Genomic DNA, 134,550 nt, shown 5'->3' with positions numbered 1-134,550 from the left:
GTGAGGAGGGGAGCGGACAGGGCCCTCTCCGTAGTGCCCCTGGGGTGTCGCTCCCTGGTCTCCTGCCGGGGCCACGCTCCCTGGTATTAATTACTTACCATCCCCTTTAGTGCTCTAGTAAGAAGTGGACGCTTGCCCTTTAGCCCAAAGACCCAGCCGAGTGATAACAGTGAGTGAATGGACGCAGGTTGTACAGTGCAGCGTGGTGTCTGGACTCACAGGCCCTGTCCTCTGTCCTCCTTGGACCAGTCCCTGAGGAAAAGCTGCCCCGCTCCTCGGGGCCCCGAGGGCCCATCTTGTGCATCTCGTTCCAGCTCTGGGTGCAATGAGTGCGCGCTGGTCACTTGCTGTCAGCCACCGAGGAATTGTTGACACCGCAGAAATTCGAAAGAGGAATCAGGGCTCTCTTTCTCCCCACAGGGCCTGCGGTTAAACACAAGGACACCACTGGTTGGTCCCCTGTGCCTACCCATGACCCAGAAATCCCTCCTCTGTCCATATGCCTGAGAGAAGAGAGCCCGAATGCCCACCGAAAGATGAATGCAAGAATGTGCATAGCAGTGATGTTCTTAATGGGAAAAGTAGAAACAGGCCCACGTCCACGGACAGGAGGTGGGCAAAATGCCTTCCACCCTTGGCACGGAACACGTCTCACAGATGAAGGGAGCACCCGGCAGCGTGGCCAGGCGCCAGGGCCATGACATTGTGTGAGGGGTCAGACACAAATGCTACCTCGTTGGTTCCATTTATAAGAAATTCAAGAATGGGCAGAACTAGTATAGATGATGGAGACCAGGGCAGCGGCGGCCTGGGTGGGGGTGAGTGGGAGCTGCCTGGGAAGAGCAGGAGGGGCCCCAGTGGGCGCCGTTCCATATCTTGATATGGGTGACGGCCATGTGTGTAAAAATTGATCAAGGGGTGCATTTAAGGTTCATACACTCTACACGTCTCGCTGTATATAGTCTATACTCAGTTACAAATAAAGGTGGGGGGTGTGTGTGTGTGTGCGCGCGCGTGTGTGTGTCCTAAGAGGTACCTTCCTCCTTCCTGGCTTCTGTCCCTCTCAGCACCCACCGCCTGGGGCTTCCACGTCCCTGGGCGAGCAGACTCAAGGAAGACGACGCCTGCGTTCTGGTTTCCTAGAGACACCCGCTCTCCCAGGGAAACTGCCTTTGGAAACCACCCCCTCCACTCTGGGGAGACGGGCTCCTCCCTACCTTCCCCCCAAAGGGGTGACTTCACCCCACAGAGCTCAGCGGGGTGCCACTGTCAACACAGGAGCAATGCCAACTGGGCGCACGAAATGCACAGTACAGGCTGTTGCTAGGGACCATGGCCACGATACTGAATGGGGACTGAAAATGGGGAAGGGTTTTGCGGGTCTTCATAGGGGCCTAGTAAATCTTTGTTAAAAAAAAAAAACACAAGCAAATTTTTAAAAACCCATAAAACAAGGAAGTCCAAGCATTTTTTGAGGACTGAGAGGTACAAGGCTCTATGTCGTGTTGGGGCAAGGTAGGCAAGGACAGGGCATGGGCACAGACCAGGACCAGAACCAGCTGGGGCCCTTGGCTGTAAGCACCAAAGCTGACGCTGCCGGAGCTGGCAAAGTGGAGATTTGGAACTTCCTGAAGCCCTGCCCCACGTTGCCTGCCACCGCCCCGCAGCGCCCCGCAGCGCCCCACAGCGCCCCACAGCTGGCTCTTGGGGAACCCGGGGCCCTGCAGCGACACCGATTCTGCAGCCAGGAGGACTGCCACCCGAGAAAGAAGGAGGAAGCCTCCAAGTCCAAGTGCACTCTGCACGCCAGTGGCAAAGAAAACAGAAGTGAGTTTCCGGCATTTTCAGCTCCTTTAGAGGAGACGGCCTCCCCATCCCCATCCCCATCCCCATCCCCATCCCCATCCCCACCCCCACCCCCATGGAGAACTCCCAGCCACAGGACCAGGATGGGCGACCAAAGTAAATGACCCTGTGCACCCCGTTCCCTGCCCTCCGCAGGCGGCCGGGCGCCGGGTTGCACGTGGTGCGCGCTGCAGCCGTCTCGCTGCCCCCCGCTGCCTTGCCCCAGCTTTGAGGACAAGGTCTGGGGTACAAAGGCAGGAGCTGACTGTCGAACAAGAGTGTTCAATCACGAAGCCATGCCCGGCTGATTCTGGATCCTAAAGTCCGTCCAAAGGCCACCAGAGGCCTGGCCCACATGATGACAGTCATTTGCGCACGTTCATTTATTCAAAATGCCAGGCAAGGGGCCCCGCACCGGGGGTCAGGCACGGCTTCCTGAAGCCACAGCAGTCGCACTGGGCCCAGAGGGGAGGTGGGCGTGGAGGAGGCAGGTAGTGCCTTTGAGACATGGCTCCTGGTAGATAAGGGGGTTCAGGAGGTGGACTTGATGGTGACCCAGGGCTGGGGACCAGGATGTTGGTCAGGTCTCTGTCAAAAATCGAAAGGTCAGGGGGAGACTATTGCCATGTCAGACTGCTTGTCTCTAAGAATCTTGGCTTGTGGGCTGCTGGCTCCCTGTTTCCAGCTCAGAGAAGGACCCCGAGGGGTCCCAACAGTGACAAGAACTTAAGGGTTACTGAGCACTTCCAGGGTGCCAGACACGGCACTCAGCTTTTTAACTCCGTGATTTCATCCAGTTATTGGCTCTTCTTGCCCACATTTGACAGATGAGGAAACTGAGGCTGGGGGTGGGGTGGGGAGAGACTTTCCCCAGGTTCAGCTGGCTGGGAAGTTCCAGACTCCAGATCTGAACTTGTTTCTTCCACGTAGGGAGCCAGATGCTCTGGGGAAGGAGGGCCTGGGTGTGCCTTGGAGTCTGGACAGGCCCTGGAGGCTGGGGGTGGAGGGAGGGTGCATGAGGAGGCCGGTGGGGCAGTGTCGACCTACAGGACCTGCTGGGCTGCGGCCTTGTCTGGGTCGGCCCCGATGACTCACAGGGAGAAGGCAGTCAAGCCTTGAACGTGGCAAAATGAGGCAAGGTCCAAACATGCGCCCAGCGTCCCCACCAGGGCTTGTGCCTATGTGAGACCTTAGGCCAGTGCCCTCAGCAGTCTGAGCCTCGATTTCCTCACCTGTCAAGTGGTGTGATGAACTTCTTATAAGTCATACATATGGAACACCAGGCGGAGTTTGGGGAGATACGGAGACACAATAGGTACTCAAGAAATATTTGTTGAATGTGTTCAAGTCAACCAAGTGCATCCAACTCAAATCATGAATATTCAATATTCCTGCCTAACCATGCCTGGGGCTGCAGGCGGGGGTCGGGGGAGGGAGGTGGGGGACATGGTCCCGCATGTTTGTGTCAGACACTCAGGAAAGCCCTGAAGTACAAAATGCACTTGTGCTTCTTTTGCTTTGCAATTACTTTTATTAAAAATCATAAAGTCACCAAATTTTTCTGATAAATTCCAGCCTTGCCAGCTCATACTCTGACCCTATTCCATAGCAACTGCCCACTCAGGGGTGCAGTTCCCAAGCCCACCTCTGCAGTCATGTCTGCTGGACATACAGCAAAATGTCCACAGTCACCTGGGGGCCAGGGTGGGGTGGGTGCATGTTTCACAGGGAGAGAACCGCCAGGCCCTTTCCCTGGCCCCCTCCCCCCTTTCTCAAAGGCACCAAGTGGTCAAGCTCTTAGAGCCCCATGCCTCTGCTTGGTGAGGACACCTTCACAGGAAATAACAAATCTTTCTGCAAAGCTACCACCTCCCAGGCCACATATAGGCAGGGCACTGTCTTAGGGCTCAGGCCACCAGACTGGAGCAGGACACTGACCCCCTTGAGCAGGCCCTGCGGGAGGCAGGGTCACGGTTACATCCCTAACCAGAGCCAGTATGCAGGTTCAGTGCGCTCGGAACTGCTCAGCCACAGAAAGCAGGGAGAGAGGTGCCCCGGACCCCTGCAGCCCCACTGGGTAAGGCAAATACAAGCTCACCCCCAGCCTCCCCCAGGCCCTGTGCTGCCAGCTCCGGGGTCCCACACCACCCAAGTCCAGAACCAGGGCTAAACAGGTTCACAGGCAGCAGCTGGCTCCAGCCCTCCGGGCGGCTCCAGAAGAGACGCCACCCGCGTCTGCTGGTGCGGTGAAGGCTGTGGGTCTGGGCCCTCTGCATCTTCGAAGGCTGGCACGGACCGGGACCAGGCAGCCCGGCTCAAATTCCCCTCCTCAGCGGCTGCGGGTTGTCACCTAGACAAGTTGCTTTGCTTGTTTGGACCTCAGCATCCTCATCTCTCGATGGGGACCCTCAGGCTGACACACAGGCTGGCCTGTCCTGAGCCTGGTGCTGCCCGCCTGCTGGCCGCTCCCTCCCCCGGGACCCATGTGTGTACTGGGGCCAACGCCCCTTCCTCCTGCAGAGTCAGCCTGGGCCCTGATCTAGGCTGCGCGCCCCTCTGTTTAAGGGGAATTTGTTAAAGATTCATCACATCATTAGCAAGCAAACTGCTCCTTCCTGCCAGAAAGGTGCCGAATAAGTTTGTTGTTATCTTTCATTTTTAATAATTGCTTTTGAGACTGAGACAGGCATAAAAAGAGTAAAAGCAGAAGGGTTTCCACCAGGAAGGCTTCCTGCCCAGCCCCGAGCTCCTCCCGGAGCGTTCCCACGCCTGCATGCGCTGCCACCCGCCCCCCTTTCTCTTGCACTAACGGTTGTGCACGTGCTGGTTTTCATTGCCCCGTACATCTCGCAGCTCTTCTCACACCCCGCTTCCCGATAGACCTCACTCTCTCTGATGGCTCCTGCAATTCCCTGTGCGATGCTCCGTGGTGAGCAGTGTTTCAATCTCATTTTGATGGAAATTTAGGTTGCTTCCCTGCTGCAGTAAATATCTCTGAGTATTTGTGCAAGTAATTCTGTGGAATAAATTCCCGGAAATGGAACTGCTGGGTCGAAGACCACAAGGCCTCCACAGACCACACATACTGGCTCTCTGTTCCCACAGGGCCAGCCCAGAGTCTGCTGGGTGTCCTGCAATGGCCCCGGCCCCGCCCATCCTCCTCCTCCTTCCGTCAGTCATTCATTCAGTCACTCATTCATTGGGTATCTTCTTGGCCAGGCCTTTGTGCTAAGTGCTAAGGATTCACACAAGGCCCGGCCCAGCCTTTAGAAGCTCTTCTGTGAAATCTGCTGGGACAACCCCCACCAGCACCACCTCACACACACACCCCTCCTCCGGGCTCCCAGGGCAGTCGATGGACGGACAGTTTGCACATCTCTTTGTCTGTAATAGAGACACACATCTGCACCTTCCAAAGAGATCTTGTCCTACCCCCGGTGGCCAAAGGAGACCTCCCTCCCTCCCAGGAGACCAGCCCCTGTGCACCCCTGGCGGGGCCAGGGCTGGTCAGGCTCTGTCCTGGGACCCCAGAGACGCTGAGAGGCCAGCCAGACAGCGCAGGCTTTGGGAGTCGAGAGGCAGAGCAAGAGGCAGAGCAGAGGCAGAGCAAGAGGCCACAGGAGGGTGGGCACAGCGCTACCTGCCGCTGGTGGGCTGGTGGTTGGAGCTGGCCTGCAGGGGGACAGGTGCTGAGGGCAGGCGGGACGTGCCCCCTTCCCTGCAGTGAAGGCCTGGGAGATCCCCCCTGGATCCTGACAACATGCTCACTTTACTTAAACTGGATCGACAGAGGTTGGCAAACAACTGACCCCAGATCCCACCAACCCCGGCTAAGCCTCTCTCCTGGGCTGTGGGCTCCTAGGGTGCAGACCGAGCGTCCCTTTCTGCATCCTCAGCACCCAGTGTGTGCTGGCAGCCAGCGCAAGGGTGCCTGCCACGCAGCCTCGCCCCACGCTGTACCAGGAGCACCACCCAAGCCCTGTGCCCCTTTGAAACCAGGACACTGAGGCCCAGAGGGTCCGTTCAACTCAGGTCCCCACCACGAGCCGGGTGACCATCGGACTGCAGCTGCTTCCAACACTGACATTATCGACTGAAATCCTGGGTCCCCTCCACCCTTATCAAGTTTCCTGGCAGCTCCTGACCCCCTGACCTGGGTGTGCACCCGAGATCCACGTGTCTTCTCGGTGGAGAGGTGTGGAGTTGCATGAGTAGCGTTTGTGAGAAACGGAAGGGACACTCACGTGCGTGCGAAGACAAATGCCCCCCCGCTGAAGGACCACGCTTACGGTGCACCTTGTACCCCCGATGGTCTGCGGGCGCCTGGGGCTGTGAGTGCAGCTGCTGCCCCGCGGTCCTTTGCTGTGCCCTTGAGGCCGGGGCGGCGGGGGGGAGGCGGGTGACGAGGAAGAAGCCAAGGGACCAGCCTTGCTCCAGAATGTGTGTGGTTTACTGTCCTTCTGAGGCTCTGTGGTGTGCGAACAGGGAACACGGCATGTCTCAGGGGACCCGTTGTAACTAAGGCTTATGTAAGTTAGAAAATAAAAGTTTTCATCCAATGTGACATTTTACAACCCCACACAGTCCAGGGAATTGGGGAGAGAGGGTGCACAGGCTGAGGGACCAGCACCAGCGGGGAGGGGACACCATGAGAAGTGCGGGGTGCGGCAGGTAGCAGGCATGGATGTCTGAGACAGGAAACGGAGAGGAGGCTGGAGGGCTGCGCAGAGGGCGGCCGGCCCAGGGAGCGCGGGGGACAGGGAGGCTTCTTCTGAAAGCACCGGGGAGCCAGCCCAGGGAGAGGCTGATGTGGTCAGAGTCCTTTGCCCTTAAAATAGATTTCATGGGGGGTGGAGGGGCGGGGAGGCCCTAGGGTCCCGGGAAATGATGATGAGGCACATCGCCGCAGTGGCCTTGGGGACAGAGGAAGGTACCGGAGACAAGGAGGAGGCCAAGTTTTGGGGCGTGAAGCTCACTTCCCTTTGGCTCAGGGCCTGGTCACAGAGGACTGGAGGCCTGAGCAGGCCCTGGGGCCAAGGTGGACTTCCGCCCACAGGCGGCCACCAACAGGGACGAAATGGGGGAGGGGGGAGGCCGGAGGCCGAGGGGAGGCGGCGGGCCCCAGGCAGGCCACTGCACTCAGGGCCCAAGGGAGGGACAGGCCCCCACTGCTGTTAAACCTGGTCACTAATTTAAGAGCAGGTAGAAGCTTCTCAATTGATCACTACAGTCTGCCCCCAGAGGCCTTGTTCTGGAAGGCAGGGTGCTGCTTGTCAGCTCCAGGTAACAAAAATCCCATTATCATAGAGTCTCAGCCCCAAGAATCTGCTTTCATGTTCCAGAGACAGAAGAAGATAAATGGCCCTCACCACTTCCGTGTAGCTGGTGTCACTGCAAAGCTCCAGGTGGAACTACCCGAGCTGCTTTCTTACCTTGTTTATTAGGTACTTCATGACATTCCTCCAGGAAAAGGAGGCATCTGGGCTGAGAAACGATGCCTCGTTTAACATGGTCGAACGCCATGGACCCATGTGGAGACACGCACGCCTCCAATTAAAACTGGAGGACAGGTCTGAGGGCCAGGATGCCCGGGCTGGTGCGGCCATGCCCCGGCAGGGGAAGCCAGCGGCCTGAGCCAGCCAGCGGCTCGGAGGGGCGGGGCCCCAGGCGGCAAGCTCTCCCTCCAGATGGCCAGGGGGGCGTTGCAAGGGCAGGAGGGGAAGGGGCACTTAGTGAGAGTGGGCTGGGGCTATTCCACAGGCAGGACAGCACGCGCCACCCAACAGCGAGGGCGCCGAGGCCTGGAGAGAAGCCATGGGCCCAACACAGCTGTGGTCTGGAGGCTGACATGGCACCTCCGCCAGGACACTCCCTCCTTTCCGGAGGCTAAGAGGGCCAAGGGCCTTGCCTTTTCTGGCTGGTGCTGATGGGGGATCTTAAAGCCACCCCACGCTGGGCAGAGCCTCTTTGGGTTTGAACCTGGAATATGAGGGGGCCCCTGTGAAGGTCAGGACCAAAGCGTCAGTGCCGCTTCCAAGTTCCAGGCCACGCAATCAGCACATAATCCGTTCTCTTCGTTCCAGACGTAGGTCTAGTCCATCTTGCAAACTAAGGAGAACTCGTTTGGACGTGTGGGGCTTGCACGAGGAGGGCTCAGCAGATCCCAGGGAAATCGCCCCTGCTGGTCCGCAGAAAGCAGAGCTCCTACCAAGGGCCAGGCTGGGCATTTAGCTGCCTGGGCCCTTGCGGGTGTCCGGCCTCACCTCCTTTTTCTGGGAGAAGCCGGGAGGGATGGAGCAATAGTAACAGAGCAAGACGGGTGACCTCGGGCGAGGCGGAAGTCAGGGTTTGTGCCGGTACAGGCACTTTGCAGCCGCAGCCCTCAGGGGGCAGCGCTTCGCCTCCCCTGCCTCCGCCGCTCATTTGCAAAATGGCAAGTACCAGTTTCTGCCTCCCTGAGGCTCTGGGGGAGCCGTGCTGGGGCTGGGCCGTGGGAGGGCTCCCCTCGCGTTCACTGCCTGTGCCCACCCGTTCTGGGCCCTGAGTCAGAGCCTGAGTCACGGCTGCTCCTTCTGGGGAGGGGGCCACCTTGGCAGGTGCAGCCCAATTACTCAGCGCTCAGCCCTGCGTGGGGGTGCCACAGCCACCTGGGGACCCAAGTTACTGTGAAGCCTGGTCATTAGTTGAGGAAAGTTCCAACTGCCCGCCCAGGACAGCCAAGCGAGTTCCGGGGTGCAGCGCTTCCCCATGCTCCTGGGTGCACCTCAGCGATCTCTGGAGATGCTTCCGAGAGCATGGCCAGCGGTGAGGGCAGCCTCCCCAAGCTGCCGCACAGACCCATTGCCAGCCACTGTTTGCCTCGCAGACCGGAGACAGGAAGACGGGCCCTGGAATTAACCTGCTTGGTGTTTGAATCCCTGCCCTGCTATGCCCCCGCTGTTTGACCCGGCCCCCACAGTGGATGCTGGGCCTGGCCTGGGTCCCCCCAACACACACAGGCAAAGGACAGTCACCAAGAACAAACACCTGCCTTCCGAGACAGCAGGGGCCCAGGCCACGGCCGCTCTCCTCCTGGTGTACCTGGCCCCCGGCAGCCCACAGACACCCGAGCTGTGACCCGAACCGGGTCAGGTGGGGGTGCAGGCGGGTCTGACCGCCCCGGGGTTGGGTGGCCCAGGAGAGGAGCGTAATGGCAATTGCGGCTTCAGAGAAATGGCCTCTGGCCGATCGGAGGAGCCTGCCAGGCCCGGGGCTCCTCCCACGGGCGCCCACACACCTGGCTCCCTGTCGGAGTCCCGTGATTGAAAGCAGCAGGCCCTTCTCTTCCTGCCAGAGCCTGCTTTCAACCCCGACAGACTTCCAACCAAGATATCTCCCCTGATATTCAGCTCAGTTTCCGCCCATTATTCCTCATTACTCTCCTGAACTGCTCTTGATAAAGCTTCTCCTCTTCCCTGTCTGGGCCCCTCGGAGGTTCGCAGCGAGACTCATTTCTTGGCTGAGGGACAGGCCATCAGTCTTCTTAATCTGGCCTCATAAATCAGTTGCCTGGGCACTCCCGGGCACCCCGTGGCCCCCACCCCCGCCCCTGAGTGCTCCGGCCACCTCTCCGGGACAGCACAGAACCTCCAGCCCCTCCAGGAGGGGCCGTGTGCCCCCCACCTCAGGAAGTATCACCCTTCCTCCCCCTTGGCAGGGTGGGAGGGGACGCAGCAGCACCTGCGGGGGCCTCATCAGCAGCCAGGCAGCTGCCGCTCCTGGCAGCTGGGCCTTCTGGAACGGGATGTCTTCAGTTTGCTGGGGTGTCCTTTGGCCGAGGTGTCCCCCTGCCTGGAGACTGACAGCTTTAGTGAGGAGGAGGAGCGAGAAGGACCCTTTTACAACCCTAAACCAATCCTTAAGGGACATGGCCTTCAGCGTGGGGGTTTGCAGGAGGGAGGGGAGTTAGAAGAAGCACCTTGGGGGCAGTCACCCCATTTTTAGAAAGAGCTCCCTAGGCTACAGCCCTTGGGAGCCCTATGCGTCCCCAGCAAAGCCGTAGTAGGACCAACCAGCACCAGCCGTGGCACACAGTGGGCGCCCCAGAAGGCTTGCTGAGAGGTAGAGGAGATACGCTGAGGCTGGTGAAGGGAAAGGGTGTGTGGGTGTGAGTTCCTGGTGGGGCCAGGGCCCAGACTTCCACCCACCCCACCCAAAGGCCAGATTACAGCCTTTGAGGCTTAGATGGCCATTCAGTGCAAATTGTTTTAGCATCGGCCCTGTTCTGAGCAGGCAGTAGTGAAAATGCAGAGATAATGATGCAGAGTGCAGCCCTCGCCTGAGGAGGTGTGCAGGCTGGAAGGCTTCCTGGAGGAGGGATTTTAACCCTGCAACTGACCAGAGAGACCTGGGGATCTTTAGGCTGAAGCAGTGGTTCTCGAGCTGTGCTCTGGGGCCAGCAGTGCCTGGGAGCCTGCTGGGAGGCAGACTCTCCGGCCACGTGGGGCTCAGCCCCCGGATCTAACACGCCCTCCAGGTGACCCGGATGAGAGCCGCGAGGGCTGAGGTGTGGCCAGACTGGCCCCAGGGAACTGCCCGCCGGGGGGCTCTCTCCTTCGGCCCAGAGTTTGGGACCTGAAAGCGTGTTCCAGGCTCCGGTCCAGTGTCCAGTCATCCTGCAGGTTGACAGTGTGCAGCTGGGGTATAGGCCAATGGAAAACATTCCTCAAAGAACGTCATATTTAGTATTTTTCCGAAAAGCATTAAAAGAGTCATCATGGGAAATACCAGAATCTTGCTGAACATTCTGTTGTTTTAGCCCCCCAGGTCGGACACTGGGAGAACTGCTCTCTCAGGTCCCCGCTTGTTGAGGGTTCCCCGCACTGCCTTCCTCCGGGAATCCCCTTCCTTCAGGAGTGGCTCCGGGAGGGCGCTGACACCTCCGCTGTGTCGGGTTGGTCTTAAGGTGTCTCTATCTTGTTCTCCAAAGACATTTTCACTTGATAACAACCCTGGGTGGACACTTCATTTCTTTGTGCCGTGGTGTTTGATGGCGCTGCATCCAGCCTCCTGGTCTCCACCATGCTGTCCAGGGCTTTGCCTTCCATCAAACTGCCATCCCGGGGGATGCTTCTGTCTCCTCCCTCCGGCTTCTTGCAAAATCTTCTCTTCACGATTCTATGTCACTGTGAGGGGACCAGGTGTGGGTTTTGGTTTGTTTGGTTTTTTTTTAACCCCTTGCGAGGGACTGATTGTGTGCCCTGAACTGAAATTCATGGCCTTTACCGATCCTGGGAAAGCCTCAGCCATCACCTCTGAATGACAACTCCCACCCGGTCTCTGCTCTCCCTCCAGAGCTCCAGGCAGATGTGTCTGTCCCTTCTCACTCCCAGCTGCTCATCATTTAACCTCTGTTTCACGCTTTTGGAGCCTTTTTCCTCAGTCCTGCAGCACGCGGTCTGCTGCCCGCATCAGCTGTCCCTGTGGCTCAGTCACTCCCTCCTAAACTGTGCCTGTTCGCTGACTGTCCGACCCGCCCCGCAAGCTTCCTGTTCCAGTCGTTCCATTTTCCACGTCTCCGAGTTCCCCTCAGTTCTTTTTCAGATCTCTCTTCTCCAGTCTTTGTTTCCTCAGCCATGGTCTCTACTCTTCTCTCTTTAAACATCTTTAACTTGCTTACTTCGACTCTTGTTCTGATCATTCAAACACACCTGAAATCTTTTTATCTAGTTTTGCGCGGGTGGTTTCTGCTGACGGACTTGTCATGGGTTTTGTTCCCTCCTGCGTTTTGCCCCTGGAGGCTGTGAGGCTGCGAGGCTGCTCGTGCTCTGCGGGGCTCTGGCAGGACCCAGACGAGGGTGCGCTCCGGCCCTGTGGGCCAGCTCCCAACCCAATTCCACTTTAGGTTAATTTCTAGGCTTGGAGTTTTCAGGACCCTCAAGTCTGGGCCTTAGCTTACAAATCTGGACCTCAAGGGCAAGTGGAGGTCAGCCTGACCAAACCCATTCCCATGAAGGGTCTCCCCCTCCTCCCCCATCTCAGAGGCCAGGACGAATGGGTGCCTTGTTATCCTTTCCCGCAAGAAGGTTGGTTTTTATGGGCCACCTTTACGCTCGGTACAACTTCAAGGTTCCCAGGTGCAGGCGAAGGGTCTCACTCCCAATCTTCTATGAGCTCAAGATAAAACAATGTCTTCGGCTCCCTGCATCGTGGTGAAAACCCAAGGTTCTAGGTTCCTGTTATGGGCAACGGCTTCAGAGCATCCGGAGGTCAGCCTTTGCTTCCTCTTCTGGTGTCATTGGTTTCTCAGCAATTTCCGTTAGTTCCTTGCAAACTCAGCTATCCATCGAAGAAGCGTGTGGTAACTGACCCTGCATGTTGGGGTGTTTTGTAACAGAAGAGTGTCTCCCACCCCCAGAAAATCTGACTAGAGCACAATAGCTCTTGCTCTTCTCCAAACCATTTCTTCTTCCTTTGGGGCTCACAGCTAGATTCCACCCCAGCCCTGCTGCAGCCGAGTGGGCTCACGCGACGGCGTCCTGTGCAGTGGGACCGTTTTGAGGCCAGCCCACCGAACCCTCCCACGTGATCCCCAGAATAAGCCGGAGGAGCCGCAGCATGGGTGCGCCTGCGTCCCTAATCGCCGCCTCCATTTAAAGTCCCGCATTTAATTGTTCCACCAGTTAACATTACACACAGAACCTTTGCTGGGCCTAGGGGCTCCACGGGTTTTCATCTGGCCTGGCTCCCAGGAGGCCCGGCCACCTGCCACAGAGCCTGAGGGGCTCGCTGGCATTGCCAACGTGGTGACGGTCTGAGGAAGAGCCCCCTTATCTTCCAGACCTCGTCGGCACCCTGAGCCAGGCCCTGGGCTGGCCAGTGAGTCCCCAGGCCACTTGGATGTGGCCCTGCTCTCGAGGAGCTCCTGGGTATCAAGCACACAGGTGACCCTGGGACAAGACGACAATGGCTGCAGTGGGCTAAGGACGGGGCTGTGGTGACTCAGGCAGCGGCCAGTGCGGGCCACGGTTCAGGGTCCAGCTGCACTGAGAAAGAGAAGCAGGGAGGCCTGGCCCAGGGCCCGAGCAGGCGGGCTCCAGGGACAGCTGGAGGGGCCCCGGCGTGTGGCCTGCAGCTGGCAGGGCTTCGAACCGGCCCTGTGCTAGGAAACCTGCCGCCACAGACGGCGCCTTCCTTAGTGGCTGCTGGGATCCTTGGTGGAAACGTGTCCTTAAGAGCCTGCAGACCTCTCAGAGCTGCAGAATCTTCTCCCAGGACCTCCAGGACGAGGACTTCCATCAAGCAGTGCGGATGTTCCCAGGACAGGGTCTATGGAAACACATGGGACAAAGGTCAGGGGTCCAGACCCCCACTTCGAGGGGGTCCCAGCTTTCAAGGACTAGGAAGCCCCACTCCCACACTGGGAACTGCCATCCCCAGTCTCCTCTGCTCCTCACAGCTGCCTGGCAGGAGACGCTTCCAGAGTCCCCAGCCAACAAGAGTACAGGTGTGTCAATGGGCCGTCAGTAGTGCCAGTGAGAGCCCAGGTTTGATTTCAGGTGTGATGTGAATTTCATGTGTCAACCTGGCCAGGTTCCTGGGAATCCCAGAGGGAAGAGGTAGCTCCCACTGGGGTCAGTGGGTCATGGGCCCAGCTCCGCCCACCGCTGCAGACAGAGGCCCCGGCTCAGGGCGCGGGCCGAGCCAGGCCGTCAGCCCACGGCATCCTTGTCAAACCCCCACGTCTCCTGCAGCCTGGGCCAGCCCTCTGAACTGGATCGGGACCGGTTTTGGTCATTGCACTGCACTCCAGGAAATAATTGCTCCTCCTTTGTCCCTTCTTCTTGTGGTCACCCCGCTTCAGAGCAGGGCCTCTGGGCTTTAGGGCTGAAGAGCACTGGGAAAGCTGTGGGTGCAGTCAGTCCGCTCACTCGGAAGCCCGCAGACCTCTGGGAAGGATAGCTTACTTTCACTCATATTCTCCTTAAGGCCTTGGAGCCAGCCCAGAAGGAATACAGACCTTGGAGTTGGCTGATCAGGCCTGGTATCCCGGTGCTGCCACCGAATTGGTGGTGGGTGGCCCCTGGGCAGGCCACATTGCCTGTCCGAGCCTCCACTTCCCTGTCCCCAGAGCGGGGAGAGACACAGCCTCCTCACCAGGCTGACGTGCGGGGGAAGGCAGAGCAGCCCCGGTGCACGGCAAGAGCTCACCCGGCGCCCAGTCCCTCTGTGCCCAGCCGCTGCTGGTCCACCACTTGTCCCTCCCTCCATCCTTGCCTGGAGAAGCTTGTGGGACACAGGACATGTAACAGCTGTTATTCCAGGGGTGTGAGGGAAGTTAGGGGGCCGTCAGAGGAGGAGACTCAAATGGCCCGGTGGGATTTCAGGTGGGGGCAGCATGGCCTCTCCTCCTAACTGGCCAATCTGGGCTGCAGATGCCTGTGCAGAGGGGCTGGTGACCCCAGGAAGCCCTGTCTGTGTCCCATGGATACTGTCAGGAGCCGGGGCTCGGAGGCCAGGGCTGAGCGGCCTTTCTCTTTGTGATGAGAGGACTGGGGGGCTGGGAGGCGTAGTCCCCTCTATGCCAAGTCACTGCCGGCGTGGGACCCAACTGTGTGGGACTGAGGCCTCCAGAAACCCCACGCCGGGCGTCTGCATGGCAGACCTGGGAGAGAGAAGGCCAGCCTCTGGGGAAGGACAGGTCGGGAGCAGACGGTGCCTCCTCGCAACGGGGTCACCGCACCTCCGGCGCACCTGCTCTTGTGGGGAGGCTGGGCCACAGAGGTGAAGTTGGTGTGCCCAAGGCTCCACCAGCTCCTCCCTGTGACAACACAGCACCTGCCCAGAGACAGCTCTCGAGGGGTGTAGCCACTGTCACCTGCTTCCACCCACGTGGCAGGTTGCATCTCTGCTTCAGAGACTGAGAAACTGAGGCACAGAGGGACGTGACGCCCCCGGGCTGACACAGCTCAGCCCTTCAGAGCATTCATAGCTGGGGAAGTCCCAGCTTTGCGGCTTCCTTGCTGCATGGCGTTGATGGACTGACTCACGCCGGCCTCAGGTTCCCCATCTGTAAATTAGGAGCCGCCGTTGCGTCCTTGTGTGCTGGCACAAGGGTGACGTGAGATAACACGTGTGGAGGAGTCTCATCAGATGCTTAGCACAGAATAAACCCTGGCGGCAGTTACTGTCCGACCGCAACGCTATTCTAATTGTCTCCTGTTAAGCACTCCGTGAGTGTTTGCTAAATAAGTGATTTTTTCCAACATTTCATTATGAAAATTTCAAACACACAGCGAAGTTGAAAGCTTTTGTAGTGAATACCCATATACTATAATGGCAGGCTTCTACCACTTACATTTCATAATACGAGTTTTGTCAATATCCACCCATCGACCCATCTTATATTTTGACATCAGTCCAATTCCTCCTAAACAATTTAGTGTTTGGTGTTTTGGATATAAAATTTACGTACAATGAAATGCAGAAATCTTGAAAGTCAGTTGTTGAATTTTGACAAATGCATATGTCCATGTAACACAAGCCCCTATCAGAATAAAAGGCATCACCATCCTTCCAGAATGTTCCCTACTGCCTCTTTCACTCAACCCTGCCCCTACTTCCAGAAGGCAAGCCCTTCTCTGATTTTTTCCCACCCGTGGATGAATCTCGCCTATTGTAGAATTTTACACAATACAGGACGTGATTCCACGACACAGTATAGTTTGTACTTGCATCAGTTATCTACGGCTGTGTAACAAACTACTCCACACTTAGGCCGCTTAAAACAACAGCTCATGATTTCACAGCCTCTGTGGCTTAGGAACCAGGACTTGGCGGGACTAGATCCGCGGCTCGAGGGGTCCCAAGGCTTCAGCCAGCGTGTGGGCTGGGGCTGCGTCTCATCCCCAGGCTTGGCCGAGCGGGGCCTGCTCCCAAGCTCACTTGAGTGGCGTTGGCCCCCAACCCCCAAGATTGGAGGGAGACATCGTCCAACTCCTTGTCACGCGGGCGTCTCCATGGGGCAGCTCACAACAAGGCAGCCGGTTTCCAACCGAGCGAGTGACGGGGGGAAGGAGAGGGCCTGCAGGGAGGCTGCCGGTCTTCCTGTCACCTGCGCTCAGAAGTGGCATCCCATCTCATCTGCCGTGTTCTGTTCATGAGAAGGAAGTCCTGAGGTCCAGGGCACGTGCAGGGGCACGGGGACCGGGGGCAGGGCTAGTGGGAGCCACCTGAGAAGCGGCCACCCCAGCTCACAGTGAGACACCGTGGCCTGACCACTCTCTCTCCAAATGCCCTTCTGGCTCCAGGAAGTGACCGCAGTGACAGGCCTGTGTCCCTCGGTGTGGTCTCCTGGGTGGTCGTAGGTGCCCTGGGCCCTGGCCCAAAGCTGACTGGGGCCCCGGGATCATGACCTTTGCCCCTCCCGTCCTTCCAGGAAACAGTGTCTTGTGGGGGACACCCCATCGGAGGGCATGAGAGTGGGGCGCCCTGGGGTTGGGGTGACGGGCTCTCCTAGCTCTGCTTCTAGCTGACGAGTCCTGGTGGCGCCTTTCCTCCAGGAGGCAGCTCACCACTGTCGGCTCCACACGCAGGTTGTCCCCTGATTTGCCCAGGGAGGGTGACCTGGGCCAAGGTCACTCAGTGGGTTGATGGCAGGATGGGGACTCTGTCCTGAGTGGCCTTCGCCGGAGACACAGGAGGTGAGTACTCATCACAAAACAGGGCATTGCCCTGTGTGAGGAGGAGGAGAGAGCACAGAATCAGGCCCCCAACCCACACGGAGGCAACCTGCCCCCAGCCCAGGGCTGCAAGCACGGGACCTGAACATGGGGCGTGGCCTGGGAGGTGCTTTCTGTGATTGTAAATATGGGGGGGAAGTAGCCCGGGGAAATCAGAGAACCAAAGATGGAGGGAGATTGGGCCAGACAGAGACAGAGACAGACAGAGGGACACAGAGAGGGAGGGAGTGGGGGGCAGAGAAGACTGAGGGACAAGGACAGGGAGCCAAGAGGCTGCTGCGAACGGGCTGGACAGGAGTGTGTGGACCTCCCTCCCCAGCACTGGCATCTCCCGGGGGAGCCCAGAGGTCGTCTTGAGGTGCTGACATCTGGCCCCAACGGTAAGGGGACCTAGGAAGCTGCCAGTTTGTCCCCGTGCCCTGCTGAGGGTGGCGGACGCTGGCTTGGCCCCCAGACAGCTGTGCAGAGGGGATCAGACCTGCACCTTCCCCTCCCCGCACCTGCTGCGGGAGAAGGCGCAGCCCATGGGCACCGCACACCTACCTTGCCATGAAGGAGTCAGTGCAACGCGTGTGTGAGGAGGCCCCTCCGCCCCAGAGCTCAGAGAGGCACAAAACACTGCTTCTCAGTTCTCCTGGGATGTCCCCATGCAGGGGTTGCCTCAGGCGGAGTCCGGCCTTTGTGGTGGATACCCTGCCTGCTGAGCCTGCGGGCCCAGGGCTGGAGCCCCGTGACACTGGCTGCTGGCCCGGGGCTTCTCCCAGGCCATGCGTGGCCCCAGGAAGCTCTGGCGAGGGGGGTGCTCCACACAGCCCCCTCCCCACCCTGGGCAGGACCCCCCACCGTTTCCCTCTCTCCTCCTACCTCCCGCAAGCTCTCCAAGGGAAGTGTGGGCTTCTGGAAATAAAACCACTCTGCAAAAGCCACGCACCTCCCCTGAGGAGGAGGCACACGTGTGCTAAAAAGAGAAGACGGGGAACGGAAAGGGGAAAAATAAAGGAGGCAAAGAACAAAGTCTATAATAAAGTATCCAAGTTTCATCTGGCACCGCGCAGAAGCGAGGAGCTGAGGCGGAAGTGGAAATGGTGCGGCCGCTCTGGGAACGGGGACGCGCGAGGCCCTGGAAGGGTTCCACAGAGAATTGCCGAGTGACACAGCCAGTGCACTTCTGGGTGTACAGGCCCAGAGAAGGGGAAGCGGGGGTTTGAACAGATACATGGCAGCATCACTCACAACAGCCAGAGAGTCATCAGCAAATGAACGAGATGCAGTCTATCCACACAAGGCAAGACATTCAGCCTCCAAAAGGCAGGCAATTCAGACACATGCCGAGACACAGATGAACTTTGAAGACGTTCTATCCTGTGAAATAAGCCAGTCAAAACAGGACAAATACTGTGGGATTCTGCTCAGGCGAGGCACCTGGAGGAGTCACATTCACAGAGACAGAAAGTAGGAGGGGCGTTGCCAGGGTCTGGGGCAGGGGGAGGGTGGGAGTGGCTCGTCTGTGGGCAGCGAGTTCCAGCTTGGGGACATGGGCGGAGGGGCTGGCTGCACAGCAGCGCGAATGTACACAATGCCACTAAACTACATGCTTAAAAATGGTTAAAATGATACATTTTAGGTTATGCATATTTTTCCACAGTTAAAAAACACATTCAGGGCTAATACAAGTGAGGAGCTGAGAGTCACCAGAAGACAGGCATAACCTGAGGGTGCAGGCAGCCTCCTTGAGGCTCGATGCCGAGCTGGGGCCTGACATCTGAGGGCCAAGCAGCCACGGGAAGTGGGGCTGGAGCGAGGGGAGGCAGCAGGAGGTCCCGCTGCTCGGTGGCTGAGGACTAGGGCACACAGGGCCTGGGAGGCCTCCCTGCAGGTCCTGGGAGGCGTGGGAGCCTCAGAACAGGGTGGGGCGGCAGAGCGGGAATCGAGTGGTGTTTCACGTTGGCACCTCCCAGCCCGGGCACAGTAAGACTGGATCCCAGGGGACAGGCTAGCGGGGTGACCATGAGCAGCCTTCCTGAAGAGCCAGGGCAGGGTGGCTGGGTAGACGGGCAGAGCGCATGCCCACCTCCGCAGCTGGCAGCCTGGGCAAGTCGCCGCCCCTCGTAGGCTTGCCAGATATAGCAAACAAAAATTTGAATTTCAAATGAACCACGGATAACTTAGAGTGTACGTCCCAAACGCTGCATGAGACATAGTTACACTAAAAAATGTGCCTGTGGTTTATCTGAAATTCAAATGTAACTGCGTGTCCTATTTTATCTGGCAGCTCTACTCTGCAGAGTCGCCCATGCCATTGCGTGGCCATCTCCCTCTCGTCCTTTAGGCCCCAGCTGAAATGACCTACCCCAAGGCCTCCTCCCCCCTCTCTGTGCCCTCCTCTGCCACCATCACTCCCTCAGGTCACCTGGTCTACTGCCTTCCTGGTGCTCCCAGGCCACGCCATGTCTGCTTGCTGTTTTTACCCAACTCCCTCTCTGAGATACAGGTTCAGGAGCTCAGGGACCTGCCGCTGTTCTATCCTCAGTACTTGGCATGACCTAGCACATAGTAGGTGCTCAACAAATATTTGTTGAAAGATGAAAGGGATGCCTCCCTGACAAGCAAGAAGGGGAGGGACACAGTGGGGACACTGTGCACTTGCTGGGTTTGCCCACCCCCACCTCCTCCCACGGGGGACTTGCCCATCTCCTGTAAGGCCCAGGGGCAGAGCTGAGCCCAGCCTGGCCCTGCCGGCCACCCCTCCCCACAGGACCAACCAGCCTCTTGTCCACAGACTCCCTTGACAGCCCTGTTACCATGGCAACAGCAATCCAGTTCCCAGCACTGGAAACAGGAGGACGCTTCTCTCCTGGAATGCCACCACTGAGTCAGAATCTAATTTTCATTACAGCCATAATAATGCCTTTGCATAACCGCACATATATTAATACCTAACATCCCAGTGTTTGTTTGGTTAAAATTCATGAATTCAGGTCTAAATAAAAAGTACTGATGGCTGAAATTTTTCATTTTCTTGAAATGTTCCTGGGTTTGTTTTTTGTTTTTGTTTTTGCTGTTGTCGTTTGTTTTTTGTCTTTTTTAAGTCAGTCACTCTCCTTGACAGCAACTTGCTTTTAACCCCATTATTAACAGGTAAGGGGGACGAAAACAAAGCAGTCGGTTCTCAGGGAGGGGGCACAGCAGGAGAGCTGTGCGCTCGCCCCCCAGCTGTGGAGGGCACGGTGTGGTTACCGGTCACCCCAGCACCACCTCCCCTTGCGACCTGGAGCAGCCTGTCGAAGTCCGGGTGACTGTCTCTGCACTGCTCTGGCCCTTGCCTCGCCCAGAAGGGCAGGAGGAGAGCTGCTCTTCCCAAGAACAAAGCCACAGGGAACTCAGCCCATGGCGAGATGCCCCAGGTTTTGCTGTGTGCCCGGTATTCACGCCCTCCTCCCGGCAAGCACACAGCCGTTTCCCGAAGCCATGGTGCCTGTGGGCCACCCCCATCCCCATACCCCAGAGTTCAGGCCTGGCCCATCAGAACATGGCGGATCCCGTGGACTCTGTCAGACTGTCAGGGAGGGCTCTCGTTCCCCTGGGGACAGGTGGACAGCCTGAAGCCTGGGCCTCTGGTGGCCACTAGGGGAGAAGGGGAGCAAACGTAGAAGGAAGCAGGGCCAAGAGGTGGGGAGAGGCAGTGTCCTAAGGGATGGCTGGAGCCCTTGATCCAGCTGCACCTGACACCAACACCGCCTCAGGGATCTTTAGCTTATTTCCTTCTCGTTTCTTTTTTTCTTCTCTCCTTTCCTTTTCTCTCTCTGGCTCTTCATTTCTTTTATTCTTAAGCTCCTTTGAGTTGGGTTTTTGTTCTTTGCAGCCAAGAGTCCTGATAATATGCATAATATGAATTCCAGAAAGAGCGCCCAAGGTGAGTAGGTTATCATTCCTGTGTGACCCTTCCACCCGAGTCCAGCATCTCAGTACAAAACCAGAGTGTGTGAGCCAGGCCCTGCCTCCTCCCCAGCCCAGCATTCGTTGACCCACACTCCGACCATGAGGCGTGGCCGTTCCACAAGAGGACCCTTCCATGGGGCACTGCTCTAGGTCCCAGACACCCCACGCCCCCAGCCTGGGCATGATGGAGAACCCCCCCCAGGGAAGCCCCCCGGTTCAACACCCACCTGCAGAAAAAACAGCACAGTCACACGGCAAAATTCTGAAATAGGCTTCTGGGTTTTTATTCAAAACAACACTGGTGGCGGCTGCCACTTGGTTTCTCTATGCCCGGGCCATCTGGGCCAGCAGGGACCAGTGCCATCAGCAACTAGGAGGGAAGTTCATTCACACCATAGAAACTGTACAGCGACTGGGAGTGCGGTAGTCACAGCGGCAGAGCCAGGCCAAGGGCTTCCCGGAGGAGGAGGCCTCTGCCTCCCCCTCAGGCCCCCCCTCGCCCGGCTCCGCCAGGAACACTGATTGTTGCACAAAGACAAAAAGAGTATGTGTGTCTGGGCTACACAGCAGCTTCTAAGCCCCCAAGCCCTTACACAGCGCAGCAAAGGGGGCCGGAGGCGCCCCTGGAGATCTGGGGAAGACAGGCAGACAGGCTGATACTGTGCACACTTCGGCTTCTGGGTGCCGCCTGGTGCAGGAGAGGGACGGGCAGGCGACAGGGAGAGGCTTTGGCTGGGGCAGGCCACAGCCCGGCTGGCCCTAGGTCCATCGGTGCAGGTGCCAGCCCCCACTCTGCAGAGCCCTGCAGAGAGCTTGGGGCGTTCCTCACCAGGGTCCCCACTCGCTCCAGGGCCAGACCCGAGGGATTCAGGTACATTTGTGCTTTTGTGGTGGACAGGCCGTGGAATCGGGAAGGGCAGGGGGGCCGTTCTCCTGCCCTCTCCATTTCTGCTTGTCTTGGCACCGGCCAATCACAGCCCCCTGTGTCGCCCAGGGCCTTGAAGAGCAGTGGGGCCCTCCGGGGGCTGGACTCGTCCCCCCATGGCCCCCCAGGCAAGCGTCTCTCCTCCGGACCCAGCTGGGCCCGCCTCTGGACACATCCCACTCAGCCCTGCCCTCTGTCCTTCACCCCTTCCTCAGCTAAGCCCCTTGGCCTAGATGGCCCGCCCCACGTGTCTGTTCGTTTTGGGACGACAAGGTTCAAGATAAAGGGATGGCTTCATGTCAGGCACACCCGGGTCCCTTCCACCTGGGCATGTGTTTTCTGCCCAGCCATCTATAACCCAATGACAAGGAAGTCACTTCCTGGGTCTGTGCACAGTGCTCTGGGCCACTGTGCATATTAATCAGGGTGTGCCTGGGCCTAGGAAGCAGAAGCTGCTGACCAATGTCAGATGCTGTCCCCCTGAACCCGGCCAGGGGAGCCCAGTTAACTTCCCTCACATGGTCTTCCCAGGCCCCACTGCCCGCCCTCCTCCCAGGCTCCAGCACACGAGGTCCTCCAGGAACATGCAGGCCAACACACACCGACTAACAGACGCGCTGCTCCCCTATGACGTCAACTGCCTGGAGCCCCCACTGTGCCGGGGGCAGGGTGTGAGCCAGACAGGTCTGCAAGGGCCCTCTCCTCCCCCAGATAAGCACCCCATAGGGAACCAATCGGCAGAGCAAGGAAGGCCAGCACAAGAAGCAGCTTCGGACCCGTGCCCAGCCTCCCCACCAGGTGTGGGGGCGCCCTGGGCAGAAAGTGACAAGACCCCAGGTCCACCTGCTCTCCAAGAGGGAGGGCCCAGCTCAGCCCCCACCCTGAGGCTGCCGTCCTGGGAGGGAGCCCCTCCTCACCGAGGCCCACCAGCCACCCTTTGGCGTGAGGAGACGGGAGCACTCGGGGTGCGGGGCAAACCCAGGTCTGACTGCCATGCCGGCCCCACTCCACGGCACCACCAGAGGCCCTCGGCCGGGCTCTGCCTCCGGAGCCCAGGCGATCCTCACGTTCCCGGGGCTCAGGCGTTGGCCCCCGGGGTGGGGGTGGGCAGCCTCTTTGCTTCCGGGGCCCTAAAGGACCCTGGACCGGCCACTCTGCCTCTCGGGGTCTCGGTTTCCTCCGTGTAAAGTGGGTCTGACCACCCGCCCCCACACCCACCACCAGTTATTGAGAGAAGGGCTTTTCAGGCTACTGAGCTCGTGTCACTCACGACCTCCTTCCTTTGCGACTGCATCCAGGCCCCAAGGGTCGCTACGCCAGCCCAGGAGACACCCAGAGCCCGTCCAAGCAGCTGCCCCCACCGCACACACCGCTTGCCACCGGCCTGGCTGGAAGCCAAGTTCCTCAAGGTCAGGGCGTTGGAACAAGGACAGGCCCACCTAGGCGGCGCCCCGCCAAGCCATCTGCGATCTCCAAGGCAAAGGGCCTGGCTGTTGCTGAAGGGCAACGCGCGGCAGTTCCCGCCCCACGACTCTGCCGCCACGTTCCCAATCTTCTTGAAACTGCTCTACCTACTCCCTTTTAAAAACTCAGCCTTGACCTGAGCAATGTGTTTGTGAAGTCGTGGGTTCCACGCACTGCTTTTTTCCTCGTAAATACTGAAAGAAATGCACAACTATTCAAGGGAAAACCACCTGCCTGCAAACCCATTCAAGTAGCATTTCTACAGGGAAACCTGATCTGCAGCTTTGGGACGGTGGGGAAAACGAGAGGGAGGGGCGGGGGTCTCCAGGTGTCTGGGTGTGAAGGCGCTGGAGAGGGACCTGCCCAGGCAGGCGCCCCGGCCCTACTCCCGCCTGGAGGGTAAAAGGCCGTGGCCAGCACAAACCAGGCAGTGCCCTGGACCTAAGGGTCCCAGGGCCTGCTCATCCGCGGCCACTTTCCTCCGGCTCCCGCTGCCTCCAGTCCTGCCCTCCGCTTCCAGGGGGCAAGGCCACAGCAGACCCACCCTGGGAAGTGCCCACGGGGGCAGGCGCCGCGGGGACAGAGCCCCCAGCTGCTCCCTGCCCCATCGAGCCCTAAGAAAATACAAAACTATCACCCCTGATTTTTCTAAAGAAACACAACTGGCTGACTAAGGGTTTGTGGACTGTGGAAGCCTACAAAAGACTGTTCACACAGCTGGACAGTCAGGAACAAGACAGACACCCCGATACGTGGGGGAAGGGGGGTGGGATCTTAGCAGCATCTCCTCTTTAAAGGAAAAAAAACGCACCCTGAATGACACCCCTTTTCCTGGGCCTGTCTCCTGGGCCAAGGGACCCTCGGAGAACTGAGAGCCCTCTCCGAGCTACTCCAAACCCAGGGGAGATGCCAAAAAGTAGAGGTGCCAACACCCCAGCAGGACCATCTGCCCCAGGGCAGGTCTGGCCGGGGTCCCAAGCATCAGGCAAAAAGCCCTTTCTGGGCTCACACCTGCATTCCCCAACTTTAGCACTTTCTGGAAGTCGTAAACTCTCAGTAAAAAAAATAAATATATATATATATGTCTGTCTCTCTCTATATATATGCATACATATATATATACATGTATCTGCATGGGAAGGACCATGGCCGGGCCATGTCTGGGCCTCGGCCCACCCAGACGCGGCTCCACCGTGCTCTCGGCCGCCTGGCGCTGGCCGGCCCTGCGTGGTGCCCGGGCTGAGGACCGAGTATTGCTGTCTTCCCCCTGGCTCCTGAGGTAAAGAAGGTGAGACGGGCGGGCGGCGGCAGAGCTGGGCCCCTGCAGCCCTCATCTCTTCCTCTTGCTCGCAGCGTCTGCGGGCTGCAGCTCTCCCGGGGGCTCAACTGGGCCCGGGGGGTCCTTGCTGCGGTCGGCAGCCCAGGAGGGGCTCCGGGCCAGGCCGTGGGGCCCGACGGTGGCGCGGGGGCGACCGGGGCCGGTGGCCAGGCTGCTGGTGCTGCTGAACCTCCTGGCGGGCGGGAGCCCCGGCGGCGCAGGCGGCGCGCAGAAGAGGGAGGTGAGCGAGAGGCTGCTGAGCGTCTCCGAGTGCTCGCTGCCCCCGCCCCCGCCGCCCCCGCCGCCCCGGCCTGCGCCTTCCTCGTCCGAGGGGTCCATGGAGTCGTGGTGGGTGCATCCCGGGCTGGTGGAGCCCCCGCTGCTGTGGCTACGCTGATGCGCGCCCAGCCCGCGCCGGCTGAACAGGCCCCGGCCCCGAAGGCTGAGGCGGCGGCGGGCGGCGGGAGACAGGCCCGCCCGGGGGCCGGGGGTGGGCATGGGCGGCCCCAGGGCGCAGCGGGGACTGTCGCTCAGCGTCAGGCTGTCCTCCAGCGTGGTCTGCAGGCTGCCCGCGGAGCTGCTGCGGCTGGCCTCCAGCGACGTGTCGCTCCCTGTGGCCTGCGGGGAGACGAGGGGACGGGGGCTGCCTGGTGTCCCCACCCCGCCCTTCCAGCTGCCTGCCCATCTCAGTGACACGCGGCTCTCTGATTCCTCAGGAACAGCCTTCACAGCACACCCAGCTCCCCACTGCTTCCCCCCTGCACCCGCCACTGCCCACCGGAGCTTCTGGGCGGCTCTCACAACAATCCCTGGAGTGGCTCCGACTGGGCCCTCCACCCCACCCTGCCCGCTGGTCCTCACGGGGCAGCCAGGTTCATCCTACTCACACCCAGTCAGGCCCTGGCCCGAGAGACCCGCCCCACCCCTCTGGGACCTCTTTTCCCACCCCCACCCCCCACCTCTGCTCTGCCTGGAAAGCTCCTCCCCAGAGACCGACAGCTTGCCCCTCGGGCCTTCCCAGCCCCTCCCCCAAGTCCCCAGCTCACCCCGTGGGCCCCTTTCCTGTGCAGTGTTCTCCCCAGTGTGTGTCACTACCAAGCAGACCCTACTCTTTATGCACTGACTGACATCAGCTTTTCAGAAACGCACACACTAAACACAAACCGTAAGCCCCAGGGGCAGGGGTTCTGCCTTCCGTAGCTGCTGCAGCCTCCGGGCCCAGCACACACCCTGGCACTTAGCTGGGGAAGACAGCTACTGAACGAACCAGCGCCTGGGAGCACCGGCACCCAGCCCCACCTCCACCACACTGTGGGGTCGAGGCAGCTCCTGCCTCTCCCTGAACCCTGGTCCGCCCCCCACAGAATGGGCTGTTGGGTCTGCAGGTTCTTCCGCCTGCCCCGGTGGTGGCCCTGGCATCCAATGCAGGCGGCCCTGCAGGCCGAAGCCGCCCACTCCCAGGCCTGCGCCTGCGCCTCCGCCTGGAACCCCAAGGCCCACTCAGGTGTCCCCCAGCGAGGGAGCTCTCGGAGTCAGGGAGGTGCCATACCTGCCGGAGGAGGGTGCAGTTGACGCTTGGTGACCGCAGGGATGCCCAGGAGCCCTGCAGAGCGATCTTGGGGAGGGTCCCGGCACCAGCGCCCTTCTCCTGCCCTTTCTGGCTGGCAGACACAGCGGGGTGGAAGAACTCCGCGGGCATGGGCAGGAGCGGGCTCGAAGGCGCTGCTGGGGAGCAGGGAGAGGGAGCTGGGGAGCAGGCTCAGGCTGGCAAGCCCCTGCAGGGTGGGCTGACAGGGAGAGGGCGCCTAGGAAGCCACCATAAAACTATAAGCAAGCCGCCCTCTCTAAGCCTCGAAGTCCCCACTCTGAAGGCAAGAGAGAAATGGCGAGCCTGTCCATGGGAATCCTGGGAAGACAGGCGCTGGGCAAAGGCACAGCTTTTGGAGCCACGCAGGCCTGGCTCAAGGACCCCTGGGCTCCTGCCTCTGTGAAACAGGGACCGGGTGCCTCCCTCGAGAGGTGGACAGGACGAGCAAAGCCGGTGTTAAGGGTGCCACAACCAGGGCCCGACACCCCGCGGGGTCTGGCCAGGCTGGGGGCCCATCACGGACCGCAGGTGGGGCACTGGACGGGCTGAGCCGTTAGAGGAGCGCTGCTGGATCTGTCCGGTCAGCTGCACTGCGGGAGGACAGGGGCAGGGACGAGGCGAGGACGAGGGGAAAATGAGGGCCAGGCCGCAGGGACGGCCAGGAGCCTCTGCCCACGGCCCCCTCAGCCAGTCCCTTCTAGGCTGAGGATGGAATGAAGGAATTGGGGAACAGGTACCCAAGGTGGCTGGACAGCTTGCCTATCCCTAGGTGCAAGGACTTCTATTCTGCATCATCTTATGATTTAAGGAAAATATAAACACATGGTTCACAAAGGGCCTGAGCTTTCATTTGATCAGCATGGCTCTTGGGTCCTGTGCCCTGACTTTTGGTTCTGGAAATCTGGGGTCTCACTCAGCCCCTCAGCCACCATGTCCAGTCCAGAGGCCACTGGTTTTAGGGTAGGGCCTTGGGACAGTCACTCCACCCCCAGCTCCTGGACAGGGCTCGATGCCAGGCCTCCCACAAGAGTACTGAGGTGCGCTCAAGGACCCCTCTTCTGCTGAGCTCATCTCTCTGTCCCCTCCCTCAGCCAGTGCTGTGAAACCAGATTCCTGTCACCCTCTAAGAGGACTCAAGGTGAAGGGAGGCCCTAGTGATCAACAGGCCAGCTCTGTCCTCTGCCCTGGTGCCACAGCCGAGCCATGCCACAAACTCAGGGCGCCAGGGGACAGCCAAAGGTTAAACAACCATCAGGACATTTTATGGATAGGCCAGAGGGGGCAGCGAGCTCTCTGTTGTTCAACATCACCTTGTGTGAAGATCCGTGGGATACACACCTCTCAAATTCAGCTCCAGAAAAGCCCCCCAGTAGCCCAGCAGCGTTCTGTCCGCTCGATGATGAGAGCTGTGTGTGCCAATCTGCTTTCCTTTTCTCTGCTGCTCCCGGGAAGCTCAGCGGGAAGCCTTCCCTTGCCCAGGCTTCTGGCATTATTTTTATCTCATCTCTCTGTATTGTTTGGCTCTTGAGCTTTAATCATTGTTATATCCAGCCTGAGATTTCTATCTTTTATTGTCAGTTATTTATCTGTTTCTTTCCCAACTCAATATAATAGTCTGGGAAAAAATGCTAAGGCAAAAACTCAACCAGCCGCCTCTGAAGCAGCCGCCCAAGAACAGGGCTGTGGGGAGCGGGTGGGGGGCTGAGCGCTCACCTTGGGTGCCCTCGTGTTTCAGCCAGGACCGGACGGGGTTGAACGAGATGGACTCCATCTCGCACAGGAAGTTCTCTGGACCGGAGGGGACGACCGCGTTGGACAAGGGGAAGAAGCATTCACCTGGGTCCCCCGCACACCCAGGCTCGGGTGTGTCTGGCTCCTCCTGCAGGAAAAGGGAGGGAGATGGGTTAGGATGGCGGCGGCGGCAGGGGCCAAGCCCACCACAGCTGCCTTCAGGCCCCCGACCCACAGTCCTTTGCTCAGGCCGCTCTCGATGCCTGGATGGCCTCCTCCTCACTCTGTCCACCTGGCCAACAGTCGTCATCTTCTAAAACCCAGGTAAAAGGGCCCCCTTCCCGCCTCTCTGATGTCCCAGGCAGGTCAGTTTCCCGCTTGCCCGCTTTTTGATCCTGAGATCCTTGAGGGCAGTGGGGGGTTCTTACTTGGATAAAAAATATCCAAAGCGACAAGGAGCGGCCAAGGCCACTGGATGCCACGCTCGGGGTCCCGGCTGAACATGTTGCTGTGTGACTCGCTACATCTCTCTAAGGCCCACTGTCCTCATCTGACCCACAAGAGACCAGGGCCTGGCACGCAGCAGGTGCTGCTTACGTGGTGTCCTGGGAGGACGCAGCGTCCTGGCTGGGCAGGCGACAAGGACAGCCTGGCCTGCCTGCCCAGGAGCCCACTGCGGCCGCTCACCTTGCTGTCTTTAGGGCGAAGGGGGCAGGCTGTGGGGTCGTCGAGACTCAGGTCATCGCCCAGCAGGATGGATGAGGACCTGTCTGAGTTCAGGGAGAAGGCTTCCGTCTCGGCCAGCTGCACCTGCAGAGGCGGCAGCCTCGGGTCACCCGTGGAGCTGGGATCGGGCAAGCCTGGTCGCCCAGAAAGGCGCTGGGCAGTGGCCAGAGAGGTTCAGAGACCTGCCGAGCATGGATGGTATGCCCACCCTGGGCGGGCAGCCCAGCCTAGGCGGGGGTCAGGGGGCTGGGGGAGACACAACGGCCTCACAGCCAACAGAGGGCCAGGCACGGCCTGGGCCAAGGGCAGGGGAGTTGCCGTAGCTGTGAGCCCCAAAACTGGTCCACCTGTCCACAGGCCAAGCGTCCCTGGCGGCTGGCCGGCATGAGCCAAGTCGACGGGCAGGCCTCTGCCCAGGGCGAGGCTTCTCCCGCAGGCCGGCCCAGTGCCGGGGCCAGCCTCACCTCCTGCCTGTCATGATGGCACCTCCTGCAGCCGGCCGGCGAGGCGTAGTGGTGGAAGATGGAGCCAGACAGGTTGTCAATGATGGTCAGCTCGCCCTCCAAGGAGTCCTTGATGATTAAAGAGACGCTGTCCAGCCACAGATTCTCCTAGGCGGACAGGATGGGCAGGGACAGGTGGGATTATCACTGGGTGGGGACTGCGGGGTGGGCGGGCACAGCTGCCCTCCCGGTTCTCTGCACCTGTGGCCTGTGGCCTGTGGCCCGGGCCTGACCCACTCGTCACAGGGTCTCACAGAGCCGAGCAGCAGGGGTGGGGCCCGAAAGACAGAAGTCTCTGCCCAGGCCACCCGGGCCAGCTTCACTGGCAGCCCCCAGGTCCTGCCCTCGGTGACCCCGGCCCCTGCCCACCTGGGCTGGAGAGTAGCCGTGCCGGCACAGGCGGCCTTCCGGGTCGCCCCCGCCGCCTGGCCCCGCGGGCGGCCGGCCGGGTGCACCCGGGGAGCCGGCGGGCGGCCGCGGGCTGGGACCCAGGCCCTGGGCCATCTCCAGCTCGAGCTCTGCATCCATCTCGGCGTCCTCCTGGGCCTCTTTGTTGCTGTCGTCCAGGTGCTTCATGAGCACAGCCACCACCACGTTGATGAGCACGAACTGGGCCGTGAGCACAAAGCTGACGAAGTAGAGCGGCGACACGAACTGCAGGCTGCTCAGGCAGCTGCGCTCGTCGTGGGTGCAGTCCCGCAGCGTGTCCTGTGCCGGCGGGGAGGGCCGTGAGGGCCCCAGGGTCTCCAGGCACAGGCCTCGCCTCCTGAGCCCTGCCCTCCTCGCGCAGCCCCAGGCCGGAGCCAGAGGGCCTCTGCTGGGGCGGGGGGTTTGGGGGGTGCCGAAGTGCCGGGGTCCGGCCCCAGGAGGAGCAGTGACTATGGTCCCCGCTGGCCCTGGGTGGAGTCATGGCCCCCAGCACCCAAGCACTGATCTGAGCACCACCCAGCGATTCGGGCGGACAGAGAGCCCATTCCGGCCTCCTCGACACCCCACGGTGATGCCCGGTCCCGGGCAGGGTTCCCTGCCTCCGGGCCCTGCTCCCTGCTCGGCAGGCGGAGGGCCGCCCTGTCGCGACTATCACCAGCACCTCGCTCTCCTGAGAGCCCAGCCTGAGCTCTCCCTCCCCAGCCTGCCCGCAAGTACCTTCATGATCCCGTTCCAGTTGTCACCGGTGGAGACCTGGAAGAGCGTGAGGAAGGCCATGCCGAAGTTCTCGAAGGTGGCGTGCCGGCTCATGCCCTCACACGGGTTCTCGTCATTGCAGACTGAAAGGGAGGGAGTCAGCCATCCCGCTGCACGGCCTGCCCCGCCTCCCCTCAGAATCCCCGCCACAACCTTCGGAGGTGCGTGCAGACTGAGCCCGGCCCACAGATGGAGAAACTGAGGCTCAGGGAGGTGGTACCCAAGCTGCGGCTCAGGCTCAGAGGAGCCTGGCTCCTCCTCCAACCCAAGTATCAGTTCCACAGGGAGAACATGGGGTGGGCGAGGGCTGGTCCCCCAGCGAGCCCTGCTTTCTGGAGCTGACCCTGTATTGCCATGGCTGCTCTGGTTATAGCGGTGGCCCTGGCCCAGGATGGACACTGGCTTGTGGGGCCGGAGGACATGCCCAGGGGTCAGACAACGGGGAGGCTCCAAGTGAGGGTCCATGGCATAGGCCTAGGGTGGGCACGTGGACCCAGGCCAGCATCTCTCACAAGCTCCCAGCCACACGGGAGGGAGGTGCCATATGGATGGCAGAGGCCGCCCATCTACCCCCCACCCCCACCACGGCCTGCTGTGAGGGCATCTCCCCAAAACAAAAACCCTGATGGGGCAGTCTGGGGGTTCTCAGGCCTCCCCCGCCAGGACCCTCCTCCAGACCCGGCCCGCCTCCACCCAGGCCTGCCTCGCTCACCCAGCTTCCCGAAGAGCTCCACTCCCAGGGCGGCGTAGATGAAGAAGAGCAGCATGAAGAGGAGGCCCAGGTTGCCCACCTGTGGAGACAGCGGGTGGGGCTGGGCCAGGCCTGGGGATGGCTCGCGGGCGGGCCAGCCTGAGGGTCAGGGCAGCCGTAGCACTTCCCCAGGCCCTGCGCCCATGCCTGCCACTCCCCGCGTGGCCTCCTGGGGGCAGGCTGGGCCCAGCTCGGGGCACGGGATAATGATAACACGCTTGTGACGCCTTTCCTGTCAGTGGCCTGGATCAAAGTAGTCACGTTCATTGGTTCACTTACGCCACATGATGACCCACAAACTCTGTTTTACCCCGTTCTTCAAATAAAAAAGGAAACATCCTGAGGTGAAGAACCTTGCCCAGGGTCATACCGCTAGCACGCAGTAGGACTGAGATTCACACCCAGCCCACTGGCCCCAGGGTCCGTGCACACAATTGCTACTCTGTGCACCTGTGCTCGGTTAGTGCCATCCCGGGGGTGAATACAGAGAGGAAGGAAGGACGTCTCAGCAATAATGCCACCTCCTCCACGAAGCCTGCCCAGATTCCCAGATTCCTCCAGGCAGACTGGGATGCAGCCAGACAGTGTGAGTGTAACCAGTGTGTCCTGGCCACTGCCCCTGCTGGTCTGGGAAGTCCTGGAGAGCAGGTCCGTGACTGGATTAAGTCAGATCCGCTTCCTCAGACCAGCACGGAGCCCGGCCACGGAGAGGGGTGGGCCGAGGAATCACGCAGGACTGCGGGCCCCAGAGCCCCCTGCACACCCAGCCGCTCCTGTCCCACAGCTCCTGTGGGAGGGAAACGTCCCAGATTCCAAACCTATTTCAAATCTATCCATATGCTAGAGACCGCCTTTAACTCATGTTGGGGATAAGATAAGGCTCCGACACATTCCCGCCCTAGAAATGAAAAAGCTCCTAGACCCCGCAGAAGACCTGCATGAATGAGTCAGAAGACATTCGCGTTAATTGCTGAAAAGTAAACCATGTTCACCACAGCCTCCTAATGTTGTTTCTGCTCCAGAGGGGGGTTCCCTTCCGAGCTGCTCCGCAATCATACCAGCAGTGTCTGACTAATTAAATGATGCTCATTCATTAATATCACAGGCACTGACTGAACACCTTTGAGGCACGACACGCGGCCCCGGCAGCCGAGGGGAGCGCGCAGCAGTGGCTGGGCCCTCAGCTCCGCGTCCCGCCCTCCGCAGGCCCCAGTCGGCAGCATGTGTTAACCAGTGGCCGCCTCACCTTTCCTTTTCTTTTTCTTTTTTAACATTTAATTTATTTAATTTTAGAAAGAGGGGGAAGAGAGGGAGAGAAACATCGATGTGAGAGAAACATCAATCAATTTGTTGCCTCTCGCATGCACTCTGACCGCGGACCGAACCCACAACCCAGCATGTGCCCTGCCTGGGAATTGAACCTTCGACCTTTTGATTTGCAGGATGATACCCAACTGAGCCAGGCCAGTCAGAGCCACCTCATCTTTCATATCAGTCCGTCCCCCCTCCCTCAGCATCTTCCAGAGCTTGCGCAGCTGCAGCCTCCCCCCTCCCCCACTTCCCTGCCTCCAGCCTGTCCCTTCAGCCCTCCCCTCTGATTCTCCTCTGAGTCGCGAGAGCAACCTGCTAACAGGTTGAGGCCTCCCTGGTCCAGAACCTCCCGTGGGCCCACTGCCTGCAGGGGAAGCCCAAGTTTGCTGTCCTGGCATCAGAGGCGTGGCCTGGCCCTGCAGACCCACCGGCCTGACTCCAGCCTTGGGAGAAACAGACCACATTAGCATATTCTGTTCCTTCTGCAGGAAAGACCCACTCTGGGTCTTTGACTGGTAAATGCCCCCGCCCCACCCCTCAAAGTCCAGGGCACAGGCGCCTCCCCTCAGGAGCCTTCCCTGAGGCCTCCTCCCTCTGCGTGGGACAGAAGGGGCTCAAGTGTCTTTCTTTCTTTCTTTTTTTAATCCTCATCTAAGGACATTTTCTCAGTGCTTTTAGAAACAGAGGAACATCGACATGAGAGAGCAGCATTGACTGGTTCCCTCCTGTAAGTGCCCGGGCCGGGAATTGAACCTACAACCTTCGGTCACGGGACAACATTCCAACCAAGCAAGTCACACTGGCCAGGGTTAAAGCTTCATTTTCATAGCACTTTACAGAGAACCAAGGAAATGTCCAGGGCCAGCTAATAGATTTCAAGGGGGAAGCCTCCCGCTGTGCCACATGGTACTTGGCACATGAGGCTCTTGAAGTCTAACGTAATTGTAATTACTACTGAGCCAGGGACCCCCCCTAGGCATCTTCATGTGCCCTGTGCCAACTCAGGGTTGGCCTGGGGACCCACCCAGGAATGCCTAGGGGTCAGAACCGTAACCCTAACTACCCCCATCCTTATCCTTAGCAGACTCTTATACAGCATGTCCTATGACCCTGGTCTCGTTCAGCCCTTTATAACTACTTTAAATTTCACAACACCCTTTTGAGATAAACACTATTATCAACCCCCATTTCATAGCCAAGGAAACCAAGGCATGAGGAGGTGAGTTACATGCCCAGGGTCTCACAGGGGACTAGGCTTTGGCCCCAGGGCAGGGTAGCCAGCCTGAGTCTGGGCTCCACCAACTTCCTGTCTGCACACCCCCAAGCCCAGCACTCGCCCCCATCTTCCATGTGGCAAATTCTTTTGAGGGGGTTTAGTGTCAGGAAAAAAACACATCTCTTTGAACGTCCCTGTTTTCCATCCAGACCTGGTGAGAGTTAAGCTGCTTTCCCTTTGCAACTGGGCTGCTGGGAAGCTCACACCAAACTCAAGAGGAGAACTCGCTAACATTCTCAGTCCAGGTCACTGCAAAAATTGGCTTTGCTTTCACCTTCCCTGAGCTGTTAATCTTTTGTCCTTGTTTTTAGTGTGCTGCCCCTGATGAGTCATGAGGAATAAATGAACGTGTGCGAGGCTCACCTCAGAGCGGAGGCCATCCTGAGGGGAGGGAGAAGGGGAGCCGTAGTAGTCAGGACAGCAGTGAGGGACAGGCTGGGGCTGCAGCGTTCCCGGGAGGATGGACGATCGCCCCTCTGGGTCCCTGCCCCTATGTCCTTTCCACTACCAATGGGATGTGGGGTGAGGGGGCTGCTTTCCTAACGTGCAGGGTCTGCATCCAGCTCAGGGTCTCATGCCGCCCTTCCTAGAATGTCAGAACCTGTCCGTCCACATCACCCCTTCCCTCTGCCCACCACCCTACGAGGTCAAGCTCAAAGTCCCCTGACACCTTCCCCGATTCCCTCAGTTTGTGTCCGGGCCCCTGGTCTCTTCCCAGCACAGGGCGGGTCCCTCGCCGCCTTGCTCTGGGGCGTCTGTCTTCCCTACCAGCCTGGTGACTCCTGAAGGCAGAATGTGGGTCCCCACGGGCCAGCCCCGGGCCCGGTACAGAGAAGGGTTGGAGCATAGTTGGTGACATCAGAAAGAAAGAGGCAGGGGGGACCCGTTCTCTCACCAGCCCCAGCTCAAACTGCTTCCTGGAGACCAGCTCGCATGCTGGCTCCGGGCAGGTTTAGGGAGAAGGGAAGTCAGGGCTTGCGCCCCCAGGTCCCAGCGGGACACCAGCAACAGGCAGGAGGGGCAGCCGCAGGCACGGCCCTTACCTGGGGCAGAGCTTGCACCACGGTGTCCAGCAGGGCCCGCATGCCCGTGGCCATCTTCAGCAGCTTCAGCACTGCGGGCGACACGCAGCAGCCCGCTCAGCCCAGGCCCGAGGGGCGCGCGCGCACGCGGTGTGTGAGTGTGAATGCCACGAGAACAGGGCGCAGCTACAGAGTGAGCAGGGTGTGCACAAAAATGTGTCACACGACGCGCGGACATCGGTGTAAAAAGTCCAAGAGAAGGAGGGCGCGCCCAGGGGGAGCCGGGGACAGAAAGTGTGTGAGTGAGAAAACCAGTGTGTGAGTGAGAAAAACAATGTGAGTGAGCGCCTAGTTCATGGCAATGAGGCAGACATGACCTCCTGGGCGTGCCCACGTCTCTTCCTGTGGCTAAAGAGGCCTCCAGCGTCCCGCTGTTTCCCCAATACCCATCCCCACCTGGGGATCTGGAGGCCACAGGCAGGTGCGGGTGGAAGAGTTAGAGGCACCTGGGTGAGCACTGAGACAGGAGGTTTCTGAAAGAATTGGGGGAAGGGGCAGCCTTGAGGGGAGAGGGCGGGCTGGAGAAGAAAAGGGATTTTAAGAAGCGCTGAGGCTCGCGTGTCCCAGCGGGTGTCAGAGAAGTGCCGGCGAGGCACCCCGACTGCGCTGGCACCCTTTATCCCCCCTAAGACTGCTCCGCAGGGGCCTGGTGTGAAACGGAGGTGGGGGCAGTGTGCTCTGCAGAGCGTCTGTGGGCGGGGGTGCTGAGCAAGTCCGGTGTGAGCCCCTCCTGTTCTCCCTGATCAGCAGGGAGCCCACCATGCGTGGGGGGGGGCCCACCCCCTCCGGCCCGGCCTCCACCCTCACCCCGGGCGATGCGCAGCACCCGCATGATGCGGATGATGGTGGGGTTGATGGGCAGGGCCGCGTTGATCTCGATCTCCTCCAGCGTGATACCCATGACAGACAGCAGCACGATGGCCAGGTCCAGCTGGTTCCACCTGCTCGGGCAGACAGCAGTGAGGGGCCAAGTGAGAGCCCCTCTAGTACAGACACGCCTCGGTCCAGAGGAGCTGCCCAGCTCTCCACGCTCCGGCTGTGGCCGGTGGGGATGTGTGGACACCCTCCTGACTAGCCCGCTCCAGACCCCGCTAAGTCCAGCTCCCTCTCTGCCCCTGGTCAGCCTCCAATTCCTCAAGCAAGGGGCTGACCAGGCTAAATAAATATCTGGCCTCTTGCAGGAAAGAAGAAATGGTTCTGACTTTGAGCTCTGAATCTTGAGTCTGCTGTTCCTTCTGTGTGGCCTAGGACTAGCCTGTCGACCTCTCTGAACCTTATGGGCTCCCTCTGAAAAAGAACGGGCTTGCCCGCTCGGCCTATGGAGTGGTGTGCTCAGGACACGTGGTAGAATGCCCCAATTCATCGGGCAGGACCACAGCTACTTCCCCTTCAGGCCTGTAGGGTGCACACAGGGGCCCCGGCCATCAGCTTGCAGCCACTTCCTAGTCCCCGCCCGCTGCTCTAGGCTTCCCTGGGGATCAGGGCAGCTTCTCCATCCTGCAGTCTCTTCTCTGCTGCCACGGCCTGGCCCAGCCACTCACCGGTCCTTGAAGAAGCGCCTCAGACCAAACGCCACCAGCTTCAGCACAGCCTCCAGCACAAAGACAGTGGTGAACATGTAGTTGCAGTACTTGAGGGCGGTCTCCAGGGACTATGGGGGGTGGGGGGCAAAGAGAAGCATGAACCAGGCCCCATGACTTGTCCCCACCTTCCTCCAGTCGGCACGTCTCTGCTTCTGAAGAGGGGAATTTAATCCCTTCACCTTTGGCGCAATGACCAAGGTATCTGCTTTTATTCCTTCCATCTCCTGTGACGGGCGCTACTTATTTCACACGGCTGTTCCCTTTTCCTCATTTCTGCTGGTTTGGCCCAGGGAGCCCTCTTTGGAAGCCGTGCTGGGTAATGGTGTGGGGTCGTGGTTAAGAACCAGGCTGCCTGGATTTGAACGGGGGCTTGGCACTGAACTCTTGTTCATTCTGACTTTGGGCGAGTCCCTCGACCTCTCAGGGACTTAGTTTTCCAATCCATAAACTGGGGGTGGTAACAGTCCCTTACCTCTGAAAGCTGCTGTGAAAATTAAGTGAGCTCATAGCCTGCACCAGGCTGAACTACATACTTAAACACTTGGTAAATGTGAGCTATTATTATTCCATTGCTTGGGGCAAATTTGGAAGTTCCGCAACTGTTGTTCCTTTCTGCTAAAGGTCACCTTCCTTTTCCCTGCACATGTAACAGTTCCCTCCTATCATTTAAAATAGGTTGCTAACCCCTCACCTGGGGCTCTGCTCGCCTCTTCCTCCCCCATCTCGGGTAAGGGGAAGCTTTGGGGATGCACTTGCCCCTACGTGCCCCTCGCGGGCCCCTCATGCACACTGCCCACCGCCGGCTGGGAGCTGGTCACCCTCTCCCACCTCTGTGTTTGCCCCTAACAGCCCTGCCACCTGGACTGCCCTGCCCTCAGGCTCCACATGCCCAGGTAGCAGCGGAGGCCACGTGGCCGTCCTTGATTGCGGGCCAAAGCTCCAGCCCTGGCCCCACTGCAGACCGACTGACCCACTGGAGCAGCATCTTTTACCCCTCGGAGCCTCAGCTTCTTCACCTACCAAACCTGGAGGAAACCCCCCTCCCACCTTAGGGTTGCTGTGAGGGTTGAAACCTGCAGCGTGCCTTGCAAAGTCACATTAAACGCACCACAGCTCCTGTCACCCATGTTCCCGGCGGGGCCCCAATGTCACCTCCCCACTCACCAGAGATGAGAGACTTCCCTCTCTGGCCCCTCTCTTTTGTTCACCGGTCCTGCCAGGCCCTGAGCTTCCCGGGCATAGGACCCAGCATGGTGGGGGCGGGGCGGGGGCTGCTCAGGACCTGCTCCTGGGCTGGGGCCCCGCTGAGGCCCCGCCCACTTGGGGACCCTGGGCTAGGGTCAGGGCTAGGGCTCACCGTTGGCTGGTTGTAGTGCTCCAGGGACATGGTGACCACATTGAGGCAGATGATGAAGGTGATGAAGATGTCCAGGTAGTGGCTCGTGCACATGGAATGGATGAGCAGCCGGGTGGGACAGTAGGTGGCATAGTAAGGCAGCCGCTGGGCCTCTGCCGGGCGTGCGGGGGAGGGCCACGGATCACAAAGGGTGGCAGAGGCGTGGAGGGAGAGGCCGAGGTGGGAAGGAAGCGAGGGGGAGAGGTGTCAGTCCACCCAGGTCCTGGGAGTCAGAGTTAGGTCCCCACCACCCAGCCAGGGGGCCAGAGGGGAAACGGGTAAGATGTGGGGGTTCTCCCCGTCCACCCCAAAAGGGTCCAGACAGGGGCTCCAGGCCTGCTGGGGATGGGGACTGGGGTCCCACTGCTCAGGGTCAGGCACCCAGGCTCTGCCTTCGCCTTCTGCCTGGACTGAGGCACCTGGATGACACTGGTGTCACCTTCAGGCTCCGGGTGGACATGGACAGGGCTCAGGTCACCCAGTCCGGCAGACGCCGGGGCAAGGGGCGGGGCCGGGGCACAGGGGCTGTATCCCTTGTCCCTCCCAGCTCCCAAGGCCCAGAGGCTGGTGTTGGTCCCAGGCCCCCGCCCCGGCACCCAGGGGCATCAGCAGCAGCGGGCAGAGGGGGCCCAGGGCCAGGGCGGCCCCCACCCTTCGAGGGCACCCACTCACTCCGGCGCTTCTTTTCCAAGCGCCGCAGCCGCTTCTCCTCGCGCCGCCGCGCCTCCTCGGCCTCCTGGTGCTGCCGGCACTTGTGGAAGTTCTCCACCACGACGCCCACAAACATGTTGAGCACGAAGAAGCTGACGATGAGCAGGAAGGAGATGAAGTAGAGCAGCATCCAGGGGTTGTGGTTGGGCACGGGCTGCAGGGAGCCAGATGGGGCTGAGGCAGGCTGACCCCCGCAGGGCCTGCCGTGGTGTGGGGGGGGGGGGGGGGGGCTACGCGCTGAGCCTCAGGGCAGTGGGGACACTGAGAGAGCCACCTCCCAGGTGGCTGAGGGGTTTGAAGCAGGAACCGGGTAGGAAGTGCCTACCCTGGCCTGGCACAAGGAAGGTGCTCAGCAAAGAGCCCCTCCCCTTCCCTGCTGCGGCTGCTGCCTCCTGGACACAGATCCACCTGTCTTCTTCCTCACACCCACCCACCCACCCCGCCACCCACCCACCCATCCACCTTCCCACTCACCCTTCCACCCACTTATTCATCTGTTCACCCTTCATCCATCATTTATCAACCCATCCATCCATCCATCCATCCACCCACCCACTCATCACTCACTCATCCACATCCGTCCATCTGCCCATCCACCCACTTACTCCTCGGTCCACCCACCATCATCATGTACCAATCCACCTGTCCAACCATCCATCCATCTACCCGTCCGCTTTTCATCTACCCAGAAATACGGCAGCCAGCAGAGGGAAAGCACATCCCTGGGGGAGTCCACGTGGCGGCGGGAGGCAGGACAGGGGAGACAGACTAAGCCGTGGAGGAAGGTGCCCCAAGTATTCTCATTCCCTGGCTGGCCCCAGAAGGGACCCCTGCTCTCAGGGCATCTTGGGAGCAAGAGCTCAGGCCTCCTATCAGGCTCAACCCCCTCCCTGACCCCGTCCCACCCACCCCACTTTCAAATCCACGTCACTCTCTTGCCTCTGGCCCACACCTGCTGTCCCCCTCCAGCTGGCTCAGCCCCTGTCCACCCACGAGGCTGTGCACCCCTCCAGGCAGGGGGCAGTGTGCGGGCCTGTCCCTACAGAGCAGGGGGCTTTGTTGAAGCAAATAGAACAATGACTTTCGCTATCCAAGGGGCGACCCTACTGGCGGAGGATTCAGGCCAGGATGGTGAGGGGACCACGGGAGACACTGGAGCTGTGGATCTTGCTGCCACCAGCTTCAGACCAGTGGGCCCCAAGCCGCCATGTCCCTTCCCTGCTGCCCTGGCCCCAGCCACGCCCACCTGCTGGTCCACAGCGACGGCATCCAGCCCGTTGTACATGATGTTCACCCAGCCATCCTTGGAGGCCAGGACAAAGAGTGACATCAGGGCCTGGAAGACATGGGAGGAGGACCCTGAGGTGATGGACTCAAGCAGCTCAGGTTGCTTCTGCGCCCCCTTATCTCCCCATGTTTCTGTCTGGGAGGCAGAGGGGCAAGAGGCCTTCCCCATGTTGAGGGCAGAGCTGCACCCTCAACTGACAAAGCTTTTCTGAGGACCCACTATGTGCCTGCCATATGCCCTGCAAGCACTGCTGCAGGAGAACAAGCACTGGACCAGGAATCCTGGGTTCCAGTCTCAGCTCTGGAATTACCTGGCCAATGCCCTGGTCGGCATGGCTCAGTTGGCTGGGCGTCGTCCTGCAAAGCGAAAGGTGGCCAGCTCAATTCCCAGTCAGGGCACATGCCCGGGTTGTGGCCTGGTCCCCGGGTGGGGCACATGTGAGAGGCGTCTGATTGATGTTTCTCTCACATGTCAGTGTTTCTCTCCCTCTTTCCTTCTCCCCTCCCCTCTCTCTAAAAATAAATAAATAAAATCTTTAAAAAAAAAAATTAGCCAGTGCCCTGGCTGCTGTGGCTCAGTGGATTGAGTGCTGGCCTGCAAACCTAAGGATCGCTGGTTTGATTCCCAGTCAGGCACGTGCCTGGGTTGCAGGCCAGGTTCCCAGTATGGGGCGCGTGAGAGGCAACCACACGTTGATGTTTCTCTCCCTCTCTCCCTCCCTTGCCCTTCCTCTAAAAATAAATTAATAAAATGTTAAAAAAATAATTAACCAGGCAAGAAAATTCATGAGCTCTCACCCCTTACCCGCAGGACAGAGCTAATACTTAAAAGGCTGCCTGCCAGGTTTGTTGGGAGAGTCAGCTGAGACTTTAAACTGGAAGGTTCCTGAAGAACGCAAGGGTCCCTGCTGCTGTCACTCCAAGCTTGCCTCCAGCATCTGCACGCAGGCGCTCACAAGAGAAGTCAGGAGCCCTGGGTTGCAGCCCAAGCTCTGCCACTAAATGGCTGTGTGACTTGGGGCAAGTTCTTTGATGGCTCAGCTTCCTTGTCTATAAATGGCAGTAATTACCATCCCTAACAGGAGATTTTGAGACAAAGTGATCCCCAGGAGACAGCCAGCCAAGGCTCCTACACAGACAGCAGCCAAAGAAGCCTCTTGTCCCTTCAACGGGGCTGCAGGCTGGGCCTAGAGCACCCATCCCAGAGCCTTCCACGCAGCAGGCGCTCAGTAAAGGTTTTCGGAGCTAGGCTGAGCCAATGTCGTCCTTGCAGAGCCCGAGCATGATGGGGGCGAGCGGGGTCACAGAGGGTGCGGACAAGCAGAGGTTGCCCCGGGCGCACACACCCTGCTCTGGACACCTTTCTCCTCCTGTGCTTCCACCACGCTGTCCATTTGTTGTGGCCCAGGGCCCTGGCCAGGAGGTGAGGTTCCGGGGTGGGTCTCCTGCCCTGCACGGGCCCCTCCTACCCACCCAGGGCTCAGGCCCGTCCTCATCCCTTCCAGCCGGGCACAGCGCAGAGGGCGGCCTGGAAAGGGCCTGGGCCCAGGAGCGGGGCCGGGCAGGAGACGCGGAGGAGGCCTCCTCGCTGGAGAGGCCCAAGGAGCTCTCCTGCTGGGGGCAAAGGTCCCTGTAGACCCTTGGGGCCTGACACGCAAAGAGCCCGAGGCTGGGAATCCCAGACCTGCTATCACTGTCCCAGTTTATGGACGAGGACAATGAAGCACAGAGAGGGGCTGGACACACCCGAGGACACACAGCGAGGAGTCAGAGGCTCCAGACCATGCGGCAGCCCGTTAGCTCTGCGGGCTGAACGTGCCCGCTCGGGGGCCCGGGCGTTGGCCTGGCATCTAGCACGCTCAGAACGGAGAGGGCTGCTTGGCTCCCTGGGAGCCGGGGCCTGGGCCTGGCACTGGGGCAGGGGTCAGGAGAGGCTCCTCAAAGGCCCCCACTGGCTTTCCCTCAGCTTCTTGGGAGCTTCTTTTTTAAAACATCTGTTTTGCCAACCACTCAGTTGTTAATAACGTGAAAAGGCGCTGCTTCTGCAGAATCTGCAGGAGGTGAGGCAGCGCCTCTGTCCCGGGTCCTGAGCCCTTCCCCTGGCCACTCATTATCCCTCTGTGGCCCCCTGGCTTGCCTCCCGGGAGGCATGGGGCGTGGGATCTCTGGTCAGGTGGGGTGAGAGCTCCAGAGGGAACCGGCTGGAGGGTCCCAGCAGAGCAGCGGGACACGGGCTCTGGGCCACTGGAGTCTGGATCCTGCTCCCTCCCCATCTGGTCATACCTGGCCACCTGGGTGAGCCTTTAAGACTTGGGAGCATTTGGTGGGGGGTGGGTAGTGAGGTTCTTTGTAGGCAGCCGGCTGGGGGCTCTCATCTGGGCCACTACCTGGCATGCCCTCAGGAGAGGAGACCAACAGAGAATCAGGACCTGGGCAGCGGCCTGCCGGGGACGGGGGAGCAGAACGGAGTACACGGGCTATGGGAGAGGAACCCCGGGGGCAGGGGCTGGGCACAAGTGAATCTCCACAGTGAGTGGCAGAGCCAGGATTCACACCCACATCTGGCCGACCCTAATTCCTGCCAGAATCCCAGGGGTGGGGGTGGGGGCCAGGAACCAGTGTCCACTGAAGCAACTATGAGGCGTCAGGCACTTGCTGGACACTGTGCTCAGGATCTCTAAACCCCACGCCACCTGTAGGGGGCGCTGCTCCCACCTGTTTTACAGAAGAGGCAACAGAGGTTTGGAAAGGGGCAATCCCAGGGTCAGTCCTGGTAGGGCGGGGCTGGAGGCTGGCCTGTCTTCCCAGGCTGCTGGCATACAGAGCTGTCACCCCACCCCCGGGGTGATCAGGTAAAGAAGGTGTTGTGGGCGGAGCTCACCTGGCCCAGGTTGTCGAAGTTGTACTTGTGATGGACCCAGCGGTAGTTGGCAGCCATGCAGTCGGAACGGTTGGTGATGTTGCGGGTGTCCACGCCTAGGCAGTGGTAGAACTTGCCCTTGAAGAGCTGGGGGAAGGGGCACAGGGTGAGTGGCCATCCTGCCAACACTCCCGGGGGGCAGTGGGGTGCGGATCAGAAGAGGGACGGCCCCTCAGGAGGTGCCACCTCTGCACAGCATAGCCCGGGCCAAGCGTTGGGCCACACCACGTCCCCACACCCCCCTGACATGAGGGGCGGCTACTCGGCTACTCTCATCCCACCTCATAGAGGAGGAGGCTGAGGCCTGGGGGTGACAGGTAATTGTCTCAAAGTCACATGAGGTTTGGGAAGTGCCAGAGCCAGGGTTCAGACCCTGGTCTGTCTGATTTGTGGGCTTTCCACAGACCTGAGATCAGAACCGGGACCTGCACTGAAGAGCTGGGCAGGGAGCCCACGGGAGAAAGACGCCTGCCTATCCCCCGGGAAGGGAGAGAGTAAAGGGACCCTCACCAGGGGCCCAAGCCCTGTCCGTGTCACCTGCCTTGCACTCGGCCCTGTTGGCTGTGCCTGTCTCCCTCCCTGGCCTGGGAGCTTGCCGCCGGCGGGGCCGGGGCTGCTCCACCAGGACCGCCGGATCCCCCATGTCAACCAGCACAGGGCCGGGGCGCTGGGTGAGAGTGAGGAGCCTCTTCTGCGACCTTGGGGCCCACCCCAGGGCCTGCCCAGCCTGGGCACCCCTCACCTGCACCCCCAAGATGCCGAAGATGATGAAGAAGGCACAGCAGATGAGGACAATGTTGCCAATGGGCTTCAGGGAGGAGATGAGTGTCTCCACCACCAGCTTCAGGCCAGGCGCCCGGCTGATGACCCTGCAGGCAGGAGGGACCGAGGGCGCTGTTAGCCCTCAGCCAGCCCAGGAGACAGCCAGCCCCGTCGTCCCAGAGTCACCAGGGCAGTGGCCCCAGGCTCAGACCGATACGCACAGCAGGGCACTAGAGACTGAGGCCCAGAGACGGCAGTGAGCCACGCAGGGCCACAGAGACGAGGGGAAGCCACCCTGGGGGCCACCTTCAGCCCTGGTCTTCACATACACACATGCACGCGCACACGCACACACTCGCTCCAGGCTCCTGCCCAGTTAGTGCTTGGCACATGCCGGAGTGGGTGGGGAGGGCAGGAGCGAGTGGTCCACTTAGACCCCAGGGGCTTCCCCAAACACGGAGGAGTCCTCACCGCAGGGGCCGCAGGGTGCGCAAGAGCCGCAGGACCCGGAGGACCCCCAAGATCTTGGCTCCACCGGCCGAGGCCAAGGACACCACGATGTCAATGATTGACACGAAGACTAGAAAACCATCCAGCACGTTCCAGCTGCTGCGCAGGTACGCCTGCTCCCCGAAGTACAGACCCAGCGAGACCACCTGGGGGCGGGGCGGTGGGGGGGGGCGTCCGTCAGCTCCGCTAGGGTGGGCGTGGCTGAGGTCAGGGGTGGGGGTGGGGGCAGAGTCAGGCAAGTAGGGTGGAGCCGGAGGGTGGGCAGAGGACACCTGCCCCACCGCCCACTCAGAAGGTGGGCGATGGGCCGACCCGGAAGGCCTGGGCCCCTGGGGATACCCCCTGTAACGCAGGCCCAAGGGCTGTTCCGGTCCGCTCTCCCCGCACGTCTGCCAAACCCAGTTCACAGCTACACAGGTAGCTACAGGTTCCCCAGCACTCACCTTTCTGGCGGGCCGTGGCCTCATGGAGAGCAGGGCCTCGTGGACGGCCCCACCCTCTGGGTCCCCATAGCCTAGTGCTGGTACCAAGCGGAGGTGGGCCTCGGGGGCCCCAGAGGAGTGCAGCTGATGGGCAGGTGAGTGGCAAGCTGAGGGTGGGCTGGGCCAGGACCTCCTCTCTACCCGCCTCCCCAGGTGGCGGTGGGAGAGGTCCCCGGTGAAGAAAAGCTACTACCTTTAGTGTCATCTCGCCCACGAAGATGGCTGTGAAGATGTAGTTGGACACGGTGAGGAATATGCGTTCCTGAAAGAGCCAGGAGATACCATGGGCCCGGGGCCCCCAGAACTGCCAGGCCTCCGGTCACCTCGGCCTGCAGCCAAGGGGCACGCAGGGAGGCTGCCGCGTCACAGCCCACGGAGGTGCCCTCTCCCCAGAGACAAGCTCCCTGCCACCCCTTCCTACACGGTATCAATATCTGCCTTGCTGAGCTCCCCTGGCCCCCCTGGCCCTGGCCCCTTGCCTGTCCCATTGTAGGCCCTATGGCCTGCCCCACGCCTGTCCCTTGCCCACAGGCCCCAGCCACTCACAGTGCTGCCAGCCTCAATCTGGGGCCGCTCCAGGGCGATGGTGATGCAGTTGAGGAAAATGAAGGCCAGGACAACATAGTCAAAGAGCTTGTGGGCAATGATGGTCTGGCACAGGATGCGGAACCTGAGCGGAATGGGCGGGGGCCGTGAGTTCGCCCCAGCCAGGGGAAGGCCAAGGGCTTAAGCTCACGGATGGCCTAGCAGAAGCTGACCCTTTTCTCCTCCGGCCACACACGGGGGAGACTTCACACCTGCCCAGGGTGCCCACCTGGAGCCACGTCCCCTGACCACACGCCCCCTGGCAACTCCCACAGCCACAGGAGGCGGGGTGCCCGCCTTGCCCTGGCACTCAAGGCCCTCCAGCCATGGGGACACACACTGCGTGACACCTAAGCTTCTGCCCCAGACCTTCCCTCAGGCTGCTCCCTCCCCCTGGACCAGCCTCCGCCTCTTCACCACCCTGCTGCACCCACAGAAGGCTACAAAGTCCCCTCCCGGAGGAAGCTGCCTCACGCCCCCTCCAGATGGGAGCAGCCCAGGCTACTTGGGGATCTGTCAACCTAGTGTCCAGGACAGGGATGGCCTAGGCTACAGGAGAGGCCCAGAAAGTCCCCATGCCAACACTCCCCCTCCCCGGCAGCCCCTCTACCACAGGGGCAGGAGGGCCCTCTGAGGTATGGCAGGCCCCCCGTCCCCCGCACTGGCCCTCTCTGGCTCTGTAGAAACCTCTCCCTCCCAGAACTGTGCACCCTCTAGTCTAACCTCATCCCAGGCCTGGCCCTGCCCACCTGTTCTCAGGGGAGAAGAGGTAGACAGACCAGTCCTCGCGGACCTCGCACCAGTCAGGCTTGTAGACGTCAATCATCTTGCGCACACGGAAGCACAGAGTCTGGCAAGGAGAGTAGGGGGTGTGGACTGGTCAGCACTGCCCAGAGCCTCCCATGTCCACCCACTCCTGCCGTCCAGCACACTGAGGCCTCTGGATGACCTCTGAACTCTCCCAGCAAGACCAGCACCCTCACCTCTCACCCCTCGTGAAGCCAGCGGGGCGGGTTTCTCTCCAAGGGGTGAGCCCAGCTCAGGTGCAGGCAGCTCCTGCTCACCAGCCAGCAGCCCTGTCCCTGTGGGCCGTGCCCCTTAGGCGTCCCCTACGGGGCCCTCTGACTCCAGCCCCGCCCCTGCGGCTGCTCCCTCTTCTGTCTGAGCAGAGCTGTGGCCTGGCCCCCAGAGCCCGCCCACTCACGTAGTCGACCTCCTCCTCATCCTGCGCGCGGTCCCGGCGGTCGTTCATCTTGGTGAAGACCTCCTTGGCGAGGCTGGGCATCCTGCCATTGCAGTCCTCGTGCCCGGGGGCCAGGCCTGCCGCCCTCCAGGCTGCCCGGGGGTGGGGGCCCACAGCGGGCCCCAGCTCGGCCAGGTCCACCGAGTCTCTGGTGTCGAGGGACAACGTCCGGCGGTGGTGGCGGTGGCGGTGCATCGGGTGGGGACCATGATGCACGTGGTGGGCGTGTGGGGCGTGCAGGGGCGCGGCCCGCGGTGGACCCTCCTCACAGGTGCCCTCGCGGGCCCGGGGGGCGCCACCGCGCTCAGCGGAGAGCAGGGACTCGTGCTCCGCTGATGGCGGCTTGTGCTTGAGGCTGTTCCAGCTGGAGCGGCGGCTGGCCCAGGCCCCGCTGCGGCCCCAAGGCCCGTAGTAGGAGCTCCGGGAGCTGGACTGGGAGGAAGCCAGGGCACTGGTCAGTGCCGGCCACTCACACCCACAGTGGTGACTGAAGGCAGACTGCGGGCCACTGAGACCCTAAAAGGGCCACACGCCTGGCCAGTGGGGGACAGAGCCAGCTAGACTGCAGGGGTCCTCTCCCCACCCAGCCTCTCACTCCGTCCACAACCATGGACGTGTGGGCGTGTCCACAGTGTGGTTCCATCTCCTCCCTTCACCTCACTTCCTACGAGGAAGGTACAGCAAGTTAGGGCCATCATCCTCTTAACAGGTGAGGAAACTGAGGCTCAGAAAGAGCTATAACTTACTCGTGGTTACATGGCTTGGAAGGGTCAGAGAACAGATTCAAGTTCAGGTCTGCCCGACCCCTCAAGCCCAGCTCTTTACCCTGTACTTCGGTGCCAAGATAAAAATCCCATTCTCCGCATCAGACCCACCGGCCTCATTCACTCATTCATTCCTCGTTGCCTGGTCCCGTTCTGACTCTAGGAACCCAGAAATGCAACAGACATGCTCCCTGCCTGGTTCCAGCTGGACACTCTGGCGCCCTGAGCCGGGCCACCAGTCTGAAGCTGGACTGCCAGGTGCTTCTCCCCAGGGTCCCTCACACATCCCATCAGGGAGCAGCCACCCGCAGCACCCCACAAGGACTCACCAGGGAACGCTGGTCGTAGCTCGCCCGCCCCAATGACATGACGCTGCTCTTGCGGGAGCCCAGGGCCACCAGCATAGGGTCCGGCTGCAGCGACAGGCGGGCAGGCGCTGCAGCCCCAGCGGGGCCCAGAGGTCCACCCAGAGGGAGGCTGGGGTCCAGGTGCCCATTGGGGGTCAGAGGAATTGGGCAGAGCTTGGGATCTGGAGGGATGAGATGGAGACAGAGGGAGGGGCAGACAGGAGACCAGAACAAAAGCAAAAGAAGCCATAAGACGAAGAAACAGACACGGACAATAACAGAAACGGAGAGTTTTTTTCTGGGGAAGCCTCTTCTACCAGGAAGTCCTCCACGTTGGACCCCATCACCCGTGCCTCCCCTCTGCCCTGCCTGCAGGGCTCTCGGCTCTGATTTTGAGAAAGCAACTCCCTTGCCTTCTGTACTCATGGCTGCCACCAAGCTTCACCCAGTATGAGAACCTGCCTCCCATGGCCACTGTGTGTGGGAGGCAAGGCAGAGACCCCCAACCCAGTTACCAAGGACACAGCGTGGGTTGGGGGCATTGGCTCCAAGCTGCCCTGGGTGCCCACCAGGACCCAAACGCAGGCATCCTGAGCCCAAGGCTCTTCCCAACAGGCCACACTGTGTGGAGGCGTGAGGGTGGGCTGCACCTACACCTGTATCTACAATTCAGGAAGGTCATGAAGGTCGCTGACTTTTGGAGATGTAGCATATCTTCCAATTAGGAACGTAAACAACAAACCCCAGGCATTAGCAGTCACACAGCCTGGGCTTGAGGGAAAACCAGAGGCTGTGCCCTTCGCCCCCCGGCTCTCTGCGGAAGGGGCCCGGCCCCTCCGGTGACAGGTCGGGGTCCGTTTACCTCCGCCGCTGTCCAGGCCCTCCGGGAGCTTGTCAAACTCCTCCATGTTGGATAAACTCTGGTCCTCGTCTGAGTAGGAGCGATTGGCGTCGCCCTGGGAGACCATCCCTCACATTGGAACACAAGTCAGTTCAGCCCTTCCCTCCCTCGTGAACTTTTCAATGGATGTTTTCACCCCCATTTTAAAATGCAGAAACCGAGGCTCGGGAAAGGGGAGTGAGAAGCCAATGAGGACCTAGACCACAAACCCACGTCTGCTCGACTGCAAGTTCCCCAAAGCCTCAGAGAATGGAGGAAGCAGGGCCCACACTCCCAGGTTCTGGGGACTTTAGAACCTCACAGATGGAAGGGCCTAGCCTTACGCCCCTTGGGGAGAGGCAGGGATCCCAGCTGCTGGCCCCATGTGCGCACTTCCTGTGCTGGGAAGCTCACTACTTCATTGGCAACCCCTTCCTCTGGAGACTCGCCTGCTAGACGTTTGAATTGCAGCCCTCCCCCATCAAGACCCCCTCCCCTCACCCAGTCTCGTGCAGGCCCCATGGGGTTGCTTCCTCCACCGGGGCCACAGTCACCTCCGCCTGGAAGCCTTCCACCAGGATGGCCACCAGCAAGTTGAAGAGCACGTAGTTGCCGAAGGTCATGAGGGCAACGAAGTAGAGGGAGGCCCAGGGCGAGGTAGAGGCCATGCCATTGTAGAGGACGACGTTCCAGTCCTCCTGGGTGAGAATCTGTGAGGGAGGAGCGCCTGGCTCAGTACAAGAGCACCCCCCGTCGCCCCCCACCCCCGGCCCCACCACAGCCCGAGGGCAGAGGGAGCCCTCCGGGCAGCCCAGCTACAGCACACGGCAGCCACGCACGCCTACAGCGGCATCCCCTCGCAGGTGCTCAGGCGCGCCCCAGGACCTCGAGCACCGTGGCTCTAGCTGGGGGTGTGCCCACCCGGCTCAGTCTCTTGCGCACATGCGCGCACACATGCACACGCTGCTCTGCCTGCTGCCCCCTGCTTGCCCACACCTTCAAGCCTGTGTCGCAAGCCCCTGCCCTGACATTCACTCCCCACTGAGCACTGCTCTCTCCTAGCTGCACAGCCCCATCCTCTACCCTGCTCCTGCGACCAACCTGCATCCCCAGCACAGACCCACGCTTCCTCCTCCCCTTGCTCCTGCTGCCCCGCCCTCTATGCACCCTCATTCCACCAGGCCGGGGGGAGGGAGCAGTCTCAGAGAAGACCCCTAAGGTGCCCGAAGTCTCAGGGTGGGAGCGGATGGGCCAGCGATGGGCACCGGGCGGGCAGTCCAGCTCCCGGGACCCGTCCTGCGCTGGCCTGGTCACACGCCCCACACCTGCTCACTGAGCCGGAGTTGAGGGGCCTCCCTGTCAGACCGCGCTCTGTGGAGTCGCCGAGGCTGGGAGCACCAGCAAAAGCGATCCCGGGTGAACTCCTTGCCCTGTCACGTGCGGACACATGCTCACCTGGAACACCGTGACAATGGCCCACAGCAGGGAATCGAAGTTCTTCCTGTCTGGGACTGTGTCTCCCGTGTCCGTTCGGAGGCTGAATTTGCAGCCAAAGATGTGCATCCCAAGAATGCTGGGGAGGGACAGAGGTGGCTCCAGGGACTCACAAACACCAAGCTCTCACCCACTCGCCTTGGGTCCTTGTCAAAACTACCCAGTAAGGTGGATACGGTGTTGGTCCCCTTTTACAGAAGAGAACCCTGCCACTCAAAGGGAAAGCACTCACCCAGAGCCACAGGGGATTAAACAGTGGCGGCAGGATTCACACCCACGTCCAAGGGGTGGCCCGGAGAACCCAACCAGCCACGTCCAAGGGGTGGCCCGGAGAACCCAACCAGCCATGCCCCTACCTACAGCCCCATCAGGTGTGGTCCCAGCGCGGGCAGGGCTCACCTGAAGATGAAGATGAAGAGCATGAGCAGCATGCAGAAGGTGGCCACGTTGTCCATGGTCTTCATGAGCACCACGAGCTGGCGCCGCAGCGCAGGCATGAAGCGCACCAGCTTCAGCACCCGCAGCAGCCGGAAGGTGCGCAGCACCGACAGCCCACCATCCGCCTGCCCCACGATCTCCCAGATGCTTCACGGGGCGGGGGCGGGGGCAAGGGCAGGAGGAGAGCAGGGCAGAGGAGATAAGAGTTCCATCCATCTGTCCATCCATCCATCCACCCAACCAATAATCTGTTTCACAGGTCACTGCTGCTCTGGGGCGCCCTGAGGCAGGAGCTCTTAACGTGGAGTTCATGGATCCCTCCCCCAGGATGTCTATGGGCAGAATTCAGAAGGTTCACAGAGGTCACAGAGCTTTTTTGGAAATTTAACATTCTTTTGATTATGAATGGAAACAACAAACCACAGAGAATTAACAGTTCTTATGATCTCATGGCTAATGGAAATCACCGGTTTTATATACGATAGTTGACATAGATATTTTCAAATATAGTTTATGCTCATCCCCTCGGGGTGACAGGAGTCACAGACCCGCTGCTAGATCTTGCTATTTAATGCGTTCACCCGGAAGCACGTATATGGCTAAATCACAAATTTTTGAATATTTTTGTTAACTGTATTTCTGTGTAACTGGCTTCCTTTGATCTTACGTACTTCACGTACAGGCTGGGTCAGCGCCCCCGTCCCCGGCTCTGCCTCTGGCCCATGGCCTGGGGGTGGGGGATGGGGGGCAGGGGCACCTGATGATGACGATGATGCTGTCGAAGATGTTGTAGGGGTTGCGCAGGTAGTCGAAGAGCCCGAAGGCGGCCAGCTTCAGGAGCATCTCCAGGGCAAACATGCTGGTGAAGACCACGTTGCAGATCTCCAGGACGTTGGTCAGCTCCTCGGGCTGTGGGGCATTGGGGTGGCGACAGGAGCCCAGTCAGGCAGAAAGCAGCCTCCCCTATGGAAGCCCATCGGCTCTAGGACCCCCCCAGGGAGGTGGTGAGGCGTGGCTCTGCCACCCTGGCTGCGTGGCCGGGCAGCTCAGTGTCCTCACTGGCGCTCCATCCACCCTTTACAGCATGGCCTTGAGGACCTGGCCATTCTGCGGCCCTGGGTCCGTCCACTAATTTGGAACTGGTGCTGTTGCACAGCCAGGGAGATATTAGGATACCCATTTTACAGATAAAGAAACTGGGGCTCAGAAGCTGGTCTGAGGTCACAGGAGGCGGAGCAGAAAATGGAAAGGCGGCCCATTTTGCCAATGAGGAAGCAGGTTCAGAGAAGGCCAGTCTGCTGCCTCAGGTGGCAGAATGAGTGAGGGGCAGAATGAGTGAGGGGCAGAGCCAGGATTCAAACCAGCAGCCTGGCCCTCACCCTCCACCCCTTCCTGTGCAGATCTGGCTGCCCAGCCTCCCCCTCGCTCACCGCCCCAGCAAGGGCCACTTTTTCAGGACTGCAGAGTCTGGAGACCACTACGCCCTGTGAAGGGACGATGGAGACCATGCACCTACTGTGTACCACGTGGCTCTTCACTAACGCAAGCACCCTACTCAGTGGGGCTCACGTCACCCACTTCCCATAGTAGGACAGTGGGTCCCAGGGAAGTTAACAGTTAAAGCCACCAAGCTGGTCAGAAGGAGCCTGGCTCCCAGTGGCTACAGACCCACCCTCTGTCCCCAGAGCTGTTTACCTCCTGGTTTTTAGCAACAGGTGACACCGCGCCAATGGGACCATCTGAGCAACCGCAGTATACGAAACGGGCTACACTACTGGGCCACTACTGGGGGGCAGGGTCCCAGGCCCACCCCACCCCTCCTTGGCCTCAGCCTCCTCATCCATGAAACGAGGAGGGAGTGGGACGAGAGGGATTCGCTCCGAGCTCTCTGCTAGGCGCTGTTCGCGGCTCCACCCCACTCTCCCCACCAGCGTCCCTCCGGCGCTGGGGACTGCCTGGTTTCTGCCCCCTGTGGAACCAGGCTGCTCCCACCGGAATCACAGACAAGGGAAGAGCCATCTGACAGGCCCGACCACACGCCATGCTGAGCATGCCACCCAGTCCCCTGCTGAGCTGCAGACAACCTGGGAGGCCACGGCAGATGCCTCCGGCGCACAGATGAGGAGACGGAGGCTCAGCAAAGTGAACACACTTGTGTGGGGCCCCCCAAGCAAGGAGGTGGCAGAGCCAAGCACGGCGCCAGGTCAGACTCCAAACTGCTCGCCTGTGACACACACTGAGACCCCACCAGAGCTCCCCCATCCCTCCCCCACTCGCTCACCAGTGCGAGCACTGGGCCCCCACTGCGAGCTGGCCGGCGCTACCCAGGGGGCCGGTGTGAGTCAGGACATCCTTCCTGCCCTCGGGAAGTGCGGGCTCTGGTGGCAAAGTCTGTTAACACACAGGTTAACCAACAAGCCCGTCGGGAGGTGCTAAGAACAGGAAAGTTGAGTGTGTTTTGGGGACCAGTGGAATCAGGAGCAGCTTCCTGGAGGAAGTGACATCTCAGCAGGGACCTCAAAGCTGAGAGAAGGAGACCAGGGTAAAGGCCCAGCCAGAGTGAGGGCCGGAGGGGACAGTGGCCAGCCATCAGCACTGCCCACCCCCAGCCCCGCCCTGCCCCTCTTCCTGGGACTGGGCACCTCAGGGGCCTGACTTTGATTCCATTTGGGTTAAAAGCAGAAGAAAAAAACCAACCACCTGCTTCTCGCCTGGTGCCTGGGAAATTTAATAAAACTTGCCAGTTTATCTCTAGTCCAGATGAAAGGAGAAAGCCCCATTCCCATCGATGATTATATTCGTCTCACAAAGGGGTCCCAGAAGCGGAACAGGACCCTGAGAGGGTCCCTCAGTGGGGCGGGGCGGGGGCCCGGCATCCGGGGCTGAGTCACAGCCCAGATGCTATTCGGAGCCACCGGTTTCCCCGCTGGCCAAACAACACTCAGCATCCGGGAGATGAAAACTGTGGGCGCTGACAGTCCACATGCGCGGATCACCCCGCTCTGAGCCACACACGCGGCACACGCCCGCCGTGGTCCCTGGAAAGGTCACCCACTCATGTCCCTCCTCCCTCGAAACGGCTGCCTCTCTAGGCAAGGGCACACCTGTTAATCTTTTTCTAATGGATCATCCATCACTCCTGCGAGCATTTTTCTGGGAGGGAGACAGTGAGTGGGAGAGACAGACAGACAAATATAGACACTGAGTAAGGCCAAGGAGGGAGAGGGGCATGTGGAGAGAAAGAGGGGCAGCCCTGAGAAAGACGGGCAGAGAGAGACAGACAGACAAATACAGACACACAGAGTGAGAAGCAAGGCCAAGTGAGCAGAGACAAGACTGAGAAAAACATAGATCAAAACACAGCGGACCAAAATCATGACACAGTGGGAGTCACAGTCAGAGCCAGGAAGAGAAAGAGCAGGTTGGGCAGGCAGACCGACAGAGGTTGTGTAGAAGGGGCCGGAAACAGCAAAGACCCACGGAGTGAAGGAGGAGATGCCAAAGGGCAGAAAAACCAAGCAGAGGCAAGAAGTTGGAGGGCAGATAAGGAGAGGCTGCAACCTGGAGGTGGGTCCAGAGGCAGCAGGAGGGGGCGGGGCCAGGGCCTGCCCCTCCTCCCTGCTGACGCCAGACCTGGGAGGGCCTAGGCCCCAGTCCCAGGGGGCTGCAGGGGCAGGTAAAAGACCAGCTGGGCAAAAGCCTAGACTGCCCCCAGGAGCCCTCAAGCCCAGCGCCATCCCCATGTTAACAACAGCAGCTGGTGTTAACACCTCCCTCGTGCCAGGCGGTGCTAAACACTTTCCATGAACTACTCTACCTAAGCCTCACACGTCACCCTATGGTAGCCCCATTTTGCAGACAGGAAGCTTGAGGCCCAGGGCCACACCAGCTCGTGGTGGGGTCAGATCTCAAACCCAGGCCCCCTCCCTGTGGCCCAGGCACCTGCACCTGCCCCGCTTTCCTGACTTGAGGGTCCGGTACAGCACAGACATGTCACGGCCCTGCTTACAAGCCTTCCACAGCTCCCTACTGCCCAAAGGACAAAGCCAGGCTCAAGACCCATCATGGATGGACGGCTCCCCAGCCTCCTGGGCCATCTGCCTTGCCCTGAGGGCTCAGGGTCCTTCAGGCGGGTGTCTATGCTCCTGGATCCTGCTCCTGTCCCTCCTCTGTCTCACTGATGAAATCTAGTCTCCTTCAGGCTCCACCTCCAGTACCGCTGACTCCAGGAAGTCTTCCCTGACTGCAGCACATGTTGGTATCTCTCTCCCCCAAGCTGCCCCAGAGCTGGAACCAGGCCACCCCAGCCTCACCTTCCCAGGGTCACCCAGGCCTGGGTCGGCAGTGACTTGGGGGCTGCTGGAGAGAGAATAAAGCCTGCTGTGACCCATCCACTGGTCTGGAGACCTCGAATGCGGCCCCCTGGGAGCTGGGGCCAGCTCATGTGCCCCAGCCTGGCGCACCCTGCCCCAGGAGGCTCCCTGTACCCCTGCCCTGCGGCCCAGTCAGTCCCACTCTGTTTTTTGCTGTCCATCTTGGAGACCACCCTCCAGCTCCAGGACAGTCTTGCCCAGCTCAGGAGGGGTCACTGGCCTAGGCAGGTGGCCGTTGGGAGAGAAGTGGAGGCAGACATTGCTCCCAGCCCCCGTCGCACCTCCTGTCCGCTTTGTGGAACCTCAGAGACCAGCTCTAACTGCCACTCCCCCTGCCACCTGGGGCAAGCCATTCCACCTCTCTGAGCCTCAGTTTCCCCAGCTGCCCAGGGGGGTTAAGACACCCACTCAGCCTACTCCCCAGGGCTGCCATGAGGACCGCCTGGGGAAGAGATGTGACGAAACAGGACTGCAGGTGATGACGACTGGTCTGGTGCCCGAGCTGACCTCTGCCACCGGCTTGTCACGCAGCCTCAGTTACAGACGGTTCTGGGCCCAGTCCCCTCCCAGGACGGCAGGGCTTAGGGACAGATGTCAGCACCTTCTGACCACCTAGTGGGTCACAAGCAGGCCCCTGCCTGGCTGACACTCCCTTTAACCTGTCACTCTCCCAGGTCAGTCCCTGAAAGGAGCAGCATCCGTGGCCACGAGGAACCTGGTGGCACTCCTTTGGGATTTCGGCAGCAGTGGCCACCTAAAGGCCATGGGCACCTGTGAGGTCTCTCATTTGAGCATCGTGACCAGAGCGGCAGGGGTGGCCCCCGCTTCACCGGAGGAGGAAGGAAGTAGTGCCCAGGCTCGGTCCCCCACCCGCCCCGCGACCTGCCACCATAGTGGCCACAGCAAGCTCCCTGCTGGCAGAGCGGGCGTGAGAGGCGGGGCCCCCAGGGCTCCTCCCCTCAAAGTCGCCATCCCTGCAGGTGCTCTCGCCTGCTTCTCCTCCTGCCCCGGGAGGCCCTGAGCCCCCTCTCTGCGGGGGCCACTCAGGGCAGCTCGAACTAAAGGCAGGGCGGATCGTTTCCCATGGAGCCACGTCTAGGAGTCAGGGAGATGGAGCACAAATACCAGCAGCCCCCAAGCAGGCCCCCCACAGAGCTCTGCTGAACATGGCTGCCACTCAGAGCTGCTTTAAAAAGAGCATTTTTTAAATTCTCTCTCCCTCTCACTTTTTCTTTAATTAATCCTTTGAGACTCCAGACAGCAGATTGGTAAACTCACCCAAAACTGGTGGTATAAGGCTCCATGAAAAGATTCAAATAATTCCTAACTTGTGACCACTTACTATGTGCTAGGCTTCTAAATGCATTTCACCTTCCTTGTCAGTCTATGAGGAGGTTGTGAGGACTCAGTAACCTGCGTAGGCTTGTGGCCCAGCGGTTAGTAGGTGCTCGGTTAATGGGAGCCGATCCCTCTGAGGGAAAGGGCACAAAGCTGGGACACCTGCTTCGTAGATAAAGAGACTGAGGCGGACCCTATGAAGGGGCAGGAAACCAGCCAGTAAGAACAGCCTCTCCTATCCCAGCCCAGTGGCAGGGGTGGGGGGTGCCCTGGGGGTGCCCGCAGTGCCAAAGAGAAGAGGCTCCACCATATTCAAGGCTAGAAAGCTTGCCTGGGCAAGATATGGCAGAAGGAGTAAAGGGGGACGGGCCAGGCAGGGAGACCCTGTGCCAGCTTGGGCAGGGACCATGGCCTGGCCTGAGGCTGGGGCCAATAAGCAGAGGGAGAGGCTGGGCCCAGAGGACACAGCTGCCCAGCTGCTGTGTTGCCTTGAAGGGGACAGCTGAGAAGACATGGACCAGCAGTACAATGGCAAACAGGCCTCTGAAGAATAGCCCTAATTTGTAGCATATGCCAATTTCCATGGTGTAAATACTTCCACTGTGGCCAATTTCAAGCTAGCAGCTGTGTTTAGCAATGTCCTTGCAAAATCCCTCCGTGTTGGAAAACTGCTCTTGCAGGCTGGCTCCAGCAAGCCACTGGCAGGGACAGCGCCCAGGCTCTGGCATAGCCAGACTGCGACAGGCGCCCTTGGTGCTGCCCCACTGGAGCCAGCACCCTCGCGGCACCGGTTCCCCGTGGGGCCTTTCCCAGGAACGCTGGCCTCCTGCTGGCCTGGGGCAGGCACAGGCCGTGAGGCTGGCCCCCAGCGAGGGGTCTGGGCTGCCTGTCTCGCCAGCTTCACCGTGCAGAGCGCCTTCCCCAGCCCTCCCCAGAGACCTTTTTAATTAAGCCAGAATGGCTGGTAAACCAGCAGCTCTGAACAGAGTGTCACGGCAGCCCCAGGAGCCGCATTTAAGTAAATTGAATTGGGCCTGCGCTTGGCGAACTAATGAAGAGGGAAATGAGAGCGTGGCCCACCGCAGGGCGCAGCGGGCGGCGGGCTCTGCAGAGCGAGGGCGGCAGGGAGGCAAAGGGGCCTCCGAACCCTCAGCCCTGCAGTGGGGCCTGGGCCAGCGCTCGCCCCGCCTTGCGCCTCAGGGTCACCAGCTGCCAAGTGGAGTGCCCTCCCAGCTGGGGTCACCTACTGGCTGGGGGACACTGGGAGCCAGAAAATGGTGTTTCTCCAAATGGAGCCAGGGTGGAAGTGTCATCCAGGCTGTCACCTGGGTGTGACCTATGGACTGGGGACCTCTGGGCTAACCCCCCCCCCCGGTGTTCCATCTTGTGTCCCTACACATAGTCTCCTCCCTTCTTGTACAAAACCGCCCTAGGTTCCTGTCACCTCCTGGAAGCCATCCTCTCTCCCAGGGGCTATTTCCTCGGGGACGACCCCTTTTCTGAACCCCCAGCTGCCCCCCGGTGCCTAAGGGGCCTGGGATACACTATTCCACTCAGGCAACACCCCCCGCACCCCCCGCACTGGAGCTAAGGACAGAGGAACCCACAGGGTTGGCCAAGGAGGGCGACGGACCACAGGGCCGCCCTCATGCCGAGGGGCCGTGGGGAGGGCGGGATGAGTGAGCCGCCGCGGACCGGCGCACGAGGGCACTCTGTTCGCTGAAGGTGTGTTGTGGGCAGGGGACAGCCCAGCCTCTGGACATGTCACTCCCGCCGTCCTGGGGAGGACAGACAGGAGGGCCCACGTGGAGAAGCAATGAGTGGAAGTTAGATTGAGCAGGGGCTGAGAGGGGATGCGCTGGGGGAGCCCTGGGTCCATGCCGAGCTGCTCAGGACGCAAGGACCTGGACCTCCCTGGCTCTCCCTCCGTTGCGTGCCCCCCGGCCAGCCCCAGCCCCCTGAACTCACCACTCATTCGCCCACACAGCAGGCACCTAAGCTCCTCCCTCCTCCGTGCTTGGCCCTGGGCTGGACACTAAAGCCACCGGGGGAACTGAATCCAGCCCTGGCGGGCAGGGGAGACAGACACACCCGGGCTGGCTGGGGCTGGCTGGGGTGCCCCGGCCCTCCCCGCCTGCCCTGCCCGGCCTGGCGCCCAGCCCCACTGGCCTGCTCGTGGTGCTCGATGCCCATGCTGACGGTGTTGACCAGGATAGCCATCATGATGCCCCGGTTGAAGTACTTGCTGTCCACGATGCCTCGCAGCTTGGCTCGCGTCTCCCGCCACACGTCCCCGCACAGCCGGGCCGCTCCATCCGCCCGGTCCTCCTCGTCCTCCTTCCCCAGCTCCGAGGAGGCCCCCTCCTCGCTGCTCCGGGCCCCGTCCCCATCGGCCTCGTCCTCTCCGCCACCAGAGCCTCGCGAGTCTGCGCCCTCCTGGCCCGAGTCGGTGCTGCCCAGGCCCGAGGGCCGCCGGCCCAGCTCGTGCTGGCAGCGGGGGCAGCTGGTGGGGTCGGAGGCCAGCATGGCAGAGACAGGCTGCACCAGCGTGTGGGGCGTCGGGTCCAGCGGGCTGTGTCTCGGGCACAGCTCTGAAAGGCAAGCAGAGGGCGCATGATGGGTCTCAGAGGCGGCGGCACCCGTCACCACCGGGCCCTGGCCTAAGCCTGGGACAGAGCCGCGTGTGGGCTGCAGGCCCGTCACCCGCGGGGTCTGCCTGGACCGTGCCAGCCCCACCCGGAGGCCGAGAGGCCTGTGGTTCCTGAGGAAAGGACTTCACCTTCTGGGCTTTGTTGGCCTCGGTGCAAAGGTGTGGACCAGGAGCGCCCACCATGCAGGGCTGTGGGGCTTCCCACTGGTTAATATGCATGGTGTGCCTAAAACAGTGTCTGGGACACACATACAAGGTAACTGCTCCTTCATCGCTTCCTGGCCTGTGGCCCTGGGCTAGTCACTGAACAGACCCGTCCCAAACCCCAGCCCCTCCCAGCACCCTGATTTCTAACATCACGGAGTTTGGGAAATAGCTGAAGAGCTTCTCAAAGCGCCAGGCCAGTGTGGAGGGTGGACGCCCCTCAGAGGAAGCCAAGGTGGCCTTGATGTTCCTCAGTTCTCCCTCCTGCACATGGGGTCTGTGTCCCAGGGAGGGGAGGAGGCAGGAGCCCGGCAGGAAGCAGGCCCTCCCCAGCAGGCCCGGGACCTCCGTGGCACCAGCTGAGAGAGCCAGGCTGGCGGCAGGGGAAGGAGGCGGGACAGGCCCCCGGGGGGCTGCCGGGGGCTTGGCTGCCTAGGGAGGGTGTGAGAAGCCTGGGCCAGGCTTGGGCCTGAGCTACGTGACCTGCAATCCATTTCAAAAGGAGTCAGAGAGACTCTCTCTGTGTGGGTTGGTTTCTTCTTTATGTTTGTCTATATTTTCCTAGAATAAATATGCTTTGCTTGTGTAAGCAAAAATAACTTTGTTAAAGGGAAAGAAAAACACATAATGCCTCCTTCATTTCCACACTTGCCTCCAAACAGCCCCTGACGCCCTGGATAGGGCCTCTGACTTGTTCATCCCCGGAGCTGTCCCACCTCAGCTGGGGGACAGGACAAAGCCCCTCCTCCTCCTCCCCCAAACCCCCCGCCCCCAACTCGGTACCCCGGGCCAGGCTCCCTGGTACACAGGCCCGGGGCGGAGAGTAACACCTCCCTCCAGAAGCTCCCCTGGGGCTTCCCTCTGCAGGCGCCCGGGACAGGGTAACCTGAGCAGTGCAGTGAACACCCCTCCCTGCGTCACCCAGGAACCCCAGGTGCCGGCCGTGCCCCTGTCCCAGTTCCTCCTCCGAGAGCTGGGTCAGCCCACGCGGCACCTCGAGCCTCCCCCACGACCACGCCTGGACGCAGGCGGCCGCTGGCAGCGTCAAGCACGCATTCTCCGCCTGCCTCTGGGAGCCTCGGATCCCAGAGCACAAGAGCTGCAGGGGCAGGGCCTGGGCGCGGCCGACCCCCGCGGCTCGCGGCCTTGTCCGCACCCTTCGGGGGACCCTGAGGCCTGCAGAGGGCCCAGGGCTGTCCCAGGTCACACCCCTGTACCTGCCCCGGGGCACGGTCCTGCCACCTGCTGACTTCCTTCTTGGCACCAAGTAGGGCAGGACTGGGCCTGGGGGGTCCTTACTGTGGCACATTTGCCTCGTCCTGGGGCTCATTCCCCCCTGGAGGTGGCTCCACTGAGCCAATACTCTGACATCCCTTACAATGAGTTTCTGTCCTTGATACACTGTATAACCTCAAGTGACTCCCTTTATCCTCTCTGGGGACAATACCGCTCACTCCGCCCCTTCTCAGGTCTGTTTGGACCGAGAGCCCTTTCTGAGCCTAAAGCGCTAACTACCAGAAAGAACCAGTGAGAGTCGAGTAAGCAAAGAAAGGGACGAGAGGCAGGAGGTCAGAGAGGCACCAGTGTCCCCAGCATGCCGTGCCTTTGCAGGGTAGCCGCCCCCTTTATTCCAGGGGGCCAGGCGTCACTGCTCACATGGGCTAGCAAGCACGTGGTGATGTGCGGGGGAGGCTGACTGCAGTGGGGGCAGATTTTAGAGTTTCAGCAGGCTGAGGACAGACAACTGTTCCTGCCTTTCGAGTGTGGCTCGCAGGGGCGGGGCCTGAGGCCCCCTGCCCATACCAGGTGGGGAGGGAATTCCTCCAGGGCCCGAGCTGGGTCCCCTGAGCCCAGGGCCAGCCCAGGCCAGGTACTGGCAGGTGGTCGGGGAGCGGGGAGGGAACAAAGGGTGCGGGCTGGAGCCCTCAAGGTAGACCTGGGTGCTCAGCCTGCCAGGCTGCCCGGCTCTGCTGATGCTGGGGAGACAGGGAGGCGCCCCTGCAAACACCGCCATTTGGGATTCCCCAGCTGGGGGCCCACGAGGCCCACATGGGGCAGCCTGGAGGCCACGGGAGGCAAGGCCACTTACTGAAGTGCCTGGGCTCCTTGGCGTGGGGCTCGGGCTTGGCGGAGGTGGGCACCCCCGGGCCCAGGGCCTGGCGCCGGCTCTGCAGGGCCTGGTAGAGGCCCAGGGCACGGCGCTTGGCCTTGCGCAGGATGTGGCAGACGTACTGGAAGATCTCCTCATAGCAGTCGCCGGGCTCGGCGTAGCTGGCCACCGTGCTGGAGGACAGGTAGCGCTGCCGCTGCTCCAGCATCAGCCGGTGCTCCCGCTGCTTGGTCTCCGAGAACTGGGTCGCTATGACAACGAGGCACAGGTTGATCATGAAGAAGGAGCCCACCTGTGACCAACGGGAGGAGAGGAGAGGAACAGAGAGGACAGAGGGGTGGGGGTGGGGCGAGAGGGAGAAAGAGACAGGGACACAGAGACGGAGACGGAGTGACAGGGCCGGGTGAAAAGCGGAGGAATAAGAGGCAGGAAGACAGGAGGAGGGGCAGGGACAGAGGCGAGACAAGACAGGGAAAGGACAGAGCGGGAGGCAGACAACCAGAGACAGCCAGGTGCACAGAGACATGAGAACAAGGAGAGACACAGAGAGAGAGAGTGAGACAGGCTCAGAGAGGACAGGAACAGGGGGTGCGGGAGATGCAGAGTGACAGGGCGGGGGGCAGGGCAGGCAGACACAGGGAGACGGAGGAGGAAAGGAGGGTGGAGGGCCCAGAGAGACGGAGGGGCACAGCACAGGTGGGGGCAGGGAAAGAGCGCTGAGGCCCCGCTCCAAGGGGAGCTCAGGACCGCAGGCGGCAGTGGCCCAGGCAGCTCCCCAGGCCCCCCGGAGGCTGCTCCCAAACCCGCCCCCAGAGGCCCCTCTAGGCTCTGGCTGCAGCTGCCCTCCTGCCGGGACATCCGCAGGGAGGCCAGGAAGACAGGCACAGCCCCTCTCAGGCGGCCCAGGCCCCGCCCCACTCAGCCCTGCTCTGGCTCTGACCTCGCCTTTGGCCCGAGCTGGGCGTCCACACGAGAACAGAGAGGCATCCCTGAGACGGGTTTGCTTGTGTGGCTCTACCCGGACTTGGATGGGGTGGTGGGAGAAGCCACCCAGTTACTGCTGGAGTCCTGCTGCCTCAAGCCCCAGGACTCAGCTGCAGGGGCCCCTCCTGCTCTGGGTTCCAGGGTGCGAGCCCTCCCCTGGCATTTGCTAAGCCTTTGAATGGGCTCAGACCCTGCCGGTGAGGGAGGGGTGGGTGGCTTTTCCTCCTCTTCCAGGCTGCCCACCAGGAGGCTCCTGCAGGCTGCAGCCCTTCCCCACTCTCCCCTACAGCATGGCCGGGACCTGAGGTTCTGGGGTTGTGAGCTGGGGGTGGCCAGGCCCAGAGGCCTCTGGGGAAATTTCCAGGTAAGAGCATGCCCCACTCATTCACTGTCTCGGTCATTTCTTTCCCAAGCGTTTCCTGGAGACCCGCCCTATCCCAGGCCTGTGTGAGGGGGACGGATCCTGCCCTGGCGTAGCTCACACCTGCCAGCCCTCCACCCGGCCCGCCTCTGCCGCTGCTGCCCCAGGTCCCCAGGGCGCCCTGTGCTTGGAGAAGTTCTAAGCGGGCCTTGCCTGGGCCTTCCATCTTGCAGACGGGGAAGTGGCGGTCCAGAGGGCACAAGGAGCCGCCTCCCTGGCAGACTGTCCCCGGCCAGGCAGCTGACCGCTCTGGGGCGCCTGCTCCCCACCCAAGGAACAAGCAGGTGACAGCGCATGGCCTGGGTTGATGGGGTAAACGACAGCAGAGTCTCTCAGGCCCTGTCTGGACTGCCACTGCTCCCGGCTCGCCATGCGCTCGGGAGCCCCCGGGGGCCTGCGGGCCTGCAGCGGGTCAGGTCACGCGGGCAGTTACCGACCCTAGGATCAGGCCCTGGCTCCAGCAGGGGGAGCAGCCAGAGTGCTCTCCAGCCTGGCTCCGGAGGGATAGACTTCTCTAGCCACCCTAGGGCCCTCTGTGCCCCCTGCTGGAGGATTCTGCCGCTGCAGGGTCTCTGGGAACTCCCCCGGCCCAGAAGGCTCTTCCTCTGGCTGTCACACCCTCTCCCCCGACACCCGCCCCCGCACCTTTGAGGGTCAGTTCTGGTGTCACCTCCTTCAGGAAGCCCCCTCTGCCCCCACCCCTCCTCTGAGCTGGGTTAGAGGCCTCCCTGGGTGTCCCTCTATCATGGCTCCTAAGATGCTGTCTGGTCGATGTCTGCTATAGCCCATCTTCTCCCCAAGACTGTGCGCTCCTCCAGAGCAGGGCCCCTCCGACTCAGTGCTCAGCCCCAAGCACTCTGCCCAGGACCTGGGGTGCTGCAGGCGTCCCTAAATGCGCTGAGGAGTGGCTGAGCCAACCAGTGGATGAGCGGCAACACTAAACAAAGCCTGCGTCTACCTCCTTTTACCCTGGGAGCCTCCTATGCGTCCAAGGCTCCCGTCTCCCCAGGAAGACATCGGAGCAAAAGCAAGAGCAAGCGGCTCATTGGTCAGTTTGCCCTGGTCCCCGAGGGCAAGGTCCCTCCAGCCCAAGATGGGGCGCTGCTCCCGAGGGCCAGCTGTGCCCTCTCCCAGCACCGGGAAGCCAGAGAAGCCAGCTCACAGCGGCAGGGAGCCGGCAGCAACTCTCCCAGGAGTGACTCACCGTGACATTGGGGGACTGTGTGGGAACTGAGGCTTCGGCTGCAGTCAGGCTTGACAGACACGCGGATTAGCTTGCTCTAGGGGACTGTGCGGGGGAGGGCAGGAGGGGCTGGCCACAAGGGGGCCCTGCTCTGTGCAGCAGGTAGAGCCCCACCTCCAGCTCCAGGTCACCCCACAAGGAAGGGCTGCCTGAGAGGCGCGGTCCCTCCCAGGGTTTCAGAGAGCTCTACCAGGTCACAACAGCCTCGGTCCCCTCTCCAAACCCTGCTTGGGAAGCAGCCCGGGCCTCCATTTCAGGGCATCTCATCTTCCCACCCTGGGAAAAGAGGGGTAGGCCAGAGCCCTGGAGAAGCTTCTGTCCAGGGGTTGCACCGGGCTCAGGTCAATGAAAAGCATGTATCTCAGGAACCATGAGGCAGAAAAGCAGGAGCAGGGGCCGCGGGTGGACGCAAATGCCAGAAATGAGAAATGAAGACAATCGGGAGTGATGGATGCGTCCAGCCACCGCGCTGACGCGTCCTTTCAATCACCCACTGCTGAGCTGCATTTTAAAAATTGCCCCTCCTGCTCTCTCCCACCCGGCTCTTCTGGCTCGGAGGAGTTCCCCGGGGACTCCCAAAGACCCCCAATGCCGTCCCCTGCCCATGAGTCCTTGAGCTTGCACGGCGAGCCCAGCTTCTCTGACACTTACTATGATAAGCAGGATAAAATAGATGAAGTTGTAGAAGGAGTGAGCATCCATCACGTAGTACATGATCTCCACCCAGCCTTCCAGAGTGATCACCTGCAGCCGAGACAGGGCAGACGGGAAGAGGGAGCCTGAGCCAGGCTGAGCCTCAGGAAACGCAGGCAGCTGAGGCAGCGACAGGGCCCTACTGTGTGCCAGGGTGCTTTACACATACCCCCTCCCACAAAGGAGAGCCGTCTTCATCTTTGTTCTACAGGTGAGGAAACCAAGCGAGGTTCAGAGAGGGCAGGGCACCTGCCCAAGGGCACACAGCCAAGGAGTGGAACAGAGACTCAACCTGGTCCCTGTGGCCCCAGAGCCCGCCCCCTTTCCAGTCCACCACACCAAGTCGGGGGGATGCTGGAAATAGGGGTCCCTGCGCTCTGGGGGACACTCTCTAAACCTCAGCTTCTTCTCCCCAGTGTGTGGGGCTAATGGAGCCCGCCCAGCAGGGCTGGGGGCAGCTCGGCCGAGCCTGGGAGTGTAGCAGTGACGAAGCTGGGGTGCCTCTGTCCCCACACACTCCTTACCAGAGAGGGAGGCGGAACAGCTTTGGGCAAGACGAACACAGGATCCTCCCCAGCACTGCCGTCTTGTTCGCTCCTGGCAAACGCACAAGGCAGGAGCCCCCGGGCGGCCTGCCCACCCCGTCCAGCAGGAGCGTCCCGGAAGGCAGCTGCCGGGCCGGGGTTGCATCGCGCCCACACGCCCTGGCTCCTGTGGCCCTGCTGCTCCCCAGAGCAGAGTGAGCAGAGCAGCCGCCCCAGGAAGGCCCCCCTGCCAGAGGCCTCTCGCCACTGCCCTCTGCTCCTGCCCCTCTTCCCTCCGACAGCAGGGAGGTCGCCCTTCCCGAGTGCTCACGGCTCCCTGGGCTGGCTGCTCTGTTCACACCATCTGGCTCATTCTTCTCGGCTACTCAAGGCGGAGGGACTGTTATCCACTTTAGAGATGTGAAAACTGAGATGCAGGGACACTGAGCAATACACCCAAGGTCCTACAGCCCTTTCTTTGAACCTCAGTGGCGCTGACAGTAATGTGGATGTGACGGTAATGGCTATTGTGCAAGCAGGTTGGGCAGATTTCCATGAAACAGGTGGCGAGTGCCTTGCACAGGGCCCTGGCAGCCCGGCAGATGTGCAGCCTCAGCAGCCTCACCTGGAAGATAACGATCCAGGCATAGCCAATGTTGTCGAAGTTGATGGCGCCCTTGTGGGGGTTGGCGCTGCCTGTGCGGCACACGTTGTAGTAGCGGTTCCAGTTGACACAGAGCCCACTGGCGTTGAGGTCCTGGCGCCCTGCCCCGAAGTCATAGACGTCGTCCTTGGACAGGCAGCACTCCCGGCCCTGCTCCTTGAGCGGAGGGATCTCGTGGCAGCCCATGATGCCATTGTCCCCCGAAAGGGAGCAGATGAAGGGCATCTCGTCATCTTCCTCCGGCTGGTAGTAGGGGGGCAGGGCCACATCCCCTTGTCTGTCCACAGATGATGGCGTGTAAAAGAGGAGGAGGGGAGGGGTCACTGCCATTGCCTCCAGGCCTTTGCACATGTTCCCTCCACCTGGCACACCTTTCCCCACCTCTGCCATGGTGACAAAAGTTTCCCTGAACCACTGTGGTCAGTTCGAGGGTTGCCCCACCCCAGAGACTTCCCTGAGGGAGCCTCCCCAGGATCAAGCAGAGCTGACCCTGGGCCTCCATGGCCAGCCTGTGTCCGGCCCACGCCTCCACCATCGCTCCTGGGGTATATGCACGGAACTCCACCAGGAGGCTGGGCTTTTTCAGGACAAGAACTGGGTCTCAGCATCCCGAGTCCCCACGCTGTGTGGATGGTGCAGAGTAGGCACTCAATAATCAGATGCTGAATCTTCCTGACCCACCCTCCCATCTCTGGGACCTTGAACGGGTCGCTTCTCCTCTCCAGACCTCGATTTCCTCCTCTGTAAGACAGAGAGAACAATCCTTATCCTGCCCTCCTGAGCGGTTAATCTATGATTCACTGGAATCCCAGTCAAAACCTCAACAGGATTTCGTCTGTGGAAACTGGCCAGATGGTTCTAGGTTTATCTGGATGAGGGCACAGGCAAGGCAATTTTTGGAAACAAGAAATATGAGTGGAGTCCAGCCCTACAAGACAGCAGAATACTCTACAACTATGGTTATTAATACAGCGATATTGTAACCAGGACAGGGAGATTCATGGACCATTACAGTACACAGGGACAAACCCATGTATAAAAGAACCTAATAGAGTATAGAGACACCTTTCAGATCCGTGGGGAATGGAAGGACTAGACAATCAATGGTGTTAGAACAACTGCTCTCCATTTGGAAAATAATTAAGATAGATTCCCTACCTCACACCATAAACACAAATCAGCTTCCTGAAGACTTGGTGTCAAAAGAAAAAAAGAATGCCAATTTCTCATTATTAATCGTTTATATTGATTGCATATTGAAAACAATATTTTGGATATATTGGATTAAGTAAAATATATTATAAAATTTAATAAAACAAACTTCCAGTGGATTAGAAAGCACAAATGCAACAAACCTAATCACACAAATATTATAAAAAAAATGGAATATTTTTGTTAACAAGATAGATAAGGCCAAGCTAAGAACCACAGGATTTCATTTATATGTGGGATGTAAAACTAAAACTCACATATGACAGGATGGTGGCTACCACAGACGGAAGGGGAGAGGGGCAGTAAAGGGTACAGGGGCCACATATATGGTAACGGATGATAATTTGACTTTGGGCGTGAGCACACAGTGCAATACCCAGATCGTGTACCATAGGAATGTACACTTGAAACCGATATGGCCCCACTGACCAGTATCACCTCAATACATTTAATTTAAAAAAAAAAAAGATAGGTAAGGCCTTCCTGGATAAGACACACAAAACCCACATTCTACAAAGGAAAACGGCAATAGGGACCACATACAAATGTAAAATCTCTATGAGAGAAACCATAGCACACAAAATAAAAGGACAAGCAGCAACTGAAACAAAGGGCAGGCAAAGCTTTGCTGTAAAGGGCCAGACAGAAAACAGTTTTCTGCAGTCCGTGTGGTCACTGCGCCAGCCACGTGGCTCCGCCCCCGGAACCCGGGAAACAGGGACAGCGGGCAGGGCTGCGTTCCGATAAAGCTTTATCTACAAAAACAATGGCAAAGTGTCTACAACATATGAAACAGATAAAAGATAATGCTCTAGAGCACGTCAAAAATCTCCTATAACTCAGTAAGAAAAATAAAAAACCCACTGTGTGGGGGGGAAAAAAGGACAAAAGAACAAAAATTCACAGAAAAAATGAGAACGGCCAATGGATTGGAAGAGATGGTCATCTCCCGCAGGAAAATGCAAACAAAAGTAACACTGAGGTGATTTTGACGTCCATCCAAATGGCACGCTTTTCAGGGTTGCTAGTTCTGAGCGTGCAAAAGGGTGAGTACAAACCGACACGCTCATACGCTGCTGGTGGGAGCAGAAATTGGTACAACCGTTCCAGAGAGCGATTTGGGAATGTCCATCAACAACGAGCATATATACATCCAGCCCAGATACCTATGGACGCCTGCTGGTGATAAAGGCCCCACCGCAGTCCAGTGACCGCAGTCCAGTGCGGGGACGGGGGGGCAGGGGGCTTCTTCATCGCCATATCGGGACAAGTGACCAGGAGGGAAAAGCGAACCCTGACCCCCGCCACACACCATACTAAACATTCTTTCAGATGGAATGTATCCTAAATGTGAACAACATAAAAAGAAAGCTTCTAAAAGCAAACATTGGAGAATATTTTCATGACCTTGAGTGAGAAAAAGATTTCTTAAACTAGACACAAAAAGTAATACTTTAAAAATGATGGATAACCCAAACTTCATTACGACTAAGAGCTTCTGAGAGCAAAAATGGAAAACTCAGACTGGAATAAAATAGTGTATACCCACCACAGGGTTCCAGATTATAAAGAACTACTACAAATTTATGAGAAAAGGAAAGACAATACTATTTAAAATGGCTAAAGACCATAACAGACACTTCACAAGAAGATATGCGAATGGCTGATAAAACATGAAAGATGTATATCATCATTAGTCATCAGGGAAACACAGATTAAAACCACAGTAAGAATCGCTACCAAATGCTACTAAGGATGTGGGGCCACGGGAACTCTCAGACTGTGCTAGGGGACATTCAGTGCGACCATTTGGGAAAACTGGGTGGCAAAATCTACTGAAGCAAAACATACGCACATCCATCACCCAGGAATTCCTCTCCTGGATATTTACCCAGAAGAAAGGGTGGCTGTATCCATCCAAAGATACGTACAGGAACATTTATGAGTCATAAGGCCCAAAAAACCAGGAACAACCCAAATCAACAGTAGAATGGGAGAAGAGGTGGCAGTATTTTCACTCCATGGAATCCTCAGCAACGATAAAGGAGCTGCTGACTAGCAACAGCTGGGACGAATCTCACAGACATCTTATGCTGAGCCCAAGAAGCACACGCAAAAGGCGACATCCTAGGTGACTCAATTTAAGGAAGCCTCGAAAGCAGACAAGACGAATCTATGGTGATAGAGGCCAGAATAGCGCCTGCTTGGGGTGAGGGGTTAGTCACTGGGAAGGGACAGAGGGAGGCTTCCCAGCTGCGGAAGTTTCTCTGGGTAGATGGACACTGTGCACACCCAGGGGAAACCTCCTTAGGCTGCACATGTAATAGTTGTGTCTGCTACTAAATGTAATTTAGATCTTCACAGAAAAGTATTAAAAATGTATGACACTTGGACTAGCAATTATGGGCCTAGCCACAGACCCCCTGTGTCTACCACGCGCCATGAAGCCTTGCATGTAAGAGCAAAAACATCATCTTCTGCTTCGTCTTGGGCTTGGCGGGAGCAGCCCCTCCAGGATGTGACTGCACCCTCGGGTGCGTTTGTGGCAGGAGAGGATGAATGAGAGAGCTTCCCCGATCTCTCCCCCCGGCCTGGCGTGCCGCAGGCGTGCGCCAATGCCTCCGCAGCGAATGCCCCCTCGCGTGCGGACACATCTGTCTGTGCACTCGAAGACGCGGCTCATCCCTCACTGTTGGGATTCTGCATGTGTCAAACTTCCCAGGCAACTCAGCCCAGCTCCTCCGGAAGCCAAAGCTTGGTTTCTGTCGCAACAGCTGCTGACCGTCGTGGCTGAGGAGTAGCCCCTCCTCACCCCTGAGACCACACCCCTGCTTTTAGACACAAGAGGGCCACGTGCGCGTTGACCTTTGCTGGATGACTCACAGTCACTAAGGGGAAGGTCTGTCTGTGCTGTAACTGGAGAGCCAGGTTCCATGTCTGCTTCTGAGGTTCCTCTGCCTGCTTGCTCCCTGTTGGCCTCACTTCTACATGGGTCTTAACTGCCCTCTGCCCTCCTTCTACAGGGGCCCTTGAACCACGCAGAGACTGCAGCCAAAAATCCACAAAAGTTTGGGGAACTTTTGACTCCCCAAACACACAACTACTGCCAGCGGGTTGTTGACCAGGCGCTTTACCAGTAACGTAAACACCAATTAACACATATTCTGTATTATATACTGTAGTCTTACAATAAAGTAAGCCAGAGAAAAGAACATGTTATTAAGAAAATCCTAAGGTTCATCTGCAAGTTTTTTTGAATTGTCACACATCTCCAAAGAATTTTCCAATATATTTATTGAAAAACACCTGCATGTAAGTGAACCCACACTGTTCAGACCCGTGTTGTTCAAGGGCCAACTGTCATTTGCTGCCTCCCCTCTGCTGGCCCTGAATCCCAATTACCAAGTTAAAGCTCTGTATGAAGTAACAAACAGTCTCTAGGAGCTGCATGAGCATCTAAGAGCCTGGTAGAGACCAGGACTTTATGACACCAATTTTGAGAGCTCAGAGACCTTCTGTGCTCATTTTAGTGTCCAACCATCCAGCCAACTCACCCTGGCACATCCCTTGATCTCTCTGCACCACTGGGAGCAAGGACTGGGACCAGGTGCTCACTGGGGAGACCTCCTAGCCCTAAAATATCTGGCACCATGGGTGCCCAGGGTAAACTGGCCGGGAGCCGCCTGGGCAGTGGGCCCTGACTCACATGGTGAAGTTCTCCTCCAGGAAGCAGCGGTTGCGCAGCAAGCCCGCCCACAGCTGCACACCGATGATGCCGAAGATGAAGAAGACAAAGAAGCAGAGCAGGAGGACGTTCCCCAGCATGGGCAGTGTGTCCAGGAGCAGGTTCACCAGGATCCGCATACCTGGGAGGCAGAAGGGTGCAGGCGTTGTCAGACAGGCTGCAGTGGGCCCAAAGAGGATGGCAGGAGAGCAGGGCCAGAGGAGTGGAGAGAGGGGCAGTGAGAAGAGAAGTGGGGATGCACGGCCCAGGGCTCCTTACCGCTCCCCGCCTGCTCAGTGGCCACCAGAGAAACCTTCTCCTTGGTATCTGCCCCACCATCCAGAGGCCATGAAAATGGCTCTGGGCCCCAACGCACTTCCACTAGGTTGTGGATGAATAAGCAAGCATTTATGGAGGGCCTTTTATGTGCCAAGCACTCTTCTGGGTAATGCACAAATATGACCTTCTTCAGTCATGATGACAACTCTATGAGGTTAGTAATAGTACCGCAATTTTATAGAAGAGGTACCTGGAGGTTCATAAAACTGAAGCTACTTGCTCAGGCCACACAGCTAGAAAATGGCAGTCTGGATTTAAACCAGGCGTCCTGACACCAAGCCTAGCACCCTTTCCAGTGTCCAGGGCCTGGGACCTAGGCTTTCTCATCTACTGTGCTCAGCACCCACCCAGGATAGGCACAGCAGGTGCCTAATGGATGTGTCCTGAACGCCCTTCATCTCTGGGGCAGTCAGCTGTCCCCTGATCACACCAGGACACACCAATACTGGCCAGGATTGTCCTGGTGACCCAGCCCACTGCATGATGGAACCAGGCAGAGCCACCTACAGAAGAGACATGGCCCACAAGGGGTTCAGATCTGGCCCGATGTCAGGAGAAGTGGCCTTTTGCCTTCCTGAGAAATAGCAGCGATGAGCCAGCCAAGCCAGCAGCAAAAAGAGGATAAAATGGGGAAACAGAAATGGAGACAGGAGTCCCCCAGGGTGGGGGGCAGCAGGGTGACCCTCGGCCCCTTCCTGCCCTGGGTTGCCTTTTCTCTCCCCGCAGCCTCAGTACCCCCACCTCACAGCCCACCTGAGAAAGTGACCTGCTCTCCCCAGTCTGGGTGAGATCTACCAGAATGACTTCAGTACGTTACCCACTCCTCCTGACTCCGTGCACGGAGATCCAGCCGCTCTGAGCACTGGAGAACCCACAGGAGTGCAAGCCCCAGGCGGGTGGGGGCCTCTGTGGTTTTGCCCAGCCACCTTTCCCAGTCCTGGACTGACACGGAGATCACATGACCTAGGCCTGGCCAAGCAGCACTTTTTGTTCCCCCCGCCCCAGGATGTTGGTCCAGGATGGGCATGTGACCCCAGCCAGGACCAATGACAGTCAGTCCCTGAGACTTCTGCTGGAACCACAGGGAAATGCTCCATTTCTGCAGAGGCTGCAAGCTGGGAAGAGTTAGCGCTGAGGCTGCCGGGCCCACCTTTGCCCAGGAAGGCAGTGCCTGCCTAGGCTGAAGCCAGCCCAGGGAGCACAGAGCCCATGACAGAGAGGGGGCGATTTCTGACAACAGCCACTCTCTAGAACACAAATCTGGACATGTCGCCACCATGCATGGAAATCTCAGTCCCCATCACCTACGGAAGCTGTGGGGTAAGTCCCCAAAAGGTGGTCCATGAACCCTATGAAACTGTTGTAGAAGATGCAGGTATGATGTCATGGGTTTTTCTGGGAGAAAGTCCACGCGAGCATCAGTGGCTCCAAAGAGGGTCAACAGCTGGTATGTCACCGTTGACCGCACATGCCCCCGAGATCTTGTGAGATCCGGCACTGCCTACCTCTCCAGATTCCTCTCTCTCTCCCCCTCTCCCCACCTCTCTCACCAATTTGCACCCTATGCAATACCAAACTATTTGAAGTTCCCTAAACACACCGTGGGATCTCACAGCTCCCATGTTCTTACTTGTGTTATCTCTCTCTTTCTTCTCTCTGGTGCCTGGAAAACCCCTATTCAGCCACCACAGCCCACCTGAAGCTCTACCTGCCCCCAGCGAAGACTTCCCCTACCATTTCCCATTCCATCCCAGGCAGAGTCCATCTCTCTCTCCCCAGCTCTGGGCAACCTCGGCACCCCTGACCTGGCCTGGGCTCTCGCGTGTGGTTGCACAGGCTGCACGCTGCCCAACCGCGAGGGCCCATCCACACCTAGTCTTCTCCCAGCTCTGGTGTATAGCTATCAGTTTGCCTCCCATCCCTTCCACTGGGCTGTAAGCTCCTTGGCCTGTGTCGGAGGCACCTCAGGGCTCCCAGGGCCCAGCAGGTGCTGGTCCAGAGCAGAGGCTCGCCAGCGTTTGTTGGATGACAAGTCATGGGGAGAGAGTGGAAGGTAGGAGAGAGGAGGATGGAAAAACGGTGCTAAGAACAGTGGCTCTGTCCAGATTTTAGCTCATTCCAGGGGAGATGGTTAGGTGGTTATTAACAAGGGGAATTATTTGGGATTTGCATCATGAGCTCTGTGTGGAGTGGTTTCCAATCAATAATGCCCACCCCCATTCTCCCTCCCCACAAAATTAGGTCAGCCCCCTCTCGGGAAGCCACGGCCCCCCTTGCAGGCAACTGCCGCCAGCTGCCAGCAGAGCATGATAAGTGAGGGCCCAACACCCCAACTCCCTGCATCCGCCCCACCAAAGCGTACCAGGGATGTTGGGAGGAGGGAAGCAAAAGAGTAGATCAAGCGCCCTCTTATCCACCTGGATGCCAACTGAGTCACCACAGGCCTTTCTGGAGTCCCCCATTCACTCGCTCACTGAACACTCATCAATGCGGCTGTATGCCGGGGACAGTGCGGGTCACCTGGGGGTCCAAGGATGAACAAGTCCCATTTTTTACCCCCTAAGAACTTGCAGTCTAGCAGCAACGGGACAGGGGATGCCAGTGTTGGGGGAAGAGGACCATACCCGGGGCGGGGCAGCCCCGGGCACCTGCCCAGGGGCCTGACTTGAGCTGACTTGACCCTCCATGTGGCAGGAGCTTGTGACCAAGGCACAGGGTGCAACCATTCAGACGGCGCCCCGGTCCTGCTTGGGGTCCAAGGAGTGTGGGGCTCTGTGCTAGGTGACCGGTCGGGAAGGCCAGACGGCAGCTTTCTAAGCAGGCTGAGCCCTCGATGGGCTCCGGGGTTTAAACAAGAAGGGGCGGCCCTGGAGGCCGGGGCAGAGGCCAGAGGCAGGCCCAGAGGGCCAGGCAGCGGCCGTGAGAAGGGGCTGGATCAGAAAGGCCTCTAGGAGGCAGGAGGCGGCTCAGCACAATCCCCGCCTGGCTGCTCCGCTGGGCCCAGGCTTTGCTGCTCAATTAATTACAGATCCCTTGTTCTCCAGGATATTAAAATTCTGAACGGCTCCTGAAAACCCGCCCGCCTGACTTCCCTGAATGGCAGCCCGATCCCTGCTGCCTGCCCCCACCCCTCTCCTGAGCTGGGCCCCAGCTCACTTCCCGTCCTCCCTGGGGCCCAGGGAGCCCCAGGGCCATGGAGCCAAGGCGCGCTTAGCTAATTAGGGACTAAGAATGAGTCTATCACTTTCGTGCCAGGGACAGGGAGTCACGGAGGACCCCGCAAGACCCCGGCTAATCCTCTTTTTATGTCCACGGTCCAGTAATTAGCCAAGGCGAGTCAGATGGTTCCACTCTGCCCTCCATTCCCCTGGCACCGGGCAAAGGAGATGGAGGCAGAGAGAGGAGAGGGAAGCAGAGGGCTGAGAAGGGGGTGGAATGTGGGGTGCAGGAGCAAGAGAGGAGCTGGGACGCCTCCCAGATTTGGGGCTCGAGGCCAGAGGTGTGGAGTGGCTGTCAGCGGAGCGGAGCTCCATGTGGACATGTGGCATCCAGGGTGCCTGATATACATCCATATGATGTCATTTCATAAGATCTCGGGGTCCGGGGTTCAGGAGAGACGTGTGTGGCCTGGAGCACCAGGTGGGTGGCACCAAGGTAGAGACAGCCTCTGGGCACTGAAAGTCAGGAGCGAGGAGGAAACAGATGACAGGTGGGCACCGAACAGGGCCACTCAACCTTTTCACCCCTTTCCACCCGGGACACCTAGACAGGACCCTCTGTTCTAAGGGAAGCTGGGCAGCAGCTTTGGCGGCAGTAGGGGACCTGGGAGGAGCTGGCAGGTGTGCTTCCTGACCGTCATCGCCCCTGGAGGCCCCTAGTCTCTCTGCAGACAGGAGCTGTCAGCCCATATTAGCACGGCCACTCTGCCAGGCCCGCTCATGTGGAAATAGCCTGACTCACAACAGCTTCTGCCGGGGGTGCAGCCCACAGCCAAGGCGAGGGGCCCAGGGCAAGGGGGCCCGAGGTTGCAGCCTGGCCACGGGGCTCCCCTCTCTCTCTGCTCTGGCCAGGTGAGTGGAGGGTGCTGAGTGACCGGGAAGGGCCGTCTGCTCCTCGTGCCATTGCTAATGCCAACTAATCAGGGGCACAGCAGGAGTCCAGGAGGTCTGGCAGGCAGCATACAACCCAGCCCCAGGACACAGCTGCCATCCCAGTCCAGCTGGGGGTGCCTCTGAGCTAAGGAGGGGCCCCAGCGCCCACTCCTGAGATGGGAAACACACCCGAGCCAAGAAGTGGGCACCCTTGCACCCTCTGTCCCGGGAGGGGCCTCGGGTCCCTTCCCAAGGCCGTCAAGCCCATGCCTCAGGGTGTGGGTCTGGCCCGTGCCCCTCAGACAGTCTCTGCACCCACTGTGGCACAAAGATCTACTCACTCTTCAAGCATCCTGACCCCACTCTTCTTCTGTGAAACCCCCTTCAGGAACATGGGGGCCCTTCCCCTCGGCCCGCTGTCTCCGTGTGTTAGAGCACATGTCCCACTGGCCCACAGCTCCTGGTTCACGTGTGTCCCTGCAGAGTGGGGCTGCATCTGAGACTTCTCTGAGGCCCCATGTTTGACCCAGGGCCTGGCCTGCTGGCCCCTCAGTGGATGCTACTTTGGATGGATGGATGGATGGATGGATGGACGGATGGATGGATGGATGGATGTTTGGATGGATGGATGGATGGACGGATGGATGGATGGATGGTTGGATGGATGGATGGATGGATGGTTGAATGGATGGGTGGGTGGGTGGGTGGATGGATGGGTGGGTGGGTGGATGGGTGGGTGGGTGGATGGGTGGGTGGGTGGGTTAATGGGTGGGTGGGTGGGTGGGTGGGTGGATGGGTGGGTGGGTGGGTGGATGGATGTGTGGGTGGGTGGATGGATGGGTGGGTGGATGGATGGATGGATGGATGGATGGTTGGATGGATGGATGGATGGGTGGGTGGATGTGTGGATGGGTGGGTGGGTGGGTGGATGGATGGATGGATGGATGGTTGGATGGGTGGGTGGATGGGTGGGTGGGTGGATGGGTGGGTGGGTGGATGGGTGGGTGGGTGGGTTAATGGGTGGGTGGGTGGGTGGGTGGGTGGATGGGTGGGTGGGTGGGTGGATGGATGTGTGGGTGGGTGGATGGATGGGTGGGTGGATGGATGGATGGATGGATGGATGGTTGGATGGATGGATGGATGGGTGGGTGGATGTGTGGATGGGTGGGCGGGTGGGTGGATGGATGGATGGATGGATGGTTGAATGGATGGGTGGGTGGGTGGGTGGATGGATGGGTGGGTGGGTTGATGGGTGGGTGGGTGGATGGGTGGGTGGGTGGGTTAATGGGTGGGTGGGTGGGTGGGTGGGTGGATGGGTGGGTGGGTGGGTGGATGGATGTGTGGGTGGGTGGATGGATGGATGGATGGATGGATGGTTGGATGGATGGATGGATGGGTGGGTGGATGTGTGGATGGGTGGGTGGGTGGGTGGATGGATGGATGGATGGATGGTTGGATGGGTGGGTGGGTGGGTGGGTGGGTGGATGGCTGGATGGGTGGGTAGGTGGATGGATGTATGGATGGATGAATATGTACTGGCCCACTCCCTTGATCTGCTGTCCCACCCAGGAATTTCTCCCCCCCCAATTTGTACAGGGAATGTGACCTGGGGAGTCGGGGGTCTCCCTTCACCCTGCCCCACCTCCCAGCACTCCTTCTTTCACAGTTCTGGCTGCTCTTTTCTTGTTGCTGACTCAGGCTCTCACCAAATGCTCTGGCCAGATGCTCTCCCACCTCCATCTCTTCAGGGAAGCCCAATTCCCTGGGGAAATCGGGCCTCTGCACCCCATCTTCCTTCCTCCCTTCCTCCCTCCCTTCCTTCCTCCCGCATAGGAGCTTCCAGGCCTTTCTCCCACAGGGTGGCTTGGGAGCCGAGAACAGATAGCCCTGAAGTCCAAGGTGTGCCTGGGGTCAGAGCCTCCTTTAATATCCTCCAAGTTCCAAGTAAACACACAAGTGAAATCTCCAAGTGAAAATATGGAGATTTCACCAAGCTCTGTTTCAAAGCACATCTCCCAACTGCCTTTTCGATCCATGGCCCCCAGGACCGAGTCCAAGAAGAAGTCCTGGGGCCTCCCTCCTCCATCCTCAGCATGGCTGGCCTGTCCCAGCATGCACCTGGCAGAAAGAGCCAGAGCAGACCTGGGCCCCAAGGGCCAGGAGCTGGCCATGCGTCCAGGGCCCCTCCGCGTGATGGGCAGTGGGAAATGCTGTGCACCCAGGACCAAACTGTTCTGAGGCTTCTCCTTCTAAAACCAAGAGTCGAGGATTCCGCAGCTGCACAAATAATTCTAAGTCTCCGTGATCCTCAGCAAGGCTAATTGCAAGCACTCAGGAGTGTGAGACTCCACTGGGCAAGCCCCACAGTCTAGCCGGGGATGGGGAAACTGAGGCACGAGAGGTGAAGCCAAGCCACTGGGCAAGCTCCCAGACACAAACCCTGGTCTACCTGCCCCGGACGCTGCAGCCTACAGCCCTGACACTGGCCCTTCCCCGTGAGGAGAGCTGGGTTGGGCAGTGTGCTGGCGCTGCAGATGCGCCACACGGAGGTGCTGTGTGCTGTTCCTGCTGGGCGGACAGGGGAGCAAAGCAGGAAGAGACTCTTTCCCCAGGCCCTGCAGCTAATGCACACGGGACCAAGCTCTGTGTGCTGGCAGGGCAGATAGGAGGCCGCGCTCTGCGCTAACCGCTGCCCTGCCCTGCCCTGCCCTGTCCTGCCTCCAGCCCTGACTTGTCCCTGTCAGGCTGCACGGGACCCAGTTCCATGAGAACCCTGCACCCTGACAGTGCAAGGCATTCAGAGGGGGCCTTGAGGGTATCATTTCAGTCTATGCATTGACCCTGGGTGTGGGAGGGGGCCTTCCGGGTGCCCTGCAGAAGGGCTGGGTGGCTAAAAGGAGAGAAAGGAGGTCGTGAAAAGGAGCGAAAAGCTCCGGGGCAGTACAAGCACAGGTTCAAATCCTGGCTCTGCCCCCAGCCAGCTGTGTGGCCTTGGGCAAGTTACTCAAGTGCTCTCTGCCTCAGTTTCCCCACCTATAAAGTGGGCCCGTATCCTAGGGCTGTTGTGAAGATACAATATTGCTTGTGTAAAGCACCGTGATGGGTCTGTTGTAAGCACCTGATAAATTTTAGCCATTTTTCATTACTAGTACTTCTCTGGAAGATTTGGGAAGTCACCTACCGCTCTGCCCACCCACAGCCTTGTCCAGCCACACTGTCCCCAAGCTGGTTCCTCCTCTCACCTCTGCATGAGGGGGGGGTTGTCCTCTGTGGACACCCTCCCGATCCCCTGTGCACTTGGCGAGCGTCTTCCAAATCCAGATTCTGCAAAGAGGCCACGATGCCGCCCCCTCCACCCTCGATGTCCCCAGCACCTCTTCATAACAGGAGCACCGACTGACCACTCGCTGCATGCGAGGTTAAGCTTTTGACCCACACTAGGGTATCTCATCCGTACCAAACTACACAGAAAGGGGTGTCATTAACCCCATTTTATCGCAGGAGAAATTGAGGCCCCGAGAGGAGCAGGCAAGTAAAGGGATGAGACCCAGGACCTGTCAGTGCAGAGCACACCTCCAGCTCCTGGTCCCGCAGCTGGGGACCGACAGCAGCCTTCCCCACAGCACTGACAGCTCTGGGCTGCTCTGTCCTCGGCGTCTCCACCTCTCTGCACCGCCCCATCCCAGGCCCCGCCCAGAGGCCCCTGCATTGAGGTGAGTTCTTGCTGAACCCGGGATTGTGGCTGGGCAGGTTCTGCGGGGTGGGCAGTGGCCCAGGCCAGACTCAGCATCTCCCCACCCCCACCTCCCCTGAGCTCCCCAGGCCTCTGTTCCTCCCCCCTCCACAGCCCGGACCAGGGCGTGCTGTGCCCGGGTGCACATGTGGGCCAGCAGCTCAGGCTCAGCTGGCTCAGGCCTTAGCAGTGATTGCCCTAGTTTCTCACTGGATAGACAGAGAGAGAGGGAAAAAAACCCTATCATAGTTAAACGGCTTGGCCAGCAGGCTTTGGGAGGCACTGCACAGGCCTAAGGGGTGTGTGGGCCGGGCGAGAGCTGGAGTCAGCTGGTGCCAGAAGGGGGCACTTTTAGAGATAATCCAGCCCCATCTCGCCAAGACTCAGAAAAGACTAGTGACGTATGAAAGGTCACTCAGCAAGCAATCAGAACCCAGCCTCCTGGCTCAATGTCTGGTGCTTCCTCCCTCCCTCCCCAGCCTCCTCCTCCATCCTGTCTCCTTCCCTTTACCCGTCAGCGGCTCAGCAGTCAGAGACCTGCGGTGGGGGAGTTGGGGGGGGCGTTGGAGGGACACATTTCATGGGGCAAAAAGCACTGTGACTTCCAGGTCCCCCACCCACCCTGGACAAAGTTTAAAACCATGCATCTAATCGAGCCCTTCCTCCTGCTTTGGGCAAGTGGGGAAACTGAGGCCCAGAGACACTAAGAGACCTCCCAGCTCACACGGCATGCTCCTGACACAGCCGAAAACCAGAACTTGCATTCCCAGACGACCCAACTGAGTCTTCCTGGTTGGTTGTGTTTTTAAGCTACTTTTGAAACGGCGGGCAACCACCCCACTCTCCACAGCTTTGTAACTAATAACCTATAATTTGACTTTGCCTATTCACAACTCTCCAGCCTGCCATCTAGTGGCGAACTGGAAAGCTACAGGCTATTGTTGAAAAGAAATAAGTCTTTGGGTAAAAGCAGCTCTAAAGATACAGGAGAGGATGTGAAATGTTTCAGGGAAACATCTAGAAAAAAGAAGGCAACCAACCAAACCTCTCTAGGAAGCACTTCAGAGAGCCTGTGTCCCCATGTCACTCATTCCCTGGTGACTCTAGACAGAGGGCATGGCACCTGGGTACCACGCTGCCCCTTCCGTGGAGGGGAAACTGGGTCAACGGACCTGCTCTGACTTCCTGAGGGTCCTGTTAATTGTTACTCAGGAACATGAATCTACCTTAAGTCCCCTGTCCAGAGGGAGCAGCAGGAAGTCTCTAAGTCGGGGGAGGGGCACCCTGGTTATAATTTGCGCTCCAGAGTGTTCCTGCTCTCGACAATCCCCACGCCAGTTTCTGAGAACAAGGCTCGTTTGCCAGCTGAGAGGGGGAGTCAGCTCAGAGCGGAAGACGGCACTCTCGACTCCTCCGCCCGGCTTCCCAGCGCTGCTGCCTATTAGCAGGGAGGAGGCCCCCGAGGAGGGACCCGAACTCCCTGGCTCTCCCGCCCTGCAAGACGGAGCACAGGGCCCATCCTGCCCTTCTCTGGAGAACCAGGCAGGCAGGCGCTAGGGGCTTGGAAGTGACCTCCACAGCCAGGAGCCAGATAATGAGCTCTCACATAGTGGGAGAGGGGGACGGGGGAACATGTGCCCACACTCCCTTATGTGCGCATGTGACACATGTCCACCCCACCCACATGTGCACACCACCTCATATGTGCACACGCTCACAAGCACATGCTCTCACATGCATATATGCCCTTACATACGCACACACTGCCACATGCACATGCCCCTCATATGTGTACACACACCCTCACATGTGTACACACACCCATGTGCACACCCTCATACGTTCACATGCAGGTGTATCCAATCCACAGCCCACGGGCTGCACACAGCTCAGGATGGCTACAAATGCAGCCCAGCACAAAATTGTAAATTTACTTAAAATCTTAATTTTGCTCATTTTTCGTTAGTGTTTGTATATTTAACGTGTGGCCCAAGACAATTCCTCTTTTTCCTGTGTGGCCCAGAGACGCCAAAAGGTTGGACACCCTGATACACCCTCACACGCACGCACACCCTCAGAGGTGCACACACTTCCCACGGGCGCACAGCCCAGCACGTGCACACCTGTCACGTGCAGGTAGGTAACAGAGCTCTAGTCCTAAGTCACTCAGCACAGGCGAGGGGTCTGGGGGTCCTCTCCTTGGTGAACGCTGCCCAGTGTCCTCCCTCAACCGGAGCGGCCCCTCTCCGTACCTTGCTCGCCGTGACAGCACCTCCCCCCAAGGAACCTTGCTCCTGAAGAGCCAGGCTCCCCAGCACGCTGCGGCCAAGTTTTTTGGCAACTTGGCATCGAAGCCACCCTCCAGCATCTTCAGGCTCACACAGGACCCATGAGCCCCATGAGAGCAGGGCCAATCTCCGTCCGGCCACCGAGAGGTCCCGTGGCCAGCACAGGCCCGGCACTGAAAGGTTCTGGCCAGTCTTTTCTGAGTAAACGGGTGTCTCTGTGGGCCAGGGGTGGGGGGAGGGGCACCAACTCACTGGGCACACGGTTGATGGCTTTGAGGGGCCTCAGGACACGCACAGTGCGGATGGCCGACAGGTTGATGTTCTGAAGGTCCAGCGAGTACTCCACCATCCTGTGGAGAAAAGGGAAGCATGTGGGGGGTGCGGCAGGAGAGAAGGCAAGGCCACGGGCCAGACCACCGAGGTCTCTGGCCACCCACACCCACCCACGTGTGCCCACGCCTGCCTGAGAGGGGTAGGTAGGAAAAGGAGGTCAGAATTCGGGCTGTCTCCTCCTCTGGGGGCAGGCGCGGTGACACCGCCCTCCTAGCCTGTCCTGAGGATCGGTGGTTGTTGCTGGGGCAGAGGGAATGGAGGAGCAGAGACCCTGTGTCCCCACTGTGTGTCCCCGCACTGGGCCAGGTGGCCCTGTCCCCACTCCCAGAGCAGCCTCTGGAAAAGGGAGGGTCGGCCCCTTCCCCAGAGGGAGGACTGAGAAGCCAAGATCGCTGGGCTGCCCCCAGGGGGCCACTGGACATCACCACCCTCGTCTCTGTCTGCTGAAGCCCTATCGACGTTTCGAGGCTCCGTGCAGCTGCCCCTGCAGTCCCGGAGCTTCTTCCCCACCACGGTCCTCCCCGAACCAAGCCAGCGTAGATGAAAGCGAACCCAAGAATGACTCGGATCAGCCCCTACCCTCAGCGGCGCCCCCTCAGGCAGGGGAGAGCCTCAAAGGCAAAGACAACACCCAAGCCCTCACGACTGCCCTGGTCTCGTTGACTGCCCTGGTCTCGTTGACTGCCCTGGTCTCGTTGCCGTTGCCGGGCCGCGGGCTCACCAGGCAGGCCTTCCCTCCACCTAACGGCCCAGTCCACCACCCTGTGGCTGCAGCCCACCTCCCCCAGGACGGCTCCCCAGGTCTCCCCAGGAGGCAAGTCTCTGAGGTCCCCGTGTGGTCCCCTCCTCTTCCACCAGATCCCACCTGCTTACTTGCCGCCAGCCTCCCTCCCCCCGCTGACCCAGCCTGACCCCGGTGCCCCAAAGCACCAAACCCCTCCCCGCCGCCCCCAGCCTGCACCCCAGGGCTCCAGCGGCTGCTGCCAGCTCCACCTGTCACCACCATCAGCAGGAAATGAAGCCTTTTTCTACACACATGCAAACCTGTCTGGTTGTTGTACAGCCGCCACCCCCTCCCTCTGCTTGAAGAGTAATTGAGTGAAAGCTTCCTTTGCCTGAAATGCCTCATCCACCCCACCGCTTTCTGGGGCACAGGCGGTAGCTCTGTTCTCTCTCTCCCCCACACCCCGTCTCCCCCTTACACACACACACACACGCACGCACGCACACATGCACACACGCACACACGCTCACACATGCACGCATGCACACACAGTCATGCACCTGCACACAACCATTGGTGCGCGTGCACACACTCACTCCTTGGGCACCCTCATTAACACACTCTCCTGCCAGAGCCCAAATTCAGATGAGGGGGCGTGACCAAAAAAAGTGACAGAGACCTAGAACTACAGAGAGAGACCCAGGGGATCAAAGGCGGCGGGGGGGGGGGGGAGCTGGGGCACCAGCGGCCGCAGCCAGGCAGAGCAGCGGGCTGAGGTGAGACCTTGGGGGGCAGGCAGTGAGGGCGGAGGATGATCCGAGAAGGGGGCACCGGGGGAGTAGAGCCACATGAGGATTCCGCGCGTGGGTGAGCCAAACTGTCATTTTCATGTTTTGTAGAAAGAGCTCTCCAGGCAGCCGAGGGGGTCTGTGCGACGAAGGCGCTGCGGGGGCGGCACACATGGGCACACAAACAGGCACGCTCACACGGGTGTGCGCGTGCACACATCCGGCTTAGGAGAGAGAGCCACTGCGCCACCCCACCGCAGGCGCCAGGCTCAGCTCCAGCCAGCCCCTCCCCCACGCCCTGCCCCCACCGGCAGCCCCCCTCCTCCCGCTCTGGCTCCCTCATCCTGCCAACGGGGCAGCAGGAAGCCCTGGGAGGAGCTGGGTCCCCAGGCTCAGCGCCTGCTTTGCTGAGTGTGCCGGAGGGCGGGGGTCCCAGCGCACGCCGATGGGACCCACCCCAGTGCTCTGTGCCAGAGCCCCAGGGCTCACCCGCGGAGCTGCAGCAGGTGCCAGACCAGGACTGGTTCCCATCCCCATGAAGTCTCACAACAAAAATAAATAGATGCTTCATAGAGGATGGTTAGACAGGAAAAAGCAAACGGCTTCTGAAGGCGGCTGCCCGCCAGGCACTGTGCTCATTCTCACCCTGCGTTGACCTCTTTGAGTGCCCACACGTTACATGGATCCCACATCAACCCTGTTCATGGTCCCCTGGACCGGGTGGATCGCAGCCACAAGCCACCAGGGCACAGCTGCTATGGGAGCCCTCAGGACCACCCTATTTGGTATCTGATGCCCCATCCCACACTGCTGCACGGGCTCCACGTCCCTCCTCATAGAACCCATGGCCCACAGTCTGGGCCTCTTAGCTCTTGTTTAAATGAGGGGCACCCACGCTGGCCCTTGCCCTTTACCCCTGACCTGATCCTCCAGGTCTGTAGGGTGGGAACACACCTTCTGCAAAACTTCCCAAGACCTCATCCATTGAAAAGCCCCCCAAGGGAAATTCCTTGGAGAATTTAGTGTCAAGATATTAGCTCTGTCTGAGCTTCCTGGCAGTCAAGTCAACAGGGGAAACAGGATGAATCACTGAGTCCTTAGCAGCAGGAAAGATCTTAGCGCTGTGGATCCTTCCAGGGAATCCATTTGCCTAAACTCTTCTCCCAGGTTCTAACTCCCACGTTCCGTGGACCTTTTGGGGGTGTTCGCTGCACCTGCCTCTCCTGTCTGGGGAACAAGACTGGGTGCAAATGCATTCAGTGATAAAGAGCACACAGGAGGTGCACAAAGGAAACTGCTAAAATTCTCCTTCTCTAAGAGGAAGCGGATACACTAGATTGGGGAGGTTGGGGAGAGGCAAGGGGGAGAGCATGCAGCCGGGAGGTAAGAACTGTGGGTTTTCCTCTGCGCCCTGGGAAGCACACCACCCCGATGGTGACTCCGTGCACCAACGAGCCCAGCATGGGACAGTCCACGGACAGCTCCTCCACCCCCGGCCGGCCGAGTCCGGTCACCATCCTTCTCTCCCGACAGCTGCAGCAGCCTCCCCGCTGGTCTCCTGCCTCCTGCCTCCTCCCCCCACAGCCCATCCTCAGCAGGAGAAAACCTTCCACGACTCCAATCTAGCTGTGTCCCTCCCCAAGTTAAACCTTCACTGCCTCCCCATTGGCTCAGATCAAAGGCCAAGCCCCTGGCCACAGCCTTCAAGGCCCTCCTGCCTGCATCCGTCCCCTCCCCCCAACCCTGCTCCTACCCCAGGTTCCCAGGCACCCTACCAGGCCCGCCGAGCTCCCCAAACGTGCTCCTCTCTGCCCCCCATCCATTCTCTGCTCAGTGCCCTTTCTCCTCACCCTCACCCTTCCTTGCAGACCGCCTCCCCCAGGAAGCCTTGCCCAGGCCCTCCCCGCAGCCTGGGACGAGCTCGCCCTCTTTGCTCTGGCTCCTTCACACAGCCAAGGACTTGGGAGCAGCAGTTTATCCGGGAGGAGATCCCAGGAAGCACAGCGAGGGAGGGGGGAGGGAGGAAAATCAGAGACGGGCTGTACGTGAGCAGGTGACCGCTGTGGACAAGGCGGTGCCATCCCAGCAGGACCCTTGAGAGACCATGGGGTCCCCAGACTTGGACCAGTGAGGGCAGGGGGCTGCCGCATCATCCACAGACTGGTTGAAGGCCGGCCGAGCCCCTCTCCTCCTCAGGCACAGCCTCCCGCCCCGGCACCAGCCCGGCCGCACACAGTAGGCACCGAGGGAATCCAGGAGCGTAACACCTGTGGAGGTGTTAGCCTGCCCTCTCCTGCCGCCTTCCTCCTCCTCTCGCCCTGGAGGGCAGCTGTGGGAGTGTCCCACCCCCCCCAAAAAAAGGGGGCAAAGAGGGGCCACGGTGAGCAAAGAACAACTGGGCTGACTTTCCTCAGGCCCCAAGTAAGACATCACTTGCAGGAGTGAGAAAATTTTAATTCCTAATTACACAGTTATTTTATCAGGTGGCTTCAGGGCTAAAAGTCTAAAAAAAGTCAACAAACCCCCACCTCCTCCTGCCAGCTCCCTAGCGCCTAATTAGGTAAGTAATTTTGCTGTAAAGTGAGCACTTCTGTCCTGACATTACCCCAGGGGGTGGTGGCTGCACCTGGTGCCCAGGCATCATCTGGGGAGAGGGACTCGGGTGTGGCCACGCTGGGGTGGGGCTGGAGGGTGGGCTTTCGCTCTTCAGGACGCAGCCCCACTTGTTCCTGCCGAGGTGCCTCCCAGTTCCCCCTGGATCTCAGGAGAGGCCAGAGGCCCGGGCCTGGCCAACCCGGGACACCATCCCCCAGCCGCTGTAACTGGCTCAGGACGCACACAAAACCCCAGGTGGACCCAGCCCTCGAGCTGGCACCGCCTGGACACCCGGAGGCGCTAATGGCCATCTTGCCTCTGTGGTGGCCTGAGATTTTTGCCAACTCCAAGGAAGGCTGGGGCCAGGGCTGGGGAGAGGCAGGATCCTGACCATATGGTCCGACCGCTCCCTCCAGCTGCACCCGGATCCCGGGTCCGCCCTCTGTGCTTCTGTACAGTTCTGTGAGCCGGTCCACTCCCTTCTGGACTTGGGGCCCGTTTGCCCTGGTGTCCCAGAGTCCTGGCTGATTCAGAAGGGTCCCCCGAGCACCGTGTGCCTGTACGGAGCACCTCACACCCCTCCCCATGGCGGGGCTATGGAGCCACTGCAGACGAGGACGCTGAGGTGCAGAGAGAGCCCGGGTCGCACAGAGAGCAGGGGGTGCAGGAGCTCTGCGTGACACCCCCCACCTCGTCGGCCATCAGGGCAGGCTGCCTTCTGGCTCCTCAGCGCACACCCCCACCCCCGCTGGCCAATAAGCACAACACACACAAAGCAGCACACGGAATGGGGCCGGCGCGGGGACAGCGAGCACCCAGTGGTTAGGGCATGGAGTCTGGTTGCAACCTCAGCTCTGCTGCTGGCGCCCTGCGTGACCTCGGGCAAGTCCCCCTGAGCCCCTATCACAGGGGAACAGGGAGGATGGCAGTGCTCCTGTCCCGGCTGATGCGGCTCAGCTGCTCGGAGCGTCATCCCGTACACCGAAAGGCTGGGCGTGCGATTCCTGGTCGGGGTACCTGCCTCGTTTGTGGGTTCAGTCCCCGGTTGGGGCGTGTATGGGAGGCAACCAATCAATCTCTCTCTCTTACATGGACATTTTTCTCCCTCTCTCTCTCCCTTCCTATCTCTAAAATCGATAAACATATTATAAAAAATAAAAGAAAGAAAGAGTTCCTATGTGGACTCAGCATTTAGAACAGAGCCTGGCACAAGCCAGAGCCAAGCAGGGTCAGCCCGTCTTAGGCCACAGCCCCGCCCGCAGCCTCAGGTCGTACAGCCCCTGAGGCCCGTGCTGCCTGCTCCCGGCCTTCTTGGACCCACCTCCTGCCAGGGAAGGCCCAGCAGAAGGCCTCCGGGAGCCCTCCAGCAGAACCCCGGCGCCGGCGCCACTTGCCTTGCATTCCGGGGGGCCCTCAAACCTCTCCAGCTCCTTTGCATTTGCCAGGCCTTCTACCTGGACTGCCCTTCCCAGCTTTCTGGACCCCGCCCCACCGGGGGACGGTTGCATTCCCCCTCCTCGTGTCCCACTGCACCTCCGTTAGGGCACCCGGACCCTGAGGCCTGCTCTGTGAAGTCCCTGTTCCTGTTCCTCAGAGCGGGGCTGCCTCAGAGCCCGAGGTGCGCCCCCCGCACCCAGCCCAGGCTCCGCACACCAGCTTGTCAAACGAATAACTTGAAGGACGAGATCAGAAAACGAGCTTGAAGCTAACAAGGAACAACATCGAAGACTGAGATTTAACGTCTTTCCAGGAAATACCCCTCCCATGAGATGATTTCTGTGTGTTGCTGATAAAAATAGGGTGTTTCCTCAATCTTTTCAAGGGGCCCACGGGGGCTTTCTTAAAATGTAATTTAAGATGTAGCTAATGGAAAGGAAGCCGAGATGCTGGAAACAGCAGATCAGCTGTCAGGAGGCAGCTGTGATGACTCAGGCTTCTGCTGGTTGGTAACTAGACCACCAGCCTACGCCACTCTCCCTGCACCCAGCACGTAGTAGGTGTTCAGTGGAGGAAGGGAAGCAGGGAGGGAGACAGGAAAGGAGGAAATAACAGAAAGTGAAAGTTAGAGAATAATGACATTAACCCTTGACTTTGGCCAGCCCTGATTTATGGGTCATTTCCACCTGTAGATCCTCACACGAATCCTGTGGGAACAGAAGAACAGGGGTTGTTAAGCCCACTTGACTGTTGCCAAAAATGATGCTCTGAACCCTACTTGGGTCAAGTTCAAGTAAAGGGGAAACTAGGGGCGACTAGGTGGGAGGAAGGGTGGCAGAGACAGGTCCCGGGCAACGTGGGGGACCCTGAGACTTCTGTCACCAAGGCTCCACTCAGGGGACAATACTCCTGTGACTTTATCTCCAGGTAAAGTTGTCAGATGAATAGAGGATGCTCAGTTAAGTCTGAACATCAGGTAAATGACAATAAATGATTTTTTAGACTATGTCCCAAATATACCTCCTATCTACCTCCCTTGAACTCTTTAGCTTCATTTGGCCATGAAGCAGCCTTGGCGCCACCACAAGGCAGAGGCCCTCCCGGCTCTACCGAACCTTGGGAGAGACGTCCCGCTCCGGCGACCCGCATCCTTCCAGGGCTGGCCAGGCGGCCCCGGGCCTCCGGGGCGGGCCACGTGGAGGAGTTTGGCCTCTGAAAAAGTAAAATCCTTCCCACCACTAGTCTGCATGGGCTCTGAGGACAGGCGTACCTGCGCATGTCCCAGATCTGGCTCATAGAGGCGCCGTGACCGGGGAGGGCCACTCATCTCTCAGAGCCCCCATTTCCTCATCTGCAAAAAGGGGTTAGCAGCCCCAGAGTCTCAGGATTGTGAGGATGGAAGAGCACCCAGCCCGGTTAGCACACAGAGGTCTGGAAACCACCTGAGGGCAGGTGGTTTCTGCCTGCCCGGAGGTCCCTTCCCTGCCTTAGGGTAACAGCTCTGGGATTTGCCAGGTCATCCTCCCCACTCTCAGGCCATGTGGCACCAAATGCGGGGGGCGGGCGGGAGTGGCGGGGGGTGGGGAAGCCTTGATCTAGGTCTGGCCGATCAAAGCGCTGCCGCCTTCTGGCCACAGAGATTGGTTCAGAGATGAGCACTTGACCCACGCCAGCCAGTCCAAGTCAAGCAGGGTGGATTCCGCACTCCGTGGAGTGGCTGGGAAAGCAAAGGGGGCTTCGTGTTGAACCCGAGGGAGCAGGCTTTGGACCCCAGGGCTGCCTGCCGCTTCCCACCCGAGAGGAAAGCTGCCAGAGATGGAGGCAGGCACAAAGGAACGAGCAACTCTGAGATGAGAGGATACACTGTCTGGTGACACCTTTCAGGAGTCTGGATCGAGCAGGCCCTGAAACCAGAGACCCCCTCAGCTTTTGGTAAAGGTGATAAACTCAAGCCAGGCTTAGCAGATTCTTATCCCACAGAATTGAGAGCGTCCTGTCTGATGCACGACTGACTGGTGTCTGGCTTGCCAACCTGTGGCCTGAGAATCCCTGGTGACTAACCCCCCACCCCCATGGCATCTAGCATCCTGTTTCCATGGAAACAGACCTGAGCAGTGATCACCACTCTCCCACTCTACTCCGCAGGCAAACAAGGAATCATCCACACCGAGGCTCCTACTGGAACCTTCACGGGTCCACAACCACCCAACGGCCAGTTCAGCTAAAAAAAAAAAAATGGCCCCAGAGAGCCTCCCCCAAGCGCTGTGGTGCCTGGACACAACAGATAGAAAACAAACATGTCATGGAGCCTTCTCCCTGCTGGCCAGGGCCAGGCTGTGGGGACTCCGGAGGATGACTCAGCCTCGGCCCCGCCCTCAGAGCACCCAGCCCTTGGGCAGACGGGCCTGGAGAACCCCAGGTAAGTAAGAGCAGAAAGTCAGCGTCATGGCCTGAGTGCTCCCCCGGCCCACAGATAACGCACAGAGAGCCATGCGGAAGGGAGGCTGGCCGCAGGGCCCCGGGAAACAGCCCGGTGGTGGCCCTCGGACGTCCTTAACTGCAGCCAGGTCTGCCAGCAGGCACAACCTCTGCAGGGCTTGCGCCAGCTGGTGTTTGACTACAGATTTCTCAGCAGATTACGTGCTGTGCCCAGTTGGCCCAGGCAGAGCCCTGACGGCTCAGATGAGGGCTTGGGGACGTGGTAGGGCCACAGCTCTGGCCGAGAACAAAGAAACTCGGGAGGGTCTGGGAGTAGCCCACCCAATGCGCATTCACTTCTTCCAATCTTGCTTAGCGCCAGACAACAATTCTTGGTTATTTAGCCAAATTCAATGATGTGTCTTATTTTCCTAATTTCCCTTGCAGCTAAAGAGGGCCATGAGGCCCAGTTCTGGCCAAGTGTGCTGGGATGGGGGAAGGATGTAGGAAAGAAGAGGTTATTTTTCTGGCTTAGCCCTCTCTCCCTATCTCCCTGCCTCCAATGCAAACATGATGCCCGCAGCTTCAGCAGCTACCTTGTGACCACGAAGAAAAGCCTGAAAAATTACAAGGACATCACAGAGCCATCACCAGTAACCACTGACTGACCTTGGAACTTCATGTTATATCAGGAAAAACACTCCAGAATTTGCCTGAGCCACTGTTGGTTGGATGTTTACTTACTTGCAGCCAAATGCACCCCTGACAAACATACCCAGCAAGTGACAGAGAACCAGGATTTGGTCCCAGCCTGTGGAGCTGAGCATCTCATGTTCAACTCCTGCTGTGTCCCTTACCAGCTCGTGACCTGCAGCAGGTCATTCTCCATCCCTGTGCCTCCTCTGTGAAATGGAAATGCCCACAGTCCCTCCCTTGCAGAGCTGGTTGAAAGATTAGGCCAGATAATGCACAGCATCGGCCCACAGTGAGTACTCAGCAATCAGTAGATGCTCTTATTTTTATCACACCCCTGGATGATGCCTAAGAGGATTCAATTCCCTTTGCTTTTTAGAGTCCCCCGATGGGGCACTTTGGACAAAAGGAACTCTCAGCAAGCAAGCGCAGAGGGGACATGCCAGCCCGGTCTTTTTAGAAAGCTGTAGGCCAGAGCTGAGGAATCCTTCTTTTTGACGTTTTATTTCCCAAGAGCCTGCACGAGCCCGGGTGGGAAGCGGTGCACTCAGGAGAGGTTTCCAGAGTATGACAAATCTGGCCCAACCTCTGCTTCCCACTCCCTGGCCAGGTGCTGAGTGACTGACATTACTGCCATTTGTGTTAATATTATTAATAATAGAAGTCCTTATGAGGAGTCCCACTGTTCTGTTCACAAAGTACACCTACTTGTCACAAGGATTCGCTCAGATCCTGGATGCCGGTCAGAATCGGGGCCCTCCACCAGCCTCTTGCCCTCCCCCCACCCCAGCAGCGCTCCCAGTGAGGGGCTCTGGGGGGTCACGTGAACGAGAGCACATGCAGCAGGGCCACCTGGGCATGTGGCTAAAATGCCGGTTCCTGGGCGCTGCCGTACCCGGTGCGTCCGGGTCCCTGGGGTGAGGCCCAGGAATCTGTATTTGCACACGTGCCCAAGGAGTCTACTGTTCCTTGCATTTTGAGGAGCACCGAGTAGGGGTGCAAAGCTGCGCCTGTGTGTGAGGATTGGGGACGTCGCCCTTTCCTTCACCAGCCTGCTGACACTTGTCCCTCTGCTGCTCCATCTGATGCTTTCACAGCCTCAATCAGCGGCTTTAAAAGGTTTTCCGAGACTCAGGGCAGCTCCTGTTCCCTGCCCTCATCTAAGGTGGGGCTCGTGCCAGCCAGGCCCTTGGCGAGGCTCTTCCCCAGCCTCGTTCTGGAGCAGTCCCTGCAGCCCAGCGCCCCCGCTCGCCCTCCAGCCCTGGCTCACGCTGGACACACAGCGGTGGGGTTCTTGGGGAAGCCTTTCATACGAACGTGCCCGAGCCCCTCCTGACAGCTAGCACTGTCCATTTCATGTTTTGGTTTAGGGGAGGAGGTAGAATTACCAGCATGAGGGACCAAGGGAGATATGCAGGAAAACAATGTCTCTAGTTCAACAAGAATGTCATTGAATATTTCATGACCGCCTAATGGACAAAGACAGAAAAGCGTAGCTCAAATGAGACAGTGAGGTGGGTCAACTATTGCCCGATGATTACCCGGGCTTTGTCACACTTTGGAGGAGAGCGTCTCGCGAGGCGCCACAGGACCCGCTGTCTGGGGCTGAGCAAGCGCGGGAAGTAAATGGAATGAGGCCGGTCTCCAAGTGATCACTGTGCAGCGAAATCAGCCATGAGTGCAAGGTGTGGAGCTGTGTTCAGTTCCCAGGGGGAGAGGCCTGGCGTGGAAGTCGAACACGACCTGGGGGTGACAGGGAGCCCAGCCACTCCACAGGATGCTACGACCTGCAGGACCCTGGGGCAAAGGCAGCCCGTCCTCCTGAGTCCTCCTGGGAGGCTGGGGTCCCGCTCCCGGCCGGGGACCAGGACTGCCTTGGTCACTTGGAGCAAGTCCAGCAGGCGAGGCCTTCTCATCTGTCTTTTGACAAATGGTGGGAGGCACTGGGGACACTTCATGTGGAAAACGGGCAACTCAGGAAGGAAGGGAGCCACCTTACAAACTCTGAAGGGCCGTCGCGCGTCTGTCAGGGACGCCCCTGCCCGCCAGCACCAGGCCGTCCATGGGATCAGGCCCCTGCCCCCGCCTTTCTCCCCCGACCGGCTTCGTCCCCCAGCCCCACTGACCCCTGGGAACCCGAGGCCCCGACATCCCCTCTGTCTCCTGCCCTTCCTCAAACAGCCCCCTTGGGCCCTCCACACAGTGCACCTTCCACCTGAGGTGCCCTGGCCCACCCTCTGCCTACTCACCAGCTCCTCAGCCCAGGCCTCCCTTCCCTGGGAGCCACGTGCTGACACCCAGCCTCTGGCAGGTCCCCAGGCCACGCCCCATTGGCCCTCTATACGTCTTTGCTACAGCACTGACCCCAAATTAGAATTTATTTAGCATTTTATTTTCTGTTTTATATCCATCTAAACCATGAGCTCCATGAGATCGGCCTTGTCCCCACTGCCCAGCACAAGGCCTGGCGTGTCGTAGGTACTCAAGAAATGCGGGTTTTGTGAAGGAATAAGTGAATGAATGGTTCCACCCCGTGGGAGCTACCGTGGAAAAGAGAACTTGTTAACCCATGAAGCCGCCCCAGTTTGGGCTCAGCCGCCTTGCGAGACGGTCCCCGCGTGGCAGCTCGGTGGGGGCAGGGGCCAGCTGCATGTGGAGATGAAGGCCCCCACCTCTCAGGGACCTCCGAGGGGGCAGGAAGGAGCCAGGTGTTTGGGGAAGGGGAGGAGCAGGAAAGAAGAAATCCACTTTTGGATGGTAGGCCCGTTACTTGGGAAACAGAACATTTATAGCAGCAAGTCTGGCTGGGACTGTAAGGGACAGATCTTGGGGCAGCTCTGGGGATGGGTCTTGAGTGGGCGCAGGACCAGGGGGCTGAACTCTGGAGCTCAGGGCGCAGCCCCCCATCCTGCCTCTTCACCCACGCACGAGGGCTGGAGAGGACCCTGAGGTCAGGGGCAGGTCTGAGCCGCCTGAATCCCCAGCATCCCTCATGCGGGTCTTCACTGTACCTGCCCCCAGCCGGGACCAGCTTCGTGCCTTGTGGGGCCCAGCGCTAAATGAAAATGCAGGGTCCCTTGTTCAAATGCATAAAGAATTTTTAAACAGTGACCGCCGGGCATCAAACCAAGCACGGGGCCCTATACAGCCGCACGTGCGCCCAGCTCGCCCTGCCCCCCCTCCGGAGGGTGCTGGCCTGGGGGCCCCGCCGAGGACCACGAAAGGAGGCCGGACAGAGACCTCGCCGCAGTGCTGAAGCCGGGCCAGCTCCCCGCCCTGCTCCGCAGAGGTCTTCATTTATAAGTAGGAGCAGACACAGGAGGGGGCGGGGACCAGTCGCTAAGCAATAGACTCCTGAAGTCAAGGCGGGGTGCTCATCGGAGGCAGGAAGTGGAGCCAGCTGAACACATGACTTCTTCAAAACGGGAGTTAAGAAAAATTATCCTAAAACTTGGAAATAAGGCAAAGGGAGGGCAGTATTGCTCGCCATGTCATTTCGGAACAGTATTCAGCAGACTCTTCTAAGGATGATTTCGTTCGGGGAATATACATTTGATTCACCATTTCCTGTTCATTAAAGGTCTGGCTGCCATGAATTTACCTGTTAACTTGTAGCTTTTTATTAGTGATTTCTTCCCAGTAGGAGAGAGAACTCCAAAGGTGACGGTTTTACGACCCTGTAGTTGTTAAGCAGCCCTGATTATAACCTGGTGCTATCATCCCCACCCTCTTTCTCCAGTGCTCATTTTCCAAATTCTGCTAATTACCATCCCGCTGGTTCCTCATTAATGAGTTGAATAAATCTGTGATGCATCTTCCTTCTAAGATCGCTGTGAGGGCCATTTTTTAAAACTTTTTGGAACTCACGCTCTGACCTCAGAATCAGGAAAGGATTTCTAAGGAGCCTAATGAGGATCGATCGGGAGAGTCGAGAGAATATCGCATCCAGAAAACAAGAACAGGCCCAAGCTGCTCCGAAAAATAAGAGCTCCAGAACAAGAAGCTGTCTTGGGAATTAAGAAGACACGGAGGAGGTAAACGCTTCCAGTGGGGGCAGTAAGGAGAGGAAAGAACGTGGTCAGCGCGGCAGAAGACCGCATCCAGGAATCCTCCCCAAGCACAGATGAAATCGGAAAGGGAAGAGAGGAAAGATGTGCAGAATAGAAAGAGGCACGAAGTACCCATTTAGTGGGAATTTCAGGAGAGACCAGACAAGGAAGAAAAGAACCTTTGTCTGACCTTGAGCTCTAAAAGGCCCGCAAGGAGCCTTTTACACCAAGCCCTCCCATCGTGAAATGTCTGAATTCTGAAGGTAAGGAGAAAACCCCGCGAGCCTCTAGCAAGAAGTCAGCGGGCTGTCTCCCGAGAAAGAACCAGACCTGTGCTGGACTCACGGGCAATACTCCGCGCAGAATTGAAGGGTACCGGGTGCCAGGTTCTGAGGGAAGAAATTGTGATTCTAAAACAATGCAGCCAAAAACGATCCTTCACACACAAAGAGGAGAGAAAAATATGTTTGGAGACACAGGGCTGAAAAAGGACACTACCCAAACGCCTTTTCTTTCAAAATAAAAACACGAATGACTTAAGGATATCCTCCAGCCAAAATCAAAATGAGGATGAGAATAAGGAACTTGACAAAGGGGTGACAAGGTTCACAAGAAACCACGTGAACCCCGCATAACTTCCAGTTAGGTCTACATAATGGTTGACAATGTGCTTGTGAAATTGAATACAGTTCTTAGAAAGGATGCTTAGAAGAGGTGTAACTTCTTTTAATTCTCACCTAAGGATATGTTTATTGACTTGAGAGAGAGGGGAAGGAAGAGAAAGACAGAAACATCGATCGGTTGCCCCCTGTTTGCACCCTGGCAGGGGATCAAACCGCAACCTAGGCATGTGCCCTGACCGGGCATTAGAACCCGCAGCCTTTTGGTGTACGGGATGACTTGCCAACCAACTGAGCCACCCGGCCAGGGCACGAAGTGTAACATTTCTTTTCAACACAAGTGGGCACATCATTTCACTTCAGGACATATCTGTGGAATTTCACATAGACTGAGCGGTACCAACTCCCCTCTCAGCCGTGCGCCTGTCTACCCTCCCTCCCCTTCTCAGTGGTTTCCCACACTCATACCCACGCGCGCGTGCATACATTCTCACGCACACACTCACAGGTCCCCAGCCTTTTTCTCTCCCCTGTGTCACATCTACCATACTGACTCATCCTTAGGCGCTCGGCCTTCAGCAGGACCAGCGCTGTGTGTCACATCTTTAGGAAAGTCCTCACGCCCCCAAGCCCAGCTCAGAGATGCTCTCAGAGAACCACGACACTTTGCCCAGAGTCCTCGTCTCAGCGTGTGTGACACATTCACCCACAGGTGCCCCTGCCCAGACGGTAGCTGGGAAGGACAGGGCCTCTGCCTGGGTTTGCTGTCTTCCATCCCCTGCTGTCCCCTACAGTCCAAAAGCGGTGACATTAAGGAGCTCACCCCACCCCTGGCTGTTAGGTGAAAGCGTGAATGAGCCGCCAGCCTGGCTGGACCCAGAGAAGCAGGAGTAAGGCCCAGGCACTCCCAACAGGCCAAGCTGTGAGCTGGCCTCTCTCCGGCTGTGGCCGATGTCTTGGTGGAAACCATCTTATTGCGGAGTCAGACTGAGCTTGAATCTGTGCTTATCTGGTCTGCTGAGTGATCTAGGCTAATAGCAAGAGTAGCAGCTGACAGTTATTGGGTGCTCGTGTTGAGGTGGCTACTCTCATTTATCCCCATGTCACACATGAGGAACCCGAGGTTTGAAGAGGGTAACTGGCTTTCTCAAGGTCACACGGTTAGTTAGTGTGAAACACACCCAGCATCAGCTGACAGCGCAGGACACACGACTTACCAGGGAGGGGAGGAAGGAGTGGCTGTTCGTCCCAGCCTCTCCAGGTAGCTTCGTCATTGTCACCAGGAAGACCCATGGATTATTGACACTAAGTCCGGCAAACACCAGAGGCTCAGACCTGCCTGGTGCACTACCTACCCAGCCATGACAATGAAGAAGTCCAGTCGGTTCCATGTGTCCCCAAGGTAGCACTTCTTGCCAAAAATGCCCAAGGCTACCATCTTGAGCACCATCTCCATGGCAAAGAAGACAAAGATGAAGTCATCAAAGACCTGCAGGGCAGGAGGAAGGTAAGAAGAAGGGACAGAGTGAGGTTCCGGAGCGGGACACAGGGTCTGGGCGGGGCACGGTGGGAGGGCGGGGCGGGGCACGCCAGCCTCACCTGCAGGATCTTGCAGCGGTCGGACAGGCAGTCCATGTCGTCGCACGGCTGGTACATGCCAAGTGTCACGCAGTTCAGCAGGATCACCAGCATGCTGACACATTCGAACCATGTGCACTCAGAATCAAGGACAAAACAGTGGGGACCAAACCATGGCCATGGGGGCCAAGGGCACCCTGAAACATAACACCCCGCACCCACCACCAACACAGGCATAGGCCCCGCTCCTGGTCCTCACCATCTCTAACCTCCCTCCCTGAATGGCTCAGTGCCCAAGTTCTCAAAAGACCTTGGAGCCAGCCAACCCCCCTCACACCAGACATGGCTACATGTGCCAAACCCACCAGAGAACCAAAACCCCACCAAGCCCCCACGTGCCAGGACCCCACCCTGCCTTCCTGGCCCAGCCTGAGAGTTCCCATCAGGCCCAGGAAGGAAGAGGCCCCCGCGGGCTTGGCTGGCAGGCCGTCTCTGCAGTACCCGGGCCTCTCCGCCTCCGACCGCCTCTCCCTCCCCGGACCCACACCCCCTCCGTCCCTGCCCAAAGCCTGGAGCCGGAGCCTGTGGAGGGCCCGTCAGTGTGGCTGAGGTTGGCTGGACACGCCATCCCTCTGTCCTGGCCTGTGGCCGGGTTACAGCTTGTCTCCAGACTCTGGAGCGTGTGGATCTAGGCCCTCTCCAGCCCCTGCACCAAGCGAGGCAGGGTCCCGCCTCCTCAGACTGCCCAGGCGGAGAGCGTCCAATGGCCAAGGGAGTCTGAGAACGGTCTCTTCACCCAGCCCTGGGCGGGGCCTCGGGGCCCATGCCTGGAATCAGGATGAGCAGGCTGCCCCGGCTGCCCCAGCTCCCCCAGCCGCCACCACCCCTGCTGGCCGTTCTCCTCAAAACCTCCCTCCCTCCCTCCCCCCCTCCCTCCCCTCGGGTGACCCCTGCCCAGTCTCAGCACCCAGCCGGCCGAGGCCTGGGCCCACCGCTCTTAATCCGCCAAGTCGTAGAAACAGGGGCCTCAGAAAACCTGTATCTCAGTCTAAAAAGGGCAACCCCAGGAAACAAGGGACTTAAGTAGGTGCCCTGTCTTGAAGAAGAGGGCTGCTGGTAGAACACGCGGCCCACGGCCTGCACAGCCCCACTCCGGCCCGAAACTGAGCCACGGGGCAAGGGGACCGCTGCTCCGGTGCTGTGAAGGCAGGGAACCCAGGGGCCTGCATTTGAACTCCAGTCCCAGCGCTGACAGGGTCTGAGGCCTTAGACAACCCCTTCCCGCCTCTGAAACTTCGGGATTTCCCCAACGAAGGACCGGGTGCCTCCTTGCGGGCCTACTCTGGCCCCGTGGCCCACCCTCCCTGCAGCAGCAAGGAACTGTTGGAAACTTTGGCGAGAGCCCCTCCCTCCTCTGCCCTGAGCCCCGGCGGCATGGCTCCCTGTCTCTGTGGGCAGCGAGCCTTCAAAGCCCTCCCTGGGGTCTGCAGGGCCCTGCCTACCACAGCCCACCATCTGCCTCCTCCTGCCCCTACCCGGCTCACAGGCACGTCATGCAAGCTCCACCCCCGGGCCTTCGCGCCTGCCGTCCCTCTGCCTGGGAGACTCTGCTCAAGACCTTTGAGAACTGCCCTCTCTGACATTGAGCTTCATTGCCCCCTCTTCTGAGAAACCCCCACCCAATCTCTCTCCCAGGAATGGCCTCCCTCTCCCCCTCTCCCCCCGGACCACTACCCTCTCCCCATTTTATGGCCTCTGAGCACGTATGCCCTGAAGGTGTCTCGTCCACACGTTCCTTGTCTTTATCCGCAGCTTGAACCCACATTCCAAAGGGACAGGGGTTTTGCATTCACAGCTCTGACAGTGACAGGTATCTAATAAATGTCTGTTGCATTGATAAGTAAATCTCTCTGGGCCCAGCCCAGGAGGACAGCTAGTGATTTTTCAGTGTCTCCAAACAGAACCCCTCGCTCCTCAATTTCACAGCCTTGCTGTAAGCTCGATGTAGCCACACCAGCCAGACCCTCGCCAGACCCCAGCCTGATGGGAGACTGACCAGGTTGCCCTGGCAACAGCCTCCCTCCCTCCCCTGGGCCCTTGCTCTCCTTGGGATGCTGCCTTCCCTCCCCCTCCCCTTCAGACCCTCCTCGCCCCAGCCCTGCTCCTTCCTGCCCCCCACACCCTGCTGCCATTCTCTCGCCACAGCCTGTAATTAATTTGAGTTGCTGCCAGGGCCCCCTTCTAGCCTGAGCATCGCTCCAGCAGCAGCTTCATCATTAATTAACTTTTTTGGAGTTCAAACGTTCTAATTACCAGTGAACCTCCCCATCCCATCCCCCTAGCCTTGCCCCCTGCCTGTCGTGCGCTCTCGCCTTCCAGCCTCCTCCTCTGCTCCCTCTGCCCTTCCTGTCACTTTCAAGTTCAAAATGCCCTTAACAGGGTCTCTCAGGGGCCTGGCACCCCCACTGCTTCCTCACCAGGACCCTGAGCAGTAGAGGTTGGCAGCCCCATTTTACAGATGAGATGAGAAAAACCAAGACTCAGAGAACCTAGGGGCCTCTCCTGGGTCACACGGCTAGGAAGTACAGAGCAGAGACTCATACAGGCGTGCTGGACTCCAAGGCCAGTGCTCTCCTCTGCCACGCATGGGCTGTCCGTGCCGGGGACCACCCTCCCTCCCCAAGCCTCCGGCCCACCCTCTGCAGCTCTCACCGGACCCGCACAGCCTCCCGTGGAGCTTCCAGCTGCTCTCCGCCCTCCTGATCTGCCCACGCAATAAAGAGCCAGGCACGCTGTGTGCCCTGCATGATCAGAGCGCTTTGCAAGTGTCATCTTGTTTAGTCCTTGCAGGACTGTTCTGAGTCCGGTTTACAAAAGAGGACATTGAGACACAAAGGGGAATGTGATTTGCCCAAGGTCACCAACTGGAAAGGGGAAGAGCTGGGATACGAAAACCAGAGCCCGCTTTCCTCTCCCTGCCATTGGCCACCGCCCGATGAGTCTCCTGGGAGGCCTCTCCCCCCTCAATAGCCTTCCAGGGTCCCCGTCACCCTCCCTGGCCTGACACCCAAGGCCTCCTTGACTCTGACCTTGACATGCACTGAAGTTCTGGCTGTCCCCATGCATCCTCTGCAAGCACTTTCCCTTCCCTCTACCATTTCTACCGGTAAACTCCCACTCGTCTTCATAGCCAAGTTCCTTGCCCGCTCTTCCTAAAGCTTCCCTTGAAGCACCTTTCCCCACTCACAAGGTAGTGGTTCAACCTTCTCCCTAGACATGCTCCCTAATCACCTGGTCTAGCCAGTATCACAGTAATGAACTTGGCAGTAACCCCACCTGCTGCCTGGCAGGCCCCTGGGGATGTGGCCCTAGCTCTCTCATCACAACCCGCTGGGGGCAGAGGAGGAAACAGGCCTGCGGAGGTGGAGTGACTTGCCCAAGGTCACACAGTCAGTGAGCAGCCCGAACGGTGCGACTGTGCGCGCAGCTGCGTGGCGCTGCCTCTCCTGCTCGCTCAGCTCACCGAGGGCACCAAGTCCCTCAGGGGGCAGATGGATTGGCTTTCACCTCTAGATTGCTCAGCCGCAGACGTTCAGACATGGGCAGTCTCAGCCCTGCCCTGAGGCGCTCGGGGAAATCCCAGATGGCAGCGTCTGGGCCCTTTCCAAGAGCCTGTGAGGCCCAGAAGTCAGGCCAGAGCTGGCATGGCTGCCTGCGGCTCCGGACGTGCTCCCCTCTGGCTGGGGGATCAATGGCACCAGCCCTCCCTGAAGCTGAGCCACGCAGAGGGAGCTGAGGTCTCCAGGCTGAGGGGCTCCGTGGCCTGGCCCCGCACTTAATGCCTCCACTATGAGCCATTGCAGAACCCCCTGAGAGCACAGCTGGGCAAGCTCTGGTGTCCCGGGACACCCCAAGGGAGGACGGAGGCCCCAAGAGGGCGGTGCAGGACCTCTGGGTACTGGGGAAGGAAGGGGCTTCAGTGCCCACTCCGTGAGTGCAGGGGATCTTCAGTGACTCCCTACTGCCTCTCACAGCAAGGCTCAAAGCCCCCCGCCTGGCATCCGAGGCCCTGCAGGTCAGACCCCACCACCTCCTTCCTTCATTGCTCAGATCCTTACTTCTGTCAGGGTGACCCTGTCACAGAACACCCCCGCCAAGGTCCTCCCACAGCGTCTGGTCCAATTTGCCCCACTGCGCAGAGGGGGCAGGGAGCTACCCGAGACCCACGGCCAGCCGAAGCGGAATGACCTTCAGACAGCAGCCTCCCGGCCCACAGGGGGCCCCGAAGCCCCGCGTTTCCCCTAACGTCCAGGCTCCACGCGTGTGCCATCTGCTCAGAGCAGCCCCACTCCGTCCCTGGAGGCTGATTAGACAGATCCCTGACGGGCCGCACGGGTGCCTCTGAGGAAGGCAGGTGGGGAGACACGCCACAGCGATGCAATCAGCAGCGTCCTCGGCAAGCAAAGCCTCCCAGACACCCACCTGGCTGGGGAGAAAAACCACCAGCGTCCTTGGGGCTGCTCTGGGCCCCCAGCCCATCCCCGCCCCCACCTGCACCCCTGGCTCAGCCCCGTGTCCCCGTCAGCCCCCACCTTGTGGCCAAGGCCCTAACCCCACCCCCACCCAGTCCCCCTGCTCTGCTCACGCACGGTTTGCAGGTCCTCGGAAGTGGGGCCAAGGAGCCAGCAATGAACCCATGAGCATGTATTGAGTGCCTGCTGTGTGCCAGGCATCAGATTAACAACAGCAAAAACGACGCCGATGGTGAACATTTCTCAAGGGATCTGGAGTGGGTTTTTTGCCAAGGAGCTTTCCAGTCAAACTGCATGTATTACCTCATTTAACCCTTCCAGCACGTACCCGAGGCAGGGCGCCCAGGGGCCCCCAACGGACGGCCCTGCAGCCGCGCCCACTGTGCAGCGGGGGCAACCCTCTCGTTGCCAGTTTTTCCTGCAACGGGGCCCAGGGCCTCTCGCTCTTTGTCCTTCACAGGGAGGAGAAAAGCTTGCCAGCAGAAGACTGAATGACCGGGCCTCTTCTGCCGGTTCCTCAACAAGACCCTGGGCAGAAGTAAGAGGCGCTAACCCTGTCCCAGGAGTGGGTAGCCGCCCCGCAGGGCGCCGAGTCTTCACTCGGCCCTTCAGAAAATCAGTCCGTTCAGGCCTGGCAACATGGAGAGTCGCCCTGGAACTTCAGCAAAGTTCCCTAAAACTGGTAGGCACTACTGTTACCCCCATTTTACAGAGAAGGAAACTGAAGCCCCGAGAGCTGGAGCCACGGCTCCAGTCACACACAGCCGCCCAAGTTCGCACAGCTGGTATGGGACCGGCGCAGGGTATGAACCGGCCTCTTGCTGACTCCAAGTCACCCGTTCTCAGCCACGTGCCCCGTGGACCCCGGGCCCAGTGCCTGGAATGTGCAGGACCTGGAACTCGGTGGAATGTTTGCTTTCCCCTTCTCGCCCACGCTGACTCCTCCCACGTGGGCCTGGGCCAGCCGTGAGCTCAGGGTCAGTCCTTCTGTCTGCCTAGTGGGGTCCAGAAGGGGGACATTCCACCCCTGCCCATGTCTGGGAAGGAAGGATCTGTCTGCAGGACATAGTGGGAGGGGTGCTGGTCTCCAGACCCCCAGTAAGAGGCTGAGCTGGATCAGAACCCTAACTCCAACCCATGTCCTGGCTGCTGAGTCTTGAGAGGGCTGGGATGTGAATTGGGGGGACAGAGTCACCACGGTAGACGCCATGCCAGGGGCCCCCTCAAACCTGCCACATCCCAGAGAGAAGAGTGACCAAATGAAGGGGCAGTGCCTGACACCCAAGCAGGTCCCTCAGGGCAGCCTCCTCTCCAGGAACCGAAGCCAGAGGCCCACACAGTTACCATGGCAACACCACCCTCCATCCTGTCGGCCCAGCTGACAGTCACAGTTTCTGTAATTGGGGGGCTCTGGGAGGATGGGGGCAGGGGTGAGAGTGCCGGATTGGCTGGGGCAACCAAGTTTGTTTTTATGTTTGTTAAATCCGATATCTAATCCGCTTCCCAGGGTGGGCCTCAGGGGTCCAGATAGATCAAGTGGAAAAGGAGGCTGGGGGCTGCGCCCTTCTGGGCCAGGGATGTGGGGAAGCTGGGCCAGCCTCTCTGTGAGCATCCCTCCCCTCCTGGTCCCCAGGGTCTCCAAGGGTGGCAGCTCGGTCCTTGGGCCTCCACGGGCTGGGGTCTGAGGTCCCAGACTCTAGCTGCCGGTCCAGCTCGGCACTGCAGTGAGGCCAGGCCCACAGCATCATGGAGGGCCCACTGCACCAGCGCACGGGATGAGCCAGGCCTGCTCCTGCCCTGGGGGGGCCCCAGGGGGACCCCTGTCCCAGCGCCCAGGGTGACGGGAGGCCAGCTGCCGGCGCTATAGTAGCAGTGGCTACGATGCTGCGTGTCAGCTACGCGTCAGGCCCTGGGCTGTAAGAGGATACCCACTCACTAATTCATTCACTCATTCATTCATCTTATCTTTGGGAGCAATGACCAGTGGAAAGCTCCTTGGCAACATCTATAAATCAAAACGGAGGCCCATGCCAGGATCCAGCAGGGCCATTCCTGGGCCCACACCCCAGAGAGATGTCGACGTGAGTCCACCAGAAGCCACATATCATTCATGACAGCCCCAACCAGGGAGCAACTGACATGCCCGCCAACAGGAGAATGAATTGGTGGCAGGTTTGAACTGGGGATGATCTGACCTGCGGGGGACACGTAGCCATGTCTGGAGACATTTTTGATTGTCACAACCTGAGGAGACAGGGCACTGGCATCTAATGAGTAGAAAACAGGGATGCAGCTAAATATCCTGCAATGCCCAGAAAGGCCTCCCGCAAAGAATTGTCCAGCCCCAAATGTCAACACTGCTGAGGCTGAGAAAACCTGGGGCCCATCCACTGCACAGAATAGTATGCAGCAATGAAAAAAACCAAATTATTAATACATGCAATACCATGATGGTGTTGAAGGGCAAATTGTGTATAACCTGAAGTATATGAAGTGAAAAATCAGCCCTGGCCAGTGTGGCTCAGTTGGTTGAGCATCGTCCCATAAACCGAAAGGTTGTAGATTCAATTCCCAGTCAGGGCACGTGCCTAGGGTGCAGGTTAGCTCTCAGGGTGCGTACAATGGGAAGAAAGGGGGGAGGGAGGGAGGGAGAGAGGAAGGAAGGAAGGAAATCAGAGTTAAACTACATGAAGGAGGTTTGAGTGGCAGTGTCTTTGGGGGGAGTATCCAGTGGGGGTGGGGGCAGGAAGCTTCCAAGGCTAAAGACATCCTTCATCTGAGTGGGGTTACAGGAGTGTGTTTATGTGAAAAGATGCCTTGAGCTGCACATTAAGATTTGCGCACTCTACCGCAGGCACGCCCGACCTCAATAAAAAGTGCAACAAAAAATAATGAAGTGCAGCTGCTGTGAGGAACAATAAAAATGCAACAATTAAAAAAACACAAGCACCTGCTGGGGCACCCGCTGTCACGAGCCCTTCACAACAACCTGCAAGGGAGGGGTGTCATCCCCGTTTCGCAAATTTGCCCAGGGCCGCAGCTGGCTTTGGAGCTGGGCTTTGAACCCCACACCATCTTCCATTTGTTTAGGACGCGTTCTGCTCCTGCCCACGGTGGCCTTGGGAGACAGGCAGGCTGTCATTATCACACCCACCCGACAGACATGAAAATAAAGGTCCAGAGATGGCAGGACTTGTTCAAGGCGACACAGTGACTAAGCTGGGACAGAGAGTTGCTTCGTAACGTGGACAGACCCGCTGGGCAGGGGATCCGAAGCCTCTCTCTCCAATCACATGCCTCCGGTGACAAGGAGCCCACAGCCCTGCCTAGGCTGGTGGGTTCAACTGCTTATGTGCTATGGAGCCCCTGTGGGCTACGGTCCCTTAGGGGGAGGGGACGAGGGAGTGAGCGTTCCCTTCCTTCCTTCCTTGTCCCTGCCCCTAACGCCACTTCTCCAGCCCCCAGAATTTGAGAACTCATTGCATTTGGCCAAAGTCTCTGATTCCCAGATGTCCGGCAGGCCGCAGTGCCCAGAGCTGACAGCCGGAGTGGGGGAGGCGATGACGAGGGGACAAGGGCTGCCAGCACGGAAGAAAACCCAGGGTGGATGGTCCCCGGGAAGGCAGCTCCAGCCAAGAAGATGCTCTAGACGCCACCGCTTCAGCCACCGCTGAAAGGAAGGGCCAGGGCCCCACTGCCTGGGGGCCAAGCCAGCCTCAGAAGCCCGCCCACGGGGAAGGTGTGCCCGCAGAGAAGCCCGCTGGAGTCCTAGGCCAGAGGTGTAGATGCCTCCTTGGGCCCCCACAGCACCTTGGACGTCCCCCCTCACAGCAGCTGCAAACTGACTGTGGCTTGTCCTGGCCTCTCACCTCCAACCAGGCTGCGCTCTCTGAGGGCGGAGGGTATCCATCTCTCTCCGGGCTGAGCCCTCTCTGGAGCAGGTGCTCAGGGGCATCACAGCCTCAGGAGGGAATGAGGTCCCTGTCACCTGGAGGCATCAAAAAGGCTAAGGAGGGATTTCTGCGCTGGAGGGCTTGGCAGACTCCTTTCCCACCTCTGCTCTCCCCGCTTCTCTTTAACGTCCACCGTTCGGCACTCATTTACTCAGCACCTCTCGCTGGGTGAGGCCTACGACAGTTCTGGGAACCTCGAGGGAAGAAGCCATGAACCCAGCCCTCCAGAAGCCACAAGTGCACACTGGACGGTGACAGAGAGAGGCTGAGGGCTGGATGGAGGCCAATGGCACTCTCCCTCGGCTCCTGGGGCCTGTCCCCCGCCCCACACCTCCCCTGGCTGCCCGACCACACACAGGTACCCATTCACAGGGCATCCCTTCCTGCATATGAACACACGTGACACCCCTTCCCCAGGGCCCACGGGACCGGCGGCATCGGCCAGCCCACCCACTCCCCAGCCAAGCGCTTCTCACACTTCCCTGTGCCCCCCGGGGGGAGCTCGCGAGCCCCTTCTCAGAATAACGTCCTGAAGTGCATTTTTTTTAATGCTTAGGATTAGAAAGGGAGAAAGGCAGTTTTGTTAAAATAGTTGTCAGAATATTTTATTAAAAAAACAAATTTGTAATAGAGAACTACACATGCTTCATTGGCAACTCAGCGGCCAACCGGAGCCAGCGGAGGCCCGGGTACTGCGTGACTGCGAAGCAGCAGTGATTGTCAGTGGCCTCAGAGAGCTCCCAGCAACCAGGATGTGACATGGCAGGATCAGGATGGCTACTGCTGACGGTCACAGCGGCTGCCACTAATCCCACTGTGGTTTTTCACCTCCATTCGCGATAGAAAAAAATGCTGAATTTCTGTCAGAGGTCAGTGAAAACAAGCGTCCAGGTTCATGAACCTCGGCTCAAGGCCTTTGTTCTAGAGACTGTCTCCCCCTTGGACCCCGGGGACCCCTCAGGGCCCTGGGCAGATCCTCCTCCTACTCTGTGGGCTCCGTCCCCTCAATGCTGGCCTCTCCCAGGCTCCTCAGCCCCCAGTCTCCACTCGCCTGCCCCTGACCCCACACCCACTCCCAACGACCGTCCCTGGGCCGACCAGGCCCGCGTCTGTCCCAGCCTCAGGCCGACTCACTGCTGAGCTGCAGGCCTCCCAGACACTGCCCTGCGATGTCTCTCGGAACCTCAAATGCATCATGTCCAAAGTGGGCACGTTATGTTCTCCCCAGACCACCAAGTTTTCCCCCGGCACTTCCCACCCTCATGGGTAAACCCCCAACCAGCACCCATCCTGGAAGCCATCCAGCCTAGAACCCTCCAGGCCTCCCTCTCCCTCGTCCCCACGTCCATCTCAGAGACCTATCCAGCTCACCCCCTAAATCTTCCCCTCCGTTCCTCGGCGTCCCCACTGCCCCAGCAGGCGGCGCTCTCTCACTCATGGTCTCTCAACAGCCTCCTCCTCCAGCCTGGCCTCCTGTGAAACAGCCTCCACAGAGCAGCCGCAGGGCTCCTCCAAAACCAGAAGGCTTCTGTGCCCCGCCCCCGCGCCCCATGCCTCCCAGAGTTTCCAAACTCCCTGGTTTGGCATTCAAGACCTTTCTGTAGGTGTTCTTGCATAGCTGTTTGGGAAGCCGGGTGGACAAATGCACGAATATAAGGGTTCGGTACATGAATGGAGAAGAGCTGGAAAGATAGAGAATGGATGGGCGGATAAATGGATGGGTGGGTGGGAGCCGTCCCTACCGCTCTCCTGGAGGAGTCAGGCGCAGCCCTCGGGCACACTGCTCCATCCACCTCCACCCCAGCCCTCTCCCCCAGCCCAGTACCCCAAGCCCCCACATTCACCCTGCACCTCACAGTCAGCCAAGCCGTCTCCGCCTGTTCTCCAATCTAGACGAAAGCCGGTGCCCAGAGAGGCCAAACTGTTTGCTCAGTATCGCACAGCATTATGCACCAGCGTCAGGATTTGAACTTGGGGAGAGAAGAGGGAGACCGGAGGAGCAGAGCAGAGCTCCACAGGGCAGATGGGCACAGAATGTGGAAGACAGCCCCCAAGGAGAGCTGGAGAGAGGTTACGGGAAGACATCCTGGCTGATTAAAAAGACATATTCGATTTCCCTCCGAGGGATACAAATGAGGCGGTTTTTCTCCCAGCAGGACGGCGAGGTGGTCTGAGGGAGGCGGCGGGTCAACGCCAGCTTCTGACACGGAAGCCAGAGCCCAAGCCCGATGGACAAGTAAAAATCCAATCATGTTTTAAATGCCCCAGGAGGGGCGAACTCATTAGGCAGCCAGCCCTCTTCCTGACTCTCTGCTCTATACCAATTACAACGAGGCTTCCTGGCGGGGCTCACGGGGCTCGCGGGGCTGTGCAGGCCAGTGCGCTGGCCAGGGCCCACTCAGCCACCCAGTCCCCGCCAAGCTGGGTGGCCTGGACAAGCACTTCACCTTTCTGGACCTCCTCTGTCCAGTGGGTAATCTGTAGAGCCGGCACGAACCGCACCCAACGCGTAGTAGGTCCTTAGCAAACGTCAGTGCCCTCCCCAATTCAGTCCTCCCCTTTGCTTTCCAGAATCTGGACACCAAATGTCCTTCCATACTCAGCCCACACTCCAGGCTGTTATCAGAGTCCCTGGTAACCTCAGCTCAGCTCAGGGACCCTGACCCGTCTGTTTCCACACAATTTGAGAACGGTGTACAACCGGAGCCAGCATCAAAGAACGCTTGTTGAATGAATGAATGAATGAATGAAACAATCAATCCATCAATATCTGTTGCAGGAGCCTCCTGTCTGGTCTCCAGACCTCAGTTTCTATCCCTCAAGTATCCTCCCTTGTGTTCTAGCAGCAACCATTCTAACAGATGAAATTTTCCATACCCCGTCCCCACTGGACACCCATCAACGACTTCCCAGGGACCACTAGATGCACTGCAAGCCTAACCTGGCATTCCACACCCTGCTGTCCAACTTCCCGCACGGCTCCAGCCACACTAAACTCCTCTCTGTCCCTACACTATTCCCTCTGCCGAGAACACCGTCCCTCCGCTGGGCTCCTGCAAAACTCCTACTCACGCAGCAGGACCCCGGCCACATGCCCCCTCCTCCGGGAGAGCTCCGCCAATGCCCACGGGCGGGTCGGGGGCAGCCTCTGCACCTGCAGCTCTCATTACCCAGAACTCTCCACGCGACAGTTTCTGAGGTTGCCCTGCGGGCCAGGCTGTCGCCGGCCCTGCCAGGCTCCTCGGACTGGCCGTCCAGCCACCCTGCTGACCAATGACAGTGCGGCATCCCCTCTGGCACCATGAGCACACCCGGCCCACAGCTTGATGCTGACTTTTACTTTGGAGAAAAACAACCTTCTCTCTACCAGATGGAGGGAAACGGACAATTTCCCAGACATGTGTTGCTTCTTCCAGCAACACTTGCCGCCCGTCTGGGTGTTCCCATTAAGCCAGGGCTGGAGGAGGAGGGGGCAGCCTCCCCCAACGAACCCCTTCCCCAGCCATGAGCAGGCTGGCCGGAGGCAGCGCACATTGAGTAGTCAGCAAAGCCAGGGTAAGAGAGTCTGGAGTCCTAGGCTGCAGTCTGCTCTGGCTTTGCCGACTACTCTACATGTGACCTTGGGCAAGTCACGCTCCCTTCCTGGGCCTCAGTCTTCCCAGCAGCACAGTAGGGGGTTGGCACACTCGGGGGCCTGCCCACTTCACAGGAGGTGCTGAGAGAATGTGAGAGGCCACAGCCGGGAGGAAGGTACCGTGGGGACTGGACAGTGATGCCCAAGCCTGTCCGTGCTGGGCCTGTGCTGCCCGTTAGAGACGCAGAGCGAGCAAGAGGCACGGGGCCCTCCGGGGCCTCTTCCCGCCTGGTGGTGGAGATCAGGCAGCAGACCCTCTGAGGCAGAAGGAACCTTGGAGGGTAGGGAAGGGCTGATAAACGGCTGAGGGGTTCCAGGGGAAAGAAGCTGAAATCCAGGAAAACTTTCTAGAGGTGGTGGCTGGAAGCTGACCCTGGTGGGGATGGCAGGAGGTGGAGCCCTGGGGGTGTAGGGACAGGGCATGGCGGGGGGGGGCGGGGGACAGGGGACAGACCCAGCATAAGCTGAGGCAAGGACTGGGGGGGCCCCAGGGCCCATCAACAGCATGTCTGGGCTTTAGAACAGAGCATGCGTGGGGGCGGGGGAGGTGCAGAATGGTGGCTGGAGGGCGCCCAGCACGCAGCCTGGAAGACCTCAGACCGGAGATGGGACACTAACCTGGGGGTGACAGAGAGCCACCGAAGGTCTTTGAGTGAATAAAGAATAAACAAAGGAAAGAAAGCAGGCAGGAAGGCGGGGGAGGGAGACACAGCCCCTCTGGGGCACACAGCACTTGAGAGACTGTCAACACACAGAGGGGCCCAGGACCCCCTGAGGGGGAAGGCAAGTCAGGGGGGAAAAGGAGTCCAGGGGAGATGTGATCACCCAAAGTCACACAGCTTTGGGCTCCTGGCCGGGCGCTCTGTCCACTGCGCAGGGGAAGGGAAAGAGCGTGATACCAGCTGCCACGTGGGGCAGGAGGGGTAAGATCTGGGAAGCTGCTGGTTTACATGGGAAGAGATGGGAGAACTCAACCACAGCTGCTCCCAATGGCCACAGGGAAAGGGGTCGGGACGGGAGAGAAGGCGATCAGACTGGGGAGAATCTTCCTGACAGTCAGGGGCCCTCAGAAAGGTCCCAGAGGCCTTTATCCAGTGGCCCAAGGCCCAGTCTTGTGCAGCAGGACTGAGCGGTGGCCCGCAGTGGTTGCCAGAGCAGACCAGACCTCTCAGGCCATCATCAAGGACACAAGGCCCAGCTGGCCGCCAGCCCCCAGGACCCTCGTCCAGAGTCAGGACACCTCTTGCAGTGCAGTCGGGGCCACCCCAAGCGGCCCCCACCAGCTGCACCGTCAGCCCCAGCGTGCACACAGTGGCCACGCGGCGCTCAACAGCTCGTCCGGTCGGTCCTTGCCCTGGATTCTCACCTGACGCCTTGACAGTCCCACCCAGGGTCATTACGACCCTCATTGCACAGATGAGCGAACAGAGGCTCAGCAAAGTCAAGAGACCTGTTCAAGGCCCCTTGGCCAAAAAGCCAGGAACAGGTTTTCACTTACACAGAAGCCAGGCCACAGTCACTGGGCCACCGCTGGGTCCTCTCCCTCCAACACCAACTCCAAGGCAGCCACACCTCCACTCAGACCCACCTCTCCAGGCCGTGCCAGCACCCTGGGCCACCCTCACCCCGTTCTCAGGATGGTCTCCCGGCTGCCGTCTCCCCGTGGGAGCCAGAGTGGCGTTCCCCTGCACGGAGCAGCCGTGGCTGTGCTCTGCAGGTGCGGGTGCACGGCACGCACTCAGTGAAGGCTTGTTGAATGATCTCACGGGTGGGCAGAGTGCGGGGCGAACGGGAGCCCTTCGCCTGCCCACAAGCCTGCAGAGCCCTCACAGCAAACAGCACAGGGCCAGGCAGTGGGGCTGTGCTGAGATCGTGGGTCCTGCCCTCCCCCTGGCAGGGAGGGGCGAGGCCAGAGGGCCTGAGAAGCAGGCACCCAGGCCAGGTGGACTTCAGAGTGAAAGCACCCACAGACCCCAGCCTAGCAAGCAGCGGGCCAGGGCCAGGCAGGGCCCCAGCAGTGGGCGGAAGGGGGTAGGGGGCAGCTGGCAAGCAGGAGGCCAGCCGCAAAGGCACAGGCCGAGCGAGCCCCAGGAGGACGGCGGAGGTGCCATTGAGAGGCTTCCTGAGGAGGGTGGAAGAGAACCGGTGCCCCAGGCACCCCCTTCCCGACCTCGTTGCCCACCTGTCCCATCCCACACACAGGGAGACTGAGGGCTAGAGACAGGGAGTGACTTGTCCGAAGTCCCTGGCAGCTGGCACTCCTGCCTGCCCCCGCCCAGCAACCTTCACAGCCGACCGGCTTCCCTCCAAGCGCGGACGGTTCACAAGCAGCAGAAGTGCTGGCTCAGCCCGCGCGGAACAGGAGGCAGCTCGCAGCCCCGAGCATGCTGAGAGAGAGAGGCCGCAACCTCCTCGCACGGGTGGCCCCAGGCGGGCCCCCGTGAGGGGGCTGCTGACCGCAGACGCTGGAGCCCAGGGAGACTCTTGCTCGGCCGCCTGGAACGGCGAGGCCACCTCCCTGCCCCCGTGGCGTGTGGAGGACGCAGGCTCTGCTGGGGGCAGCAGCATCGCGGGTGAAAGCGGAGGCTGGGCAAGTGGAGAAGTGGATGTCTTCCTCCCAGCTCGACCGTATCCCGGCTGCGCAGCCCTGGAGAGAAGTGACGCGACCTCTCTGAGCCTCACTTGCCTCGTGTGTAAAGTGGGGCCACGAGGGCACCTACCGCCGGGTGGCTGTAAGGCTGAGGGTGATGGTGCAGGCAAAGAGGTCAGCACAGGAAGCGCCAGCTCTCCTAACTGGGGCCCCAGCAGCTTCTCTGCCCTGGACACACCACAGGGTGCGTTACAGGAGTCGCCTCTAACCGTCTGAAACTGCCCCGCTGCAGAGACTCAGGCTCGGGGAGCGGAGGCCAGAGCGAGCACGTGCACCCCTGGCCTTTCTCCCACGGGCAGCCAGTTACACTCCGGAAGGCTCTCAAAGTCTAATCTAGGTGGAAAATGGGATTCCATCTAATCAGTTCCCCCCTACCCCCCACCCCCCGGCCACTGGAGGACGCTGGGATGGATTAGCTAGGCCTGCGCGGGTGAGGGCCTGGCTGCGAGCAGCGTAACCGGCACAAATTCAGCTAAATTGCGGAGATTGGCTCTGCCTTTCTCAGAAACCACGTCCTCGGAAAGCGCTGTTCCACCTAAAGACTTGATGCCCAAGGTCTTACTGAATCTACCAGGAGCAGGGAGTTTGCTCAGCGACACACACAGGCCCTGTTCACCTCTGGGCACAGATAATGAGAATGACAACCGCACGTGGGGCGGTTTTTCCGGTCTGCACAGCTCCATTTCCACGTGTTCCTTAAGCAACTGCTTTGGTCTTCCTTGCAATCCTGTGAAGTGGGGATTACCACCCCGGTTTGACAAGAGGAGAAACTGGGGCTCAGAGAGGTTGAGAAACAGGCCCATGGTCACACAGCAAACGAGAGGCAGCACCGGCTCCTACGTCTAACTCAGGCCCACACACCATGCATCGCCTCCCCGTGTGTCAGACAGGGACCAGTCCCCTGACATTTCAGACCCAGAGCCCTCCAGGCTGAAACCCCAGCAGACAGCGCCCCCTCAAGGCCCAAGCCAGGCAGAGAGCCCTGCTGGCAGGTGGGTGAGGGAACCTGTCCTGCACGCCCGCTCAGGGAGGGTCGAGCAGCCTCTGGATCTCCGGTGAGTCAGGCGGTGAGTCAGGGCCTAGCTCTGGGCTGGATGAGGCGTTGAGTCAGGGAGCACCAAGCTCCAAAGAAAGGGCAGCTGGCTCTGAGCCAGGCCCCTCAGCCCCAGAGACACCAGCGCTGTGACTGTCTGTCTGGGGCAGACCTCCTACATTACCCTGGGCCTGCCGGTCACGAGAGCTGCTGCCGTGAGCCCGGCCCTGATGCCTACCCTCCAGCGTTGCTCTGGGTTCTTGACAGGGAGCAGAGTTCTGCAGAGTCTGGGAAGGTGAAGGCATCATTTGCGGTTGTCAAAATGAGAGAACACTGCCTACTAAATTGCCCAATGTCTTGTCATGTACAAGACAGCCAGGACCACAAAATATGGTCATACCCAAAATGCCACCACTGTCCCCACTGAGGGGCCCTAGGCTAGGCATTGCTCCTTCTCTGAGCTCCCTCGGGGAAAGGGGAAGGAGGGGGAGTCCTTCTCAGGGAAGAACCCTAGAGCCCTCGGCATCTGACCAGACACCAAAAACCACACACCCCAAACCCCTAAAACCCAGCCTGAGCGCCGCATGATCGAGCCTCTGCTATAGGAGCCCCCGGGGACACCAAGGCCGCCTGGGCCTGCCCCCAGAGAAACCCCTCTTGGCCTCTCTCCCGCTGACCCGGCTCAGGCTCTGAAACCTTTGCACTGTCGCACCGTATTCACGGGCCCCGAAATGTGGGTCCTCTGTCCCCTGAACACACACCACTGCAGTCAGACACTGCTTTTCGAAACAGACACTGCATTTGAAACAGAAGTTGACGGCCTTTGAATCACAGAAGCTTAGAATTTTAGTGTCACTGAGCTTTAAGTCTGAACTTGGAACCCTTAGACTCAATCACAGAAGCCTGGAGTCTGGGAGTCCCAGGACTTGGCACTTCGGAGGCTGCTCCACGCCGCAATCATCGGCTCTCTGGCCTAGAAGGCAGCCCAGCAGTTAGGCGGCCACTTCACGCTGAGACCTCCGTCCCCCGGTCCAGCCTTGGCAGCCTCTGGCGAGGGGCCCAGCGGGGTCCGACGGGTCTCCCGGCAGGTCCCAGTGCTGGGGCGTCCCTCCTAAAGAGGGAGCTGAGTTCGGCCTCACCCCCTACCCCGCGTAGCTCCACACACGTGGGCCTGGAGATCTCCCCAAGACAGGTGAGGGCCAAGCCCAGCTCCGCCTGGAGTCTGGATCCCTTCCCTCGCCACAGCTGTCCCCGGCCCCAGGCTCTCACACGCCCTCAGGGTAGAAGCCAAAGGGGTGGTGAGGACATAGGACAAAGGACCGCAGGGACTCTGCCCAGCAGACCAGAGACGTGGCCACCCCCGAGGGTCTCTGTGCTCTCCACTCCGTGGTCAGGTCCCAGGATGCCCGAGGTCAAGGGTGTGGGTGAGCGTGGCTGGCGCCCTGGGTCTCAGGACTGGCAGGGGGACACCCCGCCCAGGCCTTCCTTTTCAGGTGAAGTGGCGGCGCTGATACTCAGAGAGCAGAGACTGCCCGAAGTCACACACCTATGCCCTGGCAGACAAGACTCCGCCCCCTCCCTGTCCAGGGGCCTCTCTGGGACGCGTGGGCGGCTCCAGGCTGCCCCAGCCCAGCCAGACCTGCCAGCGCTGTCAGCGGGCAAGCCGGGCCAGACCCGCAGGCCAAGGCCACCCAAGCCAGGGCTCTGACCATCCAGACCTTGCGAGGCTCAGACAGGTAAAGCGTCTTTCTCAAGGTCACACAGCACCTAAGTGACAGAGCCAGGACCCACCCTGGGTCCCACGGAGGCAAGGTCCCTGCCACATGGTTCCACAGTTTCCCTGCCTGCCCAGCCAGCTTTCTCTCCCTGAAAGCGCCCCCTTCTCTGACCTGGCTGCCCCCAGTCCACACCACACAGGTCCCTATGGTTTCCCAACATTTTGTACTAAAACTGCTCTCATGGGTGATGCATGCACCCCCACTCCCAGGAGCCCCTCAGGGTAAACCAGCTCTGTTTCTCCTCCCTTCGGGACCCCAGGGCAGGTGGCAGGTGAACTGAGTTACTGAGGGACCCTCGCACAGTGCCTGAGGCCCCCTGAGCTGTCCCGCAGAATGGACATCAAGGTTTTTGGCCCCCACCCAGCTGGGAGTCCCCGGCTCTGCACTCCGCTCACTCCAGCAGAGACCCCCTGTTCCCCAGATGCAGGGGCCCGGGGCCCCTCACCACCCCATGCCCGACACAGCGGGGAGGCCAGCAGATGTGAGCTCAGCAAGTGCCTCTCAGCCTCACCAGCCCTGCCTGCATCGGGGCGCCCCAGGCCCCCGGGGCCGGGCTCAGGCCCTACCAGCAAGGACTCTGTCCTGCTTGGTGGGTCCCAAAAACTGTAAGGCCACCACACCCAGGTCCCAAAGCCTCCTCCTCAGCAGCCCCCAGCCACAGGCTCATGCCTGCGATCCATGCTCACGCCGCCGCTCAGGGGTCCTTCTCAAACACGGATCTCGCCACGTCACATCCCTACTTTAAACTTCCCCAGGTCTCCATCGCCCTCAGGACGCAGGCAGGCTCCGCGCTTGGCCCACGGAGCCTGTCACCTCTCCCACTACTCCGCCAGCCTCACCTCTCCACTCTGCCCCTCACCCCACCCCCGTGCCAACCCCACCACACTCTCTTCAGGCCCCTCCCCCCAGGCCTTTGCTCCTGCCGTACCCCTGTCCCCGCGGCCCCCTCCACCTCACCCCGTTCTCTGCTGGAGACTCAGCTCAGACAGTGCTGCTGAGCGCCCAGCGGACACTGCAGGAGCCCCCGCCTGCGCTCTGGTGCTGGGTGCTGAGGTCCCGCAGTGACGTGACAAGCTCGGCCCACAAGGGTACTGCTCACCTGGCAGTACCTCTGGAGGAGGCAAATGTTAGATTTGGAGTCGCACGGCTAGATAGCGACGGCAGACAGAGCGGCTGAGCGGGGGTCCCTGAGGGCTGCAATGAAGGCAGGGCACCTGGGCTGTGATATGAAGGATGCAACCGAGGATCTGCCTCAGTGAAGAGAGAGGGAAGAGCTTTTCAGACCAAGGGAAAAGCGATGAGGTGGCCCTGGAGCCTGGACAGGCAGGGAGGAAGGGCGCAGGATGGCGGGAGGTGAGCCTGGGCGGGGGCACGCAGGGCAATGGTGGAGGGTCTTCAGTGGTGGGGGGAGGGCAGGCGCAGCTCTAGCAGACTAGAGGCAATGGGGAAGGCAGCAGCATTTGTGAGCGGCTGCGCACTGCTGCCTCAGGCCCCAAATGGAGGCCCAGCCAGGAGAACGGGGCGGGGAACCTCAGCCTGCGTCGGGGATCAGCTGCCTCTGGCCGGGCCGCAGGGCCTTGTGCCTGCTCCCATGGCCCCTGTGGTCACCATCCATCCAATGGCTCAGTCACTGGAGCTGGGAGCAGTGCCCAGGGCCTGACTTAACTTTGTCCTCGGTTCCAGCCCAGCGCCGGGGTTCACCTCTGAGCACTTTCCCCGCCAGCCAGCCACCGGACCCACCTCTGCTCACAGCAACGCCCAGAGTGTTCACATCAGCAGATCACGAGGTCCTCACCAGTCCAACCCCCCGCCCCTGACACCTCCCCAGACCCGCCACTGCGCTTGCTCCCCGCCGGCAAGGCCTCCTGACCAGAGGCAGGCGTGGGAGGCAGGGCACAGTCAAGGAGCAGCATGGCCCAGGGCAGGGCCTTCGACAGGCCGAGGCCGCCAAAAGGATATGGGTTACACACCATCTTGATGCACCAGTTCCGGGGGCTGGTGGTCTGTCGCAGGCAGAAGAAGGCAACGGGAGCCAGGTCCGGGTGAGGGACGTCAGGGTCGGCTCCATCAGGGGGCTCCTCCAGGCCTGGCGGGGAGGGAGGGGGGCTCCGGGGCCCCAGCTGCTCGGTGACCCCCGGCTCAGGGGCCAGGGCCGCGGTAGAGGAGGACGGCAGAGAGGAGCTGTCAGCCATGTCGGCGCGGAGCAGGGAGCCTGGGGGAGGGAAGAAGAGGTGGCACTCGGCGGGGCCAGGCCTGGCACACGCTCCCCCACCGGCTCGCCCCAAAAGGGGACAGCCCAGCCACAGGCCTGCAGGCCCCTGGCCCTGGCTCGGGCCACGAGGATCCAGAAGGAACTGCGGGCCCAGGGGCCTGCGAGGTGAAACCCACTCCAGGTCCAGGCGACCTTGCGAGCCTCCATTTGGAGGGATAAAGAGTGGGGAGAACAAAACCTCCCTAGAGCGTAGTTGTGATATTAGTTTGTTGTTGTTGTTTTTGTTAATAAAACTAGAGTTGTGTGTTTATTGCATCATCAAAAGTAAAGAAAATTTACAAGAAAAAAGGGTAAGTTACTGTAAAGACAGACATTATTGCCAGGGTGGCGCGTGTCACCGAGGAGAAGTTGGGGTGTTGTGGGACCGGAAGCCAGGGGACCTGGGCCAGCCGAGGGGAAATCAGGGAAGGTTCCCCGAGGACGGCGGAGCCGAGACCTGCCCTGGGGCTCAGGACCCACAGCCCACTGCCTCGCAAAGCTGAGGACCCAGGGGCCTTCCACACCTGCCTCTTTGCCTTACAGATGGGGCAACGGAGGCCCAGAGAAGGGACAGGACCGATGCACGGCCAGGGCACAGAAGAGACAAAGCGCCGTCAGGGCCGGCCTCCTAAGGGCCAACTGCACTGTGCGGCCATGCGGGCCCCACGCCGGAAGGGCCTGTGCTGGCTCCAATGCTCTGCTGCCACCAGCTGGAAAGATAATTTCTGACCCAGGGGCCCCACATTGCCATTTCACGCTGGGCCCTGCCAGTCACGTAGCGGGTCCTGACTCAGCCTCAGGGGTAGGTCCACATCCTGGTCTCGTCGGATGCGCCCGACAGCGCCCCCCCAGGGTTATTCACACCCATTGAGCAGATGGAGAAACTGAGGCCCGAGGAGGGACTGGCATGCCAAGTCTACACACTGAGGCTTCATTAGAGGCCAGAGTCCCGGCACCAGCCTTCCAGACTCAGTGACGACGGGCCGTGGCCTGGCTCGTCCCCCTCAACCACCAGACGACGTCAGTGCGGAAAGAACAGCGCTCTTCAGGGCCTGCCGCTCACCGCCCCCTCCAAGAGGCTACCAACCCCTGAGTCCTTATCCACGGGGCTCCTCTGAACCCTAGACCCCGACAGCACCAGGCTGGGCAGTGAGCATTGGAGATGAGGCCCACATCCCCGGTGCCCCCTCCCCCAGCTGCCACCTGCGGCTGCTGAGCTGTCTGCCGAGCTGCCCAGAGCTGATGCGTTTGGACACTTCCCCGGCTCCTGGGGGCAACAGGCAGGAGTTGGCACCTCCTGCCACTTCTCCCAGTTGGTCAGGGAGGCGGAGTTTCCTCTCAGGCTCAGGGTTTTGCTCTTGGTTCCAGAAAAACAGCCACAGGCCTTATGTAAGCTCCCGGGCACCTCGGCCTGGTGACACGCGTCACATGTCAAGCTCCGGGCTGAGACATTTCCTTCCTGTGGGGGCTCCAGGGCTGCCCACCTCGGTGACAACCTCAGGGTCCACTGGGCCCACGCACTAGCCGGCCCGGACCTGCTCAGGTGCTGGGGAGACACCAGCAGCTGCCGTCCCCAGGCCTGTGCCTGGGGGACTCTGTCCCCCTTCGCCCACACCCTCTTCTCCCAGGCCCTGAAGATTCGTTCATTTGTCCAACAGTATTTCTTGAGCACCTACTATGTGCAGACACTGTGCAGGCTCTGGGGCTACGCTGAGGAAGGAGCCAGACCTGGCGCCGGCCCTCCTTCACAATGCTGACGCTCCAGCAAGGGAAAAAGGCTTCAGCCCATCAATTTTTCTCTCTCCCTGGGCTTCCACAGCTCTTATCACCACCAAACATGCCGTATAATTTACGTATTTACATCTTTATGATTTAGTATCTGTCTCCTCACCTGAAAGAAAGCGGTAAGAGAACAGAGCAGGACAGTGGTCTGTTTTGTTCACTGTTCTCTCTCCCATTGCCTGGAACATACAAGGCGCTCAATAAATATTTGTTGAATAAATTAATAAAAAGTGCTGGAAAGAAGCCCTGGCTGGGGTGGCTCAGTGGATTGAGTGCCAGCCTGTGAACAGAAAGGTCACTGATTCGAGTCCCAGTCAGGACACATGCCTGGATTGCAGGCCAGGTCCCCAGTTTGGAACCTGCAAAGAGGCACCCGATGGATGTTTCTCTCCGTCTCTTTCTCCCTCCCTTCCTCTCTCTCTCTAAAAATAAACAAATAAAACCTTTTTTAAAAAGTGCTGGAAAATAAACAAACAAGGGAGAAAGGTGGGAGTGGGGAGAAGCTACCTTGCACTCTCTAAAGAAAGACACATTTAAGGTAAAAACAACAAGAATCGGAAGACATCGCACGGCGGATCCGTGGAAAGAGCGCTCCAAGTAGAAGGAATCGCGTGTGCAAAGGCCGGGGAGCTGGAATGAGCGCGGTGCCTCTAAGGAACCCACATGAGGCCAGTGTGGCTGAGCCTGGGGCAGAGAGGGGGATGAGTGTGCAGAGTCTGGGAGGGCCTGACGTGAGGCCCCGGAAGAAGCTTGGCTGTTAGTCCAAGTGCAACAGGAAGCCATGGAAGGGCATTTATGTGAGGGGAGAGGAGCTCTGCTCAGTGCCTGTCAGCGCCCCGTCTGAGGGCTGAGGGAGAGCGGCTAGAGGCCCAGGGCTGGAGCGTGGAGGGCCAGGGGAGGCTAGAGGACGCGCGGGCCTGGCCTGGGGTGCTGGTGGAGCGGGAAAGAAGGGGGTGAACTTGAGATCAGTTTTAGACGCAGAAGAGCCACGCCTCGCATCGGTCCGCGGCCATCCCACCCAGCACCGCCACAGCCCGTCCGGTGCCCACACAGTTGGGAAGAGCCACCCTGGCCTCTGGGACCACACGTGATCACCCCCCTCACTCCCTGCTTAAAGCTGTCACACGGTGCTGTTGCCCTCTGTCCTCGCACCTATCCCCCCTCACTGTGGGGCTACTAGTGACCACAACTGCCAAGGACACCATCCTTAGCCCACTCCCCAGTGACCAGCCAGCCTCCACTCTCTGACCTGCTCCCCAGTGATCTCCCAGCCTCCACGCTCTGGCCTATTCCCCAGTGACCACCCAGACCTCAGTACTTTGATCTGGTGCCCATTCCCAATCTCCTCTGTCCTGTGCCTATAGCCCAGCTCCCATCCCCAGCTGCCCCTGTGCCTATGGCTGGAAGCTTTTGGGGGGAAGGCAGCGGGGCCACCTAGGCTCCAAACCGTCTGCAGATGGAACATCACAGAGTCAAGAGGACTTGCATTAGGTGGCAGCACTGGTGGATTCAACCTAAGGCCTATCTGGCCCCAGAGTCAGAGCGGCTGCCACATCCCAGCATCCTTCCTCTGGGTGCCCCGGGGAGAGCTCACCAGGCAGTGGTGTGGTAACTCGACTGGCCTCCATGAGCAGTGACCAGGGCAGAGCAGGACCCCACTGTGTCTGGAACACTCACCCACCCCAGACTCCATCAGCCCCCTGGAGTCTCGGCTTTCCTCTCCATAAAGCTCAGCTCTCCTCTGGCCTCACAGGCCCTCGTGAATACATGAGGTGGATAGGAAGGCTCTCCAGGACACATGAAGGTGGACGTCCAAGCACTCATGGAGCCAGATCAGCCATCTCCAGGGACTGCCACCCAAAGCCACTCTCTGCCATCATTGCCATCTCTACCTTCATCATCATCATCACCACCACCACCACCATCACCACCATCACCACCATCACCACCACCACCACCATCATCATCACCATCATCACCACCATCATCACCACCATCACCACCATCATCACCATCACCACCATCACCACCACCTCCATCACCACCATCACCACCATCACTTCCATCACCTCCATCACCACCATCATCACCACCATCACCACCATCATCACCACCATCACCACCATCATCACCATCACCACCATTACCACCACCTCCATCACCACCATCACCTCCATCACCACCATCATCACCACCATCACCACCATCATCACCATCATCACCATCATCACCACCATCACCACCACCTCCATCACCACCATCACCACCATCATCACCATCATCACCATCATCACCACCACCTCCATCACCACCATGACCACCATCATCACCATCATCACCATTACCACCACCTCCATCACCACCATCATCACCATCATCACCACCATCACCACCACCTTCATCACCACCATCACCTCCATCACCACCATCACCACCAACACCACCATCATCACCATCATCACCACCATCACCTCCATCGCCACCGTCACCACCATCATTACCATCATCACCACCATCACCACCACCTCCATCACCACCATCATCACCATCACCACCATCACCACCACCTCCATCACCACCATCACCATCACCTCCATCGCCACCATCATCACCTCCATCGCCACCATCACCACCATCATCACCACCATCACCACCTTCATCACCACCACCACCATCACCACCATCACCACCACCACCACCTCCATCACCATCACCATCATCACCACCTCCATCACCACCATCACCATCACCACCACCTCCATCACCACCATCACCTCCATCACCACCATCACCACCACCTCCATCACCACCATCACCACCATTATCACCATCATCACCACCATCACCTCCATAGCCACCGTCACCACCATCATCACCATCACCTCCATCACCACCATCATCACCATCATCACCATCATCACCACCACCTCCATCACCACCATCACCTCCATCACCACCACCATCACCATCACCTCCATCACCACCATCATCACCTCCATCGCCACCATCACCACCATCATCACCACCATCACCAACATCACTACCACCACCATCACCACCTTCATCACCACCACCACCACCATCACCACCATCACCACCACCACCACCTCCATCACCATCACCATCATCACCACCTCCACCACCACCATCACCATCACCACCACGTCCATCACCACCATCACTTCCATCACCACCATCATCACCATCACCTCCATCACCACCATCATCACCATCATCACCACCACCTCCATCACCACCATCATCACCTCCATCGCCACCATCACCACCATCATCACCACCATCACCACCATCACTACCACCACCATCACCACCATCATCACCATCATCACCACCATCACCACCACCTCCATCACCATCATCATCACCATCACCACCATCACCACCACCTCCATCAACACCATCACCATCACCTCCATCACCACCATCATCACCTCCATCACCACCATCACCACCATCACCACCACCACCATCACCACCATCACCACCACCACCATCACCACCATTACCACCATTACCATCACCATCACCATCACCATCATCACCACCTCCATCACCACCATCACCATCACCACCACGTCCATCACCACCATCACCTCCATCACCACCATCATCACCATCACCACCACGTCCATCACCACCTCCATCACCACCATCACCATCACCTCCATCACCACCATCACCACCATTACCATCACCATCACCACCATTACCATCACCATCACCATCACCACCATCACCACCACCATCACCACCACCACCACCACCACCACCACCTCCATCACCACCATCATCAACATCATCACAGCATCATGGAAGCTCAACATCTGACCGTGCCAGGCAAAGGGCAAAGGGCTGCCTACGCGTTGCCTGTGTCAGTTCCCACCACAGCCCCCCGATGCACAGACCATGCTTATTTCTACTTTACGGGGAAGGAGACTATGGCTCAGGCAAGTGCCACAGCGCTCAAAGTCACCCACATGGTATAGGGCAGAGTCTGAGTCCCTGTTCAGGTCTGCCGCTTCTGAGCCCAGGCACTGAACCATTACAGGCACCACTATGGGACAGTGACGGGGATCCCGGAACCAGACGTTCCCTCCCAGCAGAGGCCCAGGCAGTGCAGTTATAGCTGCGGGGGCAGCCAAGACCCTCCGAGTACCCCAGAGTCTGCGGGGGGACCTGCCTCCGGGGACCTTCCAGCGGGCACCCCAAAGGCCCTGAGCGCGGTGTAGAGAGGCCTGGGTCTGCACAGCTCCAAGTCCCGGGCAGACCGGCGGCCCGGCCTGGTCACCCCAGGCCTTGTGTGTGTGTGTGTGTGTGTGTGTGTGTGTGTGTGTGTGTGTGTTCACAGGCACACACAGGCAGGTAGCTTGTTTTCCCTTTGTCGACAGCCACACATCCACTAACATCACAGCTAGAACAACAAGCAGCAAATTCATCCTGAGAATACTAGAATCCAGGAATCTCAAAATCCTTCTATCTCAGAATCACCCAGAGCCTCAGAGGCCCAAGGTACTAACTACAATAACCTAGACTCCACGGCGCGGTGTTCCAGGGCGTGGGCTCTGGAAGCCAAGGCCTGTGCTGGGGCCCCTGCTGGCACCAGCCCCTTGGCACACCGCGCAGCCTGGCAGGGGTTTCAGTGGGCCTGTCTAGGCAATGAGGGCGACAGCTGCTTGTGGCAGGGCTGCTGGGAGGGTGACCTGAACAACACATATGAAGGCTTGACCACACACCAGACTCCGGGCCAGCCACGGGGAGTCCTGTGATGGTGTCCCGTGCGCACCATCAGCCACGGAATTCCAGAGTCCCGGGACGCAGGCATCCCAGGTGCACGGTGTCTGGTTTCAGACTCTTATGAGCCCCTGATCTTCATACAGGGAGTCTCTGAAAAGATGGGACCCCAAAGTGGCCCAATCTTTCACCACACACACCAACACTGTCACGCACGTGGCACACACAGAGACACATTCACAGACATACATATTCTCCATTACATGCATCTCACACCCTCACTGTCACACTCACAGACATGCCCATACAGACACATACATAACACCTACTCGCACAAATACACACACGTACTCACACAGACACACGCGCCTCACACACTCATCGCCCGCTCGCTCACACACACGCTCCAATGCAGAGGCTGTGCCTGGCAGCCTATAGAAAAGTCTTTGTGAGGCTGCAGGAAACCTGCCTCCCAGAACCTTCCAGCCGGCGCCCCAGAGCCCCCGGAACCCTCTGTCTGCTCCCTCTTCCGCATGACAGCCCCGCAGATGCTTGACGACAGCCCGCCCACCCCCAAGCCTCGTCTGCTCCCGGCCTCTTGTCACCAGCTTCCTCATCCATCCTTGGGTGACAACTCCCAGATCATCTGCTCCTGGGGACCCCATCCCCAGTCACACGCAAGTTGGTCCCTTTTCCTCCACAGGGCTGGGCCAGGTTTGCACCAAGTCACCCAGAGTAGAGCAGACAAGACACCTGCCCAACTCTGCGGGGGGCCTCCCTTGCCGCAGCCCGGGAGCCCCACCGCCCGGCTGGCAGCCCAGTCAGATAGCAGCCGCTGGGGGGCCGGGGGGCCATGGGTCCCCTCAGACCTTCTTCAGAGGAGCTGCAGCCAAGGCAAAGCTCCTCTAGCCCACAGACGAATGGCTGCAGCTTGGCCCCTAAGTGCGTGACCTGACACACCACTTGCTCTGGTCTGGCCCGCTAAGCCTGTCCCCGTGGTGCCGTTATCTTGGTCTGTCACCAAAATCAACAGCCTGACCTCCCCCGTTGCAGTGACAACGAACTGGATTAGCAAAGGCCACAGACCTCCTTTGTCGAGCACTTACTATGGGCCAGGCCCCCCCATTACACCCCGGTGAAGTAAGCGCTTTTGCTCTCTCCACTTTAGAGGTGAGGAAACTGAGGCACGGAGAAGTTCAGGAATTTTCTCAAGGTCAAGAAATACTTGGTGAAGGAACTGGGATTTGGATCTGGGAGGCCCAAATCCAGGCCACCAGTTAAAGGGCAGGCTGTGGACCAGAGGCTGCAGCCTGCCCCCCGCCCACGGCTCGGACAGGGAGCCGGGCTGTGTGCGCTTTATGGGGGTGCAGCGTGCGCGAGGGTTTGCAAGCAGTATGTTAGGACGCCCTTGAGTAAGTGCCGGGTGCTTGTGAGGCTCCAGAACACATGGGTACCTGTCCATGCGTCTGTCACTAGGCGTTGTCATCTGTTTGTCAGCTCTCAGCCTTATGACAAGTGCCAGCAAGTGAGACTGTGTTTGAGTTCCCATCAGTGTGTTTGCACATTTCCCAGCAGGCAACTCTACTGATCAGTTTTTACTCAGTCTGTAGTAACTAGGGCCTTGGGTCTTACTTCAGCTAACAAATCAGGGTGAACGTGGTCCCCGATTGGGGGGGAGGGTGTTCTAGAAGAAAGAGCACTGGATCAGGAGTCCCAGGGCCAGGCTCAAGTCCCAGCCACACCCTCACTACATCACGCAGTCTCACCAAGCTTTATTTCCTCTTGCATAAAGTGCAGACAGGATCCTTTCCCTAGCTGACAAAAAGGAGAGCGAACTGGAAAAGATTTGGAAAGTACCTTAAGGAAAGAAAAACCGCTTCACTGCACCAGGCCCTGTGCTAGGTACCAGAGAGACATGCCCAAGCCTCACCGAAAGCCCAGGAGGTAGAAGGTAGTCTCCCAATTTTACGTTAAGCTGGTGCTCGCCCTGACGGGCTTGCTCAGGCCTCTCCAGCCGGGGCAAGAGCTGTGTGATTGCGGTGGGGGCCGGGGGGAGGCCTACGTGTCTGTATCCATCCAGAGCGGAGTGCAGCCCCCAATGCCCCTCCAGGCCAGTGGTCAGCAGTGAGGAGAGGGAAAACCCTGATGCTCTTCTCAAAATGCATCACCAGTGAGAGCCCTCGCCAGGGTGCAGGGGGAGGGGGAGCTGGCCGAGCAGGGCCTCGCGGTAAAGGCAGCAGGCTTGAGAGGCAAGGCCAGGTCCTTGCCAACCTGCAGCCCAAAGACCACGGCCTCCGACCTGGAGAAGCCGCTTCCTGCTCGTCCTCTCCTGCCCAGGGAGGCCTGGAAGCTCCCAGCACTTGCTCAAGGGTGTCCAAACACATTGCGCTTTCAAAGCCTCCCAGGACCTGCCCCCCATGTATCAAACACAGCCCAGGTCTCCCCTCCAAGAGCATGAGAGGACCCCAGGCCCTGTGGCCACATGTCCACATGGCACAAGGGAGGCCACCGGCGCCTCCAGGGGCACAGAAGCTCCAAGAGGGCAGAGTTTGCCTGGTCCCTTCTGTTCACTGCAATGTCCCTCAGTGAACATAACAGGGCTTGGCACATAGTAGGTACTTAATAAATATAAAAGAGAAAAAGAGGAATGGAAATCAGGAAACCGGATTTGTTTTCTTCCTTCCTTACACCAGCAGCCACGAGGGGGAGAGACTCAGCCCACGTCTTCCCCCGTATCAGGATCCACAGGCCCACGAGGCCCTACAGATCCCTGAAACCGCACACCCACAGGTTCGCAGGTGCGTGTACCCACAGACCTGCTGGCCCGCGGCCCCGTGGACCTGAAGACCCGCAGACCCCACACAGTCACACGTTCACAGAGACGCACAGACCACAGATCCCGAAGCATGTGCCCACAGGCCACACGCCCGCAGATCACGCACCCACCGCCCCCTGGGCCACTGCTGAGCCCCCAGCCCGGGCCAGGACTCCTGGCGGCACGAGGGTTGAGGGCACAAGGCAAGAGCGCCTCCTGGGAACGTGTGGGAAGGAAACCTTCTGCCGAAAAGAACAGGAGGGAGGGAAGGGGTCAGAAAGGAGGAGAGGCAGGAGGGAGGACAAGAAAGGAGGAGGAGGGGAGGGGGGAGGGAAGGTGGGGAGAGAAGGAGGGCCCTGCAGCCCAAGGGGTCGTCTCCCCTCCCCCCGCAGCCCTGCGTTCCCTATGCAGACCTAGCCCATCGTTCCCTCTTTCCAGATGTAGTTTTGAGCACCCTGGTGGGAGGGGGGCGCCCAGAGAACAAAGCCCTTGAAGGAGAGACTGAGGGAATCAAAGCCCCGGAGGGCCTGTGTGGTTCCTTGGATGGTGCTCAGAAGCTGCTGGGGGTGGAGTCCCTCGAGGGTGGGGGAGGGGCAGAGTGGGGATCAGAAACAGACTCTCCCAGGAGCGCTGAGGCCCAAGGGAGCCCTGCCTGGGGCTCAGGGTGAGGGTGGAGGAGATGGCAGTGGAGGGACACCGGGGGAGGGGAGTGGGAGGCGGCCCCCATGGGTTCAGGGTGCGGATCTGGGTCCAGGACCACAGAGGCCGCAGCGACCCTGGTCCGTGAAACTGCTTCCTGCCTGGCCGCGCACGCACAAGGGCCAGGCTGTCTGGAGCCAGTGGCAGAGATGGGAGAGGAGGGGTTCTCCCAGCGACCTCAGCCCCCACCTCGCCACCCAAGGTCAGGGGGAGCCCAAAGCGGGACAGGGGAACGGCTGCTTGGCGCCTCCTGGTGGGCCTGGAAGATGTCTTCTCAGAGGTGCGTGGAACAGGAAGACAGGGAAAAGGGGGCTGCGGGCCAGCCACCGTGGTCCCCGGGGGCAGGCCTGGGCAGCTCTGAGCAGCCGGGAAGGGATCCCGTTCCCACACCCCACCCCCACGTGCTGTTCTCATTTCCTCTCCCTCCCCCCACTGCAGCCCCAGAACTGGCCCCCACTCAGTGTCACCCTGCCCTGTCACCCACTGACATCCCTTCCCTCTGGCTCTGCGCGGATGGCGGAGGTGGGAAGGGGACAGGGAGGGCTCTGGACTTCCCACCCAGTCCCCATCCCAGCCCCATCCTGGAGCCTAAACAGAAAGTTTGTCCTGACGGGAGGACAAGAGTGTTCAAAGCCAGTCCTTGGAGCCGAGGGAAGACACTGACCCAAGAGGCGACCCAGCAGCGTGGGCAGGGCCTGGGCACCGCAGCCCGAACTCCCCAGCCAGACCCTCTTCCCCAGGGCAGAGCCCACACCCCTGTCCTCACGGCATGCTGCCCCTAGTCCCCAGCCTCTGCTGTGTGAGTCTTCCCGGCGACTAGAGACAGGAGGACGGACTGGCTCGCGGCTCCGGCCAACCTGAGCACTCCGGCCCCTAGGACACTCCTCGCATGGCGTGTCAGACCCCATCACACCACACGGGCACAGACGCAAGCAAGCCTGCCTCCTCTCTCACACGCACACACGTGCGCACACACGCACACGCACACCTGGCCCCGGAACACAGGCTCCCGGGGCCAGAACATAGCTGGGGGTCTCCACACAGCCAGTCTCATCCACAGCTCAGGAGGCCCCAGGACCCTGAAGGGAGAGACAGACACAGCAGAGCAACTGACCCATGGGCTCGTTCAAGGGCCCCTCCTCCAGGTATCATGACCACCTCCCCCCACCCCAGAGGCCTTCCCACCCCCTGCCAAGGCCGCTTGCCCCCCGCATCCCCCACACACACCACCCAGTAAACAATTAAAACCCAATCATCATAAACACTCATTATATAACCAGTCCCAACCTGCTGAGGATTCTTTACCCCCTAGAGTCCCGGCTCTGACCCTGGCCTGGCTTCATGCAGGGAGACCTTGGGCACCCCCTGGGGTTCCGACACGGGAAGGGTCCTCAGCCACCTGGGCCTCGGGGAAAGTTAAACGTTGCCTGGGATTCCCCACCTCGATCCCCTGCCGTCACTCTCCCTTCGCTAACATTCCAGCTCAGCCCCCTGGCCACCGGCACCGGCTCCGGTCCGGCCGGCCGCAGAGCCGCAGCAGCGAGGGGCAGCGGGACGGACAGACCGCCTGGGCCCCGGCCGGCATCCTGACTTGTTGAATAAATTTCTGCAGAGCTGGCTCAGCGGGCTTCAGCATTGGCATGGAGAGAACTTTCGTGGCCTTGGAGAAGAGGCCGGTCAAAGTTTCCCGTCCTCATTCCCAAGGCACCTGCCCTGAAGGCAGGGGCTGGGGGTCCGACCTGATGGGCACGCGCCCGTGGGGGACCGGTCCCCAGAAATAAATAAACGCCTCAATAAAGCAAGAGCCGACGCGCCAAGAAACTGGCATCGGAGCTGAGCTCTCCCTTCCCTCCCTTCCTCCCCCCACCCCCACCTACCTGGGCATGGACTTGGGGCAGCGGGGGGTCGTCCAGGTTAGAGACGCGGGGGCAACGCGTCCCCCCCGAGCCAGAAATCGAGGGGGACCTCCAGCCCCGTCACTCGCCCCCGGTCAATTCAGGATCAGCTGAGCCCGTGGGGCGCCAGGCGCGGCGGGCGGTGGGCGGCGGGGCCCGGGGCCCGGGCCATGGCGCGGGGAGGCGGCGGGCTGGCGGGGGGGTCAGCGGGGCTCCGGCGGGCGGCTAAAAGCCGGCAGCGCGGAGGAGCCGCGAACGGAGCCGGAGTTGGAGCGCGCGGCGGGCGGCTGGCGGGCGCGCGGCGCTCTGGGGTCGGAGCCGGGGACGGGGGCGCTGCGGGGACTGAGGGCGAGCAAGTGCCTGGAGAAGACCCGCGGCGGGGGCGCGGGGGCCGCCCGGGGCGGGGGTGTGGGGTCGGGCCGCGTCCCTAGCCCGGATCGGCCGGCGCCTCCGGCCCCTGGCTCGAGGCGCGGGGTCTGCGCGGCGGGGGCTGCGGAGAAGACCGAGCGCCCGGCGTTGCGGGGACGTGCGGCGGCGGCGAGACCCAGCCGCGCCGCGTGCGAGGCAAAGCCGTCCTTATACTGACACCAAATGTCTTCGGGGAAAGCTGCAGGCGCGGGACGCTGGAGGGGGGAGGCGCGGAGGCGACAGACAGACAGACTAACGGCGGCTGGTGAGCCCCCACCCCTCTCTGGAGGGCCAGAAGCCCCCAGCCTTGTGGCCACCTTCTTAAAATTCAGAGTCGTGCCTGGGGGAGTGTCCTACCCCCTCAGCAAGGGGGCTGCGTCATGTGTAAAAAGGGAGGGACCCCACTGCTGACCGCCCCATGTCCAAGGTGTCTGGTTGGCCACACTGGATTTACCCCCTGAACGCTCACCGAGACGCTGCGAAAGGCAAGGGGTGGTGTCTGCCGCTGCTCGAACGAGGGGCTGCCCTCCTAAGCCCACCAGCTCTTAAATGGTGGAGCCGGGCTAGAACTCCGCTCCAAAGGTTGCTCCTCACTTCTCACTTACGCTGCTGTTTCTCCTCAACCTTCAAGGCTCTGCTGAAAGACCACCTCCTCCAGGAAGGTTTCCAAGAGGCCTCCCAAGTGGAACAGATGCCTCTTTCTCCAACTGCAAAGGCCCCATCCTCACCACTTATCAGGACAGCCTGGGCCACTGGAGCCTGAGAAATCAGCCATCCCCACCCCCACCTCATCTCCTCTCCTTGGGAATGTATCAGAGGGGGCAGGAACGGGGCTGGGGCTGGGGCTGGGGCAGGGGCAGGGGTAGGGGTGGAGGGATGTCGAGGCCTGTCCCGGGGGCCGCTTGGTAGACGGGTAGAGCTTTGGAGGAAGGTGCACTCAGAGTTTCATCCCAGGTGCCTCCCGTCCTTTCCGCTGAGGTCAAGTGCAGAGAGCTTCATTCCAGCTCTGCTGCTTCCTGACTGGGCACTTTGGATGAGCCCCTCGCAGCCTCTGAGCCTCCAGTTTCTCATCTGTGAAATGAAAAGCTCATACTTTGCAGGATGAAACCAGTCTCAAAAATGCTTAGCACCTCGCCTGGCACACAGTAGGTGCTCAACAAATATTCATCTTGTCCTACCTTTTCATCTGTCCAGGGAGATCAGCGAAACCTTTGTCACCAGACCACAGTGCAGGGTCAAGGAAGCACACTGGAGGCTAGGAGGTATCTCCTAGGTCTGGGCCGAGCAGCCCAGAAGGTGTCCACGGGTGGGTGGATTTATTTCACGTCGGAGTGGGCTGCAGATCAGGGGTCTTCAGGGAGGACCTCATCAAGGCCACAGGCTCACGCGGGACCCTGAAGGCTTGTGTGGGATTGAGATGAGAAGAGAGGAGGTGGGCAGAGAAACTGCATCCACTAGGAGGGAGAAAGGGCATAAACACGGGCACAGAGGGGGTGCGGCAGGCACTCGGTACCCTGCCCGGCCGAGTGCCCTGCTGGAGCGCCCGGGCCTGGGCAAGCGACGTCAATCCGGCAGCCGGGCAGGGAGAAATAACAACCACTACATTCTCGCCTGTTCTCCTCTGGCAACATTTTCATCAAGTTCAAAAGGCTGGACAGGACTTTGAGAAGCCAGCAGATGGCGAATTCTCAGGACGGGACCCTTTCAGCTACAGCCTTCCAAAGGGGCCACCAAGCCCCTGCTTGCGTACCTGGGGTGATGAAGATCTCACCACTTCTTAGGGCAGCTCCTCTGTTCCCTGGGCATCTCTGATCATTCGAAGTTCTTTTTTATTTTTTATTTTTTTAAGATTTTATTTATTTATTTTTGAGAGAGAGGAAGGGAGAGAGAAAGAAAGGGAGGGAAACATCAACTGGTTGCCTCTCACACGCCCCCAACTGGGGACCTGGCCTGCAACCCAGGCATGTGCCTTGATTGGGAACCTAACTGGTGACCTTTCAGTCCTCAGGCTAGCACTCAGCCCACTGAGCCACACTAGCCAGGGCCAAAGTTCTTTTTTTATATTTAAGGAGAAATTTGTCCCCACTCCATGATCCTAGACACTTCCTTGTTCCAGCAGAACTAACACCCCCTTCCCAGTCTTCTTCAAGCATCTGCGCTGGTAGGAAGTCCTGCTTAGCACCCCACCTAAATGCTCTATGCTTCAATTAAAGCCTCCATTGTCTGCTATGTCACACGCTGTGTACCTTCTGCCCGCCACACCCCACCCCTCAGTGAGGAGTGGGCTCTGTGGACATGGAAGGTGCAGGGAGACTAAAGGTCATGGTGGAAGTTGGGTGAGGGGTGACCCTCGAACCTGTGGGGGATGGGACTGCAACTCCAGGTCTCAGCAAGAAGCAAGGCTGCGGCAGTGCCTCCCGGAGGCCCTTGCTGGCTGCGGGAGCTTCATTTATTCATTATTGCTATTTATATTGTGCCTGGTATTTGCAGAAGGCTGCAGCAGCCACACACACTCATTAGGCCCCGCCATGTCCTGGGAGCAGGGGCCTGCCCAGAGCTGGGTGAGATGGGCCCCGTCCCAGGATCCCCTAGTGCACCCACCTGGCCGCTGGGCCAGGTTCCCTCCCCCCGCCCCCCGGGACAAGGCCCAACCAGGCCGGCCCTCCCTCGCTACTTCAGCAGCTGCTAGGCAGAGCAGCCCAGGCTCACCTCAGTCTCCCAGGAGAACTTTCTAGCAATTGTAGTATCAATAGAGATGAGCAAACTGGGGCTGCAGGGAGCTGAGACAGGTTTCCTGTCCCCGGACATGAGATGAGGTCCCTTTTAGGCCCAAAGACCCTGAGATCACAGAGACAAAGATTCTATTATCCTCAGAATCCACACCAATTTCTTTCTCAAACACATTACAAAGTGTTTATCTGTACCAGGCCCTGGTCTAAGCCCTTGACAAATATTAACACATTTAACCTTTTCCATAATCTTGTAAATCTGTTTTCCAGATGAGGAGCCATTGGCACAGAGAAGTTAGGTAACTGGCTCAAAGTCACACAGCTAGTAAATAGCAGAGCTGGGATTTGAATTCAGGAGGCCTAGCTTCAGAGTCTACACTCTTAACTAGGGTTCTGGGTCCTAGGATTTAAAACTCTTAAGAGTCAAGATTCTCAGGATTCCAAACTGGCAGAGTGGTCCCACCAACTAGAGGAAGATGGGGCCTGGCCCAAGACGCCCTCACACCGGCCACGCACCGTCCCCCACTCAGTAGAGGGAGTTCCCCCAGGGCGTGGGGAAGGAGGACCCTCAGCTCCAAGCAGGGCCCTGAATTCCTAAGAACCGAGCCCCAGGAGTAGCCCATTGCGATAGGAAGTAAGGCTAGGAGAAAATGAAGCGGAAAACGAACTTCAGCGTTTCAAAAGCTTTCATTAAGCCTCTACCGGGCACCAGACACGTGCCAGAGCTGGAGAAGATTACCAGATGGAAAGGTCCGGAAGTGCTGACTGCGGGCGAAACAGGGAGGGGACCTAGAGTCAGACTCAGAGGGAGGGAGGGCCAGGTATCGGGCAAGTCAGCCAGTCCGTCCCCCACCTGCACTCAGCTGGCAGCAACACAGGTCCGAGCCAGAGGGGCCTCGGAGGGTGGGGTGTCCCCCAGAGCCGAGGGGGGCGGCAGGAAGGGCAGGGTGCAGCATCTTACCCAGCTAAGGGGTGCAGGGCACGCCTCCCACCCACAGGGGCCCTTTTACTCCTCGTAACCCTGGCACAGGCCTAGGTGACAGGTATCATGAAGCTCATTTCACAGATGGAAGAGCCAGAAATCAGAGAAATTGAGTAAATTGCCCAGGGTCATCCTGCTAATGAGTCACGGGAATCTTTGTCAGTGCATGTGTGCGTGTGTGTGTGTGTGTGAGAGAGAGAGAGAGAGAGAGAGAGAGAGAGGTTCTTCCCCTCCTGCTCCCACCTGCCCAGGAAAAGAGGCTGGAGATGGGCAGAGGGGGAAGTGACAGACCTCAGGACTCCCAGGTTCCTGCCAAGTCGGAAGCCCCCGACTCTCAGCCAAAAGAGGCAGTTGATGCCCTGGAAGCTTCCTTGGATGGGGCTTGAACGATCCAGTCTGGGTGCATCTAGAAAAGGCTGCTGGATGCCCGCAGTCTGCAAGGGGCGAGGGGGGCAGGGAGCCGCAGCGGCTTATTCCAGCCCCAGTGTCGGCGCGGCCAGCAGGGGGGCTACCCAGACACCCGCCCGGGCCGAAGCACCAGAAACCCCCCCGCCCCCCCCCCGCCTCAGACTGGCAGTTGACGGCTGGCGCGCCCTCTCTTTTGTGCCTCGCCACATGCAGCACGCACAGCCTGGCATGCAGCAGGCGTTCAATATTTGCCGAGTACATTTCTTGAATGTCAGGGCTCCCAGCAGCCATTTTCAGGCCCACTTTACTGATGAGGAAATTGAGGTCACGAGAGGTGACATGACATGACCACAGTCACCCTAGGTGGTCACCCGGTGATGCACACGGACCACCGACTACGAGTCAGGTGCTGGATGCACAGAGACACAGCTGTGTTTCGACAGCCAGGGTCAAGCCCAGTGGGAGAAGCAGGGCCCAGGAGGAGACTCACTTCTGGCAGGGGACAGATAGATTTCACATACAGAGTGACAGAGAGAAGGCTTGGAGGGCCGTGAGCACAGGGCCCGTGGCAGCGCTCCCCATGGGCCACTGAGGGAGGGTCATCCCAGGACAGGCAACAGCAGGAGCAAAGGCCCAGGGGTGTGAAGGAGCAGGGCTTGTTGCGGGAACAACAGGAAGTCCCATGGGGCTTTGAAGGCCAAGCTCAGGGAGGTGGACGCGGCGGGTGGCAAGGACAGGCCTGACCTGGGCGCACGGCACGAGAGCCGCATGCAGAGTGCAACACGCTGCCTGCAGGCCTGTCCTAACCTGGCGCCGCATCGCTGACAGGAGACATGAGACGGGACGGAGCCGAGGGATGTTTAGGACGCAGAGGGACAGGACTTGGAATCTTAAGGAGGGAGGGAAGCAGGGCAGGCCCTGGTTTCTGGATCTTCCCTGGGTGGATGGTGGCCTGCTGTCTTCCTCAGAGTGGCCCCCAGCACCTGGCTCCAGAAACTCTGTGACCTGGGAAGGCAGGAGTTGTGATGGGGGTGAGACAGGCACAGTGAGGGAGAGATGGGCGAATCAGAGAGATGGGAAATATGAGATAAAGAAGGACATGGGAAGAGCCCTGGCTGGGATGGCTCAGTGGATGGAGCACCACCTGCAGACCAAAAGGTCGCTGGTTCGATTCTGGGTCAGGGCACATGCCAGGATTGCAGACCAGGTCCCCAGTTGGGGGCATTTGAGAGGCAGCTGTTCGATGTATCTCTCTCACATGATGTTTCTCTCCCTCTCTCTCTTCCTCTCTTGCTCTTTCTCTAAAAGTAAATAAATGAAATCTTTTTCAAAATAAAGGAAGGAAAGGGGAGGAAAGGGGAAGGAAAGGGGAGGAAAGGGAAAGGAAAGGGAAGGGAAGGAAAGGAAAGGAAAGGAAAGAAGGAAGGAAGAAATGGGAAGAGAAAAGTGAAGGGAGAGACTTGTTCAGGCGCCATGGAGCGGGAGGGGGGAGGAAGGGAGGAAAGAAGCGGAATCAGCCCAGGTGAGGGGCGCCCTCTGCTCCCCTCTCTCCACCCCGTCTCTCTATGGGTGTCCTCCTCCTTTCCCCTGATCCCCTTGCTGCTCTCCCATCCTCCTAGGCTGTTTCTCTGCCTTCTCCTCTCTCCATCTTTACTCCCCCACCCTGCTCTGTCTCTGTGCCCACCTCCAATTGTCCCCCTAACTCCGGGGTCAGGATCCCTCTGTCTGCCTCGCTCTCCCTGCCTTTATGCCCCGTGTGTGTGAGTCTCTCTCCCGTGAGCGTGAGCGTGCTCCCTCTCACGCCCCTTTTCTCCACACGGGCCCTGCTGGGGAAAGAATAATAGAGCAGGCAACTCTTCCTTTCATCCTCGGCTGAACAAAGGCCGGAGGCCCCGGTGCCGGGCAGTCAGGCCTCCTGGAAGCCGCCTTCACTGTCACCGTCAAGGAGAGATGACTGGGGGCCCATGCAGGTGAGAGCAGGGCCCTGGCCTGGAGAGGCTGACCCAGGTTGGCCTTGACCCTGCCCTGCAACCTTTGACCCAAGGTAGCTCCGGACGGGCATTTCAGAGAGCAAATTGTCTTTGCCCAGCCCTGCTTTCTATGTGGCCATGGTCTTAGATGGGGTAGAAAAGGCCATAATCAAATGTCACCACCTAGAGAGTGTCTTTGCATCCTCAAGCCCAGCTAAGGCGTCTCCCCCTCTGGAATCACAGCAGGCCAAGCCGGGGGTCCCTCACTTCACACTCCCACCCTGTCTTGATGGCCTGCCTCTCTGCCCTGCCCACACCAGACCGGGAACCCTGCAAAGGAGGAGAGAGCTGGGCATAAAAGGGGCTGGAGGTTTGCTGAGTGAATGGATGAGCGAATGATTCCCATGCAGGAGGGTAGGGCAAGGCAGCCTTGTTTCTGTAGCCACCCCTCCCCGAGCCCCGCTGTGTGCCCGGCACAGTCCCAGGCCCTGGGGGTGCAGCAGTGAACAAAAGGAAGCCCCGCCTTGTGGAGTTTGTACAGCAGTGAGTCAGAACAACGCATGAGGTAAATGTGTGCGCTATATAGCGCATCAGATGCTCTCAGCCCATAGAGGGAAATGCAGCAGGAGAGACGGATGGAGAGTGAGGATAGTGGGGCATTTTCCGTGAGGCGGTCACAGTCCTGAA

The 134,550-nt window shown here is 59.5% G+C and overlaps 1 protein-coding gene across 1 annotated transcript; it reads right to left on the bottom strand.

The window, feature by feature from the left end:
* Positions 1-24,223: 24,223 nt before the first annotated feature.
* Positions 24,224-115,364, bottom strand: CACNA1I (calcium voltage-gated channel subunit alpha1 I). The gene is made up of 36 exons (XM_054582545.1): positions 115,132-115,364; positions 95,614-95,725; positions 95,370-95,503; positions 80,610-80,707; positions 69,889-70,048; positions 64,932-65,247; positions 63,741-63,833; positions 60,421-60,733; positions 57,647-58,068; positions 50,524-50,675; positions 49,728-49,913; positions 49,290-49,407; positions 48,389-48,544; positions 47,817-47,910; positions 46,937-47,136; positions 45,805-46,275; positions 45,350-45,450; positions 44,562-44,685; positions 44,209-44,277; positions 43,495-43,679; positions 43,004-43,130; positions 42,223-42,348; positions 39,301-39,390; positions 38,016-38,208; positions 37,305-37,456; positions 35,906-36,015; positions 35,172-35,305; positions 34,326-34,396; positions 30,657-30,735; positions 29,906-30,027; positions 29,129-29,467; positions 28,721-28,867; positions 28,218-28,340; positions 27,507-27,678; positions 25,761-25,957; positions 24,224-24,829 (listed from the first exon to the last, which is right to left on the bottom strand). Exons 1-36 carry the CDS (start codon positions 115,362-115,364, stop codon positions 24,224-24,226), a joined length of 6,525 nt encoding a protein of 2,174 aa, XP_054438520.1.
* Between the last annotated feature and the right edge of the window lie 19,186 nt (positions 115,365-134,550).

The sequence above is a fragment of the Pteronotus mesoamericanus genome, unplaced genomic scaffold (assembly GCF_021234165.1).
Source record: "Pteronotus mesoamericanus isolate MK-2021 breed Mesoamerican mustached bat unplaced genomic scaffold, CSHL_Meso_final contig_702, whole genome shotgun sequence".
Lineage (NCBI taxonomy): Eukaryota > Metazoa > Chordata > Mammalia > Chiroptera > Mormoopidae > Pteronotus > Pteronotus mesoamericanus.
The sequence above is the reverse complement of the archived record's forward strand: the minus strand, read 5'-3'. Positions and strand labels throughout refer to the sequence as shown.

What these genes read in the sequence shown, in the direction of transcription:
- CACNA1I (XM_054582545.1), bottom strand. Translation starts at nt 115,364, where the DNA reads ATGGCTGACAGCTCCTCTCTGCCGTCCTCCTCTACCGCGGCCCTGGCC. An exon ending in CCGTCGCTGTGGACCAGCAG is followed by an intron (nt 38,209 to 39,300) that starts GTGGGCGTGGCT and finishes GGCTCCCTGCAG; the next exon opens with CCCGTGCCCAACCACAACCC. An exon ending in CTTGGAAAAGAAGCGCCGGA is followed by an intron (nt 37,457 to 38,015) that starts GTGAGTGGGTGC and finishes CACGCCCGGCAG; the next exon opens with AGGCCCAGCGGCTGCCTTAC.